This window comes from Lytechinus variegatus, chromosome 10 (assembly GCF_018143015.1).
Source record: "Lytechinus variegatus isolate NC3 chromosome 10, Lvar_3.0, whole genome shotgun sequence".
In the NCBI taxonomy this organism is placed as follows: Eukaryota; Metazoa; Echinodermata; class Echinoidea; order Temnopleuroida; family Toxopneustidae; genus Lytechinus; species Lytechinus variegatus.
Window position 1 is genome coordinate 9494477 of NC_054749.1, and position 137504 is coordinate 9631980.

The 137504-nt window shown below is 36.1% G+C and overlaps 5 protein-coding genes across 8 annotated transcripts; 1 reads left to right on the forward strand and 4 right to left on the reverse strand.

The window, feature by feature from the left end:
- Positions 1-20308: 20308 nt before the first annotated feature.
- LOC121422949 lies at positions 20309-52520 on the reverse strand. The gene is made up of 15 exons (XM_041618190.1): positions 52412-52520; positions 42418-42525; positions 41552-41633; positions 39079-39130; positions 37490-37597; positions 36365-36413; positions 33480-33538; positions 32847-32996; positions 32283-32354; positions 31666-31722; positions 28401-28582; positions 26262-26307; positions 23992-24060; positions 21833-21975; positions 20309-20727 (listed from the first exon to the last, which is right to left on the reverse strand). The coding sequence occupies exons 1-15, from the start codon at positions 52446-52448 to the stop codon at positions 20652-20654; spliced, it is 1290 nt and encodes a 429-aa protein (XP_041474124.1). The 5' UTR covers positions 52449-52520; the 3' UTR covers positions 20309-20651.
- Positions 52521-59334: 6814 nt separating this feature from the next.
- On the forward strand, positions 59335-61800 carry LOC121423043 (cytochrome P450 1A5-like). Its single transcript, XM_041618322.1, has one exon. The coding sequence runs from the start codon at positions 59602-59604 to the stop codon at positions 61144-61146; it is 1545 nt and encodes a 514-aa protein (XP_041474256.1). The 5' UTR covers positions 59335-59601; the 3' UTR covers positions 61147-61800.
- Positions 61801-72624: 10824 nt separating this feature from the next.
- On the reverse strand, positions 72625-92900 carry LOC121422466 (cytochrome b-c1 complex subunit 2, mitochondrial-like). Its single transcript, XM_041617533.1, has 12 exons — positions 92793-92900; positions 82955-83023; positions 82449-82598; positions 81695-81816; positions 80976-81100; positions 80470-80625; positions 79043-79129; positions 77807-78012; positions 77094-77174; positions 75196-75272; positions 74499-74652; positions 72625-73341 (listed from the first exon to the last, which is right to left on the reverse strand). The coding sequence occupies exons 1-12, from the start codon at positions 92832-92834 to the stop codon at positions 73249-73251; spliced, it is 1362 nt and encodes a 453-aa protein (XP_041473467.1). The 5' UTR covers positions 92835-92900; the 3' UTR covers positions 72625-73248.
- Positions 92901-97819: 4919 nt separating this feature from the next.
- LOC121423241 (cell death-inducing p53-target protein 1 homolog) lies at positions 97820-119788 on the reverse strand. Of its 2 annotated transcripts, XM_041618561.1 has the most exons (6): positions 119684-119788; positions 116550-116670; positions 115261-115406; positions 113274-113288; positions 103565-103782; positions 97820-101265 (listed from the first exon to the last, which is right to left on the reverse strand). In XM_041618561.1, exons 2-6 carry the CDS (start codon positions 116605-116607, stop codon positions 101163-101165), a joined length of 540 nt encoding a protein of 179 aa, XP_041474495.1. In that variant the 5' UTR covers positions 116608-116670; positions 119684-119788; the 3' UTR covers positions 97820-101162. The 2 variants fall into 2 exon arrangements, with proteins under 2 accessions (XP_041474495.1, XP_041474496.1); XM_041618562.1 differs by lacking the exon at positions 113274-113288.
- A 7211-nt stretch (positions 119789-126999) lies between these two features.
- Positions 127000-137051, reverse strand: LOC121422719 (putative uncharacterized protein MYH16). Of its 3 annotated transcripts, XM_041617893.1 has the most exons (13): positions 137012-137050; positions 136555-136800; positions 136085-136281; positions 135594-135726; positions 135180-135396; positions 134645-134885; positions 134148-134340; positions 133539-133868; positions 133054-133224; positions 132526-132726; positions 132011-132163; positions 130081-130144; positions 127771-127854 (listed from the first exon to the last, which is right to left on the reverse strand). In XM_041617893.1, exons 2-12 carry the CDS (start codon positions 136597-136599, stop codon positions 130118-130120), a joined length of 1908 nt encoding a protein of 635 aa, XP_041473827.1. In that variant the 5' UTR covers positions 136600-136800; positions 137012-137050; the 3' UTR covers positions 127771-127854; positions 130081-130117. The 3 variants fall into 3 exon arrangements, with proteins under 3 accessions (XP_041473825.1, XP_041473827.1, XP_041473826.1); XM_041617891.1 differs by lacking the exon at positions 130081-130144 and having other exon boundaries at positions 127000-127854; XM_041617892.1 differs by lacking the exons at positions 127771-127854; positions 130081-130144 and adding an exon at positions 129432-129519 and having other exon boundaries at positions 137012-137051.
- Between the last annotated feature and the right edge of the window lie 453 nt (positions 137052-137504).

The window sequence follows — 137504 nt, forward strand, 5'->3', positions numbered from 1 at the left end:
GGCTCAGCTACAGCCGGGGTAATAATATGATACCAAGTATCAAAGCGTAGTTGAGTATATGCATATAAAAACTGCGATATATAAATGGACATATTATTATTATTATTATAGCACCGACCACCATGCCGGTGTGTAACCGGTGTGTTGACTCAGTTGGTAGAGCGTCTGTCTCACAACCGGGAGGGTGGGGGTTCAAACCCCGGCACCTTCAGACCTAAGAACTTAAAGGTCAAGTCCACCCCAGAAAAATGTTGATTTGAATAAATAGAGACAAATCAAACTAGCAAAACGCTTAAGATTTCGTCAAAATTGGATGTAAACTACGAAAGTTATGACATTTTAAAGTTTTGCTTATTTTTCACAAAACAGTGATATGCACAACTCAAATGAGACAATCGATGATGTCCCCCCTCACTATTTCTTTTGTTTTTTGTTTGAATTATATTATTTCATTTTTTACAGATTTGACAATAAGGACCAACTTGTCTAAATCATATAGTATTAAACAATACACATTCCACATGTTCAGGGAGGAATTAATCGTTGTCTCACTTGACAATGAGGAGAAAATAGAATATTCCCCATTTCATATAAAATACAAAAGATATAGTGAGTGGATGATGTCATCACTCTCCTCATTTGCATATCCACCAGGATATGCATATAACTATTTTGTGAAATTAAGCAAAACTTTAAAATGTCATAACTTTCTTATTTTACATCCGATTTTGATGAAATTTTCAGTTTTATGCTTGTTGGATTTTTTTTGTTATCCAAGTCTATTTTTTGTTGGGATGGTTTTGTCCTTTAAAAGATGGGAGTTGCTGCTACCCTGTTTGGCGTTCAATGATTAAAGGGATAGAGCCTCGTCAATCTAGCGCTGCACAGCAGCTGCCGGGCCCACGATCAATTGGGCAAAGCAAATTTTCAGAGTATTTCATTTCATGTCTATTCCTAACAATAAAAATAAAAATATGGATTTTCATGTACCTCAACATTATTGCAAAGAACATCCCTTTCAAACTGCGAAATCCATTCAGATACCCTATGCTATGCTACATTAATGCGGTGGATTTTGACAAATGCACTTTATAGAGTAGTAAAGGAGATTATACATGTACACATACATATAGTTATATACACATGTGTAGAAAAAGTGTTTGATGGCCAGATGACATAATCACAACATCCCCAGTTTAATGAAGACCTTTCTCACAAAATGTTTTTAAAAATGGATTTACACTTATGATCTGTTTTATAAATATATCTTATGAAATATAATGACATCATAACCTGAATCAGCCTTTGACAAAGACACTCCCTGAAATATATTTTTCCTTCAAGTACCCACAATGACTTTACTTATGTTGGTTCTACTATTCATGTGCTGAAATGCAATCTCAGCAGTATAATGAGCATTTGGGAAATCATCAGATTTTGATGAAAAGGAATGATTAAGTTGTGCATTATACATGGCATAAAACAAAGCATGAAGAGAAAATTCAGATAGAGAGAGAGAGAGAGAGGAGATAGCTATAGGAAGACTGAATACAAGGGATAGATCAAATAAAAAGAGAAATAGATAGTTGCAAGCATGTTAGACAAAGAGATAGGAGAAAGAGGGGAGGAAAAAGGGAGGGGGTCTGGTTGTGGGGGAAGGAAGAAAGAACTATAAAACTGAAAGAGAAATAATGCATGAATTCAGGGCTTAAAACATAGAAAGCGATCCCAATATGAATATTTATATTTTTCAAAATCCTCTAAAGCTTTTTTTCTAGCAATTGCAAATAAAAACAAGCTGCTAGGATTATGAATCTGGGATTATGGATCTAGATTTTGGGAGCAATAACAAGTATAATTCAGCGTGGGTAACTATCTAGGGTCCATAACACAAAGCTTAGCAATAATTGTAAAACATTTTGTTCTGATTAATTGCATTGAATACAATGTACAATTATTGATTGCAAAAGTCAAGAGTACACTAACTGCTTACCTTTGTGTTACATAACTGATCAAATTAATGATATCTACAATTTTTTAGTATTGAGCAAAAAAAATCAAGAAAAGCCAGGTTCATGCCTGTAATTTGAAGCCGCCGTAAGATCATTATAACCCTTACCCATGTGAGGCCTGCAGTTGTGGGTCTAAGCTTAAATGCCAGCCTTACGTCACCTCGTCATGTGACAAATGTCACCTGACTTTACATGTAACAATCGTGCATTGGTTATGCATGATTCGCAGCTCTTATATTCACTAGCATGTCACATCGGCCTCCAAGCTGGCCTGAGTCGACTTGGGGATGTTACACATACCAATTGCAAGACTGAGGCCGAACTTTTGCTGGCTTCAAACAACAACGAGAGATGGACTCATTCTGGGCCCGCACCAGTTCGGGCGATTTAAAAAAAGGGGTGTTACACATACGCCAAGCTGCATCCGGTGCCAGTCTACTTTCAAGGCATGTGTAACAGAGGCCTTAGAAATCAAATCACAGCATCTAAAACGTGAAGTCAAATGGCCTCTTCATTATTGAGAAAGCTCACAAATCTGGAAGGAAAACTGCACTGATATATCTCTTAATGGAAAAATATCACTGCCATTGCACTAATGAAAATCAACAAACAGCCCCCCCCCAAAAAAAAAACATTCTGTTTGATTTTAGAAAGACCCTTTAGGGTAATAGCCCTGTATAAGGTGATGATATATTACAGTATACATTAAATAGATTGGATTAAAAAGAATACTACCAATGACAATGCAACCATGACAATAATGGAAAATGAAATGGGAAAGAGCAACAAAAAAACATCATTCTGTTTGATGTTGAAAGAAAGGACTTTCATCCTTTTGGGTAATAGCCCTGTGCACTGTAGGAGGTGATATATCGCACATTAACTAAGAGATTGAGAAAATACAACTACCAATGTCAATGCACCAGCAGCAATCATGACAAATGAAAAGGAAAAAAGCCCCACAAAACCATTCTTTTTGATGTTGGAAGGACTTTTGGGGTAATGACCCTAGAGGAGGTGATACACATTAATAAAAAGAGATTCAAGAAAAGTATGAATGAGAACACTCTCCACACATGTTCAGGATAATTCACTGAGCAGATAACTTTGGTTTCTAATTTAATCAAAAGTGAGAAAAATGCAAGACGGCATTTCAGCTCATTATCGTAATGAATTATTATTGATTTAATAGAACATGCAGGCAGCTACAGCTATCATTCACAGCCCCATTAACTACATGCCTTTTCAGGGAACTGGGCTTGTTTTGTTGGAGGAAATTGCTTCGTAGGCATTGATTAATGAATTTCCAAAGGCTTCTTTAGTTGGAAAAATTGAAAATATATATGAATGTGAAGATGATTGAGTAAAAATGCCATTTTACTGATACAGCTGAAAGTGTTTTCCTACAAGAAAAGAAAGAGTCGTTCGATAAGGAGTTTGATGCTTTTGCTAATTAAATAAAGCAAAATTCTTTGCTTGAAATCAAATTTTGATTGAAGGAAATGTCCAACAACATTTTAGCCAGGGCCATTAAACATTTCAGCAAGTCTCATTGGTGCCTTTAGAATTTAAAAGTCAACTAAATAATGACAATCTATCAAATCCCACACTGAATATGATTAAGGGACATGAAAGTAAGCGACACCTAACAAAAAAGAAGAAAAGAAACAATGCAGGATGAATGATAAAACTTGTATATATACATGTATACAGTTTGAAGCCCAACATAAAAACACATTCCATGAAAGTTGCTTCAAATCATTCTTTAAAGGTCAAGTCCACCTTAGAAAAATGTTGATTTGAATCAATAGAGAAAAATCAGACAAGCACAGTGCTGAAAATTTCATCAAAATCGGATGTAAAATAAGAAAGTTATGACATGTCAAAGTTTCCCTTATTTTCAACAAAATAGTTAATATGAACGAGCCAGTTACATCCAAATGAGAGAGTCGATGATGTCACTCACTCACTATTTCTTTTGTTTTTTATTGTTTGAATTATACAATATTTCAATTTTTATGAATTTGACGATTAGGACCTCCTTGCCTGAAGCACAAAGTGTTAAAATAATGGAATTCCATGTGTTCAGGGAGGAATGAAACTTCATTTCACATGACAATGGAGAGAAAATAAAAATGTTTCATATTTCATATAATAAATTACAAAAGAAATAGTGAGTGAGTGATGTCATCAACCCTCTCATTTGGATGTAACTGGCTATAAATCTTTAAATCTTTTAAACATATCAAAGACTGACCCTTGCTGAGAAAGTTCAGTTCAATTCATTTCCAATTAAAAATCACAATATAACAAGTGAACTAATATATATTTTGTAATGATTCAGAAAACCTTCTCCGAAGATTGTTCTTCACACAAAACAGCAATTAGAAAATACAGCTAGAAGGAAACATTTTGTCTTCAACAATATCAAAAAATTCAATGAAATGCCAGTTTCTTTCATAAAGTTGATCACAGTCCATGACAAAAAAAATACACAGAAAATGCAATTTAACGATACCAGTCTGTCCAATTTAAATCTGAGGGTTGCCCCGTTCTAGGAAAATCAATCTACGTCACAGTAATACTATGAGCCTATTGATTAGTATCAGGTATGACGCATGCATAGGGTCACGGTAAGATGGCTATACAATATTTGGTATTAATAATTCAGACAGAAAGGAAGGTAATTTACAAGGAAATTTACGAGCAGTGAATGCATGTAATCATTGGCTACCTGGAAGAAAAAAATATTGATTTCAATAAACGTTTCACATAAGGGTGAGATGGAAACAAAAACATTTCAACAATCTAAGTTCCAAGGGTTTAAAATAAATCCTGATCTGCTGTGAAAAGTGACCAGCCAAATTAGATTTAAACCTTGTGGATTTAAATGTAATACTGAGAGATTTGGAGTTAAATCTTTTGAGATTAAAGATTTAATAATATTCGACTGGTCACTAATCACAGCCGATCTGGATTTATTTCAAATCCTTGAAATTTAGAATGCATACAAACTTTTCACAAAATAAACAACACTTATCATCTATACCAGTTAATCCTTGTTTAGTCCTAATGGTATAAAATCTATGACTCAAGCAGATAAAATGCAATAATAAAGTCTTATATTATTTCCCTTGCATAGGGGTGATCAAGGATTTCATTTTTTTTAAATGACACAGAAGTATAAACAGATTCTCACTCCAAAAAGAATGGAATGGCCTGCCCCTCCAAAAGATCTTTACTATCAAGCAAATAAAAAGGGTTCTAATGGTCAAGCACAAAGTAGAAAAAATGCAAGTACAATGATTTTTAACCTTTTGGGGTGGAACAATACCTGACAGGGCAAAAAAATACATTTTGCAATATTTTCTGGGACTTATTTTCTCAACCTACGGGTTGAATCTGCAAAATTCTAAGCTTCAACATGGCAGTAAATGGGAATATTCCAGGGTTCAGTGTTTCGGGGGCTGAAATTGCCCAAAGCCCCCATGTATTTTTTTTCCTTGCCTGACCCTGGTTACTGGATTCAATCAGCCCCAAAACACTGCGTGTATATTCTGTAGTGTTTTCGATTAGGACCATCAAGTCAGATCATGTATCAAATGGGGAGCACTGTAACGAGGCAAACTGATATTCATACTGTATCGTATCTTGTTTTCATAAGTTCCCCCACATCTGCACAGTCCCCTTGTCTGTGCACATGCGTATCTGCGCGATTCTCGTCAAAGGAGATACACCATGACCATAAACATTACACATGCAATACATAGAATGATAAAGATATCAAACTCAAAATGGTGGAAAAATAATAAATTTTAGGCATTTCATGTGACAGCCTCAAAATGCAGCCTTCCTCATCAAAATCCCTGAATCGTGTGTAAAGTGAATGGGTGCGCAGACATGGGGAACCATTTTAGTTTTGCCCAACGGAGGTGAAGTCGAGACTTAGGGATCCAATGCTGTCCGTCCGTTGTCTGTCCGTCACAAACCTTGACACATACATGTACATATAAATCCGCAACCGTAAGTCACTTTTCAACCAAACTTGGATGGTAGATGGAATTTGGGGACCTGCATGTTATATGGCAGTCGGAGGTCACATAGTAAGGTCAAAGGTCATTTTCAGGTCAATGTTAAAGTTAAGATGCAAGACTCTCTCATGACACCTAACTCCGTAATCGTCACTTTTCAACCAAACTTGGTTGGTAGATGTACTACATGGATGTTATTGTGTTGAGAGGTCATATGGTATGGTCAAAGTTCATTTTGAGGTCAACGTTAAAGTTTCATACTTAGTTATCATTACTGCTATTTGTCTTTTTTTTGCTATAAGGGCTATGTACACGGAAGGCCACCAAGTGGGTAATATTTACAACCCTGTAGGAATATCAGAAATAAATGAATAAAAAATATAAATATAATAGATAAATAAATAAATAAGATTTTTAACTTCATTTAGTACCCATATGTTTACATTTTAATAGGAATGTCTAACATCTACATGTACATCATTTACAAGTTGCCCAACCTATTTAACAGTTTGAAAGAAAGCAACTACACAGCAAAAACTGTGGTGTCAACTGGTGTACATACAGGACCACACTCATTTTACTTCAGTTTTAAATTCACAGTTTTAATGGAACACCTGAAGGTGTTAATACAAACCATTAGTGGCTACGCCCTTTGTGTTCAATCTCTTTTGGGTGTAATTTAACACCTCAGGGTGTGGTGCTCAAGGGACACCAACTGGTGTTAATTCTACTACCCTTCCTAGTTTTTTTACAGTGTATTATCAGGTTGGTGTCTCATAAACCTGTTCGTAAGTTACAAGTGACTTTAAATATGATTTTATGGATGACTGGTGATCCTTTCTTGAGGGTTAATTATGTGCACTAAATTAAGGATTTAGCTCCTAAGAAAGGATCAACAGTCGTGTGTAATGTCACTCGTAACTTATGAAACACCTACCAGGCATCTAACTGATCTAAGGTTTAAAGGTCAAGTCCACCCCAGAAAAATGTTGATTTGAATAAAAAGAGAAAAATCAAACTAGCAAAATGCTGAAAATTTTCATCAAAATCGGAGGTAAAAGAAGAAAGTTATGATATCTTAAAATTTTGCTTATTTTTGCAAAACAGTGTATGCACGACTAAAATGAGACAGTCGATGATGTCCCTCACTCACTATTTCTTTTGTATCTTATTGTTTGAATTATAAAATATCTAATTTTTTATAGATTTGATAATAAGGACCAAGTTGACTGAATCATATAGTATTAAACAATGTTCATTCCACATGTTCAGGTAGGAACTAATCATTGTGTCACTTGACAATGAGGAGAAAAATAGAATAATCCCTATTTCATATAATAAAACTGCTGAAGAAATAGTGAGTGGATGACGTCATCAGTCTCCTCATTTGCATACCCACCAGGATGTGTATATAACTGGGCAATTCCACGGTTATGAAGTGACATTCAGAAGAAAGTTTTTAGCATTCAAACAAAGATATCACACATATTGAAGTAGTTATTTGCAAAGAAATGGTACCTGACAGTAGTTGATGAAACCTACTTTTTAAAATAATATTTATTTTGATCCAATGAATTAAAGAGATATGAATAATCATAAACATAGTTACGGAGTGACGTAGAATGTACATGTATATTTGAGGAGAAAACATATTGCTCAAACTCTGTGAACTTTAAATTGCTATCACAGTGTTGAGTTATTGATTGGATTCTATGTTGTTCTAGCTTAAATATGCTGCATTACATTAAAAAAATGGTGTATTATTTCATTAATTATGACATAAAACGTAAACCCACACCCGGTGATGGTTATGGAGTGACATCTGAAATATTCACACACAGGCAACGTAAAATGGAATTATATTTATAATTTTCTTTTGGTATGATGTAAAACAATGACCTTCAGATTATCCAAAAGAAAATTTTACAAAACAAGCAATATTTTTCTGTTAAATTGAAATTAAGTAAAAACAATATATGTAGTCCCATGTATAGAATTTTTTATATGGTTTGGATTATCCTATAAGGAGATTCGTAAGAAAAAAAATTGTGGCTAATTATGTTCCCCTTTTGTATTTATGAAATCCCATGTGAGTTTTGATAGAAATTTTTTATCCAGATTTAAAATAGAGCCAATATGAACTTTCAGAATATGTCCACTTTTGCTTGGAATTGCCCAAGTGTTTTTGTGAAATTAAGCGAAAATTTAAAATATCATAACTTTCTTATTTTATAGCCAATTTTGATGAAATTTTAAGTGTTATGCTTGTTGGATTTTTTCTTTGTATTCACATAAACTTTTTGTTGAGGTGAACTGGTCCTTTAAGGAATGATGGAGAGTTTGGTGTTAACTTTAAACCTACTTCCATGGTAGAGTGGTGATAAAAGCATGATAAAAAGTAATTAAAAATGCCTGGAAAGCATTTTAGATCTATTCAACATCCTAGCATTCAGTGAACATATGCAATTATAAAACATAATGGCAAACCATAAACACATTATGTAATAATTAAAAGTGCGACGCATTGTCAATGAAGGCAATTAAACATAATGACATAATTATGTTATGAAATAATTACAGTACAACACATTGCCAGTAAAGGATCAATTATTTCTTCATAAGGCTGCCAATATTCCATTTCCCAACGACGACTGAATTCTCATTATCTACACGAGACGGCCTTGAAAAGCCATCTTCCATCTACCGCACTCATACCTGTCGCGACTGGCATGTTCTCTCTTCTGAGAAACATACATTCGTCTGGGGAAAATGAGAAATACAGCTGGGTTATTCATGAAAGGCAGATGTTCAGATACTGTGAATGTTCCATTCTTTTCAGTGAAATTCACAGTCGTAAATTTGGCATACAGGTTGTGAGGATCCATGCACATATTATATAAAATATTTTTTTTAATGTATTGTACCAATTTTTTTAGTAACTTCAACCTGAATGTAAAGAATTAGGGTAATTGGAAATTGAAGTCAGTTACGAGTGTTGTTACTTTTGTTCTTTTATCTTGTCCAAACATTTAGCAAATAATTTTTTTACCCCTAACAGAGAGAGGCGTGACTGTATGCATATCTATCTGTCTCTCTCTCTCTCTCTCTTTCCCACCGCCCGCCCTTCCTTCCCTGAATAACCTTTCACCCCCCCACTCTCTCTCTCTCTGTATCCCCCTTTAATCCCCCTTTATTTCATCCCCCCCCCCTCATTCTTCTCTATTTCTCTATCTCTTTGTTTGGTCCCTTCGAGAGGACCATAAGCCATCGGTCCTCTGGTTGCTTGCTTACAAGCATTTATGCTTTCTTAGCACCATTTACCAATTACCACCATTTGTGCCTCACTCCTCTCCATCCCTTCTTCCCTCTATCCTCCCACTCTCTATCTTCTATATCTTCCTCCCTTCATCCTCCCATCTTGCTCCTCTCCCCATCCCCCTCTCTCTCTTTCTATCTTGTTTTATACCTCTCCTTCCCTATATCCCTCCTTCCCGTCACCACCCCCCTCTCCCCTTTCCCTCCCTCTCCTTCGCTCCTCCTCCCCTCCTGTCCCCCTCTCTCTCCCTCTCACACACTCTCAATTTCCCCCTCAAACACCATTAACATGACTATATTGCATGTTGCTATTCTCAGTGTAGGCCTACTTCCCTTCCACACATTTCTACCCTCCAGACACCGTCAACTCATTCAAAACTAATTCTATATTGGAGATAACGATTTCTCCCTAACATTTGCCACACCCCACTACATCCTTTGTCATGTGCGAACATTGTTCATGTACCTTTCTACTTTTATGGAGGTGTTGGCAAGTGATAAAAAAAACTAGTTCACTGATTGCAAGACAGCTGTAAAACCTTGCTATAATATCCTTTCATTGATCAAGTTCTTTGTTGATGCTCTGATCTTCCATAATTGTGGACAGGACTAGATCAAAAGGGGGGGCGGGGGTTCACAAAGAATTAATGCACACACCGCATCTAACGCAATCCCCATTGATCCTACATCCTATGAGAATGACCTAACCAACGCGATCTAAAAAAACGCAACTGGGAAGTTAGAAGAGCGGTTTACAGTGGAACTTAAATCTTTCTGAAATATGACACACTCATTCCTGACCCGGGGCCTGTTTCAGAAAACTTGTTATAATAACACTTTTCTTAAAAGCTACTGAAATCTCTTCACTCTGATCGGTTGATATAGAAATTGTCCACTTGATATTATAACAAGTCTTCAGGAACCTGACATCATCCCATCTTCGAATGAGACAATATTTTAAAGTTTGTTTTGGGGAGCTACCCCCGGGGGGGGGGGGGCACTCAGTATATAATGCATAGTGGGTATGTGCCACGGAGGGGACACCCATTTATACACTCAAATTTCTGTTCCACGGCATAACATTTTCTTCTTATCATGAAAAGCTCCAAAGCTTCGCATATTTTCTGTTACGCCATTTGGGCCGTATTGCCTAATGAGCTGCAATTTTGGTGAAAAAGTGGCAGCAAAGAGCTGTCCGACTATCGTCTCTGCGCTAGCGCACCTGGCACCGATGCTGCCGGGCTAGCTGCATACACGTATGCCCGTATACATACACACTCACAAACAGGCGACCTGTTCCAAGGAGCCCCGTTTTCACAAACATTTGTAGGTCTGAAGCCCGTTCCGAGGACCCTCCTTTTTACAATAAGCCTGCTCCAAGGCCCCCGATTTTTTGTCTCACCTGCGGCACATACCTACTACTTTTTGGTTGAGTACCCCCCCCCCACCCCTGGAGCTATTAAATATTTTGCATCCTCCAGCCAAAATCTACAACATTGTAATGAATGGGAATTTTCCAGGGCTCTTTTGAACATTTCGGAGGCAAAATCACCCGAGCCTCTGTGTAATTTTCACCAAGCTTTGAATGCTTTATCACCTCTCACCTCTTCTTCTCTACTTATCTTTCCTCTCTCCCTTTCCCTCTCTCTCTCTGTCAGTAGTCTGCTGTGCAAACCCTTCACTCGAGTATGGGGTCTGAATAAGGAGCCTACTCATGCGTTGTGTACTGAAGGCCTTCTCAAGACAGCAAGTATTTTTCTAAAGTTTTTGCATGGAGACACACTTGCTGATCAAAGTTTCAATCAGGGTCTGTGCCTGCAGACTAGTCTGTCGGGATGGGGGGGGGAGATAGACTCAATTTCTTTTCTTTTTACGATGGTGTGCCTCACAAAACTCTTAAATGAACTGAAAACCCTGAAATGTAACAAAAAACAAGAGTTTCTTGGATCAAGCAACTAGGCATTTGAAATGTCCAAATTATAGGAGTGGATTGCATGGATGCTCTTTCTATAAAGTAATGTAATACCTGAAAGAGCATTAAAATGTATTACTTTAGACAACATTAATCGACTGATTCACACAGGAATCCTGGCTCATGCAACAACTGGTGCATTGGATAATCCAAAATAGGATTTATTTCTCATCCTGAAGTGGATTGGCTCACCTGTCTAGTTATCAGCACTGAACGGCCAGAAAATACATTGATTTATATTCATGAATACATGAAAGAATGGAGGTTGCTCAGGACTTCACTCCTCTTGGGGGGAAAACAGGATGATTATATAGATGCCACGATGGACAAATTACAGAAAGACGGACAGATTGATGCTGTTGATAAACAGGTAGATGGATGGAGAAAAGATGGACAGCTCAAAACATAGAGATGTACCAAAGACAAGGAATGAATGAAGGCAACAAATTTGCATAACATTACAACCAACCCCCCCCCCCATAAAAAAAATGCCATCAGAAAAAAATAAAGGCCTGTTTGTCTCCCCAAAAATGACAAGCAAGCAAAAAAGAAAAGGTCACCAATCCAAAATGAATGCACTATAGCACTTTACAGGGTGCATTTGTCCTTTCTTTGTAAAGTTTTATGGGGTGTGCTGCCCCCCCCCCCTCCCTGGAAAAAAATACCTCGAAAGATATATGGTAACTTGTTCAACACAAGAACATGTCAGCATTTTATGCAATCAAGATATGTGTAGCTTACAACAACAGCTTCATGAAACACCTCGAGGCACCTACTGTATAAAAATAGAAATCACTCAAAACATCTCTACATTTGTAGATTGGTGTTCACCACCACCCTGGGAAAACAATCAATCGATGAGCTGAAACAAACCCTTGAAAATGCTTTTTCTAGTAATAAGGAAGGGAAAAAATATGGACCCAGAAAATGCCAGAAGACCAAACAAAAGGTGTTTTCTCAAATGGTCTAGCATGAACATCGACAGTATAAAAAACGATTTGTCAGATAGAAAAAGAGAGAGAGATCACAACTAAAAAAGCTACATGAATCTTCCTTCTTCTCTCTCAAGATCTTCTCTCAACCAGCATGAGTATTTAGTGCTTCTTCCCACATCCTCATCCTTTTTTTGGAGCAGGATTGTTTCTTTTAATTTTACTTTTTGATTTTCACTCTTTTTAATTTCCTAATCATTTGATCAAACTGCATTATATTGCATTTTTTTTATTATCATTATGAATTATGTGATTTATTCTATCTTCACACTTGTATTTGTAATGTATTAATGTATCATGGTGACCCATTTTCTAAGCATTGTTTCTCCGGGGTCTCCGAGCCATCTATTTGTTTTGTTTTTCTGTTACTTTGTTCATCTTTTATCTTGTACTGTTTATCCTTTTGATAGCTGAATAAATTAATTGAATTGAAAAATTGAGTGGTCAGAGAAATAGATGGAGAGGGATTACAATTCAAAAGCTGGGGTAATAATAATAGCAGCGAACAGTTTTCAGAGCTGAAGTGGCTTCCCTAGGTAAATATACCTATATTATTATCATTATTATCATCATCATTATCATCATCATCATCATTATTATTATTATTATCATAAAGGCAAAATGTGTCTTCATTCCTCTCTCTCTACCTTGCCCCTTCTCCCCCCTCTCCCATCTCTCTCTCTCTCTCTCTGACATACAATACAAGCAGAGCCCTTATAACCCCCAGTCATCTGATGAGCATATAACATGAATGATTTCAATCTCCAGCTGAACACATAACAGAGACACTAAATCCAAATTGAAAGCTGAACATTCCATATCACTTATTGTCTGAAATGAATGCATGGTGACATGCACACATCCATCATTCCATTTTCATTATTGTTGAAATTATTTCTGAATATTGCACTTACAAGCCAGACAGGCCAGCGTGTCTTCCTTAATCAGTTGATCTCTTTTCTAATGGACAGAAGGAATGGGTATAAAAATGTAACGTTAAAAACACTGGCTAACATTAAAAAGGTCTTGTTTTTTCAAAAAGTCCTGAACTTTGAGATGTGTTGAATTGTTCATATCTTAAAGAAACACCCCTGCAGAAGACAAAAAAAATTGCGAGGATACTTTCAAGATATCTGCAATTGAAAAATCAATATGTCATACATGTAACTCTCCTGAGAAGATCAATCTTCATTATAAAACACACTCGTTCTCTCTCTCTCTCTCTTAATAAAAAGAAGAAAACTGGCAAAATCAAAACAGGTTAATTATTAACTGGACCATATATATTCAGTGAAATCATTGACTGCAAACTGACCTTTTTTATCTTCTCAAAGATTAAGTGGTTCTTCATAATCCCAAGTTAGCTCAAGTACCCCATCAGCCCTTCCCTGAAGATTAAACTTTAATGGAGCAATTATTGCCCTTGTGAAAATTAAAAGAAAGAGAGTATAATTGTCTTTGCAAAGAAATATGTGATTATGTCCCACTGGGAACTCTTGAACTGAATGAGCAAGACCACAAAGCACGCATTTTTTATTGAATTAAACAAACAACCTTCATCATGTTGTCTGAGGAATGCAATACTATAAACCCATCTCAATAATTCATCAGTGATTTTACAAATTGGCTCAAACCTAGTTTTGGGTCAAATTTTTGAAATTTCTTTTTTTTCGCATGTTCTGAAAGCTCTTGATTCACTCTATTGATTTGCCAAATTTCAGATCAAAATAAATAAGCAGCTGCTAAAATGCATACATGTGCTTCATCTCAAATAATAAGAGAATGAATACGAATTGATGACAAAATTCTGCATATTAATTATAACAAAATAGAATGTATGCTTAAAATTTGTAAAAATAATTGATCTGATTTCTTTCAAAGCATGAAGTCAAAAGGGTCTGAAAAATATTCAAACTTTAAAAGCAATTATTTCGAAGTCATACTTTGGAGACCAGCCGAGGTTTGAGCCAAGTTCTTAAAATCACTGACGAATTGGGTCTTAATTTAAACATGGATGCCACTTTTGGTAACAGGTTAAAAATGAGTTTGCACAGAATTCAAGAAAATAACTAAACAAGTGTCTGTTATTTGTTAATTAAAAAATGTGTCAAAGCATTCTGAAAGGAAATGTATGGCTGAGAAATTAGAAAAATAAGCATGGCATTCTAGCCAGATGCCGAATCATTTTTTTCATTAATCAATAATAATACACTGTCCCACACATTCTTATCTATGCAGGGGATCTTCAGTGTGATTGTTTTTCAGCTTAGATGTCAATATTTCACAAAGTTCAAAATAAATTATATAACGGTAACATTTATCTAGATCTATGATGATAAAGTGACAGTTCACCTTGGATCTACTTCTACACAATTTCTCATGAAGTCATTGCAACTTCAATTATTCATTTTCACGAAAATAAACTCAAGATCACTTTCACCGGAACGATTTGTCGGATCAGAAATAGCGGGGGAAAATAAGAAAACACGGTCTCGTGACGATGGGGTTTATGCTTGAGCTGAAGTACATGTAGGAATCCCAGTGGGCTTCTAAATCAAAATGAAATGCGTATAATCGCAAAACATAATACTGACGATTTGAAGGTTGTGGTTTTGTATGCATAATTGTGTAGATTGTGGTTGTGTCAAATTTCATTTCAAAATCCCTCTTGAATTTCGTTTTTGACATTAGTTATACAATTCATATTTTTTGCTGCCTTGTTAAAGGAGAACTCTGTTGGAGATTTATACAGAAATTGAAAATAGATGAAATCTAGACTCTAAGGGAAAGTATTATGTACCATCCTTAAATAGTATTTACTTTCAAGTTAATATAGTTTCTTAAAATAAATACATGCTGTATACATCATAATGTGTCATTTCTGAGATGTACAGGTTATAGGACAAATGGCAAACACTGTTTAGTTGCATTGCCAATATTTGTTGAATTTTGAAATCTTGAGTGACTACATTGATTAAAATCCTTTTCAGAAAAATACAAGAGAATATGTTCAAGGAATATGAGCGATGCCACAGAATAATCTTTGCACACATTTCATCATGTTTTGTGAATTTTTCATCACTAACTTGGTTAATAATACCATTTGTTTGGATGAGTATACATGTGATGTATGAATGATTGGTTTGGATGCATATTACAATTCACCTCAATATTTTCACAAACGAATTCAATATCTTTTTAAAGAATAAATAGACATTTCAAAATAATTAAGATCTTACAATTGTGAAATTAGAGAATTGTGTCAAATATTGATCTAACATGAAGTATTAATGGTATTAAGTCTTTACAAGAAAAGGAGTTTACTTGAAAGTATTTTTTATTTCATGCTATTCTCACTCTCCTTTTCTCTCATCATATTCCATCCAATATTCAGAATGCCTTTTCATACTAAAATCTCTCTAAGCATGGAAGATTCCATTAAAAGGCAGAGTAATCTTCCATGGATTTCATATAATCAGAGATGCTAACTGATAGCTCAAAAAAATCCTGAAAACCCAGGCCGGGGGTCCAGGGGCCCGCCCAGGGCCCCTGGCGGGGTCAAGGGCGAAGCCCCCTGAAGCTGGAACGTTTTCTTATTCTTTAGAGGGCTGAAATCATTAATCTACAGTAGTACATAACAAATAATTAATGACATAATAAACTTCATATCATAGGCAAGAAAGGTGCTCAAAAAAAAAAAAATCATGTAACCCGTACTCATTACGGTACGGGTTAACCTGCTGCGGGTTAATAATGCTGCGGCCAATGGGTGCGACTCGGGACGGGTGTATGTAGCAGCTGGGGTGCCCTTTTTCACTCACTGTACTCATCAACAAGACAATCCTATACTATTGAAAATCCATAAATCACAATTTCTATCAAAATGATGGATAGTTCACACATATGAATTGATGAATACGCACCAGAGAACACATATTTCATGGTAGCAAATAGGTTTTCAGCTGAAATCCCGCGGCAGACAACCAATCACTCACGCAGCAGCAGGCAATTGCAGCCACACCGGGCCGTGCTTCGATCGGTTCTACCGGGCGATCGGCCGACTGGGATAGCGCTGACACCCGTATCCCTGCAGGGTATAGGGCGGCGTTTGCAACTGCTACAATGGTATTGCTCGCGCGTACCGTGCAAGTACAGTACCAGCTAAACTTCTGCTGCGCACAACGCTAATAATTTTCCGTCTGCGCAAATTGGCCATCCAAAATTGAAATTGCGCTCTCCGTAGCGAACTCCGTGACAAGATTTGGAGGGGAAATTTTTACGGATTTCACTTTGACAATCAATTTTTTTTTCCGGAATATTTTTCAGCAAAGGAAAAAATCAGGAATTCCGGAAAAATCCGGAAAATTAGCAACTCTGATATAATGGCCTTCTATAATCCCATCTGATCTTTGAGTAGGAAATAAAGAAAAAACAACCAGACATTTCTATGCACAAGATAGAAATGCGCTCTTATTTTTATGCATACTCAATTTTTTAGAAAGCTCATCAAAATGACATAAAATGCATAGAAATTATTTATTTGATATATGTAGGTGCACCAAGGTGGTATCAAGTTTGATTATTTAGCTTTAGAAATATCCAATTTAAATTTCAATGGTCAAGTTGGAAAGCTGATGTTTCTGTTTACTCCCATGGAAACTCGGCAGGACAGCGTTTTTCTGCTAAACACTAGGCTGGTAACCAATTTCCAAGGAAACATTTTATGTCTTGGTTAATCAGACACACAAATCTATCTTGGCAAGTGATTTGTCCCCAATGCTGTAAAAAAAATACTTGACTCATTCTTTACCAAATGAAAAATACATAATCTTCAATATTCTTAATTCTGACTCTTCATTGTTCTTTTCCCCTTCTGCATGTGAATAATAGTCATACTTCATCAGAGTGATAATAAGAAATGCATACACAAAGGCAAAAAGTGGCAAAAGAACTTTACTTGATGTATTAACTATGACTCTTAGATGCAGTACCATAGAGCTCTGAAACTTATTAAGTCATGAAGGACTTTTAGCAACCACTATATGTAGGTAGACGCTTTCTGGAACACTGACAATCTATTGTCTAATCCAATGTAAAAAAAGCTAGTTTTAGCAAAATTTCACTGTTTTAAATGTATCAATATTTCTCCTTTTATTGATTAAACTCAATTATCATCATCTACATGTACTTTATATGCCTTTCATGAAAAAGCAGTTTTTGTTTAAAATCAGTGAATCAAAACAGTGATGTCGTCCTGGTGGGTGTTTCATAAAGCTGTTCGTAAGATACGAATGACTTTACGCACGACTGGTGATCCTTTCTTGTGCTATGTGATGTCCCTATGTAATTGATTTATGACCTAAGAACATGTTCCAGTCGTGCGTAAAGTCGTTCGTAACTTTACGAACAGCTTTATGAAACACCCACCTGTACTCTGGACAAATGACATATTTGCAAGTGCTGGTCAGCTCTGCATTCTAGGAAGATCTGCTCTCCCGGTTAATCAATTTTTGACAATGAGCTCTAACTCGTTCATTTTTTAACAAGCATTTTCAATAAATTCACAACTTTCCAGAAAGCATCTGCATATGGTTGCAAAAACCCGCTGATGCTATTGAATTATACAGCGTATCCCACAAAAAGCAAGTCAAAACATGTCATGATCATTAAAAAATGATGTGTTATGCTTCCATAGTCACTGCAGGATCTGAAAACATTGACTTGCAATTTAAGTGGAATCCAACCTTGGTCATAAATGTTGTGTTGGAAAGGAGAAAAATAAAGAAACAGAATGGTGAAAATTTGAAAGAAATCGGACAAGCGATAAGAAAGTTATGGCTGCTTTAAATTTGAGAACCCTAAGACTGTAGATTTCAAATTGGCAAATGGGTAAATAAATTATGACAAGGTGTAAGGACAACTTTCCCATAGGCCATGTACTTTATTATCAGGGATTCATGGTTTTCTCCTAAGTACCTATTCCCCTGGGGCTGTAATCTAAATATAGCCTAGGTAGTATATTGTTTTACATGTATGCCCTCATGAAAGAAAAATGTAATTTGAAGTATAAATTTAGAAAAAAAATGAAATTTTAGCCATTTTATGTATTGGGGTACACGGAACAGTAGCCCTGGCCTTACATCACTATGGCATCACATACATGTGATTACAAATTTTTACACCTTTTAAAAATACATAACTTTCTTATTGTTTGTCCGATATTGTTCAAACTTTCACCTATCAACTTGTCTTATTTTTCTTTTTCCTCTAAAAACAAGATTTTATTAAAGGTTGGATTCCCCATTAAGGTATGTAATCCGTAATAATTCATGCATGACTGATTACAATTTGCAACTACATGTAGCCTGCAGAACAGGGTCATACTAAATTCCCAATCATGTAACATACAATTCATTAGGATTCATGATAGCTACATGTAGGTTGATGTTTTTTAACAGCACAGTCAAAGACCCAGACTTGACGCAAAAATGATTCCGTAGATTTGTACACAGAAAACTGGGTGATTTTTTTGCTTTCCAGATTACGCATTTTATTTTTTTCACTTCTATGAGAGTGATCACATATATTTTTTCCCGCACACTTGAATTTACGAAATCTACAGTTTTGCCATATTCTATTTCCTGCTTATATGGTGCAGATTTCAATTCTATCTGGATTCAGATTATGTGTAACAACTTTTCCTGACATAGCAATTTAGGCCCAATAAGAGCCAAACAAAAAAAAAATCACACAAAAAGTAGTGAATAGTTGTAAGTTTCCCTCCATTCGAACACTGAATAATACTATAATTACATGTACTATAAATTAACATTCATAGTAAGATAAAAAAATAAGTACCATCTAAGCTCAAATATATCATTAATTGTTCGAGCATTGTCATAATCAATTTATGCTGAAACCCAAAATCTGCATGATTAAGAGATTTTCACAGAAACAGATCGATACCTCTGCCTGGGCATTGGTAGGCAATCCCCACTGGTCAGACTGGTTCAACTCAGGCCTACCTACATGTATGATGGGGTGGCCAAACTTTGTGGACATTTCAAAAAATATTCATCAGGCTAAAATTTATATTCACATTTTATACAAACCAAGCCAAATAATAACTACCTAATATACAGCAAGATCATAAACTATAAAATTAATGACGAAAAATGTTAAGTAGGTCAATGGGTTTCGCCTGTATCGCGATCTCAAAATTCTACTCCTATCGACGAATGTGCGCTGTGATGGAAAACACTTTGAAAAAGTGTGATCTAACTTCGCGGACCAAATTTTTTTGAGATTTAAACAAAAACTCAAGCTCAAAAGGTGAAATATTTATATCAGATGGACCGCCAAATGCTATCGAATCGGTCAGGACCAAGCTTTACTCACATTTTTTATGATATCTGCTTGCAAAATGATGACATTGTGATGCTTGTTGAGAGGTTAAGATTTTTCGGAACGGGCGCTTATGGTGACAAATTTGACGATCCTTTGTCAATATTTTCATGAATACAACACTCATCCTAAAGAAACTTACGAGAGAGGGTAGGTCGCTTTTCATTTTGATGACATAATAGTTTAAAGATATTGAATTGTTTTTTAGATAATGGCCAGCTGCAAAGTATGGAGACACGCAAAGTTTGGACTTACAGCCATACATTTATCCAACAATACTCTTTGAATGACAACTGGAATTCTTCAAATAATTTGTGATTGTACATACCCATTGATACATCCTCACAAACTCATACTCACATTCATCAAATACAAGTATACATTAAATGCAAGTGCTAAAAATTCATACACCAACATATGTGTATAACACCCATCCAACTTTTTTTCTGCTTTTTATGATAAAAAGTGTCTCATTTACATATGCAAATGCAGCGGCTTTTCAGACAATACCTCAGCACAGCATTGTGACTGGCATTGTTTTTCGAGTTATTTTCATTATTATCAAAACTTGAAAAAGCATACCTCCACCCTGAATTTCATTCTATTAATTCAAGATTTAAAATCTACATCTAAAAACTCAGCCATCCTAGTCAAATTTTAATGGCAAGCTGATACTTAGATACAGATGTAACCACTGTTTTCAGTTCATTAATAATTCATAAAATGCAAATCAGATGTATACAATAAAATGTGTATGGGAATCACAACAAAAGCCAATGGCTTGCTAAACAGTCATCCCCTTACATACAAAATATACTATATGACATGGTAATCAAGTAGTTAAATGGACGTTCAAATCTACAATAGGTTTCATATGCATTTCAGCATAATTATGACAAAGGGACAATGAATAAATGATTTTTTTTTAACTTACCTCGATTTCTGTTTTGGCTTCGAATAAATAGCAAGAAAACTGTTTGGATATAGAGCACGTTGTATCCCTGCAGTACACAAACAGACAGGCAGAAAAGCAATTTAAACACAATTCAACATTGTCAATCCTCTTACTACAAAATGAAAAAAAAAACACATGATATGCGACAGTTTCTGTATGGATAGATGGATATCCTCTTACTACAAAATGAAAAAAAAACACATGATATGCGACAGTTTCTATATGGATTGTCAATCCTCTTACTACAAAATGAAAAAAAAAACACATGATATGCGACAGTTTCTATATGGATATACTCACCTACACATTACAAAACACATGAGGATATATATTTTTTTCTATTGCTGATGTGGTTTCAAACAACATCTGATATTTTTTTCTGTATGAGCATGTGTCTTACAAAGGGGCTTTTAACATTCAGGCGATACAAATCTTTAGTCTAATCATAAAGCATAAGGAAAAAAAGCGCAACAAATTATGACAGCATTGAAAGAAGAACAAGGACAACCACTGTAAAAGCAACCAACAATATTTTGGCGGAATTTGGGTCCAAATAAGCCAGCTCTGTTAAGATTAAGTGTTTGAAAATGATAAGAATGTAGTAATCAACACCACCATGGTGGAATTTCACGATAGTATTTTCACAATAATTAAAAATCAAAGCCCTAATTTGTGGGGAATAAAATTGAACCTATGTGGCATAGGTCCCTCACACTGTGTGCAAGATGGGTAGCTGTCTGTGTAGCAGATTTTTTTTTTTTTTGAGTACTAACAAATGTTTCAAAACTCCTCCAAACATAAGTATTTCAGCTGTCTACATTCATATAAAGCACTGTGGCCCAGTGGATTAGTCTCCTGGCTTTGAAACAGAGGGTAGGGGTTCAGATCCCAGACAAGGCTTAGTTTCCTTCATCAAGAAATTTATCCATATTACTTTGCACTCAACCCAGGTGAGGTGTAAATGGGTACCTGGTAGGAATCAATTCTTTGAAATGTGTGTGCAATATAATGTAGTAATCACAGCCAACAACCTAAAGACTGGGTAACAATATCCAAGTACTTTAGAAGTGCACAGAGATAATCATAATGTGATGGGTATAAGAAACATGTTTATTATTATCATTATTATCCTTGCTTTCCTCTAGACTCACCCAATAACAAGAGCAAAGTGTTTGACATAGTCCATCCGCCTTCCACATGATGCAATCTCAGGGTAGCAATGTTTCATAAGTTCTTCTTTGGTATCAAGGTCAAAGATTGTTACCAACGTCTCCCCTAACTCCAGAACTACATCCTACATAAGACAATCAGAGAATTCATGTTAATACATGGTGGCTCAAATCTAAAAAAGTGATTTGAAATCTTCGTTTTAAAAAGTCTGTAGGCACAGACCTTTGGTTTTCTCACAGTGCATAATGCAAAGTCTGAATTAGTGAGACTAGATTCACTCAGGTACTGAGGCTGTCTTATTAGACTGTTTGAAGTCTAGTCTTCACTCCAGACATGGAACAATTCATTAAAGTGTCAATTTTGAGACTAGTTTGAAACTATGATTTCTGTAAATTTGAGTTATTAGTTATTATATTTAATCCAGTCTGTACATTGAGAAAGGTATAAAAATAAATTCACATTTTTGTCATGAAGCACTAAAGTTTATACTAATTGCTATGGCTCAAGACCAATGTATATTCAAACAAATTTTAATGAATGGTGAGTTTCTTCAAATAAGCTTTATGTCAAGGACAGTATATCAGAATTTGACCATTGCTTATCAGCACTGTTATGACAAAAAGGACATATGAAATGACAAAAACCGTAGCAAGGTCATTTCAACTGCATGTGAATGCCAAACACAATATAGCAAATGAAGTGACAAGAAGATCTCCAATGGAGCTTATGTGAGTTTTAATGGGATGAATTTATTGGCATCAGCATAGTATTTGTTTTGGACCTTAATAGCAAACTGCACAAAGTACTCATTCATAGAAGGTCGTACCAAGATAAACTATATGAATTAGGTTAACAATATAGATGAACAGATAACACACCCAACTTCTAACAATTTCACGTAATGACCTCTGTGACCTTTGACCTCTGATGTGTGACCAAAATTACAGTAAGATCCACACTTATGTGTGCATACATGAATCCAGTTTGAAGTTCAGTAGCTCAAACCCATCTTTAAATATTTATCGCAAGACAATATTTTGATGACCTCTGTGACCTTTGATCTCACGAATACTAAAATCGCATCAGATCATCGCCACTCCTATCTCCACACTTGGACCATGTTTGATAATAATAATAATAATAATACATAAGATTTATATAGCGCACTTTCCATCTTGATTAGATGCTCAAGGCGCTTCAGAGCAGAACAACAAAAACTATTTACATATACATGTAATACATGTCTGAACAATAAGTCAATGTCTATCAAAAAACACTTTCATACAGGTAAGTTTTCAGGTTGCCCTTGAAGGTGGTCGCTGAAGTCTGGGTTTTCAAACTGTGTGGGAGAGAATTCCACAGGCTAGGTCATGCATGAGCAAAGGCCCGCTCCCCGATACTGATCCATCAAATGGTCCATCTCTACTCACTAATGCCCCTTTTGTCTCCTTGTTTCTAGTGTTGCTGTTGAATGTCTGTGGTCTGTATTATGGTTTTTCCACTTTATGTGTTTGTCATTTTGCTTCCGACGAAGATTCTGCTAGGATCGAAAGCTTAGGCCCCTTTTGACTCTAATTTACTCCATTGGCTCTCTTCTTTTTTATAAGCAGTTTTCAGCAGCTTCTTTTTGCCATCAAATGGTTTTTTAGTTATCCTGAAAATGGAAATGGGATGGACAGACACCAGACATGCAGAGGACCCAAAAGCATCATGCCCCCCAGCAACCGCCTACAGCAGGCAAAGGCATAAACAGTCCTGTACCTACAATAAGCTGTGGAGCGTCAGAGCGATATGTCGTACAAGCAGTAGCCCAGAAAAGGTTCTACTGGAAAGTTATGATGAATGTAGGGTAATCTAAGCTGCCGTTGTGTAACAGGAAGTGCGGATGGCAGTCCCTTTCGATGTGGGAAGTCAGGAGCAGATCAAGGGGGGGGGGCTGCAGAAATGTGACATTTTTATGCTTGTCAAAATTTTCGAGGGGGTGGGCTTTCCAAATATTTGGGACAAAACGCACACCCTACCGATTTGTGACAATCATAACGGTGTCATATCTATAAGCAATATGAAAAAATATATAAAAAAATTAAGCCAGACTTCCAGAATACTATCCCTAGATATGTAGGAAAGGAAATATACTCACCCTTGTAACATTAGATGAATCATTGAGTATTTGAAGTACAGCATCTTGTATTACTTCTGTTCCACCACTCTATTAAACAAAATATATGAAGAATATTATAAAAGTAACAAAAATACTACTACTACTAATAATGATACTCTGCTTTATAATAATAATATAGGGTATTTATATTGCGCACATATCCACCTTGTTAGGCGTTCACAGCACACACAGTTTCTTGAGGAATTACTTCCTACTGGTACCCATTTACCTCACCTAGGTTGAGTGCAGCACATTGTAGATCAGTTTCTTGCTGAAGGAAATTAAGCCATGGCTGGGATTTGAACCCACGACCCTCTGTTTCAACGTCTGGAGACTAATCCACTCGGCCACAACGCCCAACAACGCTTAATACATCAGAACGATGTCTCCAAGTGCTTTACAAATCTATATAGTATTATGCTGGTCATCAGGCCTTGCATACCCGCATACAATGTATGTACATGTATGTACTTTCTCCACTCCCTGGGGAGCATGCCACCAAGAGATCTAGGATTTAATTATTAGGCATACTACATATATGCTTTCAAATCCTACTGGGTATCCATTAACACCTGGGTGGAGTGGGAAAGTGTGGATTGATGCCTTGCCAAAGGATGCTAGGCAGCAATGAGATTCGCATACATATCCCTTAATTACGAGTCGAGAGTCAGAACCACTGCACTTTATAAAGATGAATGAACAAGTGACCCTAAACCTCATACCAATAAAAATTTACCCCACATGAGTTTTGCAATTTTTAATAAGCTTAAAAAACAGATCCAAAGCTTTAAAATGATCTATAGCTTCATCAATAAGTACTTGCTTCAATGAGTGAAAGCTTCATCTTAATAAGCAGAAAACTACTTTGTGTTTGTGTTTGCTCAAGCATGACACATTCATCTTATGCATCCTTTGTTCAATAATGAACTTAAAGCAGTCAGGAAAAATGGTGTCAAAGAAATACTTGCATCTTGTTTTCGGTTGAAAGAAACTACTCAACATTTCGGCAGAATGGAGAAAAAGAGTCTTTCAATTAATAAAGCTGATTTTAGCGCTTTGATTAATGGAGATCAAATGACTAATTTGGCAACCGTAATTCTGAATAATATTTAAAAAACATGCCAATTTAATATTCTAAAAACAAATCTTAAAGTTCACAAGCATCACAGGTAATACAATCATACAACGAAAATGGGTGGAGTGGCAAGTTGACAATTAAGATCTTCTGTTTATCTTCTAAATTGTTAAATGCAGTCAACTCTCGCTCAGGAAATTGAAACAGCAAGTTTTATATGTGCTGGTCTTGTTGTGAAGGCTCACTTGATCAAATTTTCAATTAGGGTCTTTGTGTGCAGTCTATTCAAGTGTGACATACAAGCAATCAATGGATACACATACATGCACAAGCATGTATTTATTCAGCGAGTATGGATAAGTTTGCATTTCTTTGTATTTCAAATACTTTAAAAACTCTGAATAATAGGTCATCAAGTTGAAATGACAAAATACGAAATTATCCATTTAAAAAAGATACAGTTCCTGTAATGAAACATAGGTTAGCAATTAATTGCATGCTTGATTTCACAATTGCACATTGTCAACAATGCAAACAATAGTTAAAGGACAAGTCCACCCCAACAAGCATAACACTTAAAATTTCATCAAAATAGGATGCAAAAAAAAGAAAGTTATGACATTTTAAAGTTTCGCTCAATTTCACAAAACAGTTACATGCACATCCTGGTTGGTGTGCAATGAGCAGACTGATGACATCACTCACTCACTATTTCTTTTGTATTTTATATATGAAATATAAAATGTTCTAATTTTCTCCTCATTGTCAAGTGATAAAACCATTAATTCCTCCCTGAACATGAGGAATTAGCATTGTCTAATACTATATGGTTCAGTCAAGTTGGTCCTTATTTTCTCTAAAAATTTAAATAATTTTTAAATTCAAACAATAAAAAACAAAAGAAAAATAGTGAGTGAGGGACATTATCGACTGTCTCACTTGCATGGCACCGAGTTGTGCATAACACTTTCTTGTGACAAATAAGCGAAACTTTAAAAAGTCATAATTTTTTTTATTTACATCCAATTTTGATGAAAATTTCAGCAGTATGCTAGTTTGATTTTCTCTATTCATTAAATTCAACACTTTTCTGCAGTCAACATGACCTTTACACGATCTACACTGATTGCTAAGCTTTGTGTTATGGTCACATGATCTGATAGGGAATGCTTACCTCTCCTGTCGGAACCTTCCCTACGTATTGCACTTTATGGAATGAACTAAAGAAAGGAAAAGTGAAAGTAAAACATTAGAATTAATAAAACTCCTGTAACAAAATCAAATACACGTAGGCATAGCAGTTAATAGCTCTTAAACATGAATACAATAACATAATATGAACACATTACTGATATAAAACTACAAATTCAATAACAGATCATTGACAGAGGCAAATTTGTTAATGTTATCTCTTGGAAAGTATGTCAGAAATCAGTTATGTAACACTGTTTCTGTTGTGTGTTAGGGAACATGAGTCAAGGTTAAATCTATGAAGATGTTGTTTGAAGGTTTGCATGGTGGCATGTTCAATTGCTGATGTGGTTTACGGTACACCATGTGGAGTGTTATAGGAACAGTGGATAGAAGAGAAGAAGTGGATAGGCGAGAAAGTGGAGATTTGAGAGTAGAGTATTCTTTCTTGAAAATAGTCCTGAAAAGGACTGTAAACCAGAAGGAATGTTGAGTGAGAACAGCTTGAGTAGTAGAGCTGATGAGGAGATGCTGGCTTGAGTCGGCGAGTAGAGATGATGAGTAGTAGAGAGACTCATCATCTCTACTCGCCGACTCAAGCCAGCATTTCCCATCATACAAAAATTAAATTCACAATTCTTCAAAACTATGACGGAAATCTTTATAACCTAACTGAAGTGACCATGGTTCACTGCATGTTATCAAGAAACTTATTTGATTTTTAATTTTTGAATTTTATACATAAAAACATTTTAAGATTTCCAACATTTGCAACATTAAACCAATCTCATGGGTTCATTTACATATAAAATCTGAACATCGCTGTTAGTCATTATGCATTACTTATAAATGATAGCTTATTTCTGACGCACTTTCACAGGTTTCTTTTTGATGCTCATGTTATGAATTTCTGCCGCTTAAAAGTGGGCACTTGTCGTTACAACTTACTTATGCAAAACTAATGAATTGCTTCATTGGATCAATAAAGTAGAAGTGTGGTGCCATGTTTATTTTTGTTTTCAGGTTTTTAGTTTTGAGATTGTCACTCTGAAGGGTAAACAGTGCTGAGGGTGCTTGTGAGAACTATGGAAAAGAAGTTTTGGGAATCCTCCTCCATTGTGATGTCACCATGATGAGTCATCAGTGTTTGGATTCTCCGAGTGATACTAGTTAGTTGTTTTCTTGAATGGGCCCCAACAAATTGAAATCAGTTAAGTACTCTATTCTTTTGAATGATTTTTGTTATTTTTGCAATACTATTCAAATTATTCACGGATGTGAACTTTATTGAATTTAACTATTATTTAAGAATTGTAATCTTTTAATTTATTTGTAATTCCAATTGTAGTTTGTTGTGTGAACAGTACTCAGAATTACCTTTTCTCTAGAGAATTTTGTCCTTTACTTGGGCACTGAGTCTGTGACAACGTGTTTACTCTTATTTGCTTGGCATGTTTACATTTTTTCTGTGTTAAACGTCCATCTTTGACCCCAACTTTACATCATAATACTGTATTTATGAGAACCGCTCAGTGCATTCAAGGAATTAATCTAACCAGGTATCCATTACCTCACCTGGGTTGAGTGAATCACAATGTGGTTCAATTTCTTTCTGAAGGAAATTATGCCATGATTGGGATTTGAACCAACAACCCTCTTTTTAAAAGTCAGGAGACTAATCCACTAGGCCATAATAAATGAGGGCATCGTGTTCTTGTCTATCAATCAGAGGGATGTGGGTTCAAATCTTATCCACAGCACGTTCTCTGTCAGCAAAATATTTACCCACATTGTGCTGCACTCAACCCAGGTGAGGTGAATGGGTACCCGGTAGGATTGATTTCTTGAATGCACTGACCGCTGGAAGGCAATTCGAGCTAAAAGCTGGTGTAATAACAACAACATGCCTCAGATTAGATTATTTCTAGATAAATGGCGCTATATATATATGCCTATTGTTACTACTACTACTTCTACTTCTACATTTAGTAGTATTAGTATTATAATTATCATCATTTATAATAATTACTATTATTATCATTAACAATAATACTATTATTATTATTATAATTATCACTAATTATCATTATCATCATTTCTTAAATCATCTATTATTTCTCACCTTCCTGAAAGACTCTCCATGGGTGGGTCTTCATCTTCCCCTGGTCTAAGTCCTTGTATAGATCCAGACCAGTCCCCGTTGCTGAGCCTGTCCTGTGGTACCAAAAAGCTAGGATACTCCTGAGCCATCTTCTCATACCTTGCCTTCAGCGGAGGAAAGACCTTCCCTGAAGGTAGATAACACTGTGAAGTAAATGATAATAATATAATGATTTGTATAGTGCAGAAACTATGTGCATACATCCTTCTGTGCTGAAAATCAATAGCTCCTGAAATGCTTGAAAACAAATTTAGAAAAGGGAAAGAAAAAAGAATGTATGGAAATGAATTGAACAGATAGGTTTCTAGTCTAAGTTTGAATGTTTCTATTGAAGGAGGGGATTTAATTACAGTATGGCAAGCCATTCCATAATTTTGTGGCTGTGCATGTGAAAGCACGATCTCCCAAAATTATCTTTGTATTACGAGTGGGGATGTGACGGATGCGACAGAGCAAATTATTGTGTATTGTGAGAACTGTGCAGACTTTAAGTGCGTCTGTGAACTTTTCTTTGTAAAAGCTGATAAATATATCTGGGGCTTGGCCACTTAGTGCCTTGCATATAATCAACAAAGTAAATTTACTGATAATAATGCATTAAGATAATAATATACACCATGATCTTCCCCTGGTCTAAGTCCTTGTATATGCCTAGCCTCTTATTCAGGCCCAGGTGGCTGTTCTTATGATCCTGAGCGAGGCAAGACTTACCCTAACTCAAGAAGTGAGTTAGGCACCTGGCATCCAGCAGGGGGTGAGCCAGGACCTCTTGACACCTAAACTTTTTTGTATATTCATAAGACACTTGCAAGGAAGTTTCGTCTATAGTTTTGAACAGTCCATCATCTGGCAGGGTATTTAATCCACTGATGAAACTTCTTCAAAATACTTTTTTTGAGAGCCTGTCTTCCTAATGAAGAATTTCCATGACCCCTTTTTCTCATAATAGTGCTTCAGCTTAATGTTGCGCTACACCAATTGAGCTGATCGATACATCGGAAATTACGTTATGTCCTTAATACGTTTTGTGTGGCCATGGATATTCAAGATGGGTAGTTTGATTAAGTAAACCCTATTACGTTGTCATTCCCGTAGACTTTGGCCTCACTAGGTTATCATTAAAAAGACACTGACTGCTAAACAAGTTTGACTAGATTTAGCAGATTATCACCTTATTTGAATTTATTTTCAACCTTTAGTTCATATTTTCATTCCTTCTCTAGATGCATTAAACAATGAGGAACTGCAATGAATATCACAATGCAAATAAGAGCGAGGGGCCGAGGTTAGGGAACATGAATGCAAATAAGTGAGATTGCAGTGTCTGGGCAGGGTGAGGGTGAGGAGGCATGTTGCTTTGTAGTGAGACTTACTCCAACTTATTTGGTGGTGGCAAAGCTCAGCCATTTGCTGGCAAGCATTCTTCTCACAACTCTAAAATTCAAGTCATTGTAAGTTGCTTATTATTTCTGTATCTTGCTAAGATTATAGAAGGAATATCAGTTGTACTGTTGGAAGAAAAGAAAGCAAGTAATTTTGGTCTGAATGGGAAGAAAATGAAATGTGGGAAATGTGTGCTTAATTGAATTATGGGCGATTTCTCTGAGTGAAAAAAGTCATATTTCCCCCCCCAAAAAAATAGGTTTCTTTAAAGGCTTGTACAACTGTTGATTAGTGAAATAAATCTAAAGCATTGTTTTGTTACTGCAGGCATCAAGATTTGAGCCTGTTTGACTCTGTTTTTTATGTGTTAATTACGAATCACTGTTCATGCAATTATCGTGGTGAAAGTTGTTTTACTATTACAGGTGGGTCTCCTGAAAAGAGGTAATTATCTCTTCAGCTAGCACGCATGTGCCTGAACCTTACAAGTTTGGGTAGTGCATTCAACCTGTGTGAATTGGGCATTGCTGGGTGGCCCGACATCCATGTGACACTAGCTCTTTGTGACTGGGGTTTGTTTGCCCATCACCGGCTGTTTTCGTCATGCACCCAGCTATTTATTGGTTTGTTCTTACACCACCTCAGTAACTCACTGCTATCATCGAGTGATATAAACAGATTCAAGACTTGCAGTAAATGTAAGCGATATCTTTTCAGCTTTATATTGACCACTTCTACAAAACTGGAGGACATCTGGGTCTACGGATCAAATTAAATGAGTATTATCTGATGGCATACAGTTTAATGTGAACACTGTTGAACTATAAATCAGATACAAGACTCTACTAACAGTTCTGAATCAAATTACCGGTATGATATCTTAGTATTTTTATACTCATATTGATGGTTCCTAGTATTGATTGTTGATTCATTTGTTAATAGAGCTGAAGCCAGTTGGTTATCATCATTATTTGTTTGGCATCACCTATGCCTGGGAGGCAAAAAGCAAACTGAATCACTAGGTGGTTTCAGACCGCCTCGAAGTTTGTCAGTTCCAGGTATTCTCTGATCGGGAAATTTACCCCGATCAGAAAATACCAGGCATTTTTGGTAATGTGAAAGCAAACTACGCGTAATATCCCCGAAAGAAAATACCCGCTTAATAGTAGGTACTTGGCGAAATTACGAGAACTTTCGCGGGGATTTTTCCAAGGTCGCAGGTATTTTGGCAATGTGAAAGCAAATTACGGGAACTTTTAGCCCAGTGTGTCGTTGGGTGCGGCGCCGTGGGTGGCTGCTGGGCTAGTGATTTTGAATCTTGCGCCTTGCCTGCTTATCATACCATAATGCGCATGCTCGTAACTTCAGGAACTTATCCCGAAGGGGTATGTTTCAGGGCGGTGTGAATGCAGGAATAATTAATGGGTATTTTTCAGCCTAAAAAAGTTCTCGTAATTTAACGGGGATTCTTGTGATCGAGGCAGTTTGAAACCACCTATTATGACCTGCAGGTCTCTCCTCCCGATATAACTGATTGGGGAGTGCAGGTGGACCACTACACTGGGGTTTCACCCCTACTATTGTACAAATAGGTTGGGATGTTTAAGAGTGACATGTTCAATATAGCTTGATATACATGTGACTGTAATAGTGTTCATGTCCTTGGGAAATATTCGATACAGCTTTTGCTACTTGAGTTTGGTATTGCCACTTTCAGTGATAATTAATTTCATGGAACATTAAACTTGAGATAGAAAAGTGTACGAAAATTAGTTGTTTTTGGTAAAAAAAATTGTGGATTCCAAGCTTGTTCATTAAAGACTATGTAAATATATTAATTTACCTTGATAATGGCAAGACTGATCGGCCAACCCACATGGTCCTTTAGTAACCCTGGAATCTAGAGAAATATAAAAAAAATGATTATTTCATGGTACAAAGAGTTATTAATATATATATCTTTTTTTTAATTCTGTTTTTATAATAGCAAATTGAAATAAATCACAAAATTTACAAATGATTATTACATGTAGGTGATTGCAATTCACATAAACACAAGTTAGTTACACAAAAAAGACAAAATAACAACCATAATAATAAAAAAGTCATTCAATGTATGTTGTTTGATATGCAACAAAATATAACATAGTCTGACTGACTGCCATGCTTTCGACTTTGGGCTAATCAAAATTCCCTGATTTTTCCCTCATTTGATGCATTTTTCCTGATTTGAGGTATTCTTCTTCAAATTCCCTGATTTTCCCTGACTGGAAAAAGTAAAAGAATTTTCCCTGATTTCCCTGATGGGCTGGGGACATTGTATTACTGACAATCCATATACATTTTTCATCTGGATTTTTCGTTAATTGAATGCCAACAATTTTCCCTCATGTTGCAATGCTCCCCTAATGTCAAATTATTATAACAAACAGCCAGTGTATATGTATAAAAAAAACTTACCCTTCCTCTTACTGTAGCATATAAACTTTCTCCATACAACTCATCAAATACATCTCCAGGCTCTATTTTGTTCTGTAAACAATTAATAATCATTGGAAAAGAAATGTGAAAAATAGATACATGACAAAATTTTTCATTTTTCTCACAAAGATTAGTTTTATACTTCTTCCTCTTCCTCCTTAATATTCTTCTTCTCCTCCTTTTTCTCTTCCTCAACTTCTTCTTCTTTGTCTTCTTCTTCTTCTCGTTCTTCTTCATCTTCCTCTTCTCCCCTTATTCCTCTTCTGCCTTCTTGGGTTTTTCTTCTTCTCCTCCTCCTCCTCAACGTGTGCGATACAAATCAAATAGCAATTAATTCTACATGTACTACCACAACTAATGTCAGTAAAGAAACTTCAACATAATTCATGTTCATTTGATATCAGAGTGGCCATTCCCCACTATTTTGTTTACATAGAAACTAAATTAAAATACAAAAAGATGCGGAGATTGATTCCCTCTACATGCAACAGTAAAAGGCATCTCTGATAGTTGGTATGGAATCTAATCTTTTTAACCCTGTACCTCATCTGCTGCAACACTGCCTGGTTTGACCTCAGCTACAATGATCCTATCCCAGATATGCCTGACAATGACCCCTAGAGACTGACTTGGTACCAGCTCAAAATGACGGTAAATCGGAATCAACCACGTCTCGTCCAAGAAACTTGAATTCTTTTAAAGAGAAATGGATTGGAATGATAAGAAGTGTTAAACTACCTTAGGATCATACATGTACTAGGTGGGTCTACATTAGCAAGAAATTCAGTCTGTTACCCTTTGAAAGTAGGCAAATGCTGACTGAAATAAACAATGATGAGCACTGCGATAAAACTCGCATTGAATTTTTGAAAATACAAAAGCAGAGATAATCTGAGAATCCATCTCTCTATCTAGAGTCAACAATTCATGCATATCAGTATATGAAACTTGAGCAAGTTTGCCCGATATATCAACCTGATTTTTTAGTGTTTGTCCAAAGTGAACTTTAAATGGCAAGAGACACATTGCTACAGAATAAATACATAATATGTTAATTCATCAAAGACAAGGTTTCTGAACATGAAGTCATTCTGAACATGAAGCACAAGCAAAATAGCTATCACTCAAATATTTGGGTAGGATTTGCAGTGGGCAGAATAGTAAATGGTTTCTTACTTTGATGTTGAATTCAAACTTAATCTCTGATGCCCAGAAAAGAAGGGACGACAGACTCTCTGCACATGAAAATATCAGATAAATATACATCAACGCACATTACAATCTACACCAAGGCAACAATGATATCAAACAATCAAAAAGAAGCTCATTATTGTACAGTGTGTATCAAAAAAAAGTTTACACTTTGAAAAAGCCCTGGGAATTAAATAATATACATGTACAACTTTTGGGTAATTTTTTCACGTGTAATCTTGGGTTTGGGTCTCATCTATCCAATGAAAATAAAAGTTTTGACAGAATGTTACATCTGAGTGAGCGCTGTCCATTTTTCGACAGTTATATCGTCATTTGCTTAAATGGATCTGTACCAATGTTAAATTATGGATATATCTTCAAGATTTTCCAAATATAATATTACAGGATGTTTTCTAAGTGTAAACTTTTTTTGACATGCACTGTATAACCCTGGTGGGGGTTTCATAGAGGTGTTTTTTTTTAAAGTCCCCACCTTCTTTACAAACAGGTACTAAAAATGCACCCAATCTAGCTGCATTTAAGAAACAGCTGAGCAAAAACTCGCTAATTAAAAGAAGTATATAGCAGCAGCGATTGCATGAATGGCCTGCACGTCTATAGCCTCTTTGAGGTGTTCAAGTGCAGTATTTGCATGACAAGACAAGAACGTCTGGAGATCCCTTCTTAAGGTAAAACCATAGACTGCAAATTTCATTGGTGTTGATCTTATAGCTCTAAGGATCAACAGTCACTCGTAAAGTTGATCTTATCTTACATTATGAAACGCCATCCTGGGACCCATACACAAAGCTTAGCGATCAATCGTAGAAGATTCTTCTGTGATTCTTTGACTACAATGGAATATAAATTGTGAAAATCAAGCATACGATTAATCGCTAACCTTTGTGTTACGGGAACCAGGGCCATCCACACCGGTGATTGCTTGAGGAGATCACCCATACTGTTTGCAATAGATATTTTTTAGCGGCATTGCTTGATTTTAACCCCACTGGTCCTTGAAAACATGTATCATACAATTAAGCATACTAATAAATGAAATAGAATTGGTTGCTATTTGAATTGAAAAATACAGTTTCCCAGAAATGTATCCACATTGTGCTGCACTCGACCCAGGTGAGGTGAATGGGTACCCGGTAGGATTTATTCCTTGAAGGCTTTAGTGCCTACACTAATATGGTAGCTCATCTACAGCTGGGGTAATAATATGATACCAAGTATCAAAGCGCAGTTTAGTATATGCACATATTAAAGGGGAAGTTCACCCTGACAAAAAGTTTATTGTAAAAATAGCAGAAAAAATAATAAAAAATATTGCCGAAGGTTTGAGAAAAATTCATCAAATAATTAAAAAGTTATTAGAATTTCAATTATTTGATTTGTGACGTCATATGCGAGCAGCATTCCTACATAGCGAATGGTAAAAAAATCAATGAAAAGTCATTTTCTCAGAAAATTGAAATTGGTTTTCACTGTACCTTTTGTATATCAATATACAAATCACTTCACACCCGATCATGAATAGAAAACAAAATTAAGTCATCAGGAGCCACTCAAAATTTTAAATTCATGCATTTTATATTACATAACACACGGGGCAGCTGCTCGTTTATGACGTCACAAATCCAAAACTTTGAACTCTCATAACTTTCTTACTCTTTAACGGATTTTCCTCAAACCTTCACCAATATTTTTTACTATTTTTTCTGCTATTTTTACAACAAAGTTTTCTTCAGGGTGAACTTCCCCTTTAACTGTGCTCTATAAATGGACAGTATATCATTATTATTGAAGGATTTGTAGCTACAGAAAATTCAACACAGGGAAACTGACAAAAAAGTAGATTGGGAAAATATCTATTGGTGCTCATTTGTAGCTGGTTTATTTTTTATTGAACTATATTTTCACTTTCACTAGCTTTATATAAAAAGTGACATTGATTAACTCCATTTCCTCATTGTTATTATATCCTCACTACGTTAAAGGTCAAGTCCACCTCAGGAAAGTGTTGATTTGAATCAACAGAGAAATATCAGACAAGCACCATGCTGAAAATTTCATCAAAATTGGATGCAAAATAGTAAAGTTATTACATTTCAAAGTTTTGCTTATTTTTAACAAAATAGTTATATATAAACAAGCCAGTTATATCCAAATGAGAGAGTCAATGATGTCACTCACTATTTCTTTTGTTTTTTTTTTATTATTTGATATAAACAATATTTCAATTTTTATGAATTTCATAAGGGCCTCCTTGCCTGAAGCACAAAATGTTAAAATAATAAATTTCCACATGTTCAGGGAGGAATGAAACTTCATTTCACAAGACAATGACAAGAAAATCAAAACATTTCATATTTCATATAATAAAATACAAAAGAAATAGTGATGTCATCAGTTCCCTCATTTGCATACCGACCGAGATGTGCATATAACTGTTTTTTTAAATAAAGCAAAACTTTAAAATGTCATTACTTATTTTTACATCCAATTTTGATGAAATTTCAGTGTTATGCTTGATGACTTTTTTCTCTTTTTATTCAAATCAAGTTTTTGTTGGGGTGGACTTGTCCTTTAAAGATAACAAGCCAAATAAATGAAGCTCTTTTGCATTTCAAATTTATTTGTGAAAATCATGGCAGGCAATACGCAAAAAATTAAAACAAACATATTTTACCATGAAAAATGTAGAATGACACTAGCACATTAATTGAGGTACTGCACGCACGATGGGCTCAATGCCACTTGTACATGTATAATAAAATTAAAATACATTAATGTATTTATGTAAATTTCATATTAATGAAAATATCAAAGAATCAATCCAATGAGAGGTTATATTCACTTACCAACCAATAACTCATTGCCAATTATAGACTCCAATGGATCATAACATGTCTGCATGCAGAGAGAGAGAAATAAATGGTCTAGTATATGGTGGCATGGATAAATCTGGAAAAGATTTATAGGCCTGTATTCTGAAGTCGTGTTTAAATTAAACCCTGGTTATAAAGTTGTGGTTTAAGTATGGAGAGCCTATTGGGGCACAAATCCCTGACAGTAAATATTCAATTTATTAACTCATATGACACCCAAATTGTTCAGAATTGTCTGAGAATAAAATATGAATCATAAGAAATATAAAATATAAACTTAATTTTTCATTTCTTGGCTTCCGTTAGTTAAGGATAGAGTTAGACCATGGTCTAAGTTAAACCTGACTTCAAAATACAGGCCATAGAGTACAGTACCAAAGTGTGACGTCAACAATTTTTCCTAATTGTCAGCGTTTTTGATACGATATTTTGATAGAGCACGATAGAAAACCCCCACAACCCAATTTTGATGGGATTTGGTCCATGGGGTTTCAAGACATGACCTCATGAAAACATGTAGTCCCATTCTTAATACATGTGTAGGAACCAGGCCAATAATAGATTTACTTCAATGGGACTAATCATGAGGTAATATCTAAGGCCCCCAAAAAACCAATTCCCACCAAATTTGGGGTGTGGGGGTTCATCATTTTCTTCCAAAATATGGTATCAATAACACAGAAATACATACAATTTTTTTTTGTGACGTCATCACTTTGGTACTTTATAGTAAACCATGTATCGAGTCATACATGTAAATGGACTATTAAGAAGAATGGATAGAGGTATGACTGAATATTTTTAGTAGTGTACAGGCCCACTCAAATGAAAACTCCTATTTACTACTCAATATTACATTCATTTTACAATGATTAAGAAGCAAAGCAGGTGCTATTCCTCTCAAGAACACATTACTTTCTACACACAAATAAAATTATAGGATATTCTATTCCCTATATACATGTATCTAATAATAATCTCAAAAGGTATAAGCTACCTGTATTTATGACACAGTCAATAGGAGCCTTTGTGGTGTTGTTCAGTTAAAGCCCTCCTTTATACGTAATAGAAATCACGACATAGTACTACCCGACTCACCTCCAATAGCTTGGCATTACTTGTTATGACTTCAATAGGAATGCTCAATAAACCATTGTTAAGGGCGAGACGTATGAACAGCCTTCCTCTACCAAGATTGGTCTTCACCTGGATCATAAGAACAATAATAAAATAAAAATAAAAAAGAACATTTTTATTTCTTATTTGTTGAACTGTATTTTAATGTTTGTGTTCTTTTTTTAGCACCAGCTAATGAGGAGAGTCTTTTAACAGAAACTTGATTTGTTTTGATAATCCCCAGGCATTAGCTGGTGTTCTTTCCTTTTTTTGAGTGTTTTTTTTTATTTGATATTGTATATTGGATGGTGTATGATTACTTTCAATGTAATGAATTTGACTATTGTTATGAGTATGTGTACCTAGAAATGAAATAAAATAAATAAATAATCATCAAAGGAATATGTGATAAGAGATTCAAGGATGTAGCAAATAGTGAGGGCCTGTACATGTTCATGCTTAAATTCTACGCAACCTCTCTGCCATGCATTTCTTGTGCAGCACTGTGCATTTTGGGTGCATTATTTTATCCATAGAACGTAAAAACTGAGATGCCATCTTTAATATGAGTTTTTTTTCAAAGGAAAGGCTACTAGTGCCGGTGTTGACTTATGTGCACATACTTGATACGCCTGTGATGTCATAATAGAATGCAGGAACAATGTGGGCTTTCCAGTCTGTGCAATATAGGCCAATGTGAATGAAAATAAGTTCACATCTATGTACATATGTATAACACGATAATTATGAATTTAGAGCAAAACAAGTATCTTTCCTTATTGTTGTTTTTCTAAACAAATAGATTAATTGGCTATTAAATTCATTCTCTGCATTACAAATAAAATATCTCAAAGCTTTATTTTAAGACTAGCTGTTTATAATACACAATAAATGAGAGACCATACATGTATACATTGTTTAAAGTCAGTTCGCTCTCTGTATATGGTTTAATAAAACGGGTTCAAGGATGTTGCCAATAGTGAATGCAACCAAATCACATGCTCATGCTTTTATTCTACGCAACCTCCAAGCCGTGCATTTTTTGTGCAGTACTGAGCAATTTGAGTGCATTATTTAACCCTTAGCTCAGGTAAAAACTGAGACACCATCTGAAATATGCGTTGTTTCAAAGAAAGAGCTATATGGAAAAGATTTTTACAATGTATGTGCTCACTGAGGCACTCACATTAGATAAGCCCGTGACGAAAATTTGGAGAGACTGGAAGAAGCTTCCAACTACAAATGCACACAGCCAACCCATTTTATAAAACAAATAATGTACATTTCTAAATTTGTGATGTTAGGGACAATGCAGGATTCACAGGTATTCGCAATATAATGCAAAATCACTTGGTGAGCTCGCCCCATGCTTTTGCATAGTATTGCAAATAGCCTTGAATGCGCTGCATCACCATAACACACTCATAAATGTGCATTTTTTGTATGATATTGATGACATGTACTCTAAAGAAATTGGAAATTCTTTTGGAGGGTAGGTGTGTCATTCAGCATAAGACAGTGTTTTAAGGCAATGAGGATATCTAGACGCATTGTAGATCAACATACTTTACCTTCTTGGCTTTCTGGACTGCTTCCAACATGTGTGAAAACTTAGCACTTGGTCTGTTGAAAATGAATACAAGTATATATTAGTAAATGTGCATCATATAAATGCTGATACACATATACATTATCCATACTTTTTGGACTTCCACAGCATAAAGATAAAGTATTATTTATAATACTTATCAAGTACATGTATATTTTGTGTGTGCACTTTTTGAAAATAGTAGGGATGTTTGCTTGAACCATGGCATTTGTTAGACTGATGTCAGATTGTTTCTAGTGAAATCTGAGGGAAAATAGGGGGATTGCTAAAAATTCAGCAAAAGCTTATGATTGTTTAATGACATGTTTAAAATGTTACAGAATGTCATATTCCACACCAGAAATTTCTAATTATTTATTTTTAATGCGAACTAAAGTAACTTTGACTATAATAGCTACCTGGTACCGTATATAAAACAATTAGAAACTTGTAATCCTAATTGAGCTCTATATAAAACAAATAGAAACTTGTAATCCTATATCCTGTCCTTTTCAAACCGAAATTCAAATAATTTTCATTTGACATTGAGTGCATATCCTCATCAATCACATTATTATAAACATGGACACAGTATATATAGAAGAAGCTGTCAGTTACATCACAGAATTTAAAATTGAAACATTCATAACTCTATTGTCCTTGAAGTGTCTCCAAATCATTATTGATGTTCCTAGACCTGGTGGGTGTTTCATAAAGCTGTTCGTAAGATACGAACGACTTTACAAACGACTGGTGATCCTTTCTTATGCTATATGATGTCTCTATGTAATTGAGTTATTACATAAAAAACATGTTACAGTCCTGCGTAGAGTCGTTCGTAACTTTACGAACAGCTTTATGAAACACCCACCTGTTTGCTTGTTATTTCTTTTTACTTAGGGCTAGGCTTTACTTACCCTTATCAACTAAAATCACCCCAAAAAAGTTTGATCATTTTCCTACCAATGTTGACCAACAATAAGTCGCCAGGGAAGGTTCTCTGTGAAAAGCCTGGGTAGCAATTTGGTCTTCAAAAAGCAAAAATTAAACAAACAAGCTAAATCTCAAAGAGTATCCTTTTCCTTCATCCTGCTAAAATTTGTAAAGTTGTAAAGTTGAATAGAAACAAGGCAAAAGCAATTTTGTGTCTCGCCCACTTATGAAAATAATCAGAAATATCGTGATTTGCAAGGGCATGCAAGAGAATTATATCGAAATTTCTTTGTGAAATGACTGGGTTGGAATAACACTTGTCATAAGAGCCTTGCACATAAACTTAAATGTTGACCTGAAAATGACCTTTGACCTTACCATGTGACCTCCGACTGCAGCATAACATGCACGTCCCCAAGTCTATCTAACATCCAAGTTTGGTTAAAAAGCGACTTACGATTGTGGAGTTATGTGTCATTACAGGTTTGTGACGGACGCCGGACGACATTTGGATCCCTAGGTCTCGCCTTCACCTCTGGTGGGCGAGACAAAAACATACAAGATTTTCTTGACACGTTTTCGCAGACTGCTTGGAAGTTTCAATGAGATACATGTAGCACAGTGTGCACAACTCACGTTTGAGTGAACCCCAAACTTCAAATGTCATATTATCCTTATACTTTGAAGCTCTTAGAATTTCTTCTACATTTGATCAGGTATTATGGGGTTACTTTTGATCAATTTCAACAAAAGCCTAGGATGTGCTCTTGATTCCGATGAAAATCATAAAATTAATTTCGGGCATCTAATTGGGGACTTTGTGGTGACATGTTACACATGTGACTTTGTGGTGACATGTTACACATGTGACTTTGTGGTGACATGTTACACATGTGACCTGCCACCACAAAACCAACTATAAGTCGACCCAAACGAATATTGCGATTTTTATTGAGCTTGAAAATTCATTTCCTACAGTGTAAGCTTTAAAATGATATATGATACATGTACATGTATGTTGAAACTGACTAACAATAACTATTATAAGTACATGATTGAATTCAGAGGAAATCCAGCAAGAGCTTAAAAAATAAGGAGAAAACAAGGTTTGAAGTTTGGGGTTCACTCAAGCATGAGATGTGCATACTGTGTAATCTCAATGAAACTTCCAAGCAGTCCGAAAAAGTAGTGTCTAAAAAAAAACTCTTGTATCTTTTCTTTTATTCAACTTCTTGACCTCAAATTTTTATACCTTGGTCACATTTGCTCTACGGCAGCCAAACGGCGAGTAATAAACAGCCATTTTATCACTTTTTTGTACCAACTACATATAGGTGGTTTGAATTAAAATTAATAAAACAGCTGTTTTCGACTAGCCGCACGGCCACCGTAGAACAAATGTGACCAAGGTATTACAGTTTTGGAGACTAAATTTAGTATTTTGGCTATTTACAGAGAACCTTAACTGGCGACTTATTGGTGGTTTTGGAGTGATAGGTCACATATATTCCTATATACTTTACCTGCCATGTTTGTAATACTGCTCTATCTGCTCTATCCAATTCCAATAATCTTTCTTTGACAGCCCAAAAACTGTATTAACACCTGCAAAAACATCATGAATAAAGGTTAACACTAACATTTTTATTTGATTGCTACTGTCCTAGAAAGTATCCCAAACCTTTGTAATTTGTTGTTCATTAAAAAAAACCTAATGCCAGATATGAACTGGCAACATACATGTAGCCACTTAAAAAAACGTTTTGTCAAAGTGCTATTTGATTTCACGGTGTTTGTGACTTGTTGGTAAAATAATAATCATTATAATAATCATCAATAAGCACAGCTACCCTTATCGGGCGTTCAAGCATTCAAAGAATTCCTTCCTACCAGTTACACCAGTGGCAAACGTACATAAACACCTTGCCAAAGGACACTAGTGCTGCGGTGGGATTCAAAGCCCGGACATTGTGGTTCACAGTCCGGAGGCTTATCCACTGTGCCACAACACCTCTACAAATAACTCTTCAATGAGGATAGGAATAGGATAGGAATATTCAAGTGTGAACATTTTTATGTCTCAATTTTAACTGAAGATCACGAACTTAAGAAAAATGAATAATAATAATGATAACAAAAATAGTAATAATAAGATAATGATAATGTTATACTTGATAGTGATGATGTATAATAGTAATAACTATATCTAAGAAATAATAAAATAAAATGATAATAATAATAATACTAATGTATAAATCTATAGAGAGCAGAAACTATAATGATCATGTGGCTGCATATTACTACATGTATGGTACACTAATTGACTAGTGATAAGTACTAATGTATTATAAAACAGTAAAATCTCGGGATGTGATTTAAAATGGCCTACTTTTCAATCCCTTCTTAAAGATATCCTCTATAGTAGTGAAGAGTTGGAGTGTCTCTGGGTGAGTGTCGTCAACAGGTCGGGTCACTGCCTTCAGTTTCAAAAGAATTCCTGCAATTAAAAACAAACCAGAAGAGCTTTAGAGAAAAAACAAGTGGAATGCCTCTGGCCGTCTCACCTGCATCACGCGATTCAACATAGCAGCATTGCTGAATTTGAAAACTACTATAACTCGCACAAGATGTTCAGTGACACTTGGTTACTCTTATTTTCACGTTTTATGAACTAGACCAATACACTTACAGAGATAGGATGGTAACTCAACGAATACCCCCAATGTGGCCAAAATTTATTGACCTCACATGACCTTTGACCTTGAACATGTGACCTGAAACTTGCACAGGATATTCAATGATACTTGATTACTCTCATGTCCAAGTTTCAAAAGTCAGATCAATAAACTTGCAAAATTATGATGGTTATTCAACAGATACCCCAATTATGGCCAAATTTCATTGACCTTTGACCTTGGTCATGTGACCTAAAATGCGTACAGGCTGTTCAGTGATACTTGATTACTCTTATGTCCAAGATTTATGAACTAGACCAACATACTTTCAAAGTTATGATGGTAATTCAACAAATACCCCAATTCGGCCTAAGTTCATTGACCCTAAATGACCTTTGATCTTTGTCATGTGACATGAAACTCACGTAGGATGTTTGGTGATACATGATTGACCTCATGTCCAAGTTTAATGAACTAGGTCCATATATTTTCTAAGTTATGATGACATTTCAAAAACTTAACCTCAGGTTAAGATTTTGATGTTGATTCCCCCAACATGGTCTAAGTTCATATGACCTTTGACCTTGGTCATGTGACATGAAACTCTAATAGGATGTTCAGTAATACTTGATTAACCTTATGGCCAAGTTTTATGAACTAGGTCCATATACTTTCTAAGTTATGATGTCATTTAAAAAACTTAACCTCAGGTTAAGATTTGATGTTGACGCCGCCGCCGTCACCGTCGGAAAAGCGGCGCCTATAGTCTCACTCTGCTATGCAGGTGAGACAAAAACAGATTGTCTTTAATTGTACTGTGAACAAAGAAACTACAGTACAGAGGAAAGAATAGATGCTTCAGGGATTTGTGTGAGGACTTTTTTTGCAGTCTGTAACCTGAACTCAGTGGCCGTTAGGCGTCTGTGCAACATACAACAATTTAGACTTCCTACAACTCCAAGGATGCGAAAAACAGAATTCTAATTTTTGTACATCAATGAGAATTTTCTTGTAGTCTGCAACCAATACCCAGTGTCCGTTTGGAGTCTGGGCAACACTCTTTCTAAAACTGCAAGGATTTTTAGTAAAACAGAATTTAGATTTGTGTACATCAATGTGGACTCACTTGCAGTCCGCAACTAGAACTCGGTGTCCATTTGGAGTCAGTGCAACATACAATAACTTACACACTCTTCCTACAACTGCAATAATGCAGTAAAACAGAATCTTGTCTTGTCTTTCTGTTAATGCCCACAATCATTATATTGAACATTATATTTGATTTGTGTACATCAATGTGGACTCACTTGCAGTCTGTAACCAGAACTCAAGTGTCCATTTGGAGTCTGTGCAACATACAACATACATGTACTCTTTTACAACAAGGCTGCAGTAAAACAGAATTCTGGTTGTAGCATTCCTAGCTTTATGCTGGTATTTTTAAGTGAAATCTTTTTAATGCTTGGAATTTCATATTTGTCAGGAAGAAATTTAATACATTTCATTATAAGCATGTTTCAGTTAAGGTGTAAACATTGGTTATAATCATTCATTAGACACTGGTTAGGGTATACATGTGCTTGGAATATTTCAAATCCCGGTTTAGGTATGCACAAATGTTGGAAATGTTTTATTATCCTCCCCCCTTTTGAGAATGTTCAAGTGTTGGAAATATTTATTATCAGGTGGATGCCATATAGATTACGGTTCTCTATAACATTAATTAATTCAGTTGTGCACACAGAGTCTCTTATAATATGAATATCTTTCTTTATACATTCATCTTTTCTTTGAATTCTTTAAAGGGCTTGATCTTGTCTGGTAATCGTAGAAGCAACATCTTCTTTGAGGGGTAAGGCCATCTGCAAAGGCCAAGGGACCTACATGAACTACTAAAGGCCAAGTGGAGGAGGCATAGCCAACAGCAAAGGCTGGGAACTAGACCATCTACCAGAGGTCGAATGAGGCATGTCAAGCCAAAACAGAGATGATAGGGGCTTTCTTCAACTTTTTTAAGTCTAACTTCTTCACTATTCAGAGATAGCGAGCTACATTTACTTAACAGTATCCGCTTAACAAAGTCCTATTTTGCTAAGATTGGAAACAACAACCTAACTAAATATTTACATGTATGACACCCTTAATCCTGTCATAAATAATTTACATGTAGATCTGACTACTACTATCATGTGGAATATGGCATGCAAAAGTGCCTCAAAATTACAATCTTAGATTAGATTAGATTTATTCATTTCCGTTCAAGAAAACAAAATATAATTGAAGTAATTGTACATATCAAAAATAATACAGACAGTTCAATGACATTTCACAACAAATATTAAAGATATATTAACTGAACAGATGAAATGTACTAAAAAAAAACCAAAGCTTGTACAAACAGCAAGTACCTAAACTTAATTTCAAAACTAATTAACAAAACTACAATAATGGAGATGGACAGTGACACGCAAAACAAGTACAGTAAACTACAAAATAAAGCAAATAAGCCAATACAAAAATAAGAAAAAGTAATTGAAATAATAATTACAATGATAATGATAAATTCAAAATAGTAATAAAAAAATTATAAGGAGAAAAAAAAGAGGCAAAGGAAAGAGGGAGGGAGAGAAGGGTGGTGCAAATAAAAATGAAAAGAGGAACAAGACAGGTGCACAGGTTTTTAGGCATTGTCGTGTCATTATTCAAAATATGTATTATTTGACAAATTTATTGATCGTTAAAGGTTAGATTTTAATACTTTTACTTTTAATGGTTATGCTAGCTTGACTTGTTCGTGTGGAATATTGACAAATTACTATATGTTCAAGTTTGCATTTGAAAACATTAATGCTTGGAGATTCTTTAAAGTCGTTGGGCAGGGGATTCCAATACACTGGTCCAAAAAAGATGAAAGAGCTTTTTGCTAATATAGTACGGGAAGGGGGTAGGTGATACAGTTACATTGTCTTGTTTGGTAATCATGTATGGAGGAGTTTTTACAGAACATATTTGAAAAAAATTGTGGGGAGATTTTAATAGTTAGATTTTAAAACTTTTAGTTTAGGTTATGCTAGCTTGACTTGTTGGTGTTAAGTATTGACAATTTAGCGTCTTTTAAAGTTTGCGTTTGAAAACATTGATGCTTGGAGATTCTTTAAAGCCGTTGGGAAGGGAATTCCAATACACTAGTCCAAAGACGAGAGTTTTTTGCTATTGTTATATATTACAAGTTGGGGGTAGGTGATAACAGTTACATTGTCTCATTGGGTAATTGTGTATGGAGGAGTCTTTTACAGAATATATTTGAAAAAAATTGTGAGATCATCTATACTTAGTTAGGTGAGTTGGAAAAGATATAAATCATTCAGTTTAAGCATTTTGGTTTTTGAAAAAAAAGAAGATATCTGTGTGTGTGATCTGAACTGAGTTTGAAATATTATTCTAAGGGCCTTCTTCTGCTACAGAAGTATCATTTGTAATTGTGTTTGGATTGCACAACCCCTGGCCAAAATCAGAGATGCCAAGTTCAAAGACCAGCTATGCGTGAGATTTTCAGTAAATCTGAGTGAGATCACAGACGTTGTGTACAATGTATATGGGGATAGGCTGTGAAAGTTGCGTGAGATGGACATTTGAGGGGATAAACGAGAGTCCAAAATGCTTGAGTCTCACGCATAATGCGCGAGACTTGGTAGCTCTGCAAAATACCATAATTGATGTATGGTAATATTAATGTGATATAGTATAAGCGTGAGATGGAAGAAAATTTTTCAGTTTGTTGATAATTCTGATATTTCATGAAATTGTTTTGCATATATTATTGATGTGTGAATTTCATGATAGTTTAGAGTCAATTATAACACCCAAGAATCTGGTCTCTGAAACATTTTTAAGAACAGTGTTTTAAAAAATGAGATTGTAAGGTAATAAGCCAGTTCGTAGTTCCTTTCTGCGCATGATCAATATTCTACGCATGATCAGAGGAAGGTCATTTGTACTAAAGTGACATGGTGATTTAAAATCTAATGAGATAAGCACCAACTTTGATGTCTTGATTATTCATTTATTCTTTTGAATTGTGGTTTTCATTTACATCCACAAAAAAACAACAATGCATTCACGAACGACTGGAATTTCACAGTTTGCAAAGTACATTGTGCAACATGCTAGTATGATATGCATTCAAAGTAGGAATGCAATAAATACCTTCATAAAGTGTTCATTGGTGTACTATTCTAGTCACCTGGTCTATTCAATTTCTTCATCCTGCTATGTAAATAAGGCAAGCTTACGTAACATCTTGCTTTGAAATAATAATGAAAGAAATGAAAGGTTGTTTGACTAAAATTGTTTAAGAAGTAACTACGAACTGGTCTATTTGTTACCATAATCAAAAGCATATAATTTGTCTTTTGCAGGTTGATAGTTTATTCACCTTAATCCATTCAGTCACATGTAGGAGTTCTGAATTTACAATTCTTACAAGTTGATTTACATTATCATGACTGAGAAAGAGTATGAACTTTAATACATTTTAACATTTAATAATGTCATTAATAGATTCTAGAACTAGAAGTTAAAAAGAAGAGGGTCATTCTTATGTAACAGAGGTGGGCCAGATCACTCTAGGCGACACCGCAATACTTACCCATGTTAAGAAACTGGGACTCCACTCACGCGCATTTGGGCCGCCCTAGCTTAGAACTAAGCTTTCTTTCCGTAAAAAAAAATTATTCTTATGATTAAATAAATATTAATTAATACATGAATACTGTTAAATCGGTACTCACCGGTTCTCTTCTTGAATTTTCTGCCAATTTCCCACGCTGCTGGCTGCAATTCCGCGGTAAATTTCGTCGCCATAGAGAGCTGTTCATGCAACGTTATTTATAAATGGAGCGCCCTTTACGAGAGTTGTTAATGCCGCGGAGAAATCGTTAGGCATTTTGGCCTGTGTTCAAGGCGTAGCTGTTCTATTTTTTTTTATAAAATTATGTGTGAGATCGAAATCTCAGCGAGTAAACACTCTTCCAATATGGAAGAGTGTATACTCGCTGTGATATGATCCCGATAGGGAGGCGCAACACCCCCACCCACATGGGCGCAAACCCCAGGGCCGGGGGACATGTCCCCTCACCCAAAATAGTAGGGGGCACATTATGAAATGTCCCCCTACTATTTTTGGTCATGTCGTTCAAATTCGAAATGTATTTTGGAAGAGACGATCTTACTTTTGGCATGCCCCCTTTTTTTTGCTTGTTTGCTTGTCAAATTTCTTTTGGTCAAGATGACCTTCTTTAGAGGGTGATAAACCTTCTTTTTTTGTTTGTTTTTGCTTGTCAAATTTTCCAGCCCCTGGTCCCCCTACCTTTGGGGAGAGATTTCCGCCCTTGCAAGTAGACATATACTCTTGATATTGTTTGCGAATCTGCACGGGCGTCGATCGAGGGCTGGGGATGAGGAAAAGCGGTGAGACGAGAAAAAAAATAGAACTTAGAAGGGGAAAGGCGACAGAAAAAAAGTGAACGAAAGAAAAATTAATGGAAAATAAAAGGGAAGAGTAAATAGGGAGAAATGTGATGGGTAAAATAAATTATGGGAAAAGAGGACAGAAAAAAAGTGAACGAAAGAAAAATTAATGGAAAATAAAAGGGAGGAGAAAATAGGAGAAATGTGATGGGTAAACAAAATTATGGGGAAAGATTCTGGACGCACTATTCATGTTTTATCATGAAAAGGATAAGTTATTTATCCGCGAGCAGACACTTTTTGATATTGTGATCTGAAACTGGATAATGATTTAAATAGAGAACAATCTGCGTATCTGAATTAACGTGTGTTTTAGATTTCGACCTAGAATTTGGGTATTCTAAGTAACTTTCTTATCATGAAAATCAATAAAGAGAGCGCAAAGCGCGAGCTAAAAATATATGATATAACAAAGGGTGAATTTAAGCTCTGTAATGCAAACACTTTGTGGGAAAATTGTGAATTGTGATGGATCACAGTTAAAAAAGAGCTGATGTATTTTATTTTTATTACTTTGAGTTTTTACATAGGACCGGAACATGCTATGAGGGCATTATGTCATCATATGAAATTGATGACCATCTTCCTATTTCTCTCGCATGGGAGCGCGAAATGTGTTAATTTTATGGCCTGAAAACTGGACATTTAAAGCACTTTGTAATTATGCATAAGAGGCATTATATATCTATCAATGCGAGCAGAAATCGCGAGTCGAAGTTTTTGATAAACTGTCATCAAATTAGTTTGATTTAGAATTAATATTGGGATATACATAACCGACTAATCCAAATGCTATAGCGTGCGGCGCTAGCTGATACGTTTTAACAATCTGACCTGAATAGGGAACTTTTTGAGAACTTTATGGAATACAGGAAAATAATACGTACCTGAAAATTCAAATTTTGCGAGCGCGCAGCGCAAGCAGAAAATGATAATGTTCAGATGATATCACAGACATTTTTACAGAGCACTTTTTAAAAATCAATTTGTAAATGAAACAAAATAATGAAAGTTCAATTTCCCAGCTGAAATATGTTTTGTATAATGACTTCAAAGTTTGATTTTTCAAGCTCCATATTGAGCAAGATATGCAAATACCCTAAAAGACAATAAGGCGCGAAGCGCGAGCGAAAATTTTTTATCCTAACAAATAGATTTAAAAAAAAATTATTTTCAGAGTCTTCCCCTAATGTTATTTCATTTAATCATGTTCCTCCTCTTATGTTTGCCTTTCTTCTTTTTTCCTCTCTTTTCCCTTCCTTTTCTTTTTTCCTTTCTTTTTTTTTCTTTTTTTGCTCCGCCAATAGGGGGGCCCGGGCCCCTCGGCCCCCCTGGATCCGCCTATGTTAGCGGTTGTAGGTATAAATCGCGCTCTAACGCTCTAAAACTGTGTTCTTTATCAAAAAGCTGTCTTTCATATTCATTTTGTTCGCAAAAGAATATAAAGTTAATTTCAATCATTGTATATAGTTATCCTGTTTATGATAAAAATACTTAGAAATTGGGTTAGGTTAGGGTTATCAAATTATCAGGGCAGAAAATATATATTTTTTTCTCATTTTGCGCGTCGAGCTGGCACTATTTGATCTGTGTTATTATGTTTTTGATGACATTCATTGTATTCACAACAATAATTATTAAACATTGCGCACGCGCCGTGCGCCGCATGAATTATGTAGATCAGGTGAATAACTTACCGCTACACACGAGCAGTTGCTCTATATATTCTATGTAATATAATATATAGAGCAACTGCCCATTTTTAATGGTCCATAATATACCCACTTTCTTCTTTTTTTGGAACGAGTATGAATTTATCTACTGATATACTGAATGTACAATAAAAGTCATTATCATGTATTTCTTGGCATTTCATTTACTTTTTTTACCATAATTATATCACACAGCTGTTCGCATAGGCCTACGCCGTCACAAATAACAAAACAAAATCTCACTTTTTTTCTTTTTTGGTGGGGGATAGATTTTCCATACGCATACGTACAATTTTTCAAATTATTTTTTTCTGCTATTTTCATAATAAACTTTAAATGATTTCGCCTTTGCACTATTATTTTTTTAAAGACAAAATTACATCATCATCATATCATCGTCACCAACTTCATTCTCATCTTTATCACCACTACCACCATCATTATTATCATCATCATCATCATCATCACCGCCACCATCACCACCACTATCATCTTCACCAAGATAAATCCTGCTTTTTTTCCTTCCTATTTTCCTCTTTTTAGAGGGCACACCACCACGCCCCCTTACTGGATATCCGCCTCTAACGTTTGTTGTTGTATATAAGTTGGCGGATGCCTCATGAAATGAAATAATATAAAATAAGGAAAGGGAAACTAATTAGAAAAAGGACTGAGGAGAAGAAAAAAGAAAGCCAAACAAACAAGAAAAAACAATATCAAAATTTTGTTGTAAAGTCTTCTAGTACGTCAGTTTAATAATTATGTTTTCAATGAAATGAGAACATAAAAAAATGAAACAAGTAAGATGGGCTATACATCGTAGCAAAGAAATAGATGGAAGCTCCGAGACAATAAAAAGGGTGAGAAAAAGAAAAGACTTTGAAATACTCACAACACGAGCATAATAAAAAAAATTGGAATAAGCAAGGACAAGTAGCTGAGGGACACCCCCCCTCTCTCTCTAGTTATTTATGTATCAAACTCGCATACACAAGAATTTCTTACTAATCAAAATATTGCGAGCAAAAAGCACGAGCTGACATTTTTTTAAATATTCAAAACTGATAGAGAGACACATTTTAAACAATTCATGAATCATAATAATTATACAACTAGCTTACCAATCGAATCATTCGATTGCGACAAATGATCTGAGAATTAATGCTTTTAGGAATTCATTAAATTAAAGCAAAGTATCTCAACATTAAAATAATTAAGGCGGGCGCAAGGTATCAGCTACTACACCGATAATTTTTTTTTTGACATTTGAAGTATTTTCGGTAATCATGAAAAAGATCGGATATTTCATGAAAGCTCAAATCCCGAAGAGCGGAATATTTTTATTAATTGACTTTTTAAAAAAATGTTCTAAGCCCCATTTAATATTTGATTATAAGTCGATGCATTAAAAGCTGAAAAAATAAAGTATTTTGTGTTCCTCTATCATAATTGTCTTTCTCTTTAACCCTGGTTCTTTTTTTCTGGGGGAAGCATTTTGGTTAAAAAAAGAGAAAAAAGATAATTGCTGGCTTGTGGACGCCCGGTGTGGACGGTGGTAGGGACACCCCCCCCCCCCCCGTAGTTACGCCAATATGGGACCAAATGATCCTAAATGTCCGAGGCGAAACTTGTGCAATCAAACGTTATTTCTGAATAAATTAAAGCTTGCGCTGTTCAACTTCAATCTCTTTCAGCTAAATTTGCGATGAACGCTGCGTTATGAAATATATAATTATCAACATCTGGCGAAAAGAATAACCAACCGATCACCTGACGAGAACGCGTATACGTGATCTGCATATCAGGTCCGATCGAGAGTCAGAAGTGAAGGACAACTGCCAAGAAAATCAGGAAAAAGTCGTCAAAATGTAAGTTCCCCTTCATTTCTTTCAATTTTTTGTTACTTATTGAAGCATTAATGTATCATTAAAGCAAAATTTCAACAAAAGCCTCAAATTTAGCTAGTACTTTTGTTGAAATTACAATAAATTTAGATCCACATAAATCTCTAACCCAATTTTAGCACTGATGTCGCCTATGAGGTCCATACATGTAATGTTTGGACCTCATTGGTACTAGGAGTGGGCCAGATTATCCCCCTCCTTCTTGAACTTCTTCCGAGTTATTTGGCTCCTCCTCCTTGATCTTGAAGAATGAAGTAATTCTCTTTTTTATTTCAATCCTTAGGAATCCTTTCCTGAAAAGGGTTTGGCGGATAATGACTATCTTGTTCTTGTCCATCTTTTCCTCGGTTTATTGTTGTCAACAAACAGAATCCAGAAGTAGTGGGCGGGGACATTAAGAATACAAAAAAGTAAGCACATGGGACCGTAGCAGAATATGTAAAGTAGCACTTTGCTCAGGCTCAGCAATCAATTCCAGAATTTAACGGTATAGGCCTACTCATTGCAATTAAATGACAAAGTAGTACATGCCGATCAATGAACAGTATACGAAAATACATTACCTTTTAAATCAGTCAGTAGCGGATCTTTAATAGACATTTTGGCAACTAAATTCAGAGGAGGTAAAACCAAGTCTAAGAAATCAAAACACAGCTAGCTGTAATGTGTAGCCTCAATCGAGGCAACGTAAATAATTATAAATGCACTGGCCTGGGCGATGTACATGTATGGGTCGGCCATAGAGATGTATACTAATTATATCTCTATGGGGTCCCGGGATGGGGTCAGCCCAGTGAAGTCTGGGGCGGGGGCGAGGGGCCCGCCCCCCCCCCCCCTTATTGGCGGAGCAAAAAAAGGGGGGCCAAGGAAGAAAAAAAGAAAAAGAAGGAAAAATAAAGAGGAGAAAGAAGGACCGGAGAAACATATAAAAAGGAGAAAGACGAGTGATTCGAATAAAATAAGATGAGCTAGGGGAAAACTTTCTTTCATGTCGGGATATAAAATTCTTCGCGCTCGCATTGCCTTCCTTGCTCAATATGGAGCTTAAAATGTCAAATTTTGTCAAAATATGTCAAAATACAAAACATATATTTCAGCTCGGAATTTGAACTTTCATTATCATTTTGTTTGATTTAAAAATTGATTTTTAAAAAATGCTCTTTACGTTATGTTTTATGGTCTGAATATTAACATTTCCACTTGCGCTGCTCCGCTCGCAAAATTTTATTTGTCAGGTAGGCCTACCTTTATTTTCCTGTAAAGTTATCCCTATTTTCGATCAGCTAGGTCCTCAGATAGCGCTGCACACTCGCATTTTGATTGGTGAGTTATGCATATCTCAGGGGCCGCGAAACCGGGGGGCTGGGGGGGGCTTCGCCCCTCCCCCACTTTTTTCCAAAACCATGTACAAAAACGCAAAAATTACCATATGATTGTGATTTGGTCAGCCCCCCCCCCCCACTTTTGGCTCAGCTAGCCCCCCCACTTTGAAAACCGTTCCGCGGCCCCTGTATCTCAATATTAATTCTATAACAAACTACTTAAATAAATCCCCATTTCAAGACAGTTTATGAAAATTTTCGGCTCGAAGCAAATACATTGAATAATGTTGTTGTTGTTGTTGTGGTTTTAGCTTAAATACGGCGCGTTCCGCCAAATAACATTAAGTATAGTGTAGTCTTCCCTCCAAACCCACTTATTTCAAATTAAACATATTTTTTTAAGTAAAAAAAATGTAACACAGACCCCACTATCTTAATAATGCTGAATAATATGGATGTATAGCGTAGTCTTTCCTCCAAACCTAGATCTTTCTATTAAATAGCAAATAATACAAATATAATGATAAATAAATAATAATATACAAAGATTTGATCACGATCTTATTACTGTTGAATAACGGGCTCGGTGTAAAAATGGCAGAGGTAAAAATGGCAGAGGTAAAAATGGCAAAGGTAAAAACGGCAGAGGTATAAATGGCCGAGGTATAAATGGCCGAGGTAAAAATGGCCGAGGTATAAATTGCAGAGGTATGGCAGAGGTAAAAATGGCAGAGGTAAAAATGGCAGTGGTAAAAATGGCAAAGGTAAAAATGGCAGAGGTATAAATGGCAGCTGTAAGAAAATGGCAGAGGTAATAACGGCAGAGGTATAAATGGTGTCACGTGGCGAGTGACTTTATTGTTTACCTACTGCTGCTTACACTAAATAAGGAAAACCTAAAACTGAGGATTACATGCAGTTTTTAAAAGATTTAATCAAATCTCTTCAATTTTTCTCTTGATTTGTTTTAAATCAATTGTTCATGAATTATACATGAATAGTTATAACAAAATCTTAACTTAATAATAATAGTTGAATAGAGCCCCCATCGTCTCTATCTTCTGGCTTGACATGCCCCACTCGATTCGGCCCTGGTGGTCGGTTCAGTTCCTGGCCTCCGCAGCTTAATTGCAATGTCTCTTCCATTCGGCCTCCACAGACGTGTTGCCCCTCGATGAGTAGCCCCCATATCAGAGATATTTGGTTTCAACGAAATAGTGGACGAGATCGAGCCCCCAATGATGACATTAATTTTGACCAGTCATGTAGGTGGAGAACCGGCGGCAGCTGTGGTCGTTATCTCGTCACCGACGTCGTCCCTCAGTTTAACTTCGACTGCCTATACTAACATCTCAGTGTGGTCTACTAGCTTAGGTGGTTCTTCCTGATTTACTGAAATTAACCTCCTAATGTATACCCTACCTTTACTAGGACTAACTGTAAAATTTCTATAAAATAATTCAAAGAATTTCAATAGCAGATGAGTGCATAAAGCAACACACTCGATCTTATTAATAAAAGACACTTCCTGTGTAACTGTACGTTGCTAGAGCACTGTGTATTATCTATTTATGACACCTGTATAAAAATGCTTCACATAATAAGAATATTTCTAACACCTGTACAAATTAAATATGACATCAACAGGTATCTCACCCCCTGTAATGAATATGAAAGGGTGGTGAATGAGAAAAAATGTCTTCCCTGTATGAATTAAGTCTAGCTTTCTCTATCATGTCTATATTGGTTGTACTATAATTGTACAGTTATCTCGCCATCCCTTACATGATGTCGTAAAAATATCGTAATCTTGATGGAACCTGGGTTCAGTACCCATGTTTTAGTTGTGAATATGAAATGGCAGAGGAAAACAAAGGGTGTCAGGAGCCATGATAAATTCCAGCTCTCTCTTCAAAACATCTCCTCCCGTCTTATCACACTGACTTGAAGTGCCTCAACGATACACGATCTTGAAGGATGGTATAAAGGGAGAACAAATATGCACGCGTCTATACTCATCCTATCTCGTGTCAGAACTGGGCCTATTCATTTGAATTAAAGGGGTACTCCAGGCTGGAAATGACATCGAAATTAAGACTAAATCTAAAGCCAAACACTGAAAATTTTAAGCAAATATAGATAGAAAATAAACTATTCTGAAAGTTTAGTTTGCGTTCTTTTATGAAAACAAATGTATTCTATTATTAATTTGCATAAGGTAGGCTGATGATGTCATATCCACATGAAATCATAATTATTTCATATTTTCAATTTCAGATGTGTGCAAAATTTGTCTCCCTTGTAACAAAAGCATTGGTGATGTTTTAGGATATTTTAAACAATATTTGGCAAATAAATATATATATATATATATATATATATATTGGCGAAGAAGCTCAAAAAGCATTGAAGCGGGAGACGTAGCCTGGATTTCTTCAACTTTTTATTAATACAAGCTTCAAGCTTAATACAAGCTTACACACATCACCAACCTGGTCAAGCACTTACAGTAAAACTTGGAGGTAAGAAATCAGACATTTATAATGTATCTTTTTTGTATACATCATTTATTTATCACAGAACCACATATATCATTGTTACCTCTACCTATTATATGATACTTTGTGTAATCACCAGCACTACCAATTAGAGTAGGGTTGGTTTGGGTGTCTACGCCTATGTATGTATGTGACTGCGAGTGTGATCACATACATAAGTTCACGTGCTTAGACACGAATGTATATATGAATCAATACCTTATATAATTATGTATTATTTTGAGATATATATACTATTATATATTATTATACATTTTGAGATATGTGTATTATACAACACACATAACCCAATACTTTCAAAAAATGTTCGTAATAAAAATCTGCGTAAACTTAATTAATTTTAATAGCTATTGGATAATCCTAATTAAACATTACCGATGTAAAACATATTCTTTTAAGATACACCTCCATTTAGTAAATTAATCCAAATATATGCATATTACATGTAAAGCCATTATGTCTGTTACATCTTCAGATACCTGAAGAAGGCCGAACTAAATGGCCGAAAGCTTGTATTAATAAAAAGTTGAAGAAATCCAGGCTACGTCTCCCGCTTCAATGCTTTTTGAGCTTCTTCGCCAATATATCACTCACTGAAGCACCCACGCAATGTTTAGGTCCTTGCTCATCACAATTATATATATATATATATATATATACATATATATATATATATATATATATATATATTGCACATATGTGTTAATTGGTGTATTATGCTAATTATAATAATTACATTGCTTGAAATAGAAAACTACATGTAGTGTCACATATAAATGAATTCCTTGTCATTGAAAAACCCAAAAGGGCTGTATTATTAATGTTTGGGGTTTTCAGGATAGACATTCACAAATAATTATGTTGCTAATTAGCTCATTATATTAATTATATTATGATGATTCCATTACTTAAAAGCAAAAACTAGTGTCATGAATGGAATCAGTGTCACAGGAACCCTTAGAAAAGTGGTCTTAATTCTTTATGTTTTTAGTCTTTCTAGTTTAAGATTAGACATTAGTAGCATATGTCATGTTGTATACATGCTAATTTGATTATTATGCTAACTAGGCTAATTCAAAAAGTGCTAAGGGTTGCCAAGGTGACAACCAAACTGAATTTACTTCAATACCAATCTAGAACCCCCGCCCCCCCCCCCCAACAAAAAAATCAACAAAAACCCCTTGTACTTTTTCAGGGGTACGTGAAAATTTCTACTAGACTATTATACACAAACAGAAAGGAAAATCCTTACATGTATATGCAGTGATGTGATTTTTGAAAATCATTGAGCTTTTAATGTAAAGAAATGAAGTGTTGGTATTGTCTTACTATCCTGCCATCTGTGCATGTTTAAGAATGAAAAACTTGTATGCACGATCAATTTTTTTTCTTGAAGGTTAAGGTAAGAGCTCCACCCCCTGTGTGACAGGCACTATTATTATAATGATGGAGCAACTATTCATAGACAGATTATACTCTTCACACATTCAGGGAAAAAACCAGGAAAAACAAAACGTCAAAATATCAAAATGCGTGATTTTCGACATTCTTTCAGATTTTACGCTAAAAATGATGTTTTCACGCAAATGTGCAATTGACAGCAGCCCGTACGTTATTCCCAAATATTTCCGCAAGAATTTAAGCTGGGATGCCAAGAAAAGCAAATTTTGCTATCCAAAGTATAAAACTCGTTTTAGTATGTACTTATACATGTAATTATGTACATAATGTACGGTATTTTCCAGAGGCGTCGATCCTGGGGGGGGGGGGCAGGGGGGGGGGGCGATCGCCCCACCAATGAAAATATTGGGGGGCAAACATATCACTTTGCCCCCCCCCCAATAATTCCGGATATATCACCAAAAAAAAAGATTGTAATGTTCAGCAAGTGAGATTAAGATACACAACTCGTTCTTTATTTAAAATCGTGCTCAAAATGTCCGCTTTTCAGATTGGAATATATTTTTTTTCAGCTCGCGCTTCGCGCTCGCATCATTTCTGTAGCAAAAACCCATACTTTTCATGATTAAATAGGTGAATGTAAATGTCCTATTTTCTTTTAGATACTAATTTTAATCATGAGTATCAAAAATGCTTAGAATATCAAGCTTTCAGGTCAGAATATAAAGAAATTCCAGCTCACTCTCGGCACTCGTACTATCTCTGTAGTGAGATATGTATCCTCCACATGATTTACAAACAGCCCTAAACAGGCAAGCTTTTCCTGTCAGTATACTAAAAAAAAAAAAAATCTGCTCGCGCTTCGCGCTCGCATTAATTTGTTGTTGAGATACGTGTCTGTGTCTCATGAGTCATATATATATATGTGTGTGTGTGTGTGTGGGTGTGCGTGTGTGAGGGTGTGTGGATGGGTGTCTTGTACGATCGAGCGCCTTTGGAACGCTAATAATTTTGCCCCCCAATCTGAAAAATGGATCGACGCCCCTGGTATTTTCAATATCAAAATGTGCACATGGTAAAATGCATATTTTCTCCATTCGGAAAAAATAAAATGAGAAATCTTCAATTTTACTTAAAATTATTTTGATATTTGTGGCATAAGGACATTTACTATACATTCGATGGATAAACGAATTAAAATCGAAGAATTTCGGAGTTGTAAAAAAATACTTCAAACTATTAATAGTTTCCCCGGGGGAGCCACTTCCATTCACGAATGGATACCATGCGCGACCACGGGGTCTCGAAAAGCACCCTAAACACGTAATTTCCATATTCTGAAAATGCACCCCTTAACAAGTATTGGCGTGTGAAACCCTACCCTTAACAAGTATTGGAAACAAAACGATACTCTTGGCAAATATTCCCTGAAATGAACCCCTAAACAAGTACAGGAATGTTTTATTGTTACGGGTCCTTCGGTCGTCGGCTTTACCTTATTTGGTTTAGTACGACCCCACCTTTTACACCTCGCGCAAATCGGACTCTAAACACGAAGCGTTGGGGCAAAAGGGACATCCTTTATAAAACATTTTAATTTTGTTTTATCATCCCGACAATTTCGACCCTAAACACGTAATTTTCCTAGTGAAATAGATACCCTTTTTTCATTATTTTTGTGTTTTTGACACCCTTATCACGTTACGTACGTAACGTGCCCTATCGTGAAAAAGACATCCTTTTTACGTGTTTTTTTAGTCGCGCATGGTATCCACTCGTCAACGTAAGTGGCCCCCCCGGGATAGTTTCACAAACCTTTATTTTGAGGAAATCGCGGTTTTATGTTTCACTGTGCCATCATATGTGTAATATTCAAATTTGAAATGCATATCTATGAGACTTATAATTTGAAACTCCAAATAAAAAGAGAATCGCATATCAAAGATAATCAACAGCTTTAAAATATTCCGTCAACATCATGCGGATTTTCGACATTTTGCGCTTTCACGCAATAGTGCGCTTGGCATCCGGACATACGCTATTCCTTGGTATTTCTTGCACGACTTTTAGCTGGGATATGCCAAGCATTAGCAAGCATATAAATTTTGCCTTCCAAAGTATAAAAAATCGCTATCTGTTATATTGTTCCTCCTCTCGTTTTCTTTCTTCATTCCCCTCCTTTTTCTTCTCCCCCTTTTTTCAATTACCCATCCGAAAATGCCTATATTTGGCTGAGGAAAAACTCCACCATGAAATATTATTATATCTTTGAGGGAGGCATGGGTATAATAAAACCAGTCAAGGTCATGACCTCGCCGCGTTCGAACAGTGTCACATACAGGGAAACGACAATGTAAACTTTACAAGTTCAACGGCAAAGGCATTACAAGTGAATTCATGTATAACCAAGGAAAGCTATTAATATAGCAAGTAACGAGTATTATATGCCTGCGCAAATCTTAATCTGTCATCATGATAGTAACTGATCTCCTCGCTGTTGCAGCCTCTAACATCACTTTTATTTTAGTGATCGCAGCTTCATTTTTCATTACTCGTTGTTGGATCAATACAAAACTAGAGAACGAGAGGGTGGCTAGATCTGGAGGGCGTCCACTTCCTGGTCCACGGGGGATTCCAGTCTTTGGAAACATGTTCTCCTTGGACAAGAACAGTCCACATCTGTCACTGATAAAGTTGGCTAAAGTCTACGGAAACATCTTCAAGATTCAGATGGGTAGCCGACAGGTACTTGTTTTGAACGGACTTAAGGCTATTCAGAATGCATTGGTAAATCAAGCCCTTGTATTTGCAGATCGCCCTGTCATGTTCACTCTGAAAGCCATCAACGACGGTAACATTTATGGGCCGAGCCTGAGCTTTAGTCAGTACAGCGAAGAATGGAAACTTCATCGAAAGATAACCGAGACATCTCTCCGCCATTTTACTGCAGGCGATCAGGTCCAGTTCGTTGAAAAATTTGCGCGAGGTGAAGCAGAGCAGCTGGCTGCGTATCTGAAAGATCATAAATATGAAAAATGCGAGGACATACCTTATCTTATCCGTTTGTCTGCAAGTAACCTCATGTTTGGGTTTATGTTTCGGAAGCGAGCATCCTACAACGACAAGCAATGTATCAAGTTTATCAAGCTTTTTGACGATTTGAGTAAAAGTATTGGAAATGGAAACATATTGGACTATCTTCCTTGGCTTCGATATTTTCTTTTTGATGCAGCATCAGGATTTTTGAAGTTTCAGGATAGCTTCAACAAAGGCATACGGGGACTCATAGATGAGCAACATGAACTGTATGTTCGAGATTCCGCACAGTTTATCATGGACGAAGTCATTGATGTCGATTATGATGAGAACGAGTTTCAACGTTTGAGTGTGACGGGACGAACAGTTCTTCAAAATGCATTTGACTTTTATGGAGCGGGATTCGGAACAACCGCTTCGGTCATAGAATGGGTCATGGTTTATATGGCTTTGTTTCCAGTAGTTCAATCTGACGTCCAAAGCGAGATCGATCGAGTAGTTGGTCGTGGTCGTTCACCAGCATGGAACGACAGGGACCAGCTACCATTGACACAGTCCTGTCTTCTTGAAATCCTGCGCTTCTCAACAGTCAGTCCTTTCGGCATTCCTCACAGCACAACAAAGGATACTGTTCTTGATGGATACTTTGTTCCCAAGGACATGGTAGTTTTCGTCAACATTTACTCCGCAAGTTTTGATCCTGAGGTCTGGGAACAACCTGAAGCGTTCAACCCTCGTCGCTTCCTAACTGAGGATGGGTTGCTGGATGAGACGAAGAAGAAACTCTTGCCAGTCTTTGGCTTCGGTCGGAGACAGTGTGTAGGTTCTGGTCTGGCGAGAATCAATCTTTTTATCTTCTTCACTACACTTCTTCATCAACTAAGGTTCAGTTGTCTGGACGGGAACGAATTGAACCTTGATTTTAAGTTCGGGCTCAATCTAATCCCTAAGAATTTTAACATACACTTTGAATCCAGGTAGGGAAAAGGGGATATATTCCGACCTCGATCACTTGGGGTAACGCACCAATCACTTCGTATTTAATTTCCTCTTGTAATCCACTTCAAAGAAATCATAACATAATAGGCCTTTTAAATTCATGCTGTCCACTAAGCTGTTTAAACATGTGAAATCTGGTTAGTTTTGGTAGAATGAAGATTAAATATTAAATTATTTATGTCAATGCGTTTATCGCTTAATTGATTTATAATCAGTACTAGTGCAAATAACATATTTATGTTTTACACTTCCCAATGATCAGAAGGCATTGAAGGGAATTTTAACACGAATGGGTGGATAAGTCTGCGCCTGAAAATAAGTTGTAGGAAGGAAGACAGAGTAGAAGAATTCCGTCACCCATGCAGGGGCGTAGCTATACCCCTTTTCCAGTAAGTGTGGAAGCCATTGATTACCGACTAATATCGGCACTGGTTACCAACAACCAGCTTATTTCATCAATAGATCGAGGGGGCGGAAAGTATTTTCTTTTAATTTTTCCGCGATCGGCCGTCAAAATCAGCGTGATTTACGTTGTTAAATGTTTTTGACGGGTTACTTTCAAAATAAAGAGTGAAGCGTTATCTCATCTTTGTTGTTACAAACGAGATAAAGGATCCCGTAAGGCCTGTTACAACCGATAATGTCGCACCAACGCATAATGTCGCAGCAACGCATAATGTCGCAATCTGCGACATTATGCCCGACCTTTCGTTTGAGGACGCGGACGCTAATTTACAACGGTAGTTGGCTTTGGAAGAGACATTTTGGGCCCGTCGTAAAACTCTGGCCGGCAATGCAAATTGTGTGACATGAGATTTTTTTTTCGTTTCGCATCTGCGACAGAAACGTTCAATATGCGTTTCGTGTGCAAAATTCTGGTTGCTACTATGGTAACAGCGATATATCCGATTGAGGACGACTTTCCAAATCAACATTTGACTCCTCCTAGAGCTCGAGAGGCCGCCCGGGGGGCCCACTTCCATTGATTAGTGGACACCAAGAGCGAGCACGCGTAAAAGGGGACAGAGTGGGCAAGTACATTACGTATAGACCTATGTAACGTTATAAAGGTGTCAAAACGATGTTTAAAATGCTGAAAAAAGGATACATATCCAATACTTGTAGGGTTTCACACTTGTTAAGAGAATATGCATTTTCATAATCTGGAAAATGATTAATTGCTTCCCTTGTTTAGCGGGGTACTGTTCGAAACCCCATGGTCGTGCCTGGTATCCACTCATCAATGGAAGTGGTCCCCCGGAATTTGAATCTAATCCACATTTCTGCGGAAAGTATAAAACATAATGCCCATTACATCGTGTGCTAGAGGCATATCGTTTGTGTAGAAGGGGTTAAACAAAAGAAACAAAAGAAACCCGCGAGGTCAACACGTCCCTGGTCAAACGTATTGCATGCTGTGTACATACGTGTATCAACGCATGCGAAATGAAATGTTCGGCTGGAGAGGTTGATCTAACCTCATGAAATCAATTGCCAGTGATCCACCAATAATCCACATTAAATGCAATATCGATTCGATGGACTGTAATGATCTATATCTAAGCCTTCATTCAGTAAGTTTTTCCTCTCTCAATATGTAGTCGATTTTTTTGAAAAACCACTTTCTTATCCATGTCATAATTTATTTTAGGTCCTGCATTTCGAATATCTCCAGCCATCAGTCGTAATATACATGCACATATGGTGCGGGTGTCGCGGGAAAGGATTTTGCACACGAAAGGCAGATCTGTAGGGCCTGTAATCCCCCGGTAACACAAAGCTTAGCATTGATTGTAGAACAGTTTTCTACGTTTAATTCTATTGACTATAATGTACGATCAATCTTAAAAATCAAGTGTATGATTAAGCGTTAACATTTGTGTTAGGGGACCCTAAATTAGCGTCGGTGATGATTGCGAAAGGTCCCAATTATGCCCAGAGCGTCCGACGCATAATGTCGCAGTCAACGCATAATGTCGTAGTTTTTCTAACGCATAATGTCACATGTCGCAACGCATAATGTCGCAGCAAATCGTTAACGCATAATGTCACATGTCGCAACGCATAATGTCACAGCGGTATTTTCTTCAGGACTTGAGATATAAAACATGCTTTTACTTAGTATTTTGAGACACGAAAAAGAGAATGAAATTATTTTGGATTTTTTTTTTATTTTTAATCAGGATTACTCTTTGTATGGATATTTGTCGCGTTATTGCCATTTCGTCTACTGCCTTTTCCCCACTATCGCATGGTCTGATATCATTTCGTCTACCATTAGTTAGTCAACTATCAACATAGTCCAATAACCATTTCGTCTAATTACCATCTCGTCTAATAGCCAGTTGGTCTAATAGCCGTTGTGTTTATTATCATTTAGTCTAATTGTATTTTTTTCAGTTGGTCCAATATCCATTTTGTCCAATATCATTACGTCTATTACCTTTTGGTCTAATAGCCAATTGGTCTAATAACCACTTGGTGTACTCTCATTTTCGTCCATGTTCCATTTGGTCTAACTTCAGTTGGTTCGCTATCACTTTGTCTAAATCCATTTCGGCTAATACTCATTTGGTATCGTTGCCACGGGTCCAATCACCAATAGGTCCAATCATTGGTTCTAGGACAAATACCCCAAGGACAATCACCCTTCCGGACAACTAATCCCTGACAATTTTACCCACCCGAGGACAATTACCCCCTGGACAATTACCCCCTGAGGATAATTACCCCCCGAGGACAATTACCCCCTGAGGACAATTACACCCCGGACAATTACCCCCCTAGACAATTACTCCCGGACAACTACCTCCTGTAAAACTACCCCGAGGAGGATTACCCCCTGAGGACAATTACCCCCCGTGACTACCCCCTAGGGCAATTTCCGCCCGGACAATTACCCCCTGGACAATTACCCCCGGACAATTACCCCCTGAACAAATGCCCCCCGATGACAATTACCCCCGGACAACTACCCCCGGACAATTACCCCTTCGGAAAATTACCCCCCCAAGGACAATTACCCTTCCCCGGGGACAATAACCCCCTAGACAAAGGGAGTGCACAGAGTTAGGGCCTAAATAGTAAAATTACAAGGCGTTCTTGTGTATATTATCTTTGCATATTTTTATTTGCTTACTGTATTAAAACTAAAGCCACATCTTAATCTGGAATGTGCACCAATTGTTTCATAATTCTTAGCTTCTTGATAGATGAATTGTTTTAAAATAACAGGTTTATAGGTTTTTCTTGTCAATAGTAGTGTTGATGGTTTGTGTTACCGACTTTCAATATTTCTACCTGTGAAGGTGTCTTTTTAATGTTTTATCTATTTTCCTGATTTTTTCCTGAAATTAAACCCCAAATGAATCAAGAAAAAATCAGATCAGTTGGAAATTATAGGCATTTGTGATTATTATGTCTAATCGTATCTTTTCATGAATGTTCAATTGTTCTATGAAAACTTAGTATGTGGGCCAGTTTACACATTTTCTGATGTACATATGCGTAGCTATATAGCGCAAGCCCCCATCCCCATTTTTCATGATGCAGAAGGCATTGCTAAACAAAAAGAAAGAAGGCGGAAAAGGAAGAAAAAATGAAAAAGAAGAAAATGAGAGAGAGGGAGAGAGAAAAGGGAGAAAGAGCGATATAAGAGAGAAAGTTATTAACATAAGATAAAGTAGAAAATATATTGAAAACCTGTGCCACCGACCCAGACCATTATAATGGTTCACGCCCGGGGGGGGGGGCACTCGGTATATGATAACGTGCAGCGGAGGGGACCCCTATTTTTACACTCAAATTTCCGTTCCGAGGCATAGCATCTTTGTCTTATTGAGAAAAAGAACAAATAAAGCCGCTCCAAGGCAAAACATGTTCTTCTTATCGAGAAAAAAGAAGAAAGAAATCCGCTCCAAAGCTTGTCATATTTTTCGTTACGCCGTTCCGGTCACATTGATCTGCTACAATGAGCTGCAGTTTTGGTGAAATGCGGCCGCAGAGCGCTGTCCGACCATCACCTCTGCGCGAGCGCACCCGGCGGACGTGCCGCCGGACGCTAGCGATCCGTTCCAAGGACCCCGTTTTTTGTCTCGCCCGCGGCACACCCCTACCACTTTTTTTGTCGAGTGCCCCCTTCCCCCTGGGGTCACGCTTGATTCGATGTCAGAGAGACATGGGGGGGATTTTCGGGGGGTAATTGTTTGGCCGTATACTGTCTGGGGAATTATTGTCCTTGGGGGCATTTGCTGGGGGGGGGGGATAATTGTCTGTGAAATAATTGTCCAGGGGATGATTGTCCGGGGGTAATTGTCCGGGGGGGGGGTAATTGTTCTCGGAGGCTAAATGTTAAAAGGTGGGTAATTGTCCTAGAAACGGTGATAGGACCTAATGGTGATTGGACCAATGGCAACGATACCAAATGGTTGTTAGCCGAAATGGGTTTAGACAAAGTGATAGCGAACCAACTGAAGTTAGACCAAATGGAACATGGACGAAAATGAGAGTACACCAAGTGGTTATTAGACCAAAAGGTAATAGACGTAATGATATTGGACAAAATGGATATTGGACCAACTGAAAAAAAATACAATTAGTCTAAATGATAATAAACACAACGGCTATTAGACCAACTGGCTATTAGACGAGATGGTAATAAGACGAAATGGTTATTGGACTATGTTGATAGTTGACTAACTAATGGTAGACGAAATGATATCAGACCATGCGATAGTGGGGAAAAGGCAGTAGACGAAATGGCAATAAATATCCATACAAAGAGTAATCCTGATTTCAAAATAATTTCATTCTCTTTTTTCGTGTCTCAAAATACTAAGTAAAAGCATGTTTAATATATTATCTGTAGCTCAAGTCCTGAAGAAAATACCGCTGTGACATTATGCGTTGCGACATGTGACATTATGCGTTAGAAAAACTACGGCATTATGCGTTGACTGCGACATTATGCGTCGGACGCTCTTGGCATAATGTCGCAGATTGCGACATTATGCGTTGGTGCGACATTATGCGTTGGTGCGACATTATCGGTTGTAACAAGGCCCAGTATATCATGCCAAGCAGCATGAACATATAAAGTTTAACTCCCCCGCATATTATATACAAGAGCTCAAGTCAATAACCATGAACAGAAAACGTATAACTAATGCGGGCGCGAAGCGCGAGCCGATTTTTTTAATCTTCCGACCTAAAAATTGAACATTTCATGCATTTATGGATGAAGAGAACAATGTTCGGCGTAGCTGAATTCAAGGTACCCCATCTATCTACCCTTTGGAAAATTTGGTGAAGCCGAAAAAATGTCTCTGCCGGGAATCGAACCCAGGCCCCCAGCTTTGAATGCCGATGCCTTAACCACTAGACCACAGAAAAGGGTTAGTGGCTAGGACGACCCCGATCCGATTGACCGTCAGATAGACAGATTTTCGACACTATACCAATTATAATTTACTTTGTCCATATATGTATATATATATATATATAATATATATATATATATTCTTATGGGAAATCTTCATGATATTTAGGCATCCTGTTGAAAGATTGAATAAAATGAATTACTTTTTATACTTATACATATTAGTTCTATATCGGGCTTGTCTAACAAATGTAACACTAAATGGATTTCATTTCATTTTTTTTTTACTTGGGAGAAATTTGAAGTATTGTTATTGTTTGACTGCATTTACTGATTGTTATAATTTTTGTTTGTGTATATTTTGAAATTATTTGCCTCAATAAAAGGCCTTTACTGCTTCTTTTCAAGAAGAGGGACTATGTGTGTTTAAAATCGGTAACTTTATAAATAGGACCTTCCATTAATTGCTACCATTTTCATTGTCTTTTATGATACAAAATATGTAGATAGCGTATTGGAAAAGCTTTGTATCAAGCATCACTAGAACACTTTTTATATATATATATATTTCTTAATCGTGCATATCATGTTTGTTTAAAGTGCGGTGCAGTAAAATATTCTACATACACTCAAGTAAAAAAAATCTAATTTAGTTGATTTAGTTGAGATCGACTTTTTTTTTTAAATGGCTGTATGTTTTGATAGATCGAAACAAAAACACTATTAAGCAGTGACATACATATGGGGGGGGGGGCTTGGGGTTCTTACCACCTCCCCCATTTTTTTCACGACCAATTAAAAAAGGAGGAAATAAAACAGAAAGAGAAAATGGTAAAATATAATATTATTTTTTCTGAATATCAAAGAAAACGGAAACCCAATTCAAGTACCACATAAAATAATTAAAAAATACAGGATAAGCAAAATAAATCCACTTGTATTCTATTAAATGAAGTTGGGCTTCTTCAGGTTCGAAGTCTCTGGATTTACATCGCCATTTTCGCGGGGTTATATAGTTCAAAATTGTGACGACAACGACGAACTTCATCTCTAATACGATTGCCTATTATAGATTCTATTTTACCAATAATAAATCCAATATACATATACGCATTAAACTCATGAAAATATTGTTCCAAATGTGTTTGATATTATTGTCTCGAAATTCGATTTGATGAATTTTGATGCTAAATTTTACACCCTCATCTACATTTTTCAAATTGGCTATAATTTTGCCAATTTGGAAATCTTACTTGGTGCAAAATCTAATATAACCTTGGTAATGATTTCAATGTTGACGAAGCGACGCCGCGGCGTCACCGCCATCGCCGAAGGAAGAGTAGTCTCGTTCTGCTATGCAGGCGATACAAAAACGGTCGTTTACCAACGATTCGTATCAGGAATAGAATAAGATAAAACATTTTTTTGAAAAAGCGAACCTTTTTGTGTGTGTTTCACCGTTTCCTAAAAGGAGAATCTATTTCAGGGTATTATTTTGCTGTTTTCTCTGCATAATGGAAATTTAGCAATCTTTTAATGTTCTTTTGTTTGTTTTTGTTTTTAGGGAAAAGGACTAATCGCTCATTTGTAATTAGTTTTTGCTTTGACTAATCTGTGCAAAATCAGAAAAAACCCGAATCATCCGACGGTATATACATTGACTAATATTGTCAAATCTAAATACATGGCAAAAAAGGAAGGGAGACACCGCGTAGGAAGGGGCAGTGAACAATAGCCCCGCCCCCCCCCCCCACACACACACACTGACACAAACACACACATGATGTTTTCAAGTAGGGGGAGAGTTTTTAAAAAAGGAGTCTCGCATTACAACGGCTGTTTTGGGGTCGTGTAATTCTATAATACACCTATTGTTTTGAGAAAAATGAAGACGTCACTTTTAGGTCGTATCACCCTCCCTCCTCGAAATTTGATGGTATTACAACAACCGGCATAGGGGAGATAAGAATTGTTAATCACCTCACCATTTAAAGCCAGGGTAATAATAGCCAAATTATTTGGAAGTGTATAGGGACGTTATATCATAATGTGATACAAAGAACTGCATTATTTTTATCAGGGGCGGCGATTCTGGGGGGCACAGAGCCCACACTTTTTGAAGCACTGAAAAGAACCCTTTTTATGAAAAATGCCCCTAATAAATGTATACTTCGCCCCTTACACATGAGGAGTACCCGTTTCAGGTGTTACCAATTGCCCCCTTGCCTCATTGTCAGTGCCCTTTCTCGAATCAGTGTAACCAAGAAAAGTGCCCCTCACGAATGTGTTCTGTACATGCCCCTTTCATACCTGAGAAGGACCTGTTTTATGCCATTAGCATGTACCCTTTTTCCTGCTTATAGGTGCCCCTTCTCGTATAAGTACCCCTTTTTAACCAAGAAATGTGCCCCTCACGAACATGTTCTGTGCTCCTTCCACCTGAGGACCGTTTTATGTGTTAACGAGTGCCCCTTTGTAACAAGTAAATACTAATCTCATTTTTATAATTTTATAGTTATGAAGGAAAAAAAAATTGTAAGAATAATTATATGTGCCTTAAGTTTCATGAGTCATGGGAGTGGGGTAGATAAGCAGTGGCATACATATGCCCCCAAAAAAATCACAACCCCCCAAAAAATAATGAGAAAAGGAAAGAGAGAATGGTGAAATTTAATATATTCTACTGAATATTATGTCAAAATCTATCACACAATTGGATTTTCAAAATGTCATCTTTTTGCTTGCTCGCCGTGTAAATGTTATGTGATACAACATATCTAGCCCCCTCATAATTTGGGGGCTCATTACACCACTCTAATTAAGTCATTTTTCTTTGTTTTACGACAGTGCCCTTTCGAAAGAAAAAGGTGCTCTCTTTTCCCTGTTCCCCCTTTCAACTTTGCTCTGCCCCCCGATTATTATCATCATTTGAATAAACATTTTCAGTTGATGACGGGCTCGTCTTTTTCCCGCGGCCCCATCCATTGTTTTCCAGGTTAAACGAGCATACTTTTTTAATTACACATATTTTAAACAATTATGCCCATGGGGAAAACCTCTTTTAATTTCGCTTCCTTTTCCATTTATTTGATTTAGGAGGGAAAAATATTAGGCTCCCAGATTGAAGGTTCGGAGTTCAAAAGAAATCCAACCTTGATACCAATGTTGTGTGAGAATGAGGAGAAAAATAAGTGAATCAAAATATTGAAAGTTTGAAATAAATTAAATTTGCAATAAAAAAAATGGCTGTTTTGAAAACGAGATCACAAAGACTATGTAAATTTCAAATTGGCAACTGGGTAGGATATTATTACAATAGGGACGACTTTTCAAGTTAGACCATGTACTTAATTATTATCAGGTATCAGTGCTTTTCGTATTAGTACCTACCCCCTCGGGCAATAATGAAAATATATCATACAGGTGGCATCCGTCCTCGTGAACAAAAAAATATATACTTATGAAAAACAAGTGGAGCGCCTCTGGCATTCCCACCTGCATCGCGAGATTCAATATAGCAGCAGTGCTGACTTTGAAATCTACTATAAAATAATTATTCACAAAAACACCATTCATATGATAAAATACTACCTTCATTGACAATAAATGACATTTGACCTTGATCATGCAACCGAAGACTTGTCAGTGATACTTGATTACCCCTATATCCAAATTTTGTAGACTATATCTATAAACTTTTAAAGTTATGACGGCAAACTAATAATTACCTCCAAAATGGCCAAAGTTCAATGACCTCAAATGATTTTGACTTTGGTCATGTGACCTGAAACTCGCATCAGATGTTCAGTGATCCTCGACTACTATTATGCCCTAGTTTTATGAACTAGATACAAATCCTTTCAGAGTTTTGATGGTTATTCAACAAATACCCCAAACATGGCCAAAGTCCACTGACCTTAGTCATGTGACCTGAAACTAGCACATGATTTTCAGTGATACTTGCTTACTCTTATGTCCAAGTGTTATGAACTAGACCAATACTATTACATAGTTATGGTGGTAATTCAAGATACCTCCCAACATGGCCAAAGTTCATTGACCTTTGACCTTGTTCATCCCTGAAATTAGCACAGGATGTTCAGTGATACTTGATTACTCTTATTCCAAGTTTCATGAATCAGATCCATAAACTTTTAAAGTTATGATGGTAATTCAACAAATACCCCCAACTTGAACTAGCACAGGATGTTAAGTGATACTTGATTACTCTTGTATCCAAGTTTTATGAACTAGACCATTAAACTTTCAAAGTTATAATGGTAATTCAACAAAAAACCCGAACATGACCAAAGTTCATTGACCTTAAATGACCTTTGACCTTGGTCATGTGACTTGAAACTCAGGCAGGATATTCAGTAATACTTGATTAACCTTATGTCTAAGTTTCATGAACTAGGTTCTTATATTTTTTTAAGTTATGATGACATTTCAAAAAACTTAACCTCAGGTTAAGATTTTGTGTTGAAGCCGCCGTCGTTGGAAAAGCAGCGCCTGTAGTCTCACTCTGCTCTGCAGGCGAGACAAAAATAATATTTGAACCATGTTCTGTATTGGAGTAAATGGAAGAGTAGTCCTTCCACTAGCTGCTGCCAATTCAATGTCTCCATATGTAGAGTGATTACCAATTTTAACAACTTTTAAAATTTATAACATTCTTATTGTGTCCGATATTATTCAAAATTTCACCTATCTACTGGTCTGATTTTTTCCCCTCAGAACATCTTTTATTTGAGTTATATTCCAATTAAAGAGGGGTAAGAGTAAAATCGCAACTCATGTGTCTTCCCAGGGACAGTTTCATCAACATTTTTGTCTGACAAGATGTCAGACGCCTTCATTCTGATTGGCTGAGAGCCACTGTTACTATAGTAACTGTTGGATAAAATGGGAATTGTCAGATAAAATGTTTGACAAGTCCTTTCATGAAACGCTCTCACTTTGGGTCCATTTTTCTTCATTTTCTCATTCTTGTCTCTCTCTCTTCACTTTATTGCTGGAAAAGTGAGCCAAGAATGTGGAATGAGACTGTTCCAGCCCCTTTTTGTTTATCTTTCTTACCCCCCTTCCCTATTATATGTTTAAGGGGATTTGTGCAGGGCCGTTTTCTTCCCCCCCCCCTTCATTTCATTTCATTTTCCTTTTTTTTGAAAGGGGGGGGGCAGCAATTAAGGTTCCAAGCCTTAGAATCCAATGACACCAAAGTATCTGTTTGTATAAATACAAAATATGTGCCAAAGGATTCTGGAAGAAATTGTGTAATTGCTGAGAAATTAAGCACAGGATTCGGGTCAAGCGTCAGGCCAACATTCAAAGCAATAATAATACACTGTCCCACGTGCGCTTATCTGTGCTGGTGATCTTCAGTGTGAACATTTTTAAAGTAGCTTTCAAGATTTCACAAAGTTCAGTTTATGCAACTGTACCAGCTCTAGATCTTCCATTATATAGTGAAAATTAAGCCTGGTTTTACTGACTTTCTTGTGAAATCAGTGTTTACTGCAACTACAGTACTTGCATTAATCTTTTATGTCAGTGATTTGTATATTTGTGTATTTTTAACTGTGGAAATAAAATTTGAATTTGAAAATCTAATTTATATGTATATGTATTATGAACTATCTCATTAAGGCATAATTTGTGACATGACAGGAGGCATTTGTTAAATGAGCCCTTAAACCTTTGTTAACTGATCTGACCACCAAGTTCCTCCGCACAAATGATTGTGACTATGCCGCCACAATTATTTTTTACTGCACCATTTGCTGACCTCTTACTCTTCAAGTCTTGCATATATTTTGAGACAAAATTTGAGATGCCCGGGTAAGCGGTTACGAAAACACGCAACATTTAGTATGTGCATGTCAGGCCCAAACTTGCACATAAACGTGCCCTTCATCAATCAAATTACATTTCAGCAGCTTTAAAATCAGCTTGTATTTGCCAAGAACAGGTCTTGTCTAACAGGTCCTATTCGCAGTATTCTGTATAGATGCATTCAGAGTGAATACAGATCATAAAATGCCATTCAAGATCAAAGGAAATACAACAAAAGAAAATTTCAAGTCAGTTTTCATTTTATTTCGTCATGTCAGTAAACTCCTTGCTTATAGCATTTGAACAAGACAAAAATGAAAATATTTCAATGACGATTCCTTTTTCTCCATTTCTTTTTTTTTCACAGCTGTATGTTTGGTAATATCACAAAATTTACACAGGTACATTTCTGGTATTTGAAAGTGTATGATATGAAGAGAGATATCAGTCTGTCTTTGAAATATAAGATTGGGAGAGAGGATTACATTTTTTTGTTCATAACTCAAAACATCTATCAAATCCGCAATATAAAGTCTTTATCATCAGGAAAATAGATTTGGCCAACTTGTTTCGATTAACATTGTTATCTACTATCAAAGCACACAGATAAACAAGAGGCATAGTGCATGTGCATAAGTGGTAATTATTATTCAATATTTAAATATATTCATATTTTTCTTGATTTAAAATGCTGACAGATTACTCACAAGGTTTGCATGAATCACTGTTTCTAAAAATCTTCAGTTCTGTCAACAGGGCTTTTGAACATCACTTTCAAATAGAACAACTCTCTGAATTCATAGCTCAATAGACACAAAAGAAGGAAAATCCTGTACATCTAACTATAATTTATTCTACGATAGAGGGAGCTCTCATGGTGTCAGAAGCTGGTCCATGTACGGGGTATTGATGAGGTTGCCACTGGCTGCCATTGAACGTTTGCCGTTGAAGATACGCTTGGCAACCTGTGAAGTTTGGGAAAGAAAGAGAAAGAGGATAGAAGTGTCATTTGGCATACTACCTTGCACATATCACAAGCAGCACATGTCTCCAGATACTTTCAGTGAATATGTGTAATACAGATAGAGTAACTGGTCAAACGGACGCAAATTAATGTCCTAGTTTATGGACATTCTATGCAAGCACATGCTTGGTTTTCCAAGAATTTGTGAAACATGCCCCAATGATCTCTTTAAAAAGTAAAATGGAACAAAAGAGTAATATGAAAAAAATTAACTATGATTCACTGAAAAACCCACTGAAAAATATGTGATACATTGTTTCAAATAGGAGAGATGAAGATAGAAAAAAGACAGATAAATGTAAATAAAGATATTTTTTTAAAGATAAAGAAAATATGCATTAAGGAAGGCCAAGAACAGATTGAAATAACTGGATTGAGTCCAGTGAAAAACCACAAATAATTAATAATTAATGAGACATGAGATTTTTTGCAGAATTTGATGTTATAGTTTTGTAGATAATGCCATGGGTAACGCGTGTGCCAATTTTCGTCGCGATCGCGCGATCCACGGCCGAGATCATAAGGGGGGGCTGAATCAGCCCCCCCCCCCCCGTCTTCTTAGGCGTCGAAATAGCCCAGTCTATTTAGGGTTAAAGAAGTAATCATATGTAAAAAAAAAAAGTGCATAGAGACGTTATTTATAATGTGTTATATGCTATACAAGAACTTACTATTATTAAAGTTATGCCAAATGTAACTTGCCTGTACACCTCAGTGCAGTGATAACATAAACATATTTGATAGAAGATCTGGTTACTAGGGCTTGAACAGAAATGTCTTCAAGGAGTACACCCATTACTTATCCTCAGCAGGGCATCGTAAATTTGGTCTCAAAAGATGCGCAAGTCTTCGAAAAAAGACTGGTAAAAAAAAATTGCCCAGTGGAATGGTTGCGGAAAATGTCCAGGGGGGATGATTACCCCCCCCCGGTGGTTTTAGGGTTAACATATCCTCAGCAGTGATACCAATAACTGCCTTCACAACATCAACAAGGTTGATCTTGCATGAAGTGCTTAATCAACAGTATCTTCAAGCCGATAGCCAACAAATGTCTCGAAATAACCAAGGCATAAGAATTTCCTGCAGAACAGTACTCACCCTTGACACATCTTCAGCAGTGATACCATCAACCGCCTTGACAACATCAGCAGGACTGACATATGACCCAGCATGAAGGGCTTGAACAGCGATGTCTTCCAGGAGAGCATCTTGGTTCTCAAGGTTCATGAAGACGGCAGCCTTCAGTTGATTCCTAAAAAAGGAAAATGGGGATTAACTGGTGGACAAGCCTAATGTACTACGTATGAGCGTGACATGCTTGCCATCAACTTTGAACATGATAAATGGACCCAATCTAATATAGCAATGTGGTTAGAGCAAATACAGTCTGTTTTTTTTTCAATATACCAATTAGAACAAAATTCCTACCTTTCGCTTGTTGTAGATATAAATATGTCCTTAAGAATGGGAAAGTGCTTTATTTTCCCCTGAATCATTATTGTTTTCTGTGATAATCCAATTAAATGATGAGTTTACAAAAATACATGATATCCAAGCTGAAAATTAACAAGCAAATGTTCATTGGGAGTCATTTGATTCACCCATTGACTACCCAAATCTGTCATTCCCACAGGCTATGTACAGGAACCGTACAGTTCTAGTAGTCAATGGGTTAATCAAATTCACTCTCCAAAGGGTGGACTTTCCCATTTCTGGGTGAACATAAAAAAAGGAACAATTTACAACTACATAATTGATGGGAACAGGGTTTGTAGTTAGTAAAAAGGAGTCTTACTTTGCTCTCTGAAGGTCTTGGGCACTGACATTTCCTTTCGTCATTGCTCCAAACTGTTCCATCAGGGATTTCAGCACCTATTAAAGAGACAAGAATTAGAAGACGATAATCCCATGCCATCTAAAGGGTTTGTTAAGATTATGAGAGCTTAAAAATAATTAAAAAAATCATATTTAACTAAAAAATCTTCCAATTAATAATCTGAAATAGAACAAAAAATATGATGAAGATTTTTTAGAAGAAAATATCTGTTACTGATTTGTGTAATCCATGATTTTTTAAAATGAAATATGCTTCAGATATGCTGCATTTTACATCATGAGTGAAAAGGCATACCATTATGTTAGTGCAAGAACTCCCTTAGCAAAACATTGATGCAGAAATACCCAAACATAATGCAATATGTGCGCTGATAAGGGCATTTTTTAGCGCAACAATCGTCAGTCTGTTGTAGTGAGGTCGGCAAAAAAAAAGAAGAAATAACTACTTGAAAACTTGATAATTCACCATTTTAAACATGTGCTCGTAGACAAGAATTTACTTGTTCTTTTCATGCAAAAACATACAGGCCCAACAGTGATTTTTACCATCTGGGAACGTCGGACTGGCACTAGTGTATCATATACTTTATATTATACACTTCTCTGTGTATAATACATACTCCATGATTTGAAAATTTAAAAAAAAGTAACAAATCATACAAAAAAACTATTGGCATGTTCATAGCAAATAAGAGGAACAAATACTCTAACAAGTGGAACGCCTCTGGCAGTCTCGCCTGCATTATGCAATTTGATATAGCAGCAGTGCTTCCTTTGAAAAACAGCTAATGAATAATTATTCACACAAGAAAACACTAATGATAATAAAATATTATGTCAATTGACCCAAATGACCTTTGATCATGTGACCTAAGACATGTGCAAAACAATCATTCATACTTGATTACCCTTACATGTATGTCGATGTTTCATGAGCAAGTACCATAAACTTCCTAAGTTATAATGACATTTCAAAAACTTAACCAAGGTTAAGATTTCAATGTTGATAACGCCGCGGTCGCCGCCGACCTCGGAAAAACGACGCCTATAGTCTCGCTCTGCTATGCAGGCGAGACAAAAATTGGAATGGTTGGCATGCCTGCTTTAAGGGCTTTATCTTTAAACAAATTACACACACTGTTAATATATATGGCTCTTTTAGCTCACACAAGTCACTAGATCCATATAAAACACACAAATCAAATGGACCACTGTACTTACAGTATGAACTCATTCATATTTCTAAAGATATATTTCTAAACACTTGAAATCTTTCCTAAGGCAAGTCAGACATGTCAAATGAATGCATACGGATGAATCATCTTAAGTTGAATTTCTTGGAACCACAGAAATCTGTTCTACTTGGGCAAGATTCATCTTCAAAGATGTAATGAACAAACATTCTGCATATTCTGGTCAGAAATAACACTTTGAATTAGGCAATTATTTGACTAATGGAGCATCTGCTTTACTAGATTATCATCAATGCAGTCCACAGCTTGGGTGTAAGTTAATTCAGTCTATAAAGCTTCTGCCTGTCGAACCAAAGTACGTTCAAGTCCATTCCGGCCAGATGACTGAAGCCTGCATTGTGTGTACAGCGGAAAAACACTGTCCCTCAGATAGGGTGCTAAAAGGAGGCCCCGTACAGAGGAGAGTCACCATCTTTGTGCGTTAACAACCCACTGCACTGTTCATATAAGAGTAGAGGGAAACCCAGGTCAAGTGGTCCACCTGCATTCCCCCCCCCCCCCCCACCAAATCATTTATAATTCAGTTCACTATTCCCAGGCACAGGTGATGCCAAATAAATAATAAAAGTTTTGATTAAAAAAAAGAAAATTAAGAGAAGCTTACGGGAGCCATATCACTTGGCTGGGTGATGGCAAAGAATCCGAAGAGGCCAGAGTCTGAGTATGGTAGGTTGAAACAGTTCACCTAAAAAACAATGAAAGGGTTACAAAAAAATCACATTAGGAATCAAAATTATGCTGGGTGATAATTGGGTCTACAGTTGTAGACTAGGGTGAAAAGGAGGTACCTTGAAAGATTCCCCACATCTTGGGGGTGTTTCACAAATATTTAAGTTTGATTCTGAGTCACACTTATATTTTAGTTGCGTACGGTATGTAAAGCACCACCGTATTCGTCAGATCATGCGCAAAATGAAGAATATTCACAAATACACAACTCGTATGACAATAAAAAATAAAATCATTGGCTCTATACGTGATTGGCCACATATGACCTTTAACCTTGATCATGTGACCTAAGACTTGTGCAACTTCAGGGGGATATTTTTCACAATTTACTTCCTAAGTCTGCAGTATTGGATAAGCTTTTAACTGCAAGTGATACTTGTTGAACTAGATCCAAAAACTCTGCTATGAAGGCGGGACAATTGACAATTTTGTACATTATGTCACAAAGTGCACAGATTTGATTGCGATTTCATGGACAATAGCCAAGATCTTTGGGGTGGTGTAGGCCCTAAGCATCCAGTCTTTTCAGCCTCCAAGGTATCCCCCCATTCTCATTAGGATTAAAACTTTTGTACAAAGGAATCTTACAGCGTGAGGGAGTGAAGAAGCCTTTGCGGCTGCCTGGCTGGCCTTGGATGTGGCTAGGTTGCTTCCTCTCTTGATGTACGGTGCAGAGCCCATCAGCTGGTGGAGGATACCAGTGACAAGAAGGTCCTTGCTTGATAGATTGGCGCCCTCTACGCCCAAGGCAGCATAGGCAAGGGGGCTACTGCACTGGTTCCTCAGCTCACCACCTGACAGAAAGGCAAGTGAAAGTGATGCTGGTTAGGCATACAGCCAATGGAGAATCACAACAGTATAGATAGCAAAGTTTGATTCAGGCAAAAAAAATATATATATATATATTTTGGGGGACTACTTATACAGTCAAGGATAATCACAACTGTACTGACACTAGAGTGTTATTCAGGGGGAAAAATAATTTCCGGTGGGCTACTTTTCATAATTTCCTTCCTATTCTGTACCTTTGGATAAGTTTTTATTTGCAATGAATGGATGGGGATTTTCCAGAGCTCCTCTTTTTTAGTTTCCACAATTCTTTTCAGCATTTTGGGGCAGAAACTGCCGCGCAGCCCCATGTTTCTTTCCCCCTGATGTGATAGGTAAATAGCATGTAACAAGACACCAAGTAAATGGACTGTTATTATTTTTTTTATACAAAAACAGAAGAAGGAAAGAAAGACAAATGTTTTCATCATAAAAGACAGGCAGTATTCTCAGCATGGGAGGTGTTTTATAAAGCTTTTTCGAAAGTTATGCAAAACCTTACAAATACTGAAACCCGGTAAGCAAAATATATAGGTCACAGTCAAATGAGCATATCCTGGGGCCCATCTTACAAAGAATTGTTATTTATCTGGTCGATCGCAGCTATGGAAAGCCAGCAAAGTCAAAATATAAAATGCATGTTTGTTAAAAAAAATTCTAGATTTGATTGTATATCCATATATAAATTGATTTCTTGACAATTTGGTGTGTTCTCCTTAGTTTACAAAGGACAGTTTGCAAATTTCCTGAAGAAAAAATTATGACAGTGATAGATTTCCATAGAGTTATGACTGATTTTATCAATCATACCTTTTTGCAAGACGGGGCCCTGGAATACACATTGTTGATTTTATTTTTTTTTAAGATGTAAATACAATGACTTGTCATAACACATTAAGGGCAAATTGCAAATATATTTTACAATTTGCTCTTAAGAAATTCTGTGACATGTACCTAGCCTGCCATCCAAATTTCATACAAAGAGACCATGCTCACCTGAATATTTTGCAGCTGGAGTTGAGGGGTCACCTCGTTGAAGATCAAAGGACTCCCCAAAGGTCTTCAAGTCACTGTGATCAACACCTAGAAGATCAAAAAAGTCCAAGAGGACAACTGATTTATGGCATCCACAAGGGCATTTGCAGTAGAAGGAAAACATGGAAGCACTCAAATTTGCAGGAGAGATAATTTAAAGGGAAGTATGTTGTTTATTCATGATTGGAAGGCTATCATAGAAGCTTGACAGTCATGATATTACATTTAAGTATGGAACACATGTATCTGTTCACACCAACAGAAAAAATCTTTTCACTCATTTATAAATGTTTAATTGTATGAAAAGTGTTAATTTGATATAAAATATGTAGGCTTTGTGTAGTAGAGTATGGAAAATGTAGTGGTTTTTGGAGTGTTTGGAGAAGTAGATGATGGACAGTCTCTAGGATCCTGCACGAACAATAAACAGATTACCAACATGAACAATGGCTGGTCTATTCACACTGTAAAGCGATATAACCTCTTAACTGGGGTGGTACAGGAGGATCAATTTATGACAGGATGTGACGTTTGTATTTGAGCAAAACCAACTACTTGACCACAGCCAAAACAAAACAAATAAATAAGCTACCACCATGTTCCACTGTGATTCCTACATATAAAGGAGCTGAGATTACACCAAAAGCATGGTTACTTTATTTCAAAACAATGAAAATTTTTAAAAATATTTTAACAATTTTGTCCTCATATATTTGAACATTGGCCTTATACAAATTGTTAAAGGATTATTTTCCATAACATAAAAGAAATCAATTCCCTAATAAATAAGTAAACAACAGGAAGTAGCAAGAAACTTATTGTATCTGATTGTAAATTTGCTATTGATACACAAATGCTGACTTATTTTATTCAACTTTCTGTTCTAAGGAGCAGAACAGCAATCAATTCTAGCACTTATCACTGATTTGTAGAAGTATAATTGACTTGTAATTGCTTGAGGTTTTGTGAGCCACCTCTACACCATTTTGTTCTAACTGAAATAATGAATTAGATGGAAGTCTTTTTTGAAGCAATTCAGCATGCTTTCTATTTTAGTATCTTGTTGCTCAGCTGGGTTTCAAAAAATTGCTATGAAAGACAAAGCTACATTTCTACAACAAGGGCCTGTTTCATAAAGACAACTACTATAACTATATTGAAGTAACTTCCATGGAACCCTTGATTGTGATTGGCTGCTGAGCCCTGTAACCATGGTACTTATAATCACTGCAAAGTTATACAGTCATAACTCTTTTTATGAAAAGGGTCCCAAATCTGCTCTCGGCCAATGGTCCCTTTAAAAAAATTTACCATTACATCTCGTAACTATTCACTACTGATACATTTTGTGAAATAGGGTCCTTCAAAGCAAGAAGTTTTCCTCTTACCGATGCCAACAATAGCCATGTTCTCAGCGGTGTAGCGGCTGCTGACGTAGTCTTTCAGCATTTGGGTGGTGTGCTTTCCGACCATGTACTGGGGCGCATAGATGGAACGACCAAGGGTATCCCTGTACGCAGCACTGTGAAGTTGCTCCATAACATCTGCAATTTCAAGAATTTTATTTGTAATGGCTGCATCATTACTTTGATGTACAAGACAAATTGACTAGCCCCAAACCAAGAATAAGTCACCAAAGAAGTTGCTTTGTAAATAGGTTAAATAGTCATTTATCCTTCAAAAAGCAAACATTAGAAAATGATTACATCTGAAAGAGTAATTCTTCTTCTTTATACTTAAAAATTTGAACTTGTAAAAGAATGAAAGACAAGATACAAGATTTACTTTGGCATCACTTTCTTGTTGACTACTTTACGTTAAATGTTGGTCTCAGACATAAATAATCATATACAATTGATACATGTCTGATAAAACTCGAACACACACTACTCACTGAGTTGGAGCTGATCATTGTAGCAAGATAGATCAAAGAGTAATCTCTGACTGTTGTCCTTCACTTCCCAAGGCCTGAACTCTTGCCCTGTTGACACATTCTTGAGGTAGAACATTCCAGTGTCCCTATGGATTAACAAAGAAAAAATATTTAATACTAGTACTACTTACTACTACTACTACTACAGTCCTTCACGTTTATAATTTTGTTGAGCTCAATAAATCACTCTCCTTATTTTTTTGAGGAGCTCAACTGAGCTCCTCAGAATCGCTCTCCTTGAGCTCAAATCAATTCACTACATTGCATGTACGATAAATTGTAGATTTTTCGTAACACCGTACATGCAATAGCTGTGTAGCTATTAATTAATATGTGGTGAAACTAGGCCTGGGTCAGTACGTTTACAAAATATCGCGCTCCTAAAAAAAAAAAAAAAAAATAGGAAAAAAATTGCTAAAATTTCACTTACATCTTCAAATCCATGAAATGGCCATCTATTTTCCATAATTCCTTGAAATTATTTTGATTTAGTTGATAACTATCAGAAAAATGAAGAATGTTCACCTCTTTCCCGACTGATTTGAACTTACTCTCGATAAATATTGTAGTCCCACATGTAGACTTCAGTGGTGTTGCAATGAAAATCTACATATGGGACTACAATATTTACCGAGTTCAAATTCAAATCAGGAGAGAAAGGATAGGTTTGTTAGACTTACAGTTGATCTCTTAGACATCGGATGCTGTATGTGACATGTTCTCTTGATGTACTTGTTTCAAGTGAACCTCCTACCTCTTCCAAACCTCGGGTAATGCTGAGGGCTGAAGCACCACTTGTTGTCTGAAATAATGAGAAAACAGTGGTCAGCATATTTATACCCAACAAAAATACTTAATAATGGTGGCAAGGTACGTAAAAGGACATGTATCAATCAGGACTATTCAATTGTATTATCATTTCAAAAAGGGGGGAGGGGGTATTATAAATATCACTGTAGATGATTTCCATGGCAATGCAGTTTCCAACACATGGAAAATTGGTCTTGTATGTTTTTAACCTCATGATCAATGTTTTTGCCAAAGTAAGTAGTTTGATCTGCAATGACGTTTCTTTGGTTTTTTGCTATATCATTCTGTCTCAGTGGCAGGGGCAACACCATTTCCGACACATGTGGAAAAATGAGTGTTGCACACTTTACCTCAAGAACTTTGTGTGCCAAATTTTATGAGCATAGGTGATAAATTGAGTAAGTAGTTCAATCTGCAACATTTGTAATGGACTGCCTGCCCGCTCGCCTATAAGCTGATCCCTAATGTATTTATACACTGTGACCCATTCAAACTTTGTTTGGATGGGGGGTTTTAAAAATGTTCTTCAGCCATTTTCGCCAAACCAAATGTGTGTGAAATAAGAAATGAGTGAGTCCAGCACAATCCATCAAAGTTGGGGTACAGAACCAGGCACAGACTTACCAAATGGCCAAATGCTCGTAAACAATGTGATGCACCAAGGTTTTCAACACCCTCGTACCTGGAGCCAGCCTTGACAATTACTGCTAATCTTGAGACAGGAGAGTTGTTTTCCAGCGAGGCTACGGTCAGCCCGCTTGGAAGTTTGGTTACCTAGGGGGAAAGTGAATAGAAGTACTATGTAAAGGGGTAATGATTGATAAAATGTAGCATTTATACATGTTTAGCATATCTAATAACCGTAAATGCCAATGTACATGTACCTTACAAAATTCTTAAACATCAATAAATCATGAAATTCTTTCTGTAATAATGTATTTTCTTTGAGTGTGTGTGTGTGCTTCTGCAATGGAATACTAATGAGTTTTAATAATTACATGTAGCTTGAATTCTAGGCATTAAGTTTTCTGGGGTTTTTGTGTGTTTTGAATGACATGCTAAATGTAATTTTTTAAACATCATTCTCATGTGTGACTCCTGTGGTGAAAAAAAGGGAATGCTGATCATACCTGAACTTCATTTCTCTCTGCTTCCGCTTGTCTAGCTTGTGTGGCAGCTTGTGCAGAGAACCACCGTCTCTGTGAACACAAAGATTGAAGGATAAAGACATTGTCAAAATAAAAGTAATGTGTACATATAGACAGAAAAGTATGTTGTTTACAGGGCCCGTCTCACAAAGAGTTACGATTGATCCGATCAACCTATGGAAAGCCAGCAAACGTCAACATCTACATTGTAAAATACATGAATGAATAAATAAATAAATCATAAATATTTATTGGCTAAAGCAAGTATTTTACAATTCATGAAATTCATCAGCCGATTGATTTTTTTTCTTTTAAATTGGCACTGCTTATGATATCGTCGACCTCTCTTGTAACTAGACTACAAACAAAAAAGGAAAATGGTGACAAGATCACCAGTGAGTATCTGCTCATCTTCTTACATTATTTTTCTTAAAGGTCAAGTCCACCTCAGAAAAATGTTGATTTGAATCAATAGAGAAAAATCAGACAAGCACAATGCTGAAAATTTCATCAAAATCGGATGTAAAATAAGAAAGTTATGACATTTCAAAGTTTCGCTTATTTTCAACAAAATAGTTATATGAACGAGCCAGTTACATCCAAATGAGAGAGTCGATGATGTCACTCACTCACTACCGGTATTTCTTTTGTTTTTTATTGTTTGAATTATACAATATTTCAATTTTTACGAATTTGACGATTAGGACCTCCTTGCCTGAAGCACAAAATGTTAAAATAATGGAATTCCACGTATTCAGGGAGGAATGAAACTTCATTTCACATGACAATGACGAGAAAATAAAAATATTTCATATTTCATATAATAAAATACAAAAGAAATAGTGAGTGAGTGATGTCATCAACTCTCTCATTTGGATGTAACTGGCTCGTTCATATAACTATTTTGTTGAAAATAAGCGAAACTTTAAAATGCCATAACTTTCTTATTTTACATCCAATTTTGATGAAATTTTCAGTGTAAATGCTTGGTGAATTTATCTCTTTTTATTCAAATCAAGTTTTTGTTGGGGTGGACTTGTCCTTTAATATTGGGAATATTTCTAGTGTAAAAAAAAATGGAATATACATAATGGGGGGATTAAGTGTTATTTTCCATTTACATAATTTTGTCGCTATCAAGTTACACAAATCAAGTATTTTGGAGCAACATTGTTTTCTCCAAAAACTCTCCTTCGTGTGGCCCTATGCTTTGCCATGCCAGGCGTCAGTGGGGAGTAAGCTTACGTAGAGTAGATGACTTATACTCCCCAGACGCCACCAGGCTAGGTATATATGTACATGTATAGTGAGTGATTGTATTATCGACCGGCCTTGTATTACCGAACGCGCGCATCATATGCGTCAGAAAATAATAAAAAACACTCAAACCATTGCAACATCGTTCCAAAGTCAACTTGAATAGAAAATATGATGAAAAATGATCAAAAACACAATTTCGAAGTCTTTATATCCTCAAAACAATAAAATATGGTCAAAATAGCTCATCAGTGACTTTGTTTTCTCAACTTTTCCCTTAGAAAACACACCTTCGGTAATACCATACCTTTTTCATGTGACCAAAATATTTCACTTGCGAAGAGAGGTCCGATTGGAAGTAGACCAAAAGTTTCGGTCTCTGTTATTTTGGTTGGTCAGCTGAACTCTGTTGGCTTCACTCACCAAATACAGAGACCGAAGATCTAGCCCGATCTGTACAGGGGACTCAATGACCATATGTTTATGTACTTAAGATCGGATAAACGGGGAAGTGAATTTGCGCGACAGCCGAGGTAAATCACTGTTTTTGTTCCTTTTAACTTGATTTTTCTCTGTTTTTTGGCAATTAATGCCAAGAGGAAATATTAATTTGCATTTTGGTCGTGTTAATTATCAAAACTTTTATTCATTAAAGACAAAAATTGAAGAGCCCCGACGGGGGGTTTTGCATTTTGCGTCTGTGTACGAGGAGAAATTTTTAAAAAAATGTTAACAAACTCCTCGAAACAGACGGCTGCTAGCTGTCTAGATTGGAAGCTGATGTCGTAAAAATGAAAAACAATTTCGGCAAAATTTCTGCATAGCCATGGCCATAGGCTCTATTTATATTTTGTAAAATTGTAGGTATTTGTGTATTATGGTGAAAGTTTGGTGAATTTTATTAGGCACTTCAGTCGGGCGCGCGATCGCGCGGACAAAGCGCTAGACGTCGATTTTTGCATTGCAGTGAATGGCAGGCGTATGTCTAACACACACAGTTCGCTCCGCTCGGCACTTCGGCCGAGTGCTTGAGTTGCATTCGGATTTTGGCCGAAAAGACAGAGTCATTTTCTTCCTTTATTTCTGTGATTTTGATTGGTCAAAACTTCTCGCAGTTGCTTCGAACATCTTCGGTAAACGTCGGAAATACTATAACACAGAGTTACACTTACCTTCTTGCGAGGGAAGGACCTAATATCGAAGCATTTATTTTTCTTTGCTTGAAATTTCCTTCTTGTAATCATCAGATCTCTTGATAACTTTGGTCATTTATAAGTTTATATATTTGAGAACATTTTGTGAAATTTTAATCGAATTTGGTCCGTAGAGAGACTCCGAATATGAGCTTCAAATTTGAGTGTCATGAGGTGTTTGCGAATCTGACTTGACGATCGAGCAGGGTAGTTTTGACCGTGTGCGCGATCGCGAGAAGCTGTGTGTGACGTCATCCCCGTTGCGATGGGCATCGAGATTAGTCTGGATTTTCAGACACATTTCGTTTTGTTCGTTGTATATATTTTTTTAAATTACGATTTGAGCTCTATTTATTATGAAATTTGAATTGTTTTTTGAAAATTAATTTGTAGATTTTTTGCGAAATATGTATTAAGACAAAAAACTGCGAGTAAAATTCAAGAATTTTGATTGATAAGGGATTGTTTTGTATCAATGCGTCTGAATGCATAGAATATGGAATTGTCAACGGAAGTCGTATTTTTAAATGGCACAGAAAGCCTTTGAATTTAAAAATACATGTTTAAGATGTGTTTCATGAATTTGATATCTGATTTATGGACCTTTGTTTTGGTGTTAATTATTAGTTTGAAGACAATAATGAGGCAATAGTAATGAGACATTAATAATAATTAGACAATAAATGTTGAGACAATTATAATAATTATTATTACAATAATCATTATTATAAAAGGATTTCAATTATAATATAATAATTATGATTGTAATAATTATTGAGACAATGTTAATGAGACATCAATAATAATTATAAAATAATTATAATTACATAGATAATAACAATTCTAGTATTTATTGACAATAATAATTATTATTACAGTAATCATTATAATAAACTAATTGTAATTACAATCACAATGATAGTACTTTTAGTTGTAATAATTACTGAGACAATAATATTAATGAGATATCAGTAATAATCATAACAATACTCATAATCAAAATAAATGTAATTGTAGAAATGATTATAATTATAGTAATTATAATTATAGGCCTTATAATTATTGAGACAATGATACATTGTAACTAATATTACAATAATTATAAAATAATTATAATGATAACAATTACAATGAAAGTAATTATAATTGTAATAATTACTGAGACAGTAATATTGATAAGTCATCAATAATAATGATTATAAAAATGATTATAATTATAAAAATAATCATAATTACGATTAAAGGCCTTATAATTATTGAGACAATACAATAATAATTATTACAAAAGAATTATAATGATAACAATAATAATGTAAGTAATTATAATTGTAATAATTACTGAGACAGTAATATTGATAAGTCATCAAAAATAATTATTGTCATCAAATTATTTTAATTATAATTATAAAAATAATCATAATTATAATTAAAGGCCTTATAATTTTTGAGACAATAATAACTTTTATTTCAATAATAATTATAACAATTATTACTATAACAATAGTAATTTTTATTGTAATAATTATTTAGAAAATAATATTAATGAAACAAAAATAATTATTATTATGATAATAATAATAATCATAATAAAAATTGGGACAATAATGAAACGATGATGAGACAATAATAATATCAACAATTTTATTGAGACCACAATAACAATAATGAGATAATAGACAATTGAAATCAATCTGTTTTTATTTTTTCAAGAAATCCTAAGATTATTATTTTAATTCTCTTCTTTGATTACAAATTATATTAATTGAAAACTTAATTTCTAATGTTCAAGCAAAGAAAATCAATATCAAGTCATGTTTACCCTGTGCACAAACCTACCACAGGGCAATTACCCCGAAATAGGCATAGGTAGCGATGCCACATCATTTTAAAATATCTACTGTATACATATGTTGTGACCATTCATTTTGAAGCTTGTGACCTGCTCTTCATAAGACTACGTTTTTTTCTTAATATATGCAAATTAGGCAAATATCTAATTAAATCCCCTGTAATGCACGCATATCATTAACAAGTGGAATGCCTCTGGCCGTCTCACCTGCATCACGCGGTTCAATATAGCAGCAGTGCTGACTTTGAATACTACTCTAACTCGCACAAGATGTTCAGTGATACATGGTTACTCTTATGTCCACTTTTTATGAACTAGACCAATAAACTTACAGAGATATGATGGTTATTCACCAAAAAACCCCAACATGGCCAAAGTTCATTGACCTTACATGACCTTTGACCATGATCATGTGACGTGAAACTCAAACAGGATATTCAGTGATACTTGATTACTCTTATGTACAAGTTTCATGAATCAGATCCATAAACTTTCAAAGTTATGATGGTAATTCAACAGATACACCCAATTCGGCCAAAGTTCATTGACCTTTGACCTTGGTCATGTGACCTGAAATGTGCACAGGATGTTCAGTGATACTTGATTACTCTAATGTCCAAGTTTAATGAACTAGCCCAATAAACTTCCAAAGTTATGATGGTAATTCAACAGATACCCCCGATTCGGCCAAAGTTCATTGACCCTAATGACCTTTGACCTTAATCATGAGACCTGAAACTTGCACAAAATTTTCAGTGATGCTTGATTACTATTATGTCCAAGTTTCATGAATCAGATCCATAAATTTTCAAAGTTATGATGGGAATTCAACAGATATCTCCAATTCGGCCAAAGTTCATTGACCCTAAATGACCTTTGACCTTGGTCATGTGACGTGAAACTCATGCAGGATGTTCAGTGATACTTGATTAACCTTATGTCCAAGTTTCATGAACTAGGTCCATATATTTTCTAAGTTATGATGACATTTCAAAAACTTAACCACAGGTTAAGATTTCGATGTTGATTCCTCCAACATGGTCTAAGTTCATTGACCCTAAATGACCTTTGACCTTGGTCATGTGACATGAAACTCTAATAGGATGTTCAGTAATACTTGATTAACCTTATGGCCAAGTTTCATGAACTAGGTCCATATACTTTCTAAGTTATGATGTCATTTCAAAAACTTAACCTCAGGTTAAGATTTGATGTTGACGCCGCCGCCGTCGCCGCCGCCGCCGCCGTCGGAAAAGCGGCGCCTATAGTCTCACTTTGCTTCGCAGGTGAGACAAAAATGTCTGCCGCTCATACGGAATGTGTATTTGCCTTTGTAGTTTCACCCATGCTAGTGATTTTGAGATAATTAACCACCAAATATGTCAATTGGCCCATTCTTTGATTAAACCAATATATAATATTAAAAAAAGAGTGTTTCATATAATTAAATATGCAAATTTAAAATACCATATATCTTTATGTAAATGAGGTTATGATGCAAAGCCAATGATACGCATATTGTAAACATGTATGTTAAAAATATTTCTTTTCAAACTACATGTATGAGGAAATTAACCACCAACAATATGTCAAGTGGCCTATTCCTTGATTAAACTATTATAATATATTAATATTCAAACAGAATACATGTATTTAAATATGCAAATGCATATGCAAATGAGATTATGATGCAATATAGTACAATATATGTTACAATGATGATGTTTGTTCTTGTGTATGGCATTTCATTACAAATAAATTGGATAATAGTATCATCATCAGTGATATGATGTTCAATTGCACAAGAACAAATTCATAGAATATTATCTTCTACATGTACAAAAAGTGGTAAATATGCAAATGAGACGAATATGTAATGAACAATTCAAGTGCAGAAGTACTTGTCCAGCTGCATTCATTACCAAATTTATGCTTCTTCATGCTTTGTATACATGTATATTTGTATAATACAACTTGATATTATTTTTTATTAAGTACTAAAATGCAGTTTACATTTTCTTTTGTTTACATGTAAAAGCTCTGTACAATTCAGTTTATGCTTCTAACATTCTTGAAATGAAATACCATTATACTGATTATTATCATTATGCAAGAAACTTGCCTGATCCCTGATCAATGAATTGGTCAGTGGTAAAGTATTCCACACACGTATCATCTGCATTTCAAAGACGATCGAATGTTCACTTGTGAAAAGATGTATTCTGTTATACTATTTTTCCCCCAAACAAGTATATTCAACATCGAGAATATTACAAGATCGCCTTTCTGGCCTTCCAAAGTGATTTGGTAAGGTTGGACAAGTTAGAGAAGGCTAAAAAAAAATATTGGGTCGGGGGCCACGGGCCGGGATGGGGGAGGGGGGCCAGGGGCCGGTAAGGTTGGACAAGTTAAAGAAAGCTATAAAAAAAAAAAAAATTGGGTCAGGGGCCATGGACCGGTATGGGGGCCAGGGACCAGTAAGGTTGGACAAGTTAAAGAAAGCTAAAAAAAAAATTGGGTCGGGCCACTGGCCGGGATGGGGGAGGGGGGCCAGGGACCAGTAAGGTTGGACAAGTAAAGAAAAATAAAAAAATTAAAAAAAATAGAAAAATTGGGTCAAGGGCCACGGGCCGTGATGGGGGGAGGGGGGCCAGGGGTCGGTAAGATTGGACAAGTTAAAGAAAGCTAAAAAAAAAAAAAAAAAAATGGGTCAGGGGCCATTGGCCGGGATGGGGCCAGGGACCAGTAAGGTTGGACAAGTTAAAGAAAACTAAAAAAAAAAAAAAAATTTGGTCAGGGGGGGGTGGGGGGCCAGGGGCCGGTAAGGTTGGACAAATTAAAGAAAGCTACAAATAAAAAAGAAATAAAAAAATTGGGTCGGGGCCAAGGGGCCGGGATGGGCTGCCAGGGGCCGGGATGGGGTGCCAGGGGCCGGTAAGGTTGGACAAGTTAAAGAAAGCTAAAAAAAAATTGGGCTGGTGGGGGGGCAGGGGCTGGGATGGGGGGCGGGGGCCAGTAACATTTGACGGCTTAAAGGTAGCTAAAAAAAAATGGGTCGGGATAGGTAGGGGCCGCCGGGCCGGTGACGTTGGACAAGTACCGATAATGGGTAGCCCCCCCAAAAAATGGGGTCAGGGGGCAAGGGCCAATAAAGTTTGGGGTCCGTGTTACAGGCCCTCTCTCAAAAAAAAAAGAAATATGGTTGGGACAAGTAATAATGGCAATTATGGGTGAGGGGCGGGTTGCAAACATATAGGCCACGCAGGGGCCTGGGGCAAATTATGGAAGGGGTAAACATAGATCTAGACATAATCAGGCAAAAAACAAAAAAAAATGGGGCCTTGGACCATAATCAGGGTTTAAAAGGGCAAGAAAGGTACATCACCATCTGTTACATAATCACCAAAAACCAAACAACCCTACTCAACAGACTATACAGTCTCTGTATTGACCCTGAATTTTCCAGATTGGGGACAGTGCAAGCCCTTATCTTTCCCGCTGGCGGTAATTCGCGGTTTGCTAATTGGTAACAAGTTTGGTATCATTACAAAGCTTAGAATTCAAAGAATCTCATGATGCTGGGAGTTTTTTGGGTTTTTTATGTGTAGGGGTACGATAAAGGGGTCAAAACATTCATGTCATCATCAAATCACCATATCAACAAAATCTCAACAAATCATGATATCAAAATGCAAAAAAAATCAGATTTTTTAGACATAATTTCAGAGCAAAAGTACTAAACTAACGATTCAAATTGCCACAAACACTGGTGGAAGTCAAAATCTTGTGTGTCACATGATTATGACATGAGCAGTACTATCCACTTTTGGCTTCTGAGATTCAAAATGGCCGCGCGCATCGTACGATCAGGCAGGTTTCAAGACACATTTCAAGAGCAAAATATCTGGCGATTCTAACCTCAAATCAGAATGTAAAGTGAAAATTTCCTATTTTAATTTAATAATCTTCGGATTTTTGTGGGTCAGAGTGTTACTGAATTAATATTTAAAGACTGGAAAAGAGTTTTCTGAGACCATGTTTTACACAGGGGCAGAGCATACCGATGCGAACGCGCGGCTGGTTTGGCATCGCTAGCATAGGTTTACAGTATTACAGTGTAGTTGTCCGGTGGGGGGGGGTAATTGTCTGGGGGGGTGGGGGGATTGTCGTGGGGGTGGGGGAATTGTCCAGGGGTAGTTGCCCTTGAACCAAAGACATCATATGCCAATATGTCAAATCAATCTGAGTACCGGTACATGTACTTTAAGATATATTAAAAGATAGTATGATGGGGTGTCCAAACTTCGCGCACTTTTCAAAAATATTCATCAGGCTTAATTTTGTCCACAAATTATTCATAATTTATACAAAACCAATTCAAGAAATAGTTACCACATTGACGGCAAGATCGTAAACTATAAAATCATGGACGAAAATGTAAAGTAGGTCACTGGGTTTCGCCGGTATCGCGATCTCAAAATTCTATTCCGATCGGTGAATGCGGGCTGTGCTGGAAAAACGTTCAGAAAAAGTGTGACCTAACTTCGCGCACCAAAGCTTTTGTGGAGATTTAAACAAAAACTCAAGTTCAAAAAGTGAAATATTTATATCAGATTGATGGCAAAATGCTATGGAATCGGTTAGTACCACATTTAACTCACATTTTTTATGATTTCTGCTTGTAAAATGGTGATATCGTGATGCTTGATGCTTTCTTCAAAACGGGCGCTAACGGTGACAAATTTGCCGATCTTTTGCCAATATTTTCATGAATACTGGACTAATCCTAAAGAAACTTTCAGCGAAGGGTAATTTTAGGTCGCTTTTCACATTGATGATGTCAGATTTTAAGGATATTGGCTAGTTTTGGAGATAATGACCGTCCGCGAAGTTTGGACACGCGCGAAGTTTGGACTCACTGCCATACAATTCCCCATAAGCTATGTGTTATAAATGTGCCATGCCCAAAACAAAGAAAATAATAAGATTTCGCAATCTTCTTTTGTCCACAAAAAGCCCTGTTTTTTCATCACAAAGATGACAATAACTTGACTTCTAGACATCGGAATTTGAAAATTCAAACAGTTTTGTGAATTGTAGATATAGGGCCTCATTCATTGTGAGCCTATCAAATATGCTGGAACAGTCTTTCCTAATTTTCACCTGAAGTGCCTAATTTTATTGGAATAATGTGTTTGATATGATCAGATTCATGAAAAGTGTTCGGTAATACGATACACTACCACACTCTTTCACAAAGTTCAAACGTTCGCGTCCGTGTTTCTTGATCATGAACAAGCACCCGAGCACCGCGCCGCGGCCGGAAAAGCCGGCGCTCCCGATCCAATTCTGTCCGAGACGGAACACCTGCAGGCTCGCGACACAATACCGGCGTTTTCCGATAAATAATTTAGAGAACATTACCACTAAAATTGAAAATGAAATAAATCAAAAATATTTGGAACCTGTAGATTACTTAAATACAAAGCACGTATGTGACATACATTGATTTTAAACTTACCGAAAGCGAGACAATTGTTGGTCTGAATGTGGAAACAGACATAATTTCCCCTCTGCTAGATCGTAACAAGATGGCAGCAGCGGATTTTTGAGTCTGCTACCGCCCTCTATTGAAAATGATTATGCAACATTTGATTTGCAGGCTCCAGCGCAGCTGGGAGGGAGAGGAGGGGGGAGGGGGGCGGCTAGTACAACCATCTTTATTTAAACCCTTCTATCAGTGAAAAAGAGGGAAGAAAAGGATTAGGTTAGGGTCGTGGACAATTTTAAAGGGAGTGAAAAATCTTTAAAATTGTGGGGCCCCTAACCGGGGATCGACTAATGAGCGACCTATATTTTTGTCTGGTTTTATTATAATTTTGTTCTTCATGTTATGATCACTAGAACAAACCAACAACAAAAAAAATGACAAAGATTAACATCAAACCAATATCCAATTACAAGGTGCTATAATTTAAAGAAAATGCAGGGTCTTAAATGAAAAGCCTAAAACTAATAACTGCACTGAAAGAAAAAATTTCAGTAAATTGCTTATAACATTGAAAAAAAAATGTCGAGCAAAATCATGTTTTGTCACGGTGATTTTTCTTGTTTTTTCCAGCATGTTTCTGAAAACATCAGAGCACTGCAGCATTCTTGGATGAAACATGAAATTTCATCTGGCGTGTTGAAAAAAAAAGATGGTATAACAAGAAATGGAGCAAAGTGACCAGACTTATAATGAAGGCATTTGCATTAGCAAATTTTGAAAAAGCTTAGATCTGGTACATTATTTAAAGTGGATTTACATGAAAATTTAAGTAAAAAAAAGGTTATGCCTTGGTTTGACAAGGTATATTAATTCCTGTGCTATGATTAAAATTGATCTGTTAGTTGTAAAAGTGCTTTAGATATTTGTTGAAATTGATTGCAATTACTTTCTCGCAACACCCATATTTGTGAACCCCCCCCCCCCCGAACCGTTTTGGGGCTAACTTTTTGTCACAATTTGATTGACATTAATCTTTTGCAACTGACCATTTTATTCAGCATCCTCCCATGATTTAAAAGCTCTGAGTCACAATTATTGCTTTAACCTCTTTCACATCTGTCCCTTTAAAACTTATCAGAAACTGTTTGTACAATCACTATTAAAAAGCTTCGTCTTTGACGCGATGCCCATTAGAAATATAAGTACTCAATTAGAATTTGGACTTCAAGAACAGAGTTTAAAGAGATAATGGTGAATTGCTAATACATATATGCCAATTTATTCATCTTGATTAAGATATACATTCATAAAAGACTTTAGAATCAACATATCACAACACCCTCTTACCTTGACAAATGACAAAGTACGAGTTATTAAAAATTAGTACCACATATATGATCCATTACGGAGATTGTTTAGAGCTTTGACAGACTACAGAATATCAAATAGAATAAAAATATTTAATTTGGTCATGAATAGAGCATCAAATAATTTAGCCATCTTTACACCATACTAGTAGTGCTAAAATAAAGTTCACACATATATATTTTGTTAATGTGATAGTTATAAGAGAACTTACAGCTCAGCAAAATTTGGCTTGAAACATTGTGATCACTGATCACTGATCGTATAATCAAGTAAAGGTTTTATTAATAATAATTAAGTTTGTTTAGCAACGACAGCCATTCAATCTTAACATGATAATCATCCAGCGACTGTGTACACATTACATAGTCACCATTTTTGAGAAGAGCCATATCAAAACAGTTGAAATCTAATGAATATATATCAAAATTGGCTGTGGAATGTCTTACAATCAATCAAAATTTTATAGCCCCTGACTGTCTGAAGTTGATTCATTACACTATCATGGTGCCACAAAATTAAATCCAATCAAATAATTTTATCCCTTTAAAATAGTAGGCCTACCTAATGCTCTATTGAAGGTTAAAGAAGATGACAATATTATAATTACTCTTATCCATTGTACTATACCACTAGATGATACAGGGTCTCATTAAAGTTAAACTGCCAACTCGTCCACTCATCACATGGTCTACCTGCATTTAGTCTAATGCCACTCCATCCATCAACATTTGGTCTAACAACCATTTGGTCCAATCGTCACTTCATCTAATCAAGAGTTCGTCTATGACCATTTTGTCTCATAACCAGTTGGTTTAATATCCATTTTACTTTCATTCGTCTCGCCCAATTAACACTTAGTCCAATTAGACCAAATGGTAAATTGACTAAATAGCTATTGGACCAAATGGTTATTAGACAAAATGGTGAATGGACGAAACGGCAATTAAACCATGAGGATAGTGGGCAAACTGATGGTAGATCAAATGATAGTAGACGAGATGGTGATTGGACGAATTGGCACTTGACCATTTGAAAATAAACCTCATTAAAAGCCATTAGAATGACTTGGCTGGAGATAAAATAAGACTTAACAATTATGAAATGACCACTCATGTAGATACTGTTCTTTCAAGTACAACATAGTATCGAAAAACTTTTTAAAATGTACTTTACAATCATCTGTGGTGCACTATGCAGAATTCATACCATGGCAAATACAATGTAGGGCCTACTCTAGCAGAAAGTATGTCGCTCAAGTATCCATCTTTAGTAGTATTTGCTGTTCTAGTTCATACATCAATGAGTGCAATTTGCTTAGCTGTAAGTCTCCTAAAAGTATTGGTATCACAATATATTCAATAACTATATGCAACTAGATGCAACACTCTAAACACAACAAGACATAGTACCTTCCCCCATATAAACAGCATGCATGCAATAATATAATTCATGTAAATTTTTGAAAAATAAGACACCTCCATTGTTGGCTAATACCACCACAAAAAAAGTTGAATTACAAGAGTTGGAACACATTGATATCATAAATTGAAAGAATGTGATATTTTGATAATTCTAGATGAGCAAATAAAAGTCATGGATTTCTAAAAGTTTGGAAGATTATACAACTCAAGGCAATGATGGAAATACAATTTTCCACTACCTCCACCCAAAACAAGGATTCATTGATGATAAATTGGTATAATAATAAGAATTAATCTGATAGATTCACTGTTACTAGACTAAAATCTTCACATGCGTATTTCAATATTGTACTTTCAAATTCTCTGCAACACATAAACATGTTAAAAGTTCCAGTAAAACATTACCTGTTACAAGTCCACAAGATATAAGTTCTAACTTCTTTTGACGTAGACTGCAATGACGAAACATTAGCAACTTCTCTCGTTATTTTATACCTGTTACAACTTATCACTCATAAATTTCTGTGGTATTTAATGAAACAATGAAATAACTTCCATGAAGTAAGATCAATATAAAATATGGGGTGGATTATGCTCCTTATTTCAACAAAGATGCATGCACAGATAAGCTTTTTACATTTCAGTTAAATTTTGAATTCAATAGATTTTCAGCCACCATCACAAAATATTTGTCAGCAACTGCATTCAGCAAGATGTGTATGCTACAGATTTCAACTTGCGCAAGTAAAAATTATACACTTGGTAAGAGCAAATTTCATAGTCTGTTCATGTACTTATTTCAACCAGAAAAAGTGAAAAAATTATGAATCATGCATTTGCATACTTCAACCATTGCAAAATGCTGATCAAAGAAGTAAACATCTACAGTGCGTCCAAGAAAAAACACAAGGGGAATGCCTCTGGCCGTCTCACCTGCATCACGCAGTTCAATATAGCAGCAGTGCTGACTTTGAATACTACTCTAACTCGCACAAGATGTTCAGTGATACATGGTTACTCTTATGTCCACTTTTTATGAACTAGACCAATAAACTTACAGAGATATGATGGTTATTCAACAGATACACCCAATTCGGCCAAAGCTCATTGACCTTTGACCTTGGTCATGTGACCTGAAATGCGCACAGGATGTTCAGTGATACTTGATTACTCTAATGTCCAAGTTTAACGAACTAGACCAATAAACTTTCAAAGTTATGATGGTAATTCAACAGATACCCCCGATTCGGCCAAAGTTCATTGACCCTAAATGACCTTTGACCTTGATCACGTGACCTGAAACTCGAACAGGATGTTCAGTGATACTTGATTACTCTTATGTACAAGTTTCATGAATCAGATCCATAAACTTTCAAAGTTATGATGGTAATTCAACAGATACACCCAATTCGGCCATAGTTCATTGACCTTTGACCTTGGTCATGTGACCTGAAACGCGCACAGGATGTTCAGTGATACTTGATTACTCTAATGTCCAAGTTTAACGAACTAGACCAATAAACTTTCAAAGTTATGATGGTAATTCAACAGATACCCCCGATTCGGCCAAAGTTCATTGACCCTAAATGACCTTTGACCTTAATCATGAGACCTGAAACTTGCACAAAATTTTCAGTGATGCTTGATTACTAGTATGTCTAAGTTTCATGAATCAGATCCATAAACTTTCAAAGTTATGATGGGAATTCAACAGATATCCCCAATTCGGCCAAAGTTCATTGACCCTAAATGACCCTTGACCTTGGTCATGTGACGTGAAACTCATGCAGGATGTTCAGTGATACTTGATTAACCTTATGTCCAAGTTTCATGAACTAGGTCCATATATTTTCTAAGTTATGATGACATTTCAAAAACTTAACCTCAGGTTAAGATTTCGATGTTGAATCCTCCAACATGGTCTAAGTTCATTGACCCTAAATGACCTTTGACCTTGGTCATGTGACATGAAACTCTAATAGGATGTTCAGTAATACTTGATTAACCTTATGGCCAAGTTTTATTAACTAGGTCCATATACTTTCTAAGTTATGACGTCATTTCAAAAACTTAACCTCAGGTTAAGATTTGATGTTGACGCCGCCGCCGCCGTCACCGCCGGAAAAGCGGCGCCTATAGTCTCACTTTGCTTCGCAGGTGAGACAAAAACCAGGATTCCTATGTCTGTTTACTTCAAAGGCAAATGAATTGGGATATTTAATTTACATCAACATATAATTCAATTATTCCTCTACATGATGAGACGAACACTTCATATCACGCATTAATGAGCAAGAAGAGTTTGAAATTTTAGTGTCAAAATCAGGTTGCGCAGAAATATTGGACAATATTGGTGCATGATACAACCATACTGATTCGACGATTGGCTCATTAGCATTTCTTTTGTATTTTTTGTTAAGATTTTCTCACTGATCCCTGAAACGAGAGCGGATGCAGATTCCCAGGCAAGTTTCTGCGCAAATTGTTCCTGATATGCTTCAAAATCTATTGTTTATAGTCTGTCGTGCGTGAGCGAATCTATCTATGAAAACGGTTTCCTTTTTGTGGGACACACTCTATAGCTTGATTCAATAGAATTGGTAAACTTACATCTTTTCAGAATTTTCTGACTTTCCATGACTCTGTAGAGAAGAAAAAATTATCTCAAGAATTCATAGCCCATAAAATGAAACATTGCATAACAATTCAAATAGTTACCATTCAAATGCTAACTGTCAATTATGCAAGGACTCATCATAGCTCAGATCTGCTAATTAAAAAGAAATAATTTGAATGTACATGTACATGATGTGTATGATTTTCATGACTTTCCAGAATATATCAGCAAATTTTTACAGAGTGTTTCATGAAAAGATGTTGGATGTTTTATCCAGCAGTTACTATACTGACAGTCAGAAACCTTTGAACTCAGCCTATCAAAATCCAGGAAAGCTTGATTTTGATGTGGTTTTGTAACTATCGCTATAACAGACTTTGTCAGATAAAATGTTTAAGTCATTGCTGCCACATGCAGGATTTCAGGGTCCTGTCACACAAAAATAAGCAATTGATCGCAGACCAAATTTGATGATTGATTACACTGACAACAATTTACAATCAATCAATCATGACAATTACTAGTTACAATTATTCCTTTTGTTTGTAATAAGAGATCCAGAACAGCTTTCCATAGTCCCATTTTACATAGAGTTGAGATACATGTAGATTACAATGAAACTCAATGACAAATTGAAGAAATAGTAATTAGGATCAATCTTAATATTTGATATGAATCAATCACAGCATTTTGTAAGACATGGCCCACATCCCCCCCCCCCATTGTCTCACTGCAGGAATGGAATATAAGGCAAAAATTGCAATGCAGGATTTCCCATTACAAATTATGATAATCAGTGGTCAATATATTTTTCTTTTGTTTAAACTTTAAGGAACCTTTAAGTCATAGAAGCATGAGATGATTTGGGGTTACAAACACTTTTAGATAAATGATCCCGGTATTCAAGGGGCATTGTTGGACATATTACGCGCTGCAAACAGCGCAAGCTGCCCAATGACGAGAACGTTATACCAGGGTATTCTCACAACAATTTCCTGCATGCCCCCGATTTGATAATCTCAGTTCGCGTATACTTCGCTTGCTGTTCCAAGATCCTGGCAGGTTTGATCCGCCTCCTTATACTGTGTGACATCAGCAGATGTTCAGGCCAACGCTGACATAGCCAAGAGCAGCGCAGCATAGGTGTACAGTGCATGTGCGCATGTGCTATGCATTACTGGCGAATGATTGACAGCTGCGTGCAAGTGACATTGATGATTTTCATAACGAAGATGGCGGCAAGTACAGCAGGTTACAAAACTGTCCAACAGCGCCCTTTAGCAATAAAAAAAACAAAGACAAATCACGTATGAAGACACATCACAACATCATCAAATTGCAAATTTATAATTATAACTACAATATATCCATTTGTGTAATTCTCAACTGAATACAAACACAAATAAGTCAATCTTATGAATGCATCTCTTTGCCCCTAAATGAAGCTTTGATGACTGCTCATGAAGCATGAGTAAGACAAGATAAATTAGTTAATAAAAATAACAATGTTCACATTCATACAGCATTAAATTATGGGGCTGTATTCTGAAAAATTGTCTTAAGAGAAATAATCGTGTATCTTTTCTTGTAACTTGTGCTAGGCGCATATAAAATATCCCTTTGCGCAAGATAAAATATCGAGTATTCTGAAAGTTCTCTTATCTTTGTGTTCTGTTAACTTCCTTGGAAAATTTACAAGAGGTAGGGGGCTACTGTAACTTATTGTTGCATGCAATATTTTTGTCTGCATTAATCATTTCTTTGAGCATCCAGCAAGGAGACATTCCAACGACGGATTGGTAAACTTATCAGAAAAAAATTTGTGTTAGAGACGATGAATCCCCAGGGATGAAATTTTTTCAGAGAAAAAATATGTCTTTGAGAAGAGCCACGTGTATTTCTAGCACAAAAGCGCTCAAGCATAAGAGTCGGGCGCAAGGAAATTACGCCTCATGTCAACAATGCCCTTCATTATTTTTCAGAAAAGACGCTTCTATTGGTTGACCTAAGCATATAACAAGCTTAATGATTGGTTGATGATGAAATATTGGGCGTGTCAGAGATAAAATAGGGGACGTACTTACAGAGATAAGATAATTTTCAGAATACCAATTTAAGAGAATTTTAGCAAGCTGTTATCTTGCTGACTTACAAGAAAAGTTACAAGAAAAGTTAAGACAATTTTTAAAATACCACCCCTAAATTTTTGAAAGACCCAATTTTAACCAATGTGACATATTGCATTGAAATCATGTGAATAATCATATATTCACATTTAAAAAGTATGAAACTATTTTTTCTAAGAATCAACCCACAGAATATTCACCAAGGATATTGTATCAAATAATATGTATTTACATTTCTAATCAATAGCTAATACTCATAAAGACAATGTAATCTTAAAATTGTAAATCAAACATTCACCAAGCCACAAAAATACACGTGATGTTAGAATTCCAATAAAGAAGTCCTTGTATTTACATACATGTACAACAGTCTACATATGCACTGGCGACGCAGCAATTGCTCCTGTGACAATAGCTCCGGGCTTATTTAGTCTACGATGTAGGATTAGGATTAGCTGGGTGCAATAGGGTTTTATGCAAGGTTTAGAGTTTGGTTTAGGGAAGGATATGTTAATTCCAGGGTTGGGGTTAATCCTTCAATTAGTATGTGGAATTTGTCGCCGAGCAATAGTCGCCAGAGCAAATGTCATGGAATAATTTGTACTTGCATGAGTTACAGGATAATATATAGCTCTCCAATCTATTATTAAGTACAAAGTAAAAATATGTATACGTGACTTGGAAAATCAGAGAACTTTAGTAATAACATCATTTGCACTGAAATACAACAAAATTGGTAAAAGGTAATTAATCCATACTCCTAGGTATCATTATCACTCTTCTCTTCTTCCTCCTCCTCCTCTTTATCCTTGTCCTCCTATTCCAAAAGTATTCTTAGGGCATGGAGGACATGTTGTCATGGTAAAAGCTAACGGTTGTAGGTAGCGATGCGGTACTTGCAGACAGGGCAATGGTGAATAGCATTCTGCATGCCATCGACACAGAATGGAATACAGCAACAGAGCCAAAAGCTGAAATAAATATCAATAAAAAAAAAAAATCAAGATTTTAGCCTTAGAAACAGAACACAAATTTTAATAATCAATGTTGAAAATGATATTCAAATACATAAATATCACTATTGATATTGATATTTTTTTCTTTTTTCAAAGCTGTTAAATGAAAGTAGACTGTTCATGTAACATATAAACGACAGGCACAATGAAAAAACATTGATCACGTCATGAGAAAGCTGTTTACACAGAAGCAAAACATTAAGTGTCACAGTGATATGAAACCCATAAGATTTTTTTCTTGTTCTAACAGTAACATCAAAGTCCTTCAGCTTATTATCAAAATCAGCTCATCAGCCAGCCTAGGTTGTTAAAGTAGTGACAGGTTATTCGGGCCCTTCAATGGTTTTTAGGTTTCAGTCCATATTGTACAACGCCTAATTAGCTTGTTGTACGCGATCAAATGGGAGGCTGAATGTCACACATTCGTACCGTTGCACACAAGACGTACCATCCAAAATGTACCATTGCACGGCTTTAGGAGGTGACGTCACAATGCGATTTCATTGAATTAGGTGACAATGCGCGTACAGCCCGCTGGCTAAATGCGCATTGCTGTCCAAGATCATGTGCGCTTGTGGGCCCGGCTTGTGGGATTTTGCTTTTCGCTTTCAATATTTTTGCTCCCTTTTCATAGATTACTGGAAGGAAAAACTCTTTTTGTTTTTTCATATTTTCGCTAGATTCCGAGGCGTTGTACAACACAAATAGCGAATATTCTTATTCGTGCAATGGTGCGAGATTTCGCATTCGGTGAAAGAAAGAAACGCTCTATTCAACTCGGCTAACGCCTCGTTGAATATAGAGCATCAGTTCTTTCACCTCATGCGAAATCTCGCACCATCGCACTCATGCCTATTCGCTATTTGTATAATATCAACCTCATCCATGGTGTTCTTTTGGGATCCAAAAATCTGTAGGACTTGTGTGGTATGGTACAGAAAAAGTGGTGGATTTGATAACAATTCTTCCATGCTCTTATTGTGATCCAGCCATCCATTACTCTACTTTCTTGGATACAGGAAGGTCAGAGTAACTGTATCCAGACTTGCCATACTCTGACCTTTTGTATGACTGGGCTTTGTCTGACCCTTCCTCCAACCAAAACTGCCTACTGTACATCTGGTAGGGTTGCAAAATTCCCGGGAATTTTCATGGCGGAAACTTTCCATGGGAATAAACAGGAATTTTGTGAGAATCTTGTGAGAAAAATTAATAGGAATTTTCAAGAAATAAAGGGAATTTTCAAAAATCAACAGTTTGATGAATATTTGATACCATGGGCAATTTAAAGAATGAATAATAGATTTATACAAATGGAATGTATAAAATTTGAGGAAATCAATTCATAATTTTGCATTTAAAAGCACAATTGATCAATTTTTCTGAAAAAAAGAAAATTCCTGAAACTTTCCATGGAAATTTTCCACAATTTCCGGCTCTTTGCAACCCTTCGTTTGGGTTGTGATAAGGTAAATCTTTGGAATGATAATCCATGCTAATACAAATTAACTCTGGCTAGGAACCCACATTATGAAAGAAGCAGTAATCAAATCCTGCCATTAACTGATCAACCTGGGGCCCATAACACAAAGCTTAGCAATGATCATACATTTTTCTACCATTGATTCCATTTTACTACAATGTACAATCAATCGTAAAAATCAAGCGTGCGATCAATCACTAACCTTTGTGTCTCGAGACCCAGAATCTTGCCTAGAACAGGTTTTATTGTTACGTGATGCCCACTTTCCATGCTAGTAATTCCATACTTCTCAACTGTTGTCCATCACCATGATCTCGAAATGACCTCAAAACAACTACCGGTACTTTTTTTATATTATACCAAGTACACAAAACCTAACAGATTTTTTATACCAAACAAACACTTTTGAAACAGTTAAATCCACCATAAGAGGAACAAAATTAGCTTGCTGGTGGTAGCATGCGTGTACATGTATAGTGATTCTGAATCCACTATGATACATTTTGACATGAGTTGATATTTACAATAGACGAACAAAACAAATACTTTAAGCACATTACAGTGTAGCTTTTGACACATAAATGGGGCAAAAGGTTTCTCTTGTACCATGATACAAAACCAAGGACTACATAGAAATTGTCTCCAATTTCAATGTCTCCAGATTCAATGAAACGTGATAATACAAGAAATCTGTAGAGTCCATGGTTTGGCATCTTGGTTCAAATGAAACCTCCCTTGAGAAAATACGGGCCCAGAATGTGCATGACGTACCCGAAGATGAACATGAGAAAGCAAGCCAGCCAGGCCATTGTGCCAGGCTCATGGGACACCATCGTTGTGACTTGGTTCTGGCAGTTGGGGCACTTGGTGTTAGACGGCAGATCTCCAAAGTGCTGAACAACGGTGGTCACTGTATGGGTTGGCTGGGAGACCACCACGGTCTGCTGTCCACCTGGTGGGGGCACCCCTGGACCACTAGGGTAACCACCCTGTCGGGGTAATGAAAGGGTTTGGGAAGGAAAATAAGAAATAACCAAGATACAGTATGAAGGTGATTGCACAACGACACAGATATGATTTTATTTGATTGATTTGCTTTAAGCTAAATTGAAGTTTAACATGCTTTACATTACATTTTATGAAACATTTTATGATACAAGGGTCATGCTGTACACATACATGTGCTCAGCCCTCTTGCAGTTATATGACAATACATGTACATTGTATGAAGACAGTAAAACATTCTTAAAAGGAGAAAGAGGTGATTACTAAAACTTGATTTGCTCTGACACTACTCCACTTGACACAAAACAAACAAGATTTTCCAGAACAGCCATTGTGAATCATTTTGGATAAAATTACAAGTTGATCGCTTGGCAGATGATGTGAAAAAGTCCCAACAACTGACAGATTTCGATAGGTGGAGTGCAACGGTAAGTGATGTTAAATGGCCGGACAACTTTAAATAACGATCTTCACATCTTTAAAGACCACACGATAGATTGCAAGACAAATGATATTAAATGGCAGGCCAATTGAAAGATGATAGATCACCATCTTTAAAGATCCCAGGATGAGTGGATTGCAAGGAAAGTGTTGTAAATATCCCCCAACAACTTCAAGATTTTCATCTTTGAGGATCGAAGAATGAGTGGATCGCACTTTAAGTGATGAAAAATGACCACACAACTTAAAGATTATCATCTTTAAAGATCCCAGATGAGTGGATCGCACTTTAAGTGATGAAAAATTACCACACAACTTAAAGATTATCATCTTTAAAGATCCCAGATGAGTGGATCGCACTTTAAGTGATGAAAAATGACCACGCAACTTAAAGATTACCATCTTTAAAGGACAAGTCCACCCCAACAAAAATTTGATTTGAATAAAAAGAGAAAAATTCAACAAGCATAACACTGAAAATTTCATCAAAATCGGATGTAAAATAAGAAAGTTATGACATTTCAAAGTTTCGCTTCATCTCACAAAAACAGTTATATGAACGAGCCAGCTACATCCAAATGAGAGAGTCGATGATGTCATTCACTCACTATTTCTTTAATTTTTTATTGTTTGAAATATGAAATATTTTGATTTTCTCGTCATTGTCATGTGAAATGAAGTTTCATTCCTCCATGAACACGTGGAATTCTATTATTCCAACATTTTGTGCTTCAGGCAAGGAGGTCCTAATCGTCAAATTCGTAAAAACTGAAAAATTGTATGATTCAAACAATAAAAAACAAAAGAAATAGTGAGTGAGTGACATCATCAACTCTCTCATTTGGATGTAACTGGCTCGTTCATATAACTATTTTGTTAAAAATAAGCGAAACTTTGAAATGTCATAACTTTCTTATTTTAAATCCGATTTTGATGAAATCTTCAGCATTGTGCTTGTCTGATTTTTCTCTATTGATTCAAATCAGCATTTTTTTGAGGTGGACTTGACCTTTAAAGATGCCAGGATGAGTGGATCACAAGGAAAGTGTTGCAAATATCACCCAACAACTTTAAGATTTTCATCTTTGAGGATCGAAGAATGAGTGGATTGCACGGCAAGGGATGAAAAATGACCAGACAACTTAAAGATCTTGATATTTGAAGACCACAAGGATGGATTGCAATGCAAGTGAAGTCATAAAAATGACCTGACAAATTTATATAAAGATTTTCATCTTTTAGGATCAGAGAATGAGTGGACTGCAAGGCAAGTGTAGTAAAAATGACCTGACAACTTTTATTCAAGATTTTCATCTTTAAAGATCACAAGATGGGTGGATTACAAGTAATTTACAAGGCAAATTAAGATATTTTTATGTTCAAAGATCACAGGATGAATGGATTGCAAGGCAAGTGATGAGATCTTCACCTTTAAAGATCAGATGATGTGAGTTTTGTAACGGCAAGCGATGGCAAATGACCAGACATCTTTTAAGATCTTTAAATTTTCCAAGATCAGGGTCCCACTGCATTCAAATTTTCTAAATGATGTGAACTTTGCCATCAAATTACTATGGTATCAATGCTCAAGAGCCAATCACATCCATGGATACCGTGTAAGATACCAGTGGATGGATGGAAAAGTTTATGATATGCATGTAGGTGTATTTCAGACCGCCTCAATGTTCGCAAGTTCCATCTATTCTCTTATCGGCAAATTAAAATAGAAGGTACTTTGCAAATTATGCGAAAGCAAAATACCCATATATATCTCTAAAAGAAAATACCCACTAAATAGTAGGTACTTGGCCAAAATTACAGAGATTTTTTTCAAGGTCAAGGTATTTTGGCGGTGTGAAAGCAAATAGCGGGAACTCGTCAACCCACCAAGCAGATGGGCACGAGTGCCTCGGCCTCACCTGCTAATCAGCCCGTACTGCGCATTCTAGTAACTCTGAGAACTTACACCGGAAGGGTCTGCTTCGGGTCAGTATGAATGCAAGAATTGTCAGGTAATTTTTAGCCTGAACAAGTTGTCATTATTCAACAAATACTCCCGTAATCGAGGCGGTCTGAAAACCCTGTAGCGAGGGAACCAAGAGAATGGAGGGATTTGCAAATCGGGCGATGTCAAATGACCAGATCATCATCTTCAAAGACCTTTAGTAGGAACCTACCCAATGAGGCAGAATCCACCGCAAATCAGCCAGGCCAAAAGGCCCGGCTCATGGGTCACCTGGGTGGTCACTTCATTCCCACAGTTTTTACATTGACAACGCACAGGGAGGTCACGGAAAAGATACTGCTGGTTGACCATTACAGTGGTCACTGTTGGTCCGGTCACAACTACTCCAGTGGCAGCAGGCTAAGAAGATAAGTGAATGAAAGGGCTGTTCATTCATCTGTGAATGCAAGGGCTGTTCATTCATCGGTGAATGCAAGGGCTGTTCATTCATCGGTGAATGCAAGGGCTCTTCAACGATATCTAGCATATGCAGCCATCCAAAAACCAATTAAAATCATGTTCAACTTCTGAAACTTTTAAAACGCACATAAAAACATTTTATTTCAATTCCCCTTATAACTTCCTTTATTCTTGTAAAGTGCCTTCAGCATTCTACAGAGTGGATTTGGTGCATAATAATAATAAATCAACATTATAATTACATTAAGCAACTAAAAAACAAACAGTTACAACAAGTGTAACAACAAAAATTTAAAAAAGAAAACTAAGAAAACACTAAGAATATTTACAAGCAACAACAAAGACAGTTACAAACATCATAAACATTACACAAAAAATAGTAATTCAAAAACAATAAAATATACTGCCCCCATTAATCATACAATGTACAAGTAACATGGGTAATATTAATATTAGAAGTGGTAGTATTTTTAGTAGTAGAAGTAGTAGTAGTAGTAGTAGTAGTAGTAGTAGTAGTAGTAGTAGTAGTAGTAGTAGTAGTAGTACTAGTAGTAGTAGTAGTAAGTAGTAAGTAGTAGTAGTAGTAGTAGTAGTAGTAGTGGTAGTATTAGTAGCAGTAGTAGTAGTAGCAGTAGTACATGTAGCAGTAGTAGCAGTAGTAGTAGTAGTAGTAGTAGTAGTAGTAGTAGTAGTAGTAGTAGTAGTAGTAGTAGTAGTAGTAGTATTAGTAGCAGTAGTAGTAGTAGCAGTAGTACATGTAGCAGTAGTAGCAGTAGTAGTAGTAGTAGTAGTAGTAGTAGTAGTAGTAGTAGTAGTAGTAGTAGTAGTAGTAGTATTAGTATTAGTAGCAGTAGTAGTAGTAGCAGTAGTACATGTAGCAGTAGTAGCAGTAGTAGTAGTAGTAGTAGTAGTAGTAGTAGTAGTAGTAGTAGTAGTAGTAGTAGTAGTAGTAAGTAGTAAGTAGTAAGTAGTAAGTAGTAGTAGTAGTAGTAGTATTAGTAGTAGTAGCAGTAGTAGCAGTAGTAGCAGAAGTAGCAGTTGTTGTAGTAGTAGTAGCAGTAGTAGTAGTAGTAGTAGTAGTAGTAGTAGTAGTAGTAGTAGTAGTAGTATTAGTAGTAGTTAGTAGTAAGAAGTAGTAGTAGTAGTAGTAGTAGTAGTAGTAGTAGTAGTAGTAGTAGTAGTAGTAGTAGTAGTAGTAGTAGTAGCAGTAGTAGTAGAAGAGTACTAGTAGTACATTAGTAGTAGTAGCAGTTAGTAAAAATCAATATATACATGTACCGTAAACGATAATAATAGGTAATAATGACCTCACGTACATGTAGTTAGTACATTTGTTAGAAAAAAAAACATCATATGATTTAAAGTGAGGTTTTATATAAATAGCAAAAACCACAAAAAAAAGTTGAAATAATCACAAAAACACAATTCCCAAAAAAAAAAGAGTGAAATTATCCCAACCTTAGTTTTTGTTTGTTGGTATGTACTGTTATCAATAGTATATTATATCTAGTGTTGACTTTAGTAATGAAATGCACATAATTTCAAGAAGTCTGAATTAAATTTTTTTGAAATCAAACTTCCTTGTTGTACACAAATACCCAACCCATTCTGGTAAATGATAACAAAATTGCTTCCAATCTTTTCCTATTGAAATTAGATACCAGAACTTTTACGTAAATGACATCTGTTTCCCATTCCATTCTCTTCTCCATTTTTACTAAGGTTCTTCCAAATATTAATAATACTTTAGCCTTTTATAAACCATAGAGATTCTAGAATTTGAATTATAAATGTAATGGTAGATATACATATGATATACTGTATGTAAGTCGTATGAGTCAGTGTATGGTATATGTTGATAATAAACTACTTGGCAAAATATATTATGGATAACAAAAGCAATTCATATTAACTCAATGAACATATATATAATTAAAGTTCACACTGATCAAAGTTCATATTTCCTACCCACACACCAATCAACTAAGAACAAAGAAAAATAAATTGAAAGAGTTGCCTTGATGATAACATGTAAGATACATGTACATATAGGGCAGTATGTGACCATTGTCACACAAGTTCCCGTAGCCCATTTTTTAGTGACTCTTTATATAGGCCTACTTATTTGAAGACAAGTTAATCAAAAAACTGTCTAACTTGAAGCCTGAATAACAACTTTTATGCAACAGTCTCTCAAATCTTCCCATTTTCTTTCAATTCAACCACTCTATAAAAATTTATCGATATTTTATTCAGCATTGTTGTAAATATAAGCAAACAATGAGAATGCAAATATTTTATAGCATCTTGAAAAGGGAAGTTACATGTACAGTATGCTGTACAGACTGGGAACTGAAGTTCACGCATTAGAAATTTGTTAAAAATAATATACCACAATGTAAACTGAAACTGTACATACATTACAGAGATATGATTAGACAAGGTCGGAGAAAGAAGGATAATACATACTGTATAGTAATTATAACCACAAGGAAAACCCATTAATGGTGAGAAAATTACTTCAATTTAATGTTCAATCTAAAATTGGAAGTATATGTACATGTGCAGTGTATGCACCTTTGTAATTCGTAGATCTTTTTCTCATGAAATATACTATTGTGTTCATTCAAGACAGTGTCAGCTAATTGATAATTAACCTCCGAGTCCTGATATGTTTTTAATTTTCAATAAAAACAAAACCCATAAAACTAGGAAAGCATGGTGTACTACATTCTGGCTCCACTAAATTTTCTCCTCAGGTATATCCACTTACAAAACCAAACTTACAGATTGATGGTACACCTCAACCTTAAGGGGATGGTCCAGGTCAAAAATATTTATATCTAAATAAATAGAAAGGGGTCTAAGCTTTCGATCCTAGCAGAATCTTCTTCGGAGGCAAAATGACAAACATAAAAGGTGGAACAACCATAATATAGACCACAGACATTCAACAGCAACACTGGAACAAGGAGACAAAAGGGGCATTAGTGAAAAGAGATGACCAATCAGGTTAATGAAGGGGATGAAAGAATGGAGTAGGCAGACACAAATAAATAGAGTAAAATTCATAGAGAAAAATTCTGAAAATTTCATCAAAATTGGAAAACAAAGAACAAAGTTGTTGAATTTTAGAGTTTATCAATATTTTGTGAAAACAGTTATATGCACGTCATCATAAATATTCATTAGGTGGGCTGATGATGTTACATGTACATCCCCGCTTTTCTTTTTCTTATGTTATTACATTAAATCATGAATGTTTCATTTTTTCATACATGTATATCTCCATTATGATGAAACAAGTTGCGGCAATTAATAACTCATGCACTTTATCAGCTGTCAATCCAAATGTTTTAGTTCTTGGTAGAAAAATTAAACCTTATTTCATATAATAAAATACAAAAGAACAAGTTGGGATATGACATCATCAGCCCAACTAATGAATATTCATGAAGACATGCCTCGAACTGTTTCATTGGAATAATGCAAATCTTTAAAATTCAATAACTTTGTTATCCAATTTTGATCAAATTTTCAGCATTTTGCTCTGTGAATTTTACACTATTTATTGAGTTATAAAGATTTCCAGCCTGGACCATCCCTTTAAACCTAACCCTAATCCTAAATTCTCACATCATTCTCATCTAAAAACTCAATTGATATCTACAAAGTATTTTCATTGAATATAATTTGGGTATGAATCTTGATTGTTTGATTTTCTTATTTTTTGTTACTTTTTTGTTTTTGTTCAACCCGCACATAGACATGACAATTGTCATGTACAATAAATCCATTCAACCTCTCCAAATTAAATCAATTGACCGACCACTTTCTTTTATTTTGTCTAATTTGATAAATTATTAATCGCTGGTTTGACCTAATTGTATTATTTCTTGTTTAAATTCAATAACCATAATTTTATTTCTCTCTTTATATTACAATGAAGGTTTAATTAGAAGTACTTTGTAAACTATATTGTAAATATGTTACATGCAATAAATACATGAATACAAAAAATATTTTTAGAAGTATGATTATAATCTTGAAGCGCCATGAGCACCAAAATGTGGACCTGTGCGCTATATAAGTAGCCACCATTATTATTATTATTATTAATCACATGCGTACATATATTTATATTTTACGTTATTCTATGTAGGCATCAGCCAATGTGCAGAACCTCTCAACATAATTTTCATTCTTCAGGTGATCCCCAGGCATTGGCTGGTGCTCAATTTTATATTTCTATTGTATCTGTCATGCTTGTTAGTATCTTGCCTGAAAATAAAATAAATCTTAAAGAAAATCCTATCACAGCCTAACCCCAATACTACATCCTCAGAAAAATTGGCAGAGGAGAAATTGGTGTGTTGTGTTACCTTCAGCTTAACAAATAGTTATTTCAAAGAGAATACTATGAATATGAATGAAAACTCACAGCTCAGCACGTAAGCATTTAAATTGTTATAGGGGAATCCAGCCTTGGCCATAAAATGTTTTGTTGGGAAGGAGGAAAAATAAATTAAACAGAATGGTGAAAGTTTGAAAGAAATTGGACAAGCAATAAGAAAGTTATAGCTGCTTTAAAATTGAGATCACTAATACTATGTAGATTTCAAATTGGCAACTGGGTAATTAAATTATGACAAGGGACAAGGACAACTTTCCCATAGGCCATGTACTTTATTATCAGGGATTTGTGGCTTTCTCCTAAGTACCCATTCCCCTGGGGCAGTAATCTAAATATAACCCATGTAGTATATTGTTTAATGTCCTGATGAAAGAAAAATATAATTTGAAATAAAACTTTTGGGAAAAATGACATTTTAGCCATAATATGTATTGGAGTACATGGAAGAGTAGTCCTTGCCTTACATCACTATGACATCCCATATGAGGCCAATTTGAAATCTCCATGGGTATAGTGATTACCAATATTTACAACTTTTAAAAATTCATATCTTTCTTTTTGTTTGTCCAATATTGTTCAAACTTTCACCTATCAACTTGTCTGATTTTTCTTTTCCTTATAAAAACAAGTTTTTATTTGGGTTGGATTCCCCTTTAACACTACTCATATGTACATGTACATATAAAGCAAACATCTAGTTGCCCACTACAAGTTATTGTCTGGCTAAAGTATACACTGAAGACCAGCTGTCACATCTAATTGACTTTGGCCTTTATTAGTCTATTATAACTGGTTATCACAAACACATTGTTAGGAACAATTTTTAAGCTACACATTCAAACCAACGAACAGTACTGTACATTGCATTTAACATGTTACCATCCCTGAGAATCTGGAACACGCACTGTCATAAAGATCAGTTTAGAAAAATAATGAAATCTTGGAAGATCAAGAACATGATTCAGGCCTTTAAGTACCTGGGGCGGTATTCTGAGGTCATTTTATCTTTAAAATAATTTATTTTATTTCTTAAAATGAAATTGGTATTCTGAGATGACATTTTATCTCTCAGAAAAAATTTATAATTTTATCTTGCGTATAAATTTCATCTTGAGTAAATATAGATGATACGCAATAGAACAATGCCTGCGTTGACATACCCATCGCTTATCTGGCCACTGCAACGCAAATGACGTGCTCGCGCCCAAGTTAATTTGAAGAAAAAGATAAAATAAACTTAAAAGAGGGTAGGGGCTATTTTATCTCCGCGACGTTGATTTCACCAATATTTCTAGGTGAATTAACCCCAAATGTTGACATGAAAATGAAGAAAAAGTATATATTTATTGAGAATAACACCTTAACGTTATTCCTGTACAATCAGAAAGTATTTCATAAGACTTGTCTTGACTAATACTGTCTTTGTAATTATGCTTGAAAACATGCAATACAGACTTCGAAAAAAGATGAGAGTATCGTCCGTTTTATTAAAAAGAAAACTCTGTAAAGACGAGCAAGTGTATAGTGCAAGCGTATTTGAAGTCAATAAATTGACGCAATCTCACCCCTTTGCCACACCTACCGGCAGAATGGATTTCAATTGATTGAGTGACACGAGAGAGCTATAAAAGCGCGTTTCTAATTGGATATTGATAAAAAAGTAGGTGTGTCTTACAGAGATACAATGAAGATAAAATTGTTCTCAGAATACCAATTCAGAAAGATTTTAAGGATATTTCATCTCACTGATTTTAACAGAGATAAAATGTTTTATTTTATCTGAGCTAAAATGGATCTCAGAATACCACCCCTGGTCAAAAGTTGGTACCGCATCTTTTTATATCTATAGCACGAATCTCGCTATAAAGGCACTATGCACCTCTATGTAGCAGTTTTGTCTAAAAGTGTGAGAACTTGCAATGACAAACCACACCACTGTCTAGGTACCTTTATATGGAAAATGCTTGTTATACAGATGTACCAAAATCAAAATATAGAGCTCCAAAGGTATAAAGTCTTCCAAAATGTTGTTCAACTCAGGAATGGCCATGAAATACACATGTACACGTTATAAAGACAAAACAGAAAGGAAAAAAAAAGGTTTGTTATTCATCTAACACATTAAACCAAATATGACAAAATGATTAATGTGAGTGAGATGGTGAAGGGATGACCAAACCACAATTATTACTTACCGGTGGTGGATAAGGCTATTCATGGAAGTTTTATTGAATGGAAATATAAAGGTAAAATAGAGGATTGTACTTCAAACATGATATTTACTTCTTGGAAAAATAGTTCAGAACTGTGTACACAGTGACACACTACATGTATCACTCGTTGAACATACACATGATGTGTGGCTTATAATTAGGGGAAGTTTGGTTCTATGACGTGCTCTAGCGACAATTACTCCAATGGAAAATCTGCATGGTAAGCTAAACATAAAATCTATTTATCTCCAACATTATCCTTTTCTTCATATCATTCTGAACCAATAACCCTATTACATTTAAAATCCTAATACCCTCCAAGATATTAAGGCCGGAGCAAATGTCGCAGGAGTATATGCCGTGTCACTGAAATCCACCCTAATGATGAATTGGTCATAAAGATAGAGAATAATCAGGGAGTCAGTTTTAAGGCGAGTGTGAGCAATCACTCGCTACCACTTGCCTTAATAATCCATTTCAGGAACTGATCAAATTGTTAAAGCCACCTTATGAAACCTCATGCTCAGTCAAGGTCTTATGAATAACTCACAATTATCAAAAAAATTGTAAGCAAAACACATACTGCAAAAATGACATTAACAAATTTATTGAAAAAAAAATCATATATGACTGTCTCTTTTTGGTTGTGTGTTGTAACTTAGAGTACATTTATCTATCCATTTGGTAATCAGACTAAAATGCTCCCCTTGTATGTCCAACAAGAGCTTTTTGTAGTGCTCCCCCACCACTCCCCTTTAAAAGTGTCAGGAAAGCTTTTTATTGGTTCCCTCAAAACTGAGCCCCTGAATAACATTTATCTAGTGTCCATTAGGTAGAAACATTGCTCCTCCATGGATTTACAAAATAGACCCTAAACAAAATATTTTGACAAGTTTTCTCCATCCACTGACAGGGATGAAAAAGTACAACCTTTTTGCCTAATTCGGCAAGTTTTGATAACCTTTCCTGGTACACACATCACCCAGCCACGACAGATGACCCTATGCTCTGTGGACGAGCATGATGTTCACCTTGTCATGAAAATTTTCCAAACAGCAACATGTGCTGTAAACCGTGGTGAGAACCCATGGATGGTGGTTATACAATAATTAGAACATATCATACCACTTCAGAACATGATTTTATTCCCCACCAGCGAGCAGCTTCCATCTTTTTAATCAAATATGACACTATACTGAAACAACTGAGCTGCTTATTTCATTCTTCTACTAACTATAAACCTTGCGCCTCAACAAAATATGAATAATTGCTACCACGTTACCATGCCATTTTCCATTGTAGCATTCTTAAAGATCAAGTCCACCCCAGAAAAATGTTTATTTGAATCAACAGAGAAAATCGAACAAGCACAATGATGAAAATTCCATCAAAATCGGATGTAAAATATGACAGTTTTGTTTATTTTTCATAAAACAGTTACAAGCACAACTCAGAAATATGCCAATGAGAGAGTCAATGATGTCCCTCATTCAATATTTCTTTTATTTTTTATTGTTTGAATTATACAATATTCACAGATTATACAACAACCATCTTGACTGAACAAAAAAATTGTTTTAAAAATGGTAATTCCACTTGTTCTGGGAAGAATACAACTTTGTTTCGCATGGAAGTAAGGAGAACATTTAAGTAATTCATATAATGAAATACAAAAGAAATAGCGAGTGGGTGATGTCATTTGTTTCCTCCTTGGCAAACCATCTAGAATACATACAATGGTTTGGTGTGTTTAAGCAAAACTTTAAAATATCATAACTTTCTTATTTTAAATCTGACTTTTGATATTTTCAGTGGTGTGCTTTTTTTTATATTTCTCTTCAAATCAAAATCAACTTTTTGTTGGGGTGGACTTGTCCTTTAAAATATACAAAAGGAGTGCTGCAGGGCTAGCACCATGAGTGCATTTGGAGGGTGCGCACGCTCTGTTTAACAACATATTATACATTACCTGCTGATAGCTTGCTGGTTGAGGTTGGTTAAATCCCCCTGCTGCTGGTTGAGGGGGGTAACCAGGTTGGCCCTGAGGGGGGTAACCAGCTGGCTGGGGATAAGGGGCTTGCTGTGGTGGGTACGGTGCTCCTGCGGGAGGGTATGCTATAAAAGATTCAAGAAAATTAACTCAAAATGTTTATCATAATAAAAAGACATTTTCAAAACTAGGAGATATACATGCAGTACACAAACTGTGATTTGAAAGAGCCCACGTCAAGAAAATATTAAGGCAAACTTTGTCCAGAGGCAAATATACTTTAATTTGTGCATTCATACCTCCCCAAAGACTGTTCTGGTATATGAAGAGCCTTACATTGTACTAGGGCAAAATATTTGGATTTGTAACCATGTGCCAGACACTAATAAGTTCTCGCAAAAACTCTGAAGGTAGACTTTGTGTTTCCATATTATTTTCTTCATACATGTTTAAAGCATAAGTCATTTTAATACAAGACTACACTTTGATTCAATATTATTTTATATTCTGTCTATAAAATAATAAATTCTGTAAAATAATTAATATGAAATACACAGTGATTAAATAATCCATTTTTAGATATTGCATTATCTTTGTCCAGTTTTAAGGGGTTTCACTTTTCCAGGAAGTAATTCTATTCTGACACATGCCCATACAGGGCTTTTATTTCACTATGTACACAAAAATAACAGAAATTTGTTCTCTCAAGTCTTACATGTATTTCCTTCCTGAAAAGCAGGAACTTCTCTTAAAATTCAGGATGTTGTTGAAATGTGTGTAATACATTATAAGTTCTTCAAAGTGCCTAGAATAAGCAATCTTTAAAAGCACATACAATATGACAAGCAAGCCAATTCAACAATATTTGTTCATGAATTCAAACATTCTGGCCCATATACATGTATGCACTTGACATGATTGAATGGAGGCTATGAGTCACACTTGGAGTCTGTATGAATTTGAATTTATGAACAAACTTCATTCATATGGCATGAATATTTTTTTTTTAAATATATACAATGATAAAATAAACAAAAACATGTCTGTAATGTCAAATGAAAGAAAAAGGCTTAAAGGGGTCTACATCCGTGGGCTTTGCAGAAGCTTTATATTCAAGTGTATTTATAGTGTGATTTAAAAATCAATCATATTAAACCATCTTTATGGCATGAAAAATGTTTGTGACTATAAATTGCCAGACAATTTTTTTTTCTCTTATTGAAAACAGCATTGAGGGTAGCAAATAAGTATTTCATGAAGGTACAAACCTTTGCTTGCATCCCCAGGGTATGGGGGAGGTGGTTGGGAAGGGTCCTGATCTGCCATTGGACAGGTAGTTCCTATGTGATGCTAGTACTGATGACTATAGTGCACTCAATGAATTAACGTCTAACAAGAAGAAATCCAAACAAAAATATATAGGAGGGTGTTTAATAAGCTACATGTAATACATTATCATCATCGTCATTTTCGTCATCATTGCCATCATTATCATCATCATAATAATCATCATTCATCAGCATCATCATGACCACCATCAGCAGCAGCAACAGCACGATCATCATCACCATCATCATCATCATTACTATCAACATCACCATCACCATCATCATCACCACCAACAAGAGCAGCAGCAACAGCATTTCCTTTCTACAATGTAATAGAAAGGTTTATATTGACTCTCACACCATCACCATATCTTTGTCAAAAGCAAGTCCACCCGAACAGGAAGTTTATTTGAAATCAGAAAGAAAAAAAATCAAACAAGCATTATACTTTACATTTCATTAAAATCAGATTAAAAATATGGAGAAATGTTTTTTTAGCTTTGGCTGGGATCTCCGCTTTTGCATGCATGAAGGGTATTCAAGTCTTTTCAAAGGTTTGCTTACCGGTATTTTGACAAAACAGAGATATGGCATCATTTGGCTGCATGCAAATGAGGACACCAATGGCATCACACACACTCGCTATTTTCCACCATTGAATCAGAATGATGTAAAATTTGGCTTGATTTCTCATGGATAATCTAATTTCATCATTGTCATAATTTGTTGCGACTTTTTAGCGATTCTCTTCGTCATCAAATATATACCAAAATAAATTCTAATACACTGTACAAAATAAATAGTTTTTGATAGCATCGCTTCCAGGTAGTGTGCAAGATACTAATTGAGTAGTGAGTTTGAATTTTATTGAAAATTTTGGAATACAAAATTTGTGACTCACGTTAATCTGTTTGTAAATTGAGACTATTCTAGTTCATGTGCCAGGGCCAATCAATAAAATCATAATTTGAATCTGATGATCTAAGGTTCATAAAGCGGAAAATTGCTTTATATAATTATAAAAAAAACTTTCCCTTCACAAATTCTCTACTAAGTGCCTATGTTTTTATTGTGGTAATACGATTGTTACTTACATTATTGTTACAAAACATTATCACAGGTTGCATAGTCTTGCACACCTTTTGCGTCAACCTGCAACATGCTGTTAGATGCGTTGCGATGTCAACACATTTTCTTTTCCAAGAAATCGATTTCCTCTTGAAAAAAGGAGTAACTTATTTTTTGTGATGATTGACGACCATTTATCATTTGAATATTATTTGTTATTAAGAAAGTCTTAAACAGGCTTACTGACTGCTTGATTGCTAAAAGTATTGTCACCAAAAGATTAATTAGACCTAGTTCCAATTTTCCTTCAAATGAATTTCACGTTTTGTCATTTTAAGCCCTCAACATTATACATGTACTAGAAATAACTGTATAATGATGTTCAAGGGCCATCAAGATCCTGCTTCAATTATCGTAGCGAAAAAATTAAAATAAAATATAGTTTAATTTCCTACAACAACCATCATTCAAATTGCAACCAGGCATCGCAACATACATGTAGGCCTGGGACTTTCGGGTATTTTTGTCTTCGGGTACCCATGGTAATTTTTGGGTGGGTACCCAGGTACCCCAAAATCATGTCGCATAAAATATGACTGGTAGAAAAACCCCATAGGTGACGTCATCCAGCCACTGCGCAGCAAGGCAATTTATGAATGAAAATATAGTAAGCAGTGCAAGCCTCCCGTGCATGCCCCACTCGCATTATTCCATTGAAACAAGTCTGCAATACTCTGTCACCTTGTACCAAAATCGACCTAGAATTCCACTTTCCAATATTTTATATGAATTATGAAAGGTTTTCTCACCGGTACCACATAGGTAAGCAAATTTTGATTACTTCTTGCTTTTCCATCAAAATCTTCAGAAGAAGCGTCGATATTACATCGTATGAATTCGTGAGTTTGTAGAATCTATCGCTATGTGCACAAAGTCAATTTATTTCCAGGTTTCGGAGAATCAGATGCGCCAGCTAATCACGATCGCATTACCATTTTTGGTTTATTATGAACTGAAAATGGTAACACGAACGTGATTGGCGACAATTGAACGATCTCAGTCACATCATCACTTGAAAAACTTGTATATTTATGGATATTTCAAGGGTAATTGGTGAGATTCAAAATGAGAATTGTGTACTTTTGTGATGAGTTACAATCATGTCTTACACTACGCAATGCAAATCAAATACATGTACGTTATACTACTGGTGAGCAATTTTCGGGTATTGATTTTTCTACCTGGGTACCCGAGGTTGTACCGTCCAAGCAGGACCCGGGCACCCGGGTTTTAGTCCCAGCCCCACATAGTAATATTAATGGATGCACACACTCAGAGTCCATGCACCGACAGGTCAAGAAAGTTGTCATCAACTTTTAACAACGCGATGCTGAGTGATGCACACACCAAACCAGAACCACCAACAACCTAAATTCTCAAAAACACCTTAAAATTCTACTTTTATTAGTTTAAAGTTTAGTCACCAAAATAAAAAAAAATGATGCATTGTCATTAAATTATTAATTGATCATGTTGATTGTCAAAACACAGCCACAGGTCAGCTCAGCTCAGGACTTAATTAATTTCACACCATCTTCTTACAAAATTATCATGATGATACTACTGACCAGTAATCTCAATTTACAGACTGAGACTGTATTCTGCAACAAAGCCGATTTGGCTCATGTACTATGCAAATACACGAAACAAGAAATTGTGAGGACGCCTATCACTTGTGTTCATAAGAAATTGCACACAACGGGAATGGAGATGACCCAGTGAGTTGAGCCTGAAACAGCGGGCCTGTATTCTGTAAATGTAATGAATTGAATGTTTTGTAACTGGGAGTGCCCATTTGGAATGCAAAACCAAAGGTCAAGATATCCTCAATCTTATCAAATTATAATGTTACATGAGGTGAAAGTCGGAAAAGAAATGGCATGTTTGTTTCACGGCTTACAATTTTGAATAACAACCTTTTTTAAGAAAACGAAGGGAAAACTTACCCACGGACAGGTACTGGTCACACGAATCAAGAATGATCATACAGTAAGGTATCCGCTTTCAAGTCACTTACTGAAATAAAGTCCAGGAATTTCGACTGAATTTTATATTTCAAGCAATGAACTCATACGCATACCGGCGACTCTTCACTACAGTGGAAAGTCGAACCCCCAACTTGTTACTGCAAAAGGATTTATCACAAATTAACACCAAACTGATATGCTCTTTATACAGTAACACAAATATAATATTGTCTGTGTTTAACTTAGACTATAGTTTATTTTGAGCGATGATGATCCGGCGATCCCTAAGTACCGGTACTACGTCATAATTTTCCGTGCGATGTTTATAATATCATAGAGGTGGATTAAACGAATTCTTTGCAAAAAAAAATGCTACTCTCTAGATTTCTTTAGTAGATATTGTTTGGATTGGCCCACGAGGCCACGACTTCCATCTTATAATGCTTACGAATTTCTTATGGTAGGAATTACGAAAGTTTTTGCATTATTCAACCAAGCCCAGTTGATGAAATCGAAAATGGAGAAATTGTCAAATGTTGGTTAAATTATTGGATAATGTGTCATTGCAACTGTGTATTATCAATAACTAATAAACAAAACTGTGAAACGTAATATATTTTGCTATACTGACCATTGAAAGGGACATTTTAAAGGTCAAGTCCAACAAAGGTTCATCAATGTAAAAAAAATGATAAATCAAACTACCATATCAAAGAAAAAAATCCAATATAAATTAATAAGAAAGTCATGACATTTTGAGATTACGCTTATTTTGTCAACAAAATTATTTTGTTGATGCATAACACATGTTATGCAAACGAGAGTGGTTCAATCACATGCATTCAAATTGTTTTATTATATATTATAAAATTAATGATTTAATCATTTTGGCGGATTCGACAATAACATGACTCCCGGAAATCACAAGAGGTTATATACGAACAATGTCAATTCCAAGAGTTCGGGGAGGAATCGACTTTGGTTCAAATTATATAGAGGAGAAAAAATATTGAATATTTCACCTAATAAAATTTAAATATGTGACGTCATCACTTCCTTTATTTGCTTACCGGTGAGAATGTAGGCCTATGTGAAGTGAGACTTTGAGCTGTAAAGCTTTCTTATTTGACAACAAATTTTGATGAAATCTTTGATTGAGTTTGATTTTTCTTTTTGTGCACATCAATTTTTTTTTAGGTTATTGAACGTGCCCTTATTATTTGTAGAATCAACAGAATACATAGCTCAATAAACAAATAGTGCGAAGCTCCAGCTGATTTCTTGAAAAAGGGAAATTCTTAGCACAATTCTTTTTAATAACATGATGCGTATCTACATGTATACCTAATCATAATGCGAGAACGATCGAAGCGCAAGGTGTGTATCAATACTTTTCTCCCTTTATATCCCATATCTCTTCTTTTCTTTCCTATTTCCTTCGTTTTCTTCTCAGCCCCCCTCCCCCTTCTTTCTTCTCCCTGGCCGAGCTTCGGCCCCGGATCCGCCTACTTATCACATTTGGATTAGAAATACATATTTTGATATATTTACAACAATGTGAAACACTCCACATGAAAATATATATGTAATCAGCACTTGCCGTTTCTTTAAGTGTGATTCAAACGAGATATTTTTGTTTATAAAAGTTTATATAAAGGTCAAGTCACCCAAAGAAATTAGTTTTAATAAAATCAGAAAACTCCAACAAGCCTATTGTGAAAATCATTAAGATTTGATGCAAAATAAGACAATTATGTCAATCTCAGATATATATATATATTGTAAAGGAATGGATGAAGAGAACAATGGTAGGCGTAGCTTAAATCAAGGTTCCCCAGAGCTATCTACTATATATATATATATATATATATATATAATATATATATATATATATATATATATATATATATTTGAAAGAAAATGGTGATATGCACATATCAGGACGTTATGATGATAGGCAACCAACTAATGACTTTGTATTCAATCATAACATTTTTCAAAAACATCAAATATTCACAATCTTTCCTCCAACTTAACGTAAAACTTGGTTCCATTCCACAGGTTTCCCACAGAAGCTATCGCATGGTTAACAAAAGACTTAATGCATGGCTGATCGTCAACAAAACGGAGTGTTAAGTGAGTTTGAACGCTAGCCCGTAGAATCTCTTAATTTTAAGGCCTGCATGGTCACACCGCCCGAGCGTTGTTGGAGCGGTCGTGGAGCGGTAGGGAGGGTCGAATTTCGCTCACAAAATTGGGGGTAAAATCGAAAACAAAAAAAAGAATCGAAATCGGTAGCGAGCGGTAATTTTTCTCTCCGCTCCACGACCGCTCCAACAAGCGTTGTTTCAAATAACCAGGGCCCTGTTGTACAAGAGTAATTATACGATTGATCCGATCAATCGCAACTATGGAAGGCCAGCAACGTCAACATCTATTATGCATGTTTGTTCAAAATATTTTCTAGCTGTGATGTATATTCATGCATTCATTTTTTTTTCTTGAAAATTCACTGCGCTTCTCTTTGCATAAAAAGGACAATGTGCAATTTTTTCGTGGAAAAAATTATGACACTGTTGGATTTCCACAGAGTTACGATTGATCGGATCAATCGTAACTCTTTGTACAACAGGGCCCAGAACTTAATTATTTCTTGACCATTTTCTGTAATTGAGGTATCATATTAAAGAGCTGATATTGAAATGTTTTAAAACATGGTTTTCTTTTTGAAAACCAGATACAGCCCGCCAAATGACTTTTTGGTATCCCTCTTCAAATTGTTTTTGGTCACTCATGCGTGAATGAGAAATATTCTAAGTAATTTCAGATGAAAGAGGAGATTCTATAAGCTTTGCAATGGTAGGTAATTTGTCTATTGTATCTGTGATTAAGTTATGATAAATCATCGATAAATCTAGGTTTCTTTTTTTTTGTGGGACGCACTATATACCGGTATATATATATATATATATATAAAGGTCAAGTCACCCAAAAAAAAATTGAATACAATTAGAACTCAAACAAACCTATTGTGAAAATCATTGAGAATGGATGCAAAATAAGACAATTATGTCAGTCTCATTATATCAAAACGAAATGGTGATATGCACATAATTATCAGGACGTTATGCTGATAGGCAACCAACTAATGACTTTGTATTCAATCATAACATCTTCTATGAAACATCAAATATTCACAATCTTTCTTCCAACTTAACGTAAAACGTGGTTCCATTCCTTCGGGAAGTTTTAAAATCATGATTTATGTAATATGATGTACGCTCTCAGTCCATTGATATATTTCATACAATGAAATATAAAAATAGAGAATGCGTGACATTATCACTTTCTCGTTTGCATTTCAATACGTTTGAACGGCCTACTCGTCTGATGTGGGCCAATATGATACTGGAGATTGAAATACAGCTAGCTCACTGTTAGAATGATAGATGAATGAACAGACAAACAAATACATAAATGAATAAAATTACGCAGCAGTCTTGAGAACACGTGTAATCTAATTGAACTGTGTAATTTTACATGCATTGTCTAAAATTACAGAAAATTGGTATTTGGTACATGAAACCTTACAAATTTCCTGTATTAAAAAAAACCTCCTCCTTTTTTTTTGAATGACATTGTTCTGTTCAATTGTAGAAATGTCCCGTTATAGAATGCTTCTGTCATTTTTACTCCTTTTTTTCTTCTTCTAGATGATGAAAATAAGCGCACTGGTTATGTATGTGTGTAACTTTTCACATACTATCATTTCATAATAAAAGCTCTTCTTATCACGCAGCTGCGCTTGTAAAAACATTTTTCATGCGGAGTTTACTTTTGCATCCCACTCCAGAAGGCCTTGAAGGCATCGGTAGAGGGACAATTGGCTGGATTATGTTGGAGGTTGTCCAGTTCTTTTTAGAAATAAAAACCCCACACATTTTAGGTGCTTTTATTACATCTCGTCCCACTTGCAATCCATGCTATATCTAACTTATTTAGTGTAAGCATGATTTACGAGAAGGGCGAGATCAAATATACACCCCATACAGCAACTCTTCTTCCCCATAGCACACTCCATGTGAACAGCTATTTTTATAGAAAAAAATACAACGTACATGGATTCCCGCCTTTATCTCTCCCTCTATCTCCCTCTCCAGTCTCTGTTTCTCCCTCCTGCTTTTCTCAATTCCTCAATTATTAATTCCCTTCTCCAAATCCTTAATGCACACACTCCCTCACCTTCACCGTCATTTGTGTTTTAGACGCATTTATTTACCCGTCTTAACGATTTGAATATCTGTGATTGTTTATTTTTCTTTCTCAGAATTCACTACTCGAAAAATCACTAAATTTGAGAATAATCATCTTTTGAATCAATTAATCACAGAACTGCTGATTCATTAAACAATTGGCCTAACGAGCAAGCTATTTATTCAACAGTCAAACAAATCTTCCAGCAGCAGAACATAATTTACCACATACAATAGGGAGTTTGGGTAACACTACGCAGACGAATTCTGGAACGATGAGAATCTATCGTCCAAAACCCTTTATGACAAAGCAGCCTATATATCGAAATTCGTTGAATCAAAACAGCAGTGTCGTCCTAGAATCTGGAAAAATGACTGAATTTTTCGTCAGTTCCAAATCTTAGGACGGTACGATCTGCTGTCCCGATTCACCAATTTTCGACAAAGGTCTGTAGGTTGTTCATTGCGATTTGATGGGCATTTTCGATAGATTTACAATGTTCTAGAATCCGTCCCTGTTGCTAACTTTAAGTTAAACCCCTATTCCACAAATAGAAAGGCCGCTGTAAGATCCTTGAAAAAAAGGAAACCTGTTTTGATCTTTCAATGAACTTCCAATGGTCTCCGAAGTCATAATAATTCGACTCTGGATCAAAATCATGTTGGCTCCAAAGTTTTCAAATTCTTTCAATTCTTTCAGCGGTCTCTCAATAAATTGTCAAAGGTCCTAACAATGTTTGGTCTTTCCGTAATCTTTCGACAAATCCCTCTAGTTCTTTGCAGAGATCACTGAAAGACTCATGAGAGATCCTTAACAGGTCATTGAATTAGTACCAATGAAAGTTCATGGGAAGATTGCTGAAAGGTCATTTGTTATGGACAGGATCTCTGAAAGACCATTGAAACATTACTGTAATTATGAGTTCAGAAAGGCAAGAATTATCAGTCAGTCGTGAAGAGTTCCTTTTGGGGTTTTTGGAGCCACAGAGAGACCGCACATTTAGTGATATTGGGGACTGCTGAAAGAAGATAGGGCCAATTTTCGGTAATCAATTTGGTCTTTCAGGGATCTTCTTTCTGTGAAACAGGGACTTTAACAAATTCATGAGAACAATAGGATCAATCAATCTATCAATTCTTTATTCACTCAGTCAGACAAACGCTCAACCGATCAATCAATGATAAATCAATCAATCAATTAATCATTCAAAGAGACCATTGAATCAATCAATCAATCAACCAATAAATAAATCAATCAACCAATCAATCAAGCAAGCAATCAATCAATCTATCAATTGTTTATTCACTCAGTCAGGCAAACGTTTAACCGATCAATCAATGATAAATCAATCAATCAATTAATCATTCAAAGAGACCATTGAATCAATCAATCAATCAATCAACCAATAAATAAATCAATCAACCAATCAATCAAGCAAGCAATCAATCAATCCATCAATCAATCAATCAATCAACTTTTCACCCAATCATTTGATTCATCAGTCAAATCCACTGACTGACAACTTCACAATCATTCCTATAATAGGAGCATACCTGTCATCTTCCAAAATATTTCCATCCGTATGGTATTCCACCAAAGACTTCCAGGTTTCAACATCACAATACAACTTCGCACGTCCGATAAAATATACAGCTTAACCCATGAGAGGCACAATTCAAACGGCATATAGACCCTTTTTCATTCAGTACCAACTCAAAACATATTTATTTTTTGTATTCGGTGTTGACAATGAAAGCATGAGTTTACAAATAGAGGAGAAAATAAAGATAATAAGATGAGGCTTCGTTTTACTTCAAGAAGTCATCACCAAGGGAACCGTTTCGTATCGTTGCAAGTCAGGTACTTTGTTTCTTTTTTTACGCATGTTTGGTAAAAACAAAGTATTTTCCTCATATAAGGTTTTTTTCTGGCACACATCGGCACCTACATTAGTACATGATTAAAGCCCATGCCGCACACAATACTACCAAGATATTAGGAGGATTTTTATTTTTTATGTACACACATGGGTGGCTAATCAATAGTAGTAGCTCAATTGCGTTTCCGCCCTTTTTGTGGAAATGTTGTCAAAGGAAAGAAAATAAAAGACATGAGCTCTAAAACAATTATCATCTAAAACAATTTTGGGGTCTATAAAAGAGCACTGGAAGAACAACACGTTGACGATATGAAATGGAAGGGAACAAAATTTGCCGCTATAAGTAATAAATAGGATAGGAAAAGGACTATACTATAGAAGGAAATTAGTATTGGTGTGCTATGCATGGCGCTCATTTCATGATCTCAAGATGCAGTCATAATCAGAGGATCGTGCCGTTCGAATCATGCCAGTGGTCAGACAGAAAAACATGAAAAAGAAAATCTTTGAAAACGTCTTTCACAGAATATGTATAGTTTTAATGAATGTCTGCTTTCTTCTTTTTTCTCTCTCTCTTCTTTCACGTTTCATTGATGGTTTGATAGTTATCAACGCTATTACACGATATAGAATAGTAAAAAAATATATCACGTTCAGTTCCCATCCATCAAGGTTTGATATACACAAGGTGGACAGTGGGAAAATGTATCGTTGATCCACTATTAAATCACCTTCGATTTAAAAATTAGTTGCTTACTTCATTCAACGTGAGTGTGAGTGTGGCTTCTTCATACTTGAATATGAATGACATGATGAATAATTCATGAGACAAGTCACAATGCATTGCATATCATCAGTATGTGTCGATACTCGACGCTGATTGGTCTGCAAATGAATGACGTAAGTGCGGCCAGTCGATATCTGGAAGGCTCCGACCTGACATCAGCCTATCAGAGGCAGAACTGGGCACCATGCATTGTCCCCATCACACCAATAAGAAGCTCTTTCCTTCATCACATACATTTAACACGTGACTTTTCCTTCTTTGCGAAGTGTTGGTGAAAATAAAATTGTGAATAAAAAAAAAAGAATGCATCACTCGCACACGTTAGAAAAATACAGTGTCCAGCTCCACACATTCTCATTTCATTATTTTGCAATATTTTTCTCATCGTTTCAAATCAAATACGAGATTTAATATCACTCAACCTTAAATTTTATTTATAGCAATCCTTCCGGATTAACAGTAGCGAATCTAATTTCGTTAATAAAACTACATAGTTCTCATAATCATAATATAATGTTTCGTAGTAAACTATAAATATGATGAAATAAATTAAACTTTGTCTAATGCACATATTACAGGAACGCCAGGCTCCGTAGCCTCCATTTTCTTCTAGCTTTCAACTTATCAAAGTGCCAAACAAAGAAAAGGGCTTTCTCCTCGAAAATAAAATACACATATATTTCTACAAATTAAATAAATTGATGACAAGACGCAAATGAATTGAATGTTCCTGTACCTAGAAGTATATCTAATGATGATAAAGTTACAAAAATCAAGCTCCATTTCATTGGAGGGCGGAGAGAAGATGGCGAGCTGAAACAGCAAGCACATTTCTCCAAAATAGTTCATCATTCCACGATGAAAATGAATCAATAGTCTGTTTGCCACTGATGAACAGAATATAACCATGCATGTCTATGATTCACGTACAAGCCTCACAGAGAGAATCAACATTTTTTGTTAAAACCACATATAAGTTATAAAAAAATCCCTTTCACCTTGCAAAGAAAAAAAAAGAAGACTGAATACACAACGCGGAAAAATAGATGATAACGTTTATGTTGCTTAGCTACGATGAAGGTGTTACTCTTGCTTGGCTTGGTGGTTGGTTTCGTGGTTCAAGTCCCCTCTTAGCGATGGGGTGGAGACGTCCCCCCTTGCGGAAAATGCACTAAGTACTGAGCTACCCCTAGAGATGCGCCGAAAAGAACTGTACGGATTGTAGCCACCCTGTGACGTCACGAAGAAGAAGAGATAGGAAGAAAAAACAGAAGAAAAGAAATTAGTATAAATACTGGAAAATAATCACACCCAAATCCTCAGAAACTCGGACATACACTTTGACTCCTAAATTACATTCCTCATCAAACTTCATGCGTCTATAAAATGTCATTTCTCGTAAAACTTTAGTTTCAAGAAACTTTCTATGATTTAATTTTAGGGGCAAGGAACAATTTAAACACTGGATTCTATTGTCAAAACTTCGTGCACAAAAGGGTTTCGCAGAGATGAACCAAGTCTTGAACTCTGAATGCAAACTTGGTGTTACAGGATGATGGAAGGTATCTTATTACTTTAAAATCTGATCATGCAAAATCAACCAAGGCAAGATACTTCAACTCATGAACTCTCACCCAAAATATTCTCTTTTCTTCTTTTTGAGTGAAACTGAACATAAAATCGTCTTATTCCGTTTGTAGAACTTACATTGTAAAGCATGCAAGAACTTTATTTACTACCATAACCATAAGAAACAAAATCATGATCACACCATACTCGTCCAAACTCGTTTCCTTGGTTGTTTTTTTTACACATCCCAAGAAAAAAAATCATTATAAAATTATGGAGAAATGATAGAAAAAGAGAGGATGATTATGATGATCACATACCGTTGCATAAAGCTTTTGCCATAAAAGAACTCAGGCAATTTTTTTTTTGCCAGAGTTTTTTAATGTGTTATTTTCAATGGCATAATTTTGCTTGCCAGAGTTTTTGTTTATTTGCCAGAGTTTTGTTTCTGGCAAAAGATTTATGCAACGGAGCTCTTGTTTACCACGTTCCTGCTTCCTTTCTCATTCATTTACTACTGTACAGACACTTCATTTCAAATTTATAAGGAACACAAATTCTGCGAGCACTGCGCTTTGCAAGTAAAAAGCTGCTAAATATAGGCATTAATGTGTCTCACTACGATATTGTATTTCTATCTATAAAACATAATAATATTAAAGGATTGGAAGTATAAATTGTTACTGTGTATATAGACCTATATTGTTTGTAGTGGCTAAAAGCTGTGCATTAGACAGAAGCATTGCATTCGAAATCTCAGGTAAAGAATACAATATTATTGTTTTCTATTTTAAGTGAAAATCTATGGTTAGCTAGGTCTTTCGATAGTGAAGTATAAATAGTATTGAACAAAGAGAATAGTATAATGGAGAAAGGGTCATACTAGTGAAGAATTATTTTTCAGATGTCTTTGTCTTCATCGGCGCCCTAAAATCCTAGCCGACATCTTAACCCACCTTCAATTGAGACCTTAGCGCACGTGACGTCATTTAAAAATACACGTTTGTTCTAGTATATACACAGAGGAAAATAAAGAAAAGTTTTCATTTTTTAAGTTCCCGTTTGAGTGAATTGCAGAAAGAAACGGTTCATTGAAATTAATGGAGGGACAGGACCCCTTCATTCCAATGGCGCATCGGCAAACGTCACGTGGTATTAAAGTAAGGCGCCATTATTATTCAGGGCACATGATTGCAAATCTTATGCGAGCACGCGCAGCATCACACAAGGGCCACTCTGCCTACCATTGAAGCTCTAAGATTTGGAGTAAGATGATGATCCAGCCATTCGTGTGCTACTCGCCGAGCTTCGTACAACCTTTGAACCCTTTGGAGTGGCAGATGATGGTGATGAGGTACGTATGATGAAGATGGTTGATCAAGTTTGGATTGTGATTTGAAAGAAAAGTCGGATTTTTTTTTCAAATCAAATGCGCAAACATGCACAGGTTTCGAAGAGATGAGAATCATTTAATGCATTCAAATGGTAGAGGTGTTGTCAGAATTCGTGTGCAGGTAAGTGGTATATGAAAAGGAACGAGAAAAGAAAGAGAAAAAAGGTACACATGTCAAAAAAAATGAAACTAGAGATGATGCAACAAGGGCTGACTATAGATCTCTGAGCTCATCCCGATGAGGTCTGCATATCTCTGCGATAGCACTCGTTACGTGCTTTTATGATCTTTTCAAAATATATCTGACAAGCAGGCCACATCAGTGCAGTAAGAGTGGTAATGTATTCCAGATAAAGCTTCCATTAGCATCATTTTTTTCGTTTCATGATAAACATTTGTGTAACATGGCAATCAGAGATATGCAGACGAACTTTGACCCAGACTTTCAGGTAGGGCAGAGGCTCAGGTGATCACTTGATGTATCCCATGTTTACCATGTGGAACCTAGAGTTGAGCTACAACGATAGGCCTCTATTTCTTTACGATCTTTGATGATTTCTGCATGGGGAGAAATATACATGAATATGTAGTGGCATTAGATGCGAAGCGATAGTGGAGCTAACTAGGTTATTCATTGGTGAGGCATGAACTAATTTATGAGCTGGAAATATATAGATTATATTGTGGACAGAAAAGTGCCGGAGTATAATAGTGAAACGTTTAAATATGATCTGGCGTGAAATGCTAAGTAGTTACACACAAAATTACAGTCACATAATTGTGCTGATTTCGCAGAATGAGTGAGGTTCGATAAAACAATTATAAAGGTAACTAATAGGTGAATGCTGGAGATCGTGTATCTTACGCACTTAGTGTGATATCGGACCACTAAGAAGATGAAGAATTTGATTGTGAAGAACTAATTAAATCACTTTTCAATGTGCGTAAGTAAATGAGCTGCCTGAAGTGGCAGGGGTCAAACCTGGAATGAAACGAAATGGTGGAAAAATGGGATGGATTTCAAGATGGGAAAGTTGAACCCAACTGCAGACGGTACGGCTACATGATTTGAAGAGAAACAATACATTTCGCTTATTTCACATTTAACTTTGTTTATATTTACGATTATAAATTACCAGTTCACGTGCAGAGAACTGAAATAAAATCACACCACGTTACAACATGATTCAATATGGTGGTAAGTTTACTGTTATTGATTGGGGTGAGGTAGTGGTTTTACTTTGGATTAGGGGAATTAACCTTATATTAGGGGAAGGTTAATCCAACCGATTTTTTTTTAAGTCATCACCAAACCTTGAAATCAAACTAGTTATTTATCAATGAACAATATCAGACAAAGAATGAATAGACTGCAAAGACTTTGGAGAGACAGATATTGTTAGTTGGGTTTTGATTTGGGAAAAGCTCCTTCCTAATATGTTAAATAAAAAAAATCTAAAATGTGTTTGAAGATTCGAAATTTAAAACAAGTCGTTGCCTATGAGTTATTTGAATTCAAAATATTAACTTTCACATCAGACAATTGCCAAAAATAAATTTGAAACAATATCCACGTCATTCTTGAATACCCACTACAAGAATAATGGGGGGGGGGGGTATAATCATTAAAGTATAGTTTATCACAGAAGATTAGAGAGAAAAATAAGAAGGGAATTTAAAAAGGAAAAGATTGAGGAAAAATGATTAAAATCGACGTAAACCAACACATTAAAGATATAATAAAATGAAATATGGTGAATGATATCGGCAGTACGCACTTCTTGTCTGTTGTTGCTTTATAGGCTATGGAGGCGCTCCAAATTGAAAATAACCAATAAGAATCATGGGCAACAGATTTCCGCTAAAAATGTGTTTCATTTTCTTCCACTAATAGTGATGGATTACTTTTCCCAGTATTAGGAGAGTTACGACCACGAACAAAGAATTTTCGTTTTGTTGGTTTGTAAACGAAACAGCAACCAAAAAATAATAGGAAAGACATAGTAGGTCACAAGGCAAAGCCGGTTTTAGGGCATCCCCAAGACCCCAACTGCAATGAAAGTTTTTGAAGTTGGTGGAGATTTTGGTTCTCTGTTTCATATGTTTTTTTTAATAGAAGGGGTGGATGGTGACTTAAAAGGGATGCTCTTGCCCCTTCATTGCCATTTGACTCGATCAAAGAAACAAGAACTGCACTCTTAACCGCCAGAATGATAGCGGTTTAGAATTTCTATTCACTAAGCTTCAGCCAAAGCAACGTCATTCAACGAGAAATGCGCAAGTACCGTGAGAAAATGGCTGGATTTGGTGGTGTTAATGGGAGAACGATGGGGCCGACAGAGAAAAATCTTCATCGTCGGTATCAGAATCTGCATTGCGGCCCAGAAACTCATCCAAATCTGAAAAATCTGAATCAAGCAATACCGAGGAAACACGGGACGATGTGGTGACTTGGCTGCGTTGCTTGGCTCTGAGCTTGTTGACCTGTGTTTCTGCAAGCTCTACACGTTCCTCGTAGTCCTCCAAGTCGCGCTGTGCGTTGCGGTACTTGGCCAGGTTCTGGTTAACATTCTCCTCCTGCAGGGTGGAGATTAAAAAAAGGAGCAAGACGGTCGTTAGTTCAGTTTCATTACTTTGGTGTTATTGCACTTTGACAGCTATGTGTTTCAATTAAATATGCACCGTCATAATCGAGTTCTATTTGGCTTCTACAAAAACCTGACACATTTATTCATAGTTTTATCGATTCAACGGTCAATGTAACTAAAATACCTAAACGTTAACTTTTCGATCTTGCAATATGGATATCACAGCATTAACAACACATTAAAATGATAGAAAACCAACAAATCTCTAAGTTACGGATCGCCTTTTTTATTGTGCAAAACCAACACTAACAGTTTTTTTAGTCATAAATTGATAGATGTGGAGTGACTTACAGATTCCTCTAGTTGCCTCTTGAGCGTCTTGCATTTGACTGTGAGTTTGTCACATTGCTCCTGGATGCGTTCTGTGATTTTGCGGTCTTCCTCAGACTGGAAGATCACTTCCTTGACGCGACGCTCCTGGCGGCGGACAGCCTTCTCGGCATCGGAGCGGCGGCGAGCTTCACTTTCCAACTCTCCCTCAAGGTCACGGAGCTGCAAATACAATGGGTACAAACACACGTTTGATTCCAACCCAATATTAAGTTCTACAGATATCGTTACTGTGGTGCAGGTACTGTTGATGATTTGTGTTACCGGAACTATTACCGCGCGAAGTGCAATACATTTGAACTTAACACATGAGACTGCTTTAAACCCCAAACCTCTGATATGATTAATTTGGTATCCTTCAGAAAAAAGTTCATATAGTATAAAGGGGACCTATACACTGGTGATAATAGGAATTCACGATACCGACCATGGACATTAGTCAAGGGAATACTTTGAAATCGACCTGGATACAAAAGAGTAAAAACTCACCCTGGCCTCGAGTTTCTCAATGGTGCGCCTTCCTCCTTTGAGTGCAGCAGCCTCGGCCTCGTCAAGACGGACCTGCATATCCTTAAGGTTTATTTCCAGAGATTTCCTGAACTTCTCGATTTGGACGGAGTGTTCTTGTTCGGTGCGGAGCTCATCAGCGAGGCGGGTGGCCTGAAGTGGGTGAGAAAAACAGATATTTAACCTATTGATTGGAAAGTGATGTCAGCAAGATCACTGAATTATTTTCACTTAATAATTTTTATAGAAAGAATATAACCTAATATGTTTTATATTGCAGTCATAAGCTTTAACTTGAAATCAACTTTGCAAAAGCTTAATTTGGAGGGAGCGAGATTAGAATCTGTCGCAATGAAAATGATGTACTCAGTGTCATCATTATTATCTAAAGGACTGTGTGGATTTGTTTATGGGCTACTAAGGATGAAATAGAAAATTTGCTAAAACAAGAAGAGATGATTACTCACATCAGCAATTGCCTTCTTGGCGTTGTCGTCGTTGTTGCGTGCTTCATTGATGGCGTCCTCGAGTTCGGAAGTCAGGGTCTGGAGTTCAGCCTCAGCCTTGCGGCGTTGGTTGCTCAGGACGTGGTTCTGGGCAGATGTATCGGCGAGGCGGTCATTGGCATCAGAAAGGTCAGCTTCGCAGAGCTTGCGGGTGCGTTCAGATGTCTCAAGGGTGGTGCGGACTTCGTCAAGTTCCTGGATGCAGATCTGGCAGCGGCGTTCAGTGATCTGGAGCTGGTCACGCATATCCTCACGGGCGCGGCTCTCTTCATCGACTTGGACTTGAAGTTCCTAGAATGGATCAACACAATTGTCACGTGGTAAGTTCAATTATTTTCATTCTGTTGAAATATTCCCTTTATAATATGAATTAGGATTATCACGGTGTTCAAAAGGCTCGTTGTGAATGTTATGTCATAGTAGCTTTTAATTATAACTCAGATTTTCGTAAAAAATGTATTTCATTGACCTCAAAGAGAAAAAGATGCGAATCGGTTTTGCTTATTGTATTTGCGGCAAGACACATAACAGTATCATCGATTTTGTTCTTGTCTCATATCTTTGACATACTTTGATTTGGATCTGGAGCTTCTTGATGGTCTTGATGGCTTCGGCACTGTTCCTGTTGGCATGGTCGAGCTGGATTTCCAAGTCATTGACCTCACCCTCCAGCTTCTTCTTTAGCCTCTGTGCATCAGTTTTGGCTTTGAGTTCAGCCTCCAAGCTAGCCTGCATGGATTCCATGGAACGTTCGTGGTTCTTGCTGTAAAGTGGGTAGAAGAGGATAAACGTTCACATGTAAGATGATAACTTCAGATGTGATATTGCCGGAGTACATTGATATTCTAGTAAAATACTAGGTCGGAATGAAGGGGTTCCCTTAACTGCATTATTTATGAATTGATTTCTATTAATAATTACATTCATACATGTCAGAATAATCGTTTCATTTCTAAAGGTCAAAGACAACCATTTCTCATATATCTATTCCTTCCTCCCCCTTTCCTTTATGATTCTGACGCATCATGACTGCCTGGCCACCTCATTTACGGTGAGTAGATCTTACCCGGGTGATCTCGAATTCTTCATCCTTCTCAACGATGCGGCGTTCGCACTCCTGCTTGACCTGTGTGATCTCAAGCTGAGCACGGATGACCTTGGCTTCCTCGGCTTCGAGGTGAGCCTCGGCCTCCTCCAATGCGACGCGGAGCTCATCCTTTTCGAGTTCGAGACGCTTGACGAGTTTCTGGAGCTCGTGGACGTTCTTGCCACCCTCTCCAAGCTGGTCGGTAAGGTCCTGGATCTCATCTGAACGTACCGAGAAAAAATGAAATAGAACCAAAGATTGCGTTTATATGGAACTGATTTTGTACAAACGAGATATCTTTATACTAGAAAGATGAGAACAGAATAATAAAACAACTTTAAATATGACTTTAATAATGAATGAAAAAAGTTCATATCATTGAAAAGGGAGGGGGTATTACGTTCAGATATCTGTAGTATTAGATATTAAAAATCATTTTGAAGTCAATTTCGGGAGATAGTCCTCTTAGGAGAAAAAAAGTTACTATAAGAAGCTTTTTGTAGAGTGACACTGACCTTGGAGACTTTTGTTGTCACGGCGGACGTTGGAGATAACCTCAAGGCTTTCCTCGTATTGGTTCTTGACTTTGAAGAGCTCGGTGCTGTATGTACGGGCCTCACGCTGGGACATGTCAAGTTCGACAGCGAGGGACTCGCACTTTTCCTTCCAGACTGCAAGGTCCTTGTCGAAGTTGCGTTGTTTCTTCTCGAGTTGAGCGCAGAGCTGGTTGGCCTACGGAAGGACGAAGGCAAGAAAAGCGGACCGAAAATGGTGAATGACAGCCAACAATTGAACATAAATTATATTCAACTTTGGGATGAACCGCTGTGTTTATTTAATTTGATCTCAATGTTTTGAATAATTTTTTTTTTTATTTGATTAGTTAATAAAAAATACATTTCATTGTGGTTTGGGCAAAAAGCACTCACCCTCTCAAGGTCAAGCTGTAGGTCTTCGACCTCACCAGTCAAGCGGGCCTTGGTCTTCTCAAGACTGCCGTTCTTGGAGAGGGCGGTGGAGAGTTCTTCCTCAACCTGGGCAAGACGGATCATCAGTTTCCTCCTGCAGAACAAGATATCAACAAGATATACAAGGTTTAGGATAACAGTCTGAAGATTAAGAGTCTTACGGTAGATTATATTCAACTGGAAAACGCCAAGTTATAATCTTGATGATTTCACTGCCTGCCTCCCAAGTGTTGGAGTCTACATCATGCATTAAATATACTCGCGTTAGTAAATAATGTTTAATCCCCATTTACCTCTAGGCAAGACATAGGGCCTATATACAACAAACTTATAGTGGCTCTAACATTTTCTCTGTAATAGAATTTAGCATTTTCCTTGTTTATCTCCAATCATTACATTTCGCTTAGTAAATAAGAATATCCGATGGACTTAGAAAATGGATGCTATCTCACTTGGCCTCTTCGAGCTCCTCGGCACGCTGGACGGCCTCACCGTCGAATTTAGCACGGAGTTGGTTGAGTTCACCGTTAACCTTGGTAAGCTGGCGCTGGACTTCGGCACGGGCCTCAGTTTCTTCCTCATACTGGTCACGGAGTTGATCATTGTCAGCCTGGAGTTGTCTGAGCTGAGAGGCAAGGGAGTTCTTGGCCTGCAAAATAATGTCAAATTACGATCGGTATCAAAATATTTCTTTAATTATCATTGACTCTAAAACTTTCTGATTGTGATTGTGATTATGATTCTGGTCGCAAGTCATATAATCTCTGTTAGAATTACTTTGCTACTGTTCTTATTCCATGAAAATCATTTATTTGGTAAATATGATATCATGTCTCGTTCACTTATGTTCAAATCACCGTAAAGGCGAAAGCAAATTACAAATCCACTATTTGAGTGATCTACTCTAGTTCTTAATCCTTACCCTGGTCTCCTCGTCGGAGCTCCTCTTGTATTCCTCAAGCTGCATAGCAAGGGATGCACGAGTCTTGTTGAGTTGAGACAGTTGGTTCTCAAGGTCTTCAAGCTGGCGGGCCAGGTCGGAGTTCTCGCCACCCAGGCGAGATTTGGAGTTCTGGAGGTCATTGATGGCGCGGTCACGCTCGGCCAGAGCTGCGTTGGCCTCACTGAGCTGGGCCTCAAGCTGGTGGCAGCTCTTCTCTGCGCTGAGCTGCAGAATGAAATGAAGAAGCAGAAACCCTTACTTCTCGATCCAAGTCCCAATATGCCAACGAGTTGTATTCAGCTTTAATATCTTCGAATATAATGAAACTCAGACTTCTTCGTAATCATATAACTATGAACAGAAGAGATATTATCTAGATTTTCAAGAGAAATGTTATTAAATGATTGATATTGGGGATGTCTAATGCTCTACTTACCTTAGCCTGGTGATGTAGTCAACGTTGCTGCTAACATCCTCAAGCTCTACTCTCAACTGCTGGCGTTCCTTCTCGATCCTATTTAAAATGCATGGAGAATAACGATATTGTAAGAGGTTATGTTATCCAAAGGTGAATATCAATGATATCCAGAGGAAAAGATTTAAGATCAATATGGAATGTCTACTGTTAAATATTTTGGTTTTGCTTCACCGTTTTGAATTAATATTGAATTCTAGATTTTTCCATATATACTTAACAATGTCGATTTTTTTTTCTTTTCATGATGTCATTGATGTGCCGAACATTAAGAGATAAAAGCACATCGTCTTCACGTCAGATAATTTCTTTGATATATAATACCTTGGTTATATTAAAGTATTAAAGCTCACTTTGATTTGCTCCTGTTCACGCTTCAAGGTTCTCTGTGAGTTCGGCGACGTGGCATCAGTGTGCTTCTTGCGGAGCTGTGAGGCGACGGACTCGTGCTGGA

Excerpts from the sequence above, each read along its gene's own strand:
- LOC121422949 (XM_041618190.1), bottom strand. The coding sequence starts at position 52,448 with ATGTCTATTAAAGATCCGCTACTGACTGATTTAAAAG. Across the intron at positions 32,997-33,479 it reads AGTTTGAATTCAACATCAAA|AATTCAAGTTTCTTGGACGA; the intron begins GTAAGAAACCAT and ends TCTCTTTAAAAG. Across the intron at positions 26,308-28,400 it reads ATGGAGAGTCTTTCAGGAAG|TTCATTCCATAAAGTGCAAT; the intron begins GTGAGAAATAAT and ends TCCTTTCTTTAG.
- LOC121423043 (XM_041618322.1), top strand. The coding sequence starts at position 59,602 with ATGATAGTAACTGATCTCCTCGCTGTTGCAGCCTCTAACATCACTTTT.
- LOC121422466 (XM_041617533.1), bottom strand. The coding sequence starts at position 92,834 with ATGTCTGTTTCCACATTCAGACCAACAATTGTCTCGCTTTCG. Across the intron at positions 80,626-80,975 it reads CAATGATCAGCTCCAACTCA|ATGTTATGGAGCAACTTCAC; the intron begins GTGAGTAGTGTG and ends TTGAAATTGCAG. Across the intron at positions 77,175-77,806 it reads CTTCTTCACTCCCTCACGCT|GTGAACTGTTTCAACCTACC; the intron begins GTAAGATTCCTT and ends ATTGTTTTTTAG.
- LOC121423241 (XM_041618561.1), bottom strand. The coding sequence starts at position 116,607 with ATGGCAGATCAGGACCCTTCCCAACCACCTCCCCCATACCCTGGGGAT. Across the intron at positions 115,407-116,549 it reads CCCTGGGGATGCAAGCAAAG|CATACCCTCCCGCAGGAGCA; the intron begins GTTTGTACCTTC and ends AATCTTTTATAG. Across the intron at positions 101,266-103,564 it reads TTTCTCATGTTCATCTTCGG|CTTTTGGCTCTGTTGCTGTA; the intron begins GTACGTCATGCA and ends TATTTATTTCAG.
- LOC121422719 (XM_041617891.1), bottom strand. The coding sequence starts at position 136,599 with ATGCAGCTTGAGGAATACAAGAGGAGCTCCGACGAGGAGACCAGG. Across the intron at positions 135,727-136,084 it reads GAGGAGCTCGAAGAGGCCAA|GAGGAAACTGATGATCCGTC; the intron begins GTGAGATAGCAT and ends CTTGTTCTGCAG. Across the intron at positions 135,397-135,593 it reads TACAGCTTGACCTTGAGAGG|GCCAACCAGCTCTGCGCTCA; the intron begins GTGAGTGCTTTT and ends GTCCTTCCGTAG.